This window comes from Cavia porcellus, unplaced genomic scaffold, assembly GCF_034190915.1.
Source record: "Cavia porcellus strain 051 isolate PalLab524CR breed Dunkin Hartley unplaced genomic scaffold, mCavPor4.1 scaffold_311, whole genome shotgun sequence".
In the NCBI taxonomy this organism is placed as follows: domain Eukaryota; kingdom Metazoa; phylum Chordata; class Mammalia; order Rodentia; family Caviidae; genus Cavia; species Cavia porcellus.
The window spans coordinates 12,694-156,568 of record NW_026947794.1 but is presented as its reverse complement, the minus strand read 5'-3'; the positions used below and the strand labels follow the sequence as shown (position 1 = coordinate 156,568).

The 143,875-nt window shown below is 47.0% G+C and overlaps 1 protein-coding gene across 1 annotated transcript; it reads left to right on the top strand.

Moving 5' to 3' along the window:
- The first annotated feature begins 43,978 nt into the window (after positions 1 to 43,978).
- LOC100725331 (rap guanine nucleotide exchange factor 2-like) lies at positions 43,979 to 107,317 on the top strand. The gene is given in 32 exon segments (XM_063244590.1): positions 43,979 to 44,013; positions 44,015 to 44,059; positions 50,561 to 50,717; positions 50,915 to 51,079; positions 51,965 to 52,072; positions 52,164 to 52,367; positions 52,464 to 52,572; positions 53,012 to 53,258; positions 58,726 to 58,883; positions 59,186 to 59,426; positions 61,296 to 61,679; positions 62,827 to 63,038; positions 63,129 to 63,252; positions 64,757 to 64,980; positions 66,302 to 66,505; positions 68,126 to 68,278; positions 69,770 to 69,995; positions 86,737 to 87,224; positions 88,747 to 88,899; positions 90,395 to 90,620; positions 90,864 to 91,351; positions 92,874 to 93,026; positions 94,522 to 94,747; positions 94,991 to 95,478; positions 97,001 to 97,153; positions 98,649 to 98,874; positions 99,118 to 99,605; positions 101,128 to 101,280; positions 102,776 to 103,001; positions 103,245 to 103,732; positions 104,834 to 105,295; positions 106,408 to 107,317. Coding segments are annotated over 32 exon segments (7,425 nt in total). The 5' UTR covers positions 43,979 to 43,993; the 3' UTR covers positions 106,434 to 107,317.
- Positions 107,318 to 143,875: the final 36,558 nt, after the last annotated feature.

Genomic DNA, 143,875 nt, shown 5'->3' with positions numbered 1-143,875 from the left:
AAAGAAGAGCAGACAGTTAATCGAGGCACCAGGGGTGTCATTTTCAGAGGTGCAGAGTGGTGCAGGCTGCCAAGGGTTCTGGGTGGTGGACTCTCCTGGAGCCCCTGTCTCGTGATGGAGCCATGGCCAGCTTCGCTTCGGCCAGCCCCTCCTTGACCAGGGGAAGCATGATGTGCAGAGTTTGGTACAAAATGAAGAAGTGATGCTTTTACTAAAAAACTTAAAGTGAGGACAGCAGAATGTAAACCATGGGTAGGCACTGGGCCTGGTGTGGTCACTGATGTACCTGGTCCTGGGTGGCATCCTACCCTGTCATCGTATGTCCTTTGCTCCTGGGACACAGACATAGGGTGTGACATCTAAACCTATGCTTCTGCTGCTCCTGCAGGCCTGCATTGACCTGGGGCCATGAGGAGAATGTTACTTTTTTTTTTTTTTTTTTTTTGAGACAAGGTCTCACTACATAGCTCTGTCCTTGAACTTGTGGTGATCCTCTTGCCTCAGCCTCCCAAGTGCTGGGATTACAGGCGTGTGCCACTGGCTGGGTCGTTTTAGTTTCTACAAATGCATGAGAACATGTGGTATTTGTCTTTCTGTGCCTGTTAGCTTTGTTAATGTTCCCTGGTTCTGTCCATGTTGCTGCAAACCATAGGGTTTCATTCTCTTTATGGCTAAATAATATCCCCTGATATGCACATACATATACACATGTATGTGTATAGATACATCACATTAACACATATGTCTGTGGTCTTTCTATATGTTAGTAATCAGTCAAAGTCCCACTTCAGTTCTTTGAGTGTCAAGGTCTCCAGTCTTCCCGACTCTGGCTTCTAACTGAGCTCGCCCACCCTTCGTCGGTCTCCGTACTGCTGCTCCTGTCCAGATTGGCCTCCTCTTCCGGGGGAGCTGCTGAGCCCCTGCCAGGCCTCGTGCTATGGTCTGAGTCATCTCCACACTCAGGCTGCAGTGCAGTTGCTGTCAGACAGGACTGGGCAGTGGGGCCTTGGCGAGGTGGCTTGGTTGTGGAGACTTAGTCCTCCTGGGAGTGGCTGTCCTGGGAAGGGGCTTCGCTGGATGCCAGTGCCTCCATGCTGGACTTCAAGCCTCCAGATTGGAGAGGAACACAGTTTTTTAAAATTAATTACCTAGTGTCTGGCACTCAGTGAGAGGTGCAGAAAGCATGTGGAGAGACCTGATGCAGCAGGACGTGTGTGACTGCACGTACCCACGGATTGTCACTGCTTCAGAGCTGCCACGAGAACACACTGTGTGATGCCTGATGTTGCTGTGTCATTTGTGGGCCACCTGGCAGGAGGTGCTAGTGGTGTTTTGGGAAGGACACCTGTAATCTGAATGTTAGATCTAGGTACCAGGGCCTCTAACAGTGGTCTCAGTGAGCACTGGAGATAGTTATGTTAGTGTGGAAAGTGCTGGTTTGGGCAGTACGACCTCTGGTTAAGCCCTATTGGTCTGTCCCAAGGCCTGGCAAAAGGCTGCTGGGGACAGAAGGCTGCTGACCACCCAGCGGGGTGCTTCCAGTGAAGAAGTGAGGCTACCACTGAGGCTGCCGCGTTCTGGTCGGCCTTGTTGATAGTGAGCCCACTCTGCTTACTAGAGAAAAGAGTGATCCGCTTGTGCTCAGTCTTCAGTCGCTGCAGTTCTCAAGCCGACTCTTTACATGAAGTAATTCATTAATTTCATTGTGCACCCACTGTCTCTGTTACTTTTCTCTCATTGCTGAGACAAAACACCCGACACCCCACATCACGGGAGAAAAGGTTTATTTAGCTCCCTGTTTTGGAGGTTTCAGTCCATAATCAGCTGGCTCCAAGGCAGGGTGGCATGGCACGGGGGTGACACTTCAAGGCAGCAACCAGAGCAAAAGGGGGAATAAGCCTCTTCTCTTGTCTGATATTGTATGCAGGCTACCCTCACACCCCATGGTGGGTGTAGCACTCACAAAATCTGTGCCTTCCTCTTGCACAGGATCAGGATATTTACAAAGTAAGAACTCGGACTCTTACAAAGTAAGAGTCTCTCAGTTAAACTTCTAAACTTTTCAAGTTGACATGATGTATGAGCTGTAACACCCACCAGTTACTTTCTGTGTGGCTAGTAAAGTAGGGCTTTCACCCCTGGAATCTAACTAAGGCGATTCTCTACTTCAGAAGTGCGGATATTTGATCTCAAAGCTCCAGCTCCTCAGCCACTTAGAGATGATGATTCTTTTCTACTTCCTTCCCTCATACTTTAAAATTCAGTTACACAAAATTGCTTTAATTCCTGGAATGACCCTCTATCTCCACAGCCTCTTCTGTCTTGCTCAGTTTACGTTTTCCTGGCTTGGAATATGCATTTCTAAACTGTGTCTGTCTGTCTGGTTTGTATCAGTCTTCATTGTTTTCTGGATATGTCTTGAGTGATTTCTCCAAGGATTGTGGGGGTGGCTATTTGTTCTAAGCATCCTTGTTAGACTCCTGATTCACTGTTTAGTGGCCAGCCGCCGTGATGCTGCACTGTACAATCTTTTTGCTTTTCTGTGTTTTCTTTATGAGGATTGTGATTAGTTTGCTCACACTTTTATCTTTAATCAGGGGGTAATAAATATTAAAAAGTACTGGCTGATGAGTGGATAATTTAGCCATAAAGGAGAGGCGGGAGTATTTCAGAGACAATGAGCTTTACTTACAATATCTTTCTAAAAGGTTTATGTTCATGAGTGCCTGCTTGCATCACACACATGGGGTGCAGCTAGTGCCTGCACAGAGCACACCTTCATTCTTTTCCACGGCTGTCTTCCCTCTCTCCACTCCTCCATCTCCTGGTCCCCTTCCCTTTTACGAAAGGACTAGCTCATTTGTTCCTATTGTCTGTCTTTTACTTTGCTTGTTATTTGTATTTTGGTCTCTCATGTGAGAAAAGTCACTGGATATTTAAGCTTGTGCGGCTTGTGACATCCTCTGTCCTAGGGCACCTGCATGCTTACAGTCTAAAAAGCGACTGCTTTATGATCATAAGGAGAGGAAGTAACTGGTTGGGAAATCTGTCGTGACTAGTCTAATTCATATGAATGTCCCCTATTTCCTACAACCTCTAAAATCCCACAGTTTAAAAAATTCATAATTCGAGGAATCTAATGGACAGCATCTATTAATAACTATTTCTATACAAATCAGCCACTTATGCTCTGTACATTTGGGGAATCCTTAAGGGCTACAAGTGATCATATTAACCCCAACCCTAACCACTTCCTTCGGCGTACCTAAGAACAAGCAGTGAGTGAGAGGCTGAGGGCTCCAGCACAGATGGCAGGGCCGTCTGGATGGACGCAGAGGAGACTGTCTGTTTGCTGGATGCCAGCGCCTTGTGAGCACTGTCACATGCAGCTCAGAGAGTCCAGAGGCAGCCCTGACCCACTTCCCGTCCTCATTGTCTTGTGTTCTGACCAGCGGAGTCCACCTCTGGACTCAGCAGATCCCACAGGGAGGAAAATACCCTATGTTCCCGAAACACAGGGTACTGCCTTTTACAGAGGGTCACAGCAGTGTGCGGGGAGAGAGAGCTGGGGATCTGCTGATTCGGATGTGCCAGTCATGGGGAGGCTGGGGACAGAGTCGCAGTGACCCCAGTGGTAGCCCCAGAGATAATCTGAAATTGATGCCAGGAGGAATCTGAACCACACGTCCATGTGTTTGTGCATGTATGTGTGTGTGTGTGGCATCTGCACGTGCTGGGCACACAGAGAGGGCTTGCAGTCACAGGAATGACAACCTAGCAGGCTGAGAGGGACGATCACAGGAAGGAAATCACCATGGGACTCAGCCTTCTCCTGGGAGGCCTGGCCTCAAGCAGAACGCTGCTCTCAGTCGGGCCAGCATTGAAAATCCTCTTTGCAAGAGAAGTGCATTTCTGGGAGTGGCCGGTGTGCAGTGCAGCGGAGCAGGGACATCCTGCTACTGTCTGTGTGCGAGCATCCACCTCCCTGAGTTGGGCTCCATGCCAAGGAGTGGACTGCTTCCAACTGGAGCCACCTACCTGCTGCCCTGCCGAACAGGGAAGAAAAGGACAGTGCTTGAACCAGGGCTGTGAGACCCGGGCTTCTTCACTATGATTAACCACCCTGGTGCAAACCCAAGCTGTGCCACGCAGCATGTGCGTGAGTCACATCAAGCTCACTCTGTTATTCATTCAGCATCCTAGCCGAGGGTCTCACAGCCTGGGAAACTGAGTTAGGAGCAGAACAGGTCAACTCTGCCACCTTTTCCACAGGTGGAGAAGAAAGCTGTATCCTCTGTGTCCCTGGAACCCTGCTGAACAGGAAAAGGTGACAGGTATTGCCTTTATATTATGTGAGGTATTTTTTATGTAATATCTCCTTTACACCTCACAATTCACATTCAAATTTGGCCTTTTCAAGGAGCTGAAACTCATAGTGTCTAAGGAATTTGTTAAAAACAGCAAATACCTGGCCCAGGTATGGTGACACAGACTGTAATACCAGCACTGGGAGGATGAGGCAGGAGAACCACTATGAGAATCACCTTTGCTGTGTAGTGAGTTCAAGGCTAGTCTGAACTACATGGTAAGACCCCGTCTCAAAAGCAGAAAATGAAAGAAAAGAAGCAAACAAAACCAGCAATTATTCAACTATTGGGTGGCTGGGATGTGCCAGGCTTACTGCACACCATCTGCTTTGTTTCCTGTGGCCACACTGTAAAGCACAGCATTATTATCCAGAGCTGCATGTGAGGCAGCCTCAGCTCAGAGGTGTTTGCTAATTCATCAAGATCACGCAGCCAGCAAGTGCTGAGCCAAGATTTGAACTCAGGTTTTGTCAATGCTGACAGCATATTTTGCTGTAAATGTAGTCGTCTGGTAGAGCAGCCTTCCTGTTAGGCCTTGGGTTCTGCTTCTACTTGCAGGAGGCCGAGGCACATGCTTGAGGCTGCCTTCTACTGATCCTGTTCCTGAACAAAGGGAATAAGAAGTACCCTAGAGGAAAGGGGCCCTCGGAATGCAGAGCTTGTGCTGAGCGTGAGAAATGACATGAGGAGAAACCAGACTGAGGGAGACCTCCAGAGACCTGCGGTAGGAACCGTGCCCCTGGGGAGCAGGAAGATGTGGGCAGTGCGAGCTGGGGTCTCACAGGAGAGGAAGGGGATCCTGCAGCTTCTGCGGCTCCATTTCCTGACTACAGGGCCTGGCGCTGCAGCTCGCACAGAGAGACCCTGACTGAGCCCTCTTGACCCCGCCTGTGTCCTTCAGATTCATGAATCCACTGTGTCCCTCATTCTCCCTGGGAAACTGACTCAGGACATCAGACCACTTGGTCTAAGCCATGCTGGCAAACTGCCCTTGCTCACACAGGCTTCTCACTCCAGGGTCAGTGTGTGGGCTGCATCTCAGCTATATGATCTCCGCGGCTTGAGCTTGGGACAGGCATGGGTGGGAGAGCTCCTGAGGTGACTCAGCACCCTGTCGGTCACTTTTGTCCACTGTATCCGGGGACCCTGTGAGAGTGCGCAGTGGAGTGTGCATCTCTTAGAGTTCAGAAGCCGATCTACCCGGGTGCTGTGTTGTTTACATGCCTGACATCCATGCCAACTCTCTGTTCCTGCTGGCACCGATTGCCCTGTGTGTGTCTCCTCCTCACCCTCAGGAGACGCAGTGGCTTCCTCCTCTACCTCTGGATGTGCACTTGTGGTTTTTGGCTCGTCCTATGAGGACCTGGGGTCTGTCAGTCAGATCCACCCTGTGGTCCTGACACCATGCATCGTCCAGTCCAGTCCAGTCAAGGCACAGGACCTCCAGAATCACTCCGACTCTCAGCGTCCACACCATGCAGCCATGCTGCGATCTCCTGGACACCGCTGCAGCCGCCTTCCGCGGGATGTTCCCGCACTGGCCCTGCCTCCTGTGGTCTCCACCGAGCAGAGGATGAGCATTTTCACTTCCACTCACTGCTTACTTATGCTTCAGGAAAAGATTCCCAGGAAGCAGTTGCTCATTCAGGTGTTGCATGTACCATGACAGCAAGGCTCCTTAGTCCTAAAAGCCATGAGCTCTTGGTTTGATCCCATCATCTAATTATTCAAATTAGACAGGGTTTACAATGCTACCAAAAGTGGCCAGGCCGGCACCGTCTTTTAACACAGGGGCGGTAAAAATCATAGGACTAACAATGAAAATAATTAATCACAATTAATAGTACAAACTTTAGATTCAAATGTTATAAATGGGTTGTATATACATTTATGCATCATATAGTGACGTTTTGAATTCTGACAATTGCATTGTTAGATGCCTTTTCCCTGTGTGACCGTCATTCGGTATATTTATATAAGACCAGATAATACAGCTCACTACAGACATAGGCTTTGTGATAGAATTTATAGCTCCCAGGGTATGAAAGCCTGCAGTATATTACTGGATTTGAACATTATAGCCAATTGTAAGCACAGTGGTAAGCATTTGTGTGTCTAAAAATACCTGAGCATAGAAAAGGTACTGTGGAAATATATATAAAATATAAAATGGTGCCCCTGCATGGGGCATTTGGAGTTAACTTGCAGGACTGAGATTTTCTGATGGTTAGTCCATGGGTGGCTGGTTAAGGAATGTGAAGGCAGGGGCATTCACACACACTGCACACTTTACAAATGCTTCACACTACACTAAATACATGTATTCTATTTAACTTTTTCTTGAATAGTAAGCAAAACTGAGCACAATACATTTTTATTTTGTTAATTTATTTACCTTTGTGTATCATTTCCCCATTTTAAAAAAATTATTTAAAGACAGACTAAACAAAACAGAAAATAGGTAGAAAGAATGTATATGTTTAGAGAAGAAAACAGTAAGAAATCACTAGTTGATATTTACATGTTGTCGTTTTACAAATAGTTGTTCAAGATACAAAAATGGAACATGTAAAGTGAGAATTCAAACAGTGAGACTGCAAACAGTTCTGTTCAACTGTCCAACAAAAACTTAGTAACATGGTTGTCAATCTTATACACTTAAACATACATGCAGTTATCCATAGCTTCATTTATGTTTAGATTAAACAAACTAAAGCAGGTTAAAATCATTCTGAACAAAGAATAATGGTATTGCTGGATTTCACATCACGACACTCCTTGATCAGCACTAGGTACTGTAGTGTCTTTTTAAAAAAAATTTAACTTAAAGAAACATTAAATAAAACAGAAAAAGGGTAGAAATAATGCATAATTTCAAAGAAGAAAATAAACAATAAGAAATCACTAGTTGATGATTACAGATTGTCTTCTTACAAATAGTTATTCAAGACACTAAAGTGGAGCTTATAAAGCAGGGATTCAAACAGTGAGATTGCAACCAGTTCTGTTCAACTATCCAACAAAAACTTAGAAATATGGTTATCAATGTGTACACTTAAACATACATGCAGTTATCCATCTCTTCAATTGTGTTGAGATTGAATAAACCCAAGCAGGCTAATATCACTCTGAATAAAGAATAATACTATTGCTGGGTTTCACATTATGACTCTCCAGTATCAGCACTGGGTATTTTAGTGTCTCTTCTTCTTCAAAGCATCTGTTTGTTTCATCATGTGTCATATGATCAGTTCTCATAAACTGTTTATAGATTCTACACATGTATGAGTCTTACCATGTATTTCTGTCCTTTCTATATTAGAGGGACAAACAAAACAAAGCAAGGCTTATATTCCTATAAGCACGTGAAACAAAATAAACATAGAAGACCATTGTACAGATCATTCTATCATAGTTTCTGTGTTGTCTCTTGTTATCGCCAATAGAATTGTCTATATCATCAGACATAGTATAATTGAATATGTCCGTACATAACAGTAATAATAAAACACAACTTTGTATACAGCATAGAACTTCAAAAACAGGCAGTTATCAAACCAGATGTGTATCATAGAATCTTGTCATCTTCAGTGTAGTAGCCTATACTCTCAGACTTGATACTATCAATATCACTTTTGAATACAATCTTCTCTGCCTCATTTCTGTTATGCTTTTTTTGCCATCAGTTGTCTGCTTATCTTCTTCATTCTGTTTTCTGCTCCATTCATTGAGGCCTCTCTGCCTTTGTGCCTGGAATCCTAGTACTTTTCTCTCTCTCTAGAATGCCCTTGAATTCTCTGTAGAGTTGGATTGGTGGTTTCAAATTTCTCAAGTTCCTCTTTGTCTTGGAAGCATCTTGTTTCTCCATTAATTTCTAGAGATGGTTTAGCAGGGTATATCAATCTGGGATGGAGGTTATTTTCTTTCAGGGCTTGGAATATTTCACTCCAGGCTCTTCTTGACTTGATGATTTGTGTCGAGAAGTCTGCTATTATTCTGATGTGTCTTCCTGTGTAGGTTATCTAGTTTTTGCCTCTAACAGCTTTTAATATTCTGTTCTTACATTGAATTTCTGGGATCTTGATTATTATATGCCTGGATGTAGCTCTGTTGTGGTTGTAGGTGGACGGAGTTCTGTATGCCTCATATATCAGAGTATCATTTCCTTTTACTATGTTTGGAAAGTTTTCCTTAATTATTTCTTTGAATAACCTTTGTAGTTCCTTTGTTTGTAACCCATCTTCTTCATTTAAATTCTTAATTCTCAAGTTATAGATACATTTGTCATCTTCTAGCCTTTGTATTGTTACTGCTTGTTTCCTTGTTATTTTAAAAAAGTTTTCCCTTTCATACTCTCACATTGCAAAATTGTTCTCCATTTTGGATAATCTATCATTAGTTTCTTTCAAGCTGATATGCCATTTTTCCATAGAGTTTTTAATTTCCTTGTTATCTCTTTGAATCTACTTCATGTATTCTATATATTTTTTTGTGTTCTTCACCAAATGGTTCTCTCTTGTGTTTGAGTTCCTCCCTTCTTCCATCTGTGTCTGCTTGAGGGGTGCTTGGTATCTCTTTTATTAATCTTCTTATATCTTGCTTTATTTGGCTAAATATCTCACTTTTGAACTCATCTGTGAGGTCCCGAATATATCTCTTTATGTCCACTGGGGCTGTGTCTGATATTGCATGTTTGCTGTTCTCATTCTCCTGTGTATTTACCTGTCCTGGGTCAATGTTCTCAAGGTTGGGGCCTGGGGACTTTTTGTTGTTGGTTCCTGTTCCCATCTGTTTTGCTTCTTCCAGGAGGCCCCAGTTTCTTTCTTTGTTGGTTACAATTCTTCTGAAGCATGCTAGCTAGAGGACCCTTCACACTGCAGTGTGTTAGTGAGTTGTAGACAGGCACAGCATATAAGGGCCCCTCCCCTCCAGATCAGTCAAGCTGCTGTGGCCTGCACTGCTGTATTACTTTGTGCCGCCTCCCTCCGGACCAGCCAAACCTCCAAGGCCCCACTGGGCCAGTGTGGTTAGTGTGTGCCACTGCTGCAGGGACTTGACCTCAGATAACCTATGGGGTCTCAGCCAGGTGACATGACCCAAGCCTAGCTCACTCCGCCAATCCTGCTTGAGAAAGGAACAATTGACTGCAGTCACTGCTGCCCCTTGTACTTGCCAGTTCTGCCAGATCCCAGAATGTCGTTCGCCAGGGCACCCCTATATATGGAATGGCTTCACTGCTGGCACTCACTACAGGTCAATGTAGGCCCTCCGCCAACTTAGCTCTCCATTCAGCTTGCCAACTCCCAAACTCAATGTAACTGCACCTCCAGTAAGTCAAAGCGGCAGGACCTCGGACGGCTCAGCAAGGCACAGCGGGATCTTGTACCGGTGGGACCCCAGCCAGTCATGGCAGGAACTGGGCCAGTCATGGTGGGACATTTCAGCAAATCATGGCTGTACCTCTCAGCAAGTTGTGGCGGGACCCAGTCACAGTATCAGCCAGTTGCAGCGGGACCTCGGATGGTCGGCAAGTTGCCTTAATTTCTTCTTGGGATGAGAGAATTCATCTCCCTCTGTTTGGGGCTCCCCACTCTCTATTATGTTGAATTCTAAGTTGACTATCTCCACTTTGTGTATCATTTTTACAATAACACTTTCCCAAAAACCCAAATTGGGCAGGTGTATAGATTTTTTTTCTTTAAATCAATGTAATCTTTTTCTATACTACATTTTTACTTCTATTTTTACTTGTGATACTTTTCTTTGTTGAGAACTCACAGAAGTACACATTCTAGCCTATGCCCATATAGGATCAGAATTATCACCATCACATCCACATGTTGTCCCACTGCAAGGCTATAAGGGGCCATGCCAACCCTGGAGCTATCACCTCCAACAGGCCTTCTTGTGGAATAGGAAAAAGGATCTTCCTGTGTTTATTTTATCATCAGCTCTTTTCTTTATAAGAGTATGAAGTGTAGCAAGTACATAAACCAGAACCCTGTTATGTGTCATTATCAAATATTATTTAGAGTACATACATATATGTGCTGTTCTTTGACATAATATAGCATAGTAGGCTTTTCCTTGAGGGATGGAACAAATACATGGGTCATGGGTTTTGCTGCCACAATAAGACTTCTGTGACATCATTAGGTAACAGAAATGCTTCATTTTCCTTATAATCTCATGAGGCCCGCATGGTAAAATATATTCAGGGAAACATCATTATACACATGGTGACAACTTCTTGTTGTTGTCAATTTGAAGTAAAATTTCAGGGAGGTATTTTTAGCTTACTGTCTTTCAACACAGCAAATATTACAGGAGAATGTTCTAATTATTAATGTGTGGAAATTTGCTCACCAAAGCTTACTGATATCTTTGGTACCTATTCAAATTCAACAGTTATTAATCAGCTTAATATTTTATGGCGGATGAAGTATTTGTAGCTATTTGAAATATATGCGTATATGTGTATACACCCACATAATGGAGAAAAGAAGCAGCAAAGGGTAGAAAGGAGATAGGACAGAGAAAAGAAACCTTAAGTGACTTGTATGACCTCACCTATGACCCAGTCAAGATGAGCTGCTTCAGTCCCTCCTCCCTTGGTTGAGGAGAGAAAAACTGTAAGCATTCAGAGCCCTATGAAGACCATCTCTTTACCTGAACTATTTCTGTCTGCTTTATTACTGTGTTCTATTTTGCATTAAAAAATTCCATTCAGGGCTGGGGATTTAGCTCAGTGTCATAAGCGCCTGCCTTGCAACCAGGCAGTCCTGAGTTCAATGCCTGGTACCCATAAAAAAAAAAGGATAAAAATATTCCATTCAGTTGTCTTATAAAAAATATTTACTTCTGAGTGAAAGATCTGATTACACATAAAAGAGAGAAGAGAGATGGGTTGCCCGTGAAAATGTTTAATTTTCTTGGTTTTTATGTGTTGTGTAGCAATAATACACATAAGAGATTGCATTGTACATGATTCAGCTGCAAGGATACGTTTCCATTGAAAGCAAGATGACATTTATTTATGCATTTGTTTGTTGAGTGTTTAATAGGTGCCAGACTCAAGAAATGCTGAAACAATGAAAAATAAACAAATAAATAAAAATGGCCAAATTCACGAAGCGTGATGAAGACAGGTACATAATCTGGTGCCAAGAAAAGCACGTAGATCCCAGATCCTCGGAACCTCCTAGATGGGGTCAGTTTATTTAACCTTAAGGATCTGTGAGAATATGTACATTGACATGCTCATCATTGAAGCTCTTGTGGGGAGAATGAATTTACGATGTTTGTACACACGCGTGAAGGACAGCACGCAGCAGCTGAGGTTGGATGTAGTATGCTAACTATCTGGGATAGAGCATAGTCAATTTGAGAGGAATGAATTTTGGGAAGAGAGGTTTTGAAGTTGCATCTAATAGAACTTAGTGGCTGGCTTAGCATGAAGGGTAAAGGAGAGGAAAACGACAGTGATGTCTCCTGTATCTCTGCCTTGAGTAAATAGATGAACAAAAATCTAGTATGTGTTCCTTCAAGGGTGTGCGTACTGTGAAGAGTTGCTTCTGAAATGTGAACATCAAGCTATTAAGTAAACTAAGAATAATGATCTAAAGACAGAACTCCAGTTGGTTTGAAAGCCTGCTCCCAGCCACTTTGTATTGGTCTCCATCATCTGTTCTTAAGTAAGATAGGAAATTCAGAAGAAATGGATAGATTTGTAGTTACATATAAATTACCAAAGCTAACTCAAGATGATATAAAATGTGAACAATCCAATATCAGTCGATGAAATTGAAGCAATTAAAAAAAATCTGTGAACAAAGAAAAATCCAGGTCTTCATGGATTCATGAGTGAATTCTACAAGAACTTTAGAAAGATCTAATGCCCCTATGTCTCCAACATTTTAAAGCAAATGAAAGTGAAGCAATACTCCCAAAGTCCTTACTAGAAGCAAGAATTTCCCTGATATCAAACCAGAGATGGACCCAACAAAAGATAGAAATAGAGGCCAATTAACTTTAATGAACATAGACGCAAAAATCTTCAATAAGATCCTGGGAAACAAAATGTAGCAAATCATGAAAAGTGTATACATCGTGATTCTGCCCCTGTTACACGGAATATTATAAAGAATCAACAACTATGGGCTGGGGATTTAGCTCAGTGGCATAAACGCCTGCCTTGCAAGCAGGCAGTCGTGAGTTCGATCCCTGGTACCGATGAAAAGGAAAAAGACACACACACACACACACACACACACAAAAAAAAAAAAAAAAACACCAACTATGGCCACATATTAGAAAACTATTGTATGGCAAAAGAAACCAACAGAGTAAAGAAAAAACCCACATAATGGGAACAGTTTTTTTTTTTAATTTTTATTTAAGGAGAAAAGAAAAGAAAGAAAAAAAAACAGTGAAGGGGTACAAGCTATACAGACCCACAGAATAAAAAAATGCGCAGTAGGAAATCACTAGTTAATGGACTACATATTGCCATCTTAGAAATAATTGTTCAAGTCACAAAATTAAAGCTTGTAGAGTGGACATTCCACCAATGATACTGCAAACAGTTCTGTTCAATGATCCAATAAAACTCTGTGATATCATTTTCTATCTTATACTTTTAAATATACATGCAGTTATATAGTTTAGAGCACTTTCTTTTCCTCTCTTTTGTACAGTGACTATTACACATTTTGGGTTTCATTGCTCCCACGGTTCTTGTTGCTTTTTTGGAAGAGAGTAAAACCAAATGTGACATAACAGAACAGAATCGGTCAAGTCAAAAGGGTGGACATAATAGATAATATAAAAACATAATACAAGGTGATCAACAATGGTTACCCTAATGCCTCCCGCTATTTCTAATAGAATTGCCTATATCATTAGTTGTAATACAATTGAACAAAACCGTAAAGAATAAAACCGACAAAACCAAAACATTGGAGACATTGTAGGTCTTCAAAAGTAGATAAAAGTCAACGAGAATGGGCGTTATAATGAATCTCATTATCTTCTCAGCTGATGCCTATACTTTCGAACCTGATACTATCCAGCAAAACAGAATATAGGAACCTCAGTCAAAAACAAGATGGTGAGAGTAATACAGGGCTTCAAATCGAGATAATAGAAAGTCAAAGTGGGTTACTATATTATATCCTGCTATATTTTCCCCTGTAATTAAATGGGTAAAAATAAAAAAGTAAATAATGGAGTGGAGATTGAGAAAAAAAGAGGGCATAACAGCGAAACAGGGCAGATCAAAACATAACCATTTAAGCAGAATAGTGTTTCACCACCAGCTAATCCTGACCCAAAAATAGTTACCATATTGACTCCCTCCCTGAAGTCCTTGAGTACAACTTCATATACAGTAGCATTAAGTATATCAAAACAATGTAAATCCATTTAAGAGAATAACAGCATTATAGAGTATTTAGAATCGACTAACAGAAAATGAACAATGGTCTCTGTATAATCTCCTTGTCTTTAAAAGGTTTTTTCTTATACTATCGTACATAGTAAAATCCAATAAGATACAACCTGTTTAGACCATTGGAGACAGAAGAACAAAAGCTAGATGAGACTTCAAAACAAGATGGTACTAAATCAGCATTACCTATTAAGATGTCATTTTCTCCAAAAAAAGCTGTTCCTATCATCCAATCTTCTCTGTCTCATTTCTGTTGAGCTCTTTTTCTGTCAGTAGCTGTCAGTTTGTCTTCTTCGTTTTGGTCTCTGCTCTATTCGTTGTGGCCTCCCCGCCCCTATTTCTGGGTTCTTTGTATTTTTCTTTTTTTAGAATATCCTGCAATACTTTCTGTAGGGTTGGATTGGTGGTTGCAAATTCCCCCAGTTCCTCTTTATCTTGGAAGCACCTCGTTTTTCCATCAATTTCCAGGGACAGTTGTGCAGGATATCTCAATCTTGGCTGTAGATTATTATCTTTCAAAGCTTGAATTATTTCTCCCCATGCTCTTCGTGATTTGATGGTTTGTGAAGAGAAATCTGCTGTAATTTTGATGGGTCTTCCCTTGTAAGTGATCTGTTTCTTGTCTCTTACAGCTTTTAATATTCTGTTCTTGTATTGAATTTCTGGAATTTTTATTATTATATGCCTGGGTGTTTCTCTGTTAGGGTTGTAGGTAGCTGGGGTCCTGTATGCCTCATACATTTGAGTATCTTTACCTTTTGCTAAATTAGGAAAATTCTCCTGGATTATTTCTGTAAGTAGCTTTTGTAGTTCACTTGTTTGTGTCCCTACTTCTTCTTTTATGTTCTTAATCCTTAAGTTATGGCTCCTCTTATCATCTTCTTGTCTTTGTATTATTGCTGTGTGTTTCTTTGTTATTTTTAAGAAGTTTTTCATTTCATTCTCCCATGTTTCAAGTCTGCCCTCCAATTCAGATAGTCTGTCCTTAGTTTCTTTCAAGCTGTTATGCCAGTCTTGGGTATACTTCTTGATTTCTTGATAGTCCCTTTGCACCTGCTTCACATACTCAATGCTTTCTCTGTTTTCTCCATCAAGCAATTCTCCCCTCTTTTTCTGTTCTTCCACTCCACCATCTGCTTTTTCCTGGGTGGTGCTTAGCATTTCTCTAACTATTCTGCATACTTCTAGCTTCAGGTCATTGATAACTTCATTCCTGAATTGGTCTATGAGGCTCTCTAAATGGCGCTTAATGTATATTGGTACAGTGTCCACTATTGCCTGATTCTCAGGATTGGGGGTCGAGGAGCCTTTTTTGTTGCTTCCCTTCCCCATATTTTCTGTTCCTTATGAAATGTAATCTTACACAGGAGGCCCGGCTTCCCTGCCTGTCAGCTACAGCTTGATCGAATTGCGCTGGCTAGTTGTTCCAGCTCACCGCTGCGCCCCAGGGAGTTGCGGAGGAGGCAGCCTACGCGGAAGTCGGTCGCTCCTCCGGGCCACCGTCAGGCTCTGGGATCTGGGCTAGGCCAGCCTAGGGAGTCCGCGAGCAGCGTCCCTCCGGCCAGGCACCTTTCACCAATCCCGTCCAAGAGGGAAATGCGCGGCTGCAGTTGCCACCGCGCCCTGCTCTTACAGGACTGCCCGCGCCCAGAAAATCCTCCGCTGGAGTCAGACTGCGGTAGGGAGTCAGTTCCTCGCTCACCTCGCCACCAGTCAGCCTTCCTTCCTGCCCGTCGCGTTTCCGAGACCGTTCCCAGACGCCCGTTCCCAGAGCTCGGGGGTCGCGTCTCTCCTTGCTGAGCCGCTGTGGAGGTAGCCGGCCGCCGCGCGGCGGGAAATCCAAGCCGCGGTTTCCAATGGCGCGGAGTCAAGCCTCCACACCGAGATTTTTCTGTTCCTATTTTAGCGCCAGGACTGTATTCCAAGTTGGATTCTCTCAGCCCAGTTCGTTCCTGAGTCAGCAGAGCATATCTCTACTGGTTCGTATCTCCTTAGTCCGCATCATTCCTGGCCTCTGAGCCGAGCCTTTAGAGAGCGTTCAGTAGTTGCTGTTGTCTGTCCGCCATGTTCTTATGCCTCATGGGAACAGTTTTTATCAGGCATTCCTCAAATAAAAGACCAGCACCTGGATAATATAAAGCACTTAAAAATCAGATCCCTCCAATAAGTCACCACATTTAAGATTCAATCCAAAAATGGGCATGTAAAATGAAGAGACACTTCTGAAGTAAAGAAGTAGAAACAGCAAATAAATATTTGAAAAAAAAAGTTCAGTATGGAGATTTCTCAAAGAACTAAAAGTAGAAATTGCACGTGACCCAACTGTTGGCTTTCTAGGTTGCTTTCAAAGAGCTAAAGATATCATATTACAATCATACATGCATACCAATACTTATAGCAGCAAAATTCGTAACTATAATCTGAATAAAATAAATAAATAGTGCTTGGTATAATCAAAGGGTTAATCTTTACTTGGAGGTGATTACTTATATACATTCAGCTGGCAAGTACTAGCAAAATTTCAATTAGATCTATACAGGTTTATATATGATTGGCTATTTTAATATTTTATTAATTTTGACAGGTGAAAGTCTATAAAGATGTTTCCGAGTTGGTCAGCCATTGTAGTTCTTGGATTCATTCTTCTGGATTCAGAAGGAAGACCAAAAGCAGCACATGGCCTTAAGTTCTATCAGCCTCTAACACGATTGTGACACAAGGTACAGTCCACATTCTGAATCTTCCTGTCATCTCTACCAATTAGGATTAAGTTATTAGCTGTCAGATTATTATTACTTAAGAGGATTTATTTTAGGAAGCTTGCAGGGATTTTCATTTTATTAAAAATCACATTTTAAAACAAGGAATATCAGAAAATTTATAAATTTACCATTTTGGAATTAAATGCATATTAAGGAAGAGTGAAAATGGGTCAATTAATATATATCTTCAAGGTTTGCATGAGCAATAGAAATAGACTTACAAAATAAAAAGGTTAAGACCTCACCCAACAGATAACTCATATTATTTACATATTAATTTTAGTATATTTCCATCTAGAAAGTATTATATTCTGGAATTTTCCATAAAAACAGAATATATATATATATATATATATATATATATATATATATATATCTCCTTATGTACTTTAGCCAAAAATTGGATTCATACAAATTATTAATTTTTTACTTCATCAAAAACATAATTTTAAGTAATCTAATTTGAAAATAAAATTGTAAGTTGGGCAAATGCTTCATGCTAAACAATTTCATGTATAAAGTACACATTTAGTCACATAAATAATGTAAGCACTTACAATAAATTGAACTAGTGCTTTTATTTTGACAATAGATCATAACCAAAATATATGAAAGAAACATTTTATTAGCTTAAATTAAAGTTAATAATACATTTTTATTTTTATAAACATTGCAGGAAATGACTTTCTGATTATAGAAGAAAACGTTATCAACTTGTAAAATTTCTTATGCTATTTGTATTCAAAGGAGATTGAAATAAATGAATACTAACTTTCTTCCTTATATTCAGTACATAATATTGACATTTACATCGCTTATATTTGTGTTCAAATTTTTTCATAACTGTAATTACAATACATAAACTTTATTGGGATTTTTATGTGACACTAGGACAAATTCTTAGACATCTGATTACATTTAACTTTCAAAATAATTTTATGAAGAAGATACTTATGTACATTCATTTCAGATATTAAAGTCTTAGATCATTAGTTTTTTGGATCTACACATTTATTGGATATATTAACTAGCTGGCCATAATATGAAGGAGAGGTCTGATAAGCAGAGAAAGAAAAAGTATGTAAAATGTAAATGTTTCCTTTAGGAGCATAAGTCTCTGTAAAAATGTAGTCAGGTGAAAGTGCAGTATAATCCCGCAAAGTCTTGGTTCAGACTTCATAGCTCAGTCTTTGCAGATTTTTCTTCACAGCCTAACTCGTAATTGTTCTTGGAAACCACTGCAGTTTTGTGGAATAACAAATATCCTTCGCAGTTATTTTTTTGGAGATAGATTTGCAGGTAGCCAACTCGAGAGCATCATTCAGTTCTCCTTACTGCTGGTGGCTGCTGCCCTTAGGGTTAGCCACTGTCACCCCCTGGCAGATGCACCAGCATTTCTGCATAAGAGGGCGCTGTGCCATGTTGCTACCCTGAGTGTTCTGTTTTGTTCCAGTTAAAGCGCTAAGATCCCTGAGATGCCATCAGAACATCCTGTACCTTCTAGGGTTTTATTAATATAGTATTTTATTAAATAAATAACAGCAGGAAACAGCATATTTAGGGCTTAAGTTATATAAAAAAAGCATTTTTCTAACCATATTTGAAATTTGTGAGTTTTCACAGTTTTCAGGTGCTCTAGGAAGGGGGTCCACTTTGTGGAAGATTTTTTTTGTTCCTAGTTTGGACATATGCAATTGAAAAATTGGCCCTATTTTACTGTCTCTCAGGTATGTATACTATCATCTACTTTATGAAATAATAATCAGTTTTATCCTGATCCAAAATTTAAAAAATTCCTCAGTTTTGGATGCTCCTATAATACATTGCTAATACATTAGTTCATAATGATGCATATGCAGTGAATATTTATTCTGTGCTGTTTGTCTGCCTTGAATGATATATTCTGAGGTCAGGTATGTATGAGAGAAAGAGTTAGCGAGCTAGCTAGATAGAGAAGATTAAACTAGAATGTAGAGGGATCATGCTTGTTTCAAGTTCAAGTACCTGCCCATCACCACCTCACAGGATAACCATCCACTCATCATCAGCTTCGCCTAGATCCTTCAGAACTAACTTTCCTTCTCTGAGACATTAGAGATTACATTATAGGCTTTATTTTTGTTTGTATCAGTTACTGTTACAAGAATTTAACCCTGAATTTCTGTTCATCATTTTGTCACCTTTTCCATCTTCATTGGTCTCTTGTGCTTTATTGGTGAGGGCTTCTCAAACTGTGACTGAAAATTGATCAGCCATGAAATTGACCTGTCTCTTCTTTTTGTATGATTTACCTTCATCAACCAAACTCATTACTGTTTGTGACCATGTATAACTCACATATTAGTTTATTGGATTTTTCTTCCTTTTGGATACAAGGTACTATTCATCTTGCACCCATACCTAAATCAGCATTTGGCAAGTGATAAATAATTGGTCAATATGTGGAGTGAATACTTTCACCTGATGACTATTTTAAGGCTGTAAATGAATGTGTATATCTCCAGTTATGTAGCAAGATGAAGAAAATTTTCTTTTCTATCATCAGGATAAAATTAATAGAACAACATCTCAAAACTTTTAATACTTTTTTGTTTTAAAACCATATTTTTATTGAAATTGTAAAAATTAGAAATATATACAGTTTCATAAGATTGAGAAAATGGATAAGGGTATTTTCCATTGATGTTAGGATTCAATAATATTTAGTTACTGACTAGAAAAGTATAAAATAAAATACTATGAACAACTATTTCTAAGAGGACAATATATAATTTATCAGGTAGTGATTTCTTGCTTTTTTGAAATTATGTATTATTTCTACCCTTTTTCTGTTTTGTTTTGTTTTTTCTCTTTAAATAAAATTTTAAAATAATACTATGCTCAATATATCGTCATTCCTAATTAGCCATATTTATATTTTCTCTAGAAAACTATTAGTACTTTGAGTCCAAACATATATATATATATATATATATATATTCATATATTCTCAGATACCCCATTTTTTCAAAAATTTATGCACCAAATGATAATGGATCACATTTTGAGAATTTAGACTATACTGATAAACATATGCATACATATTTCTATCCTTTGAAACTATATTTATATAAAAATGTTAAAATTTATCTAGTTTATCTTATAATAAAAGTGGATAATACTAAATTTTTCATGGTAATCATAGGAATCTAAATTATAGTATACAAATACATATCTGAGGGATCTGATCGTGCATTTTACCTAAGTGCATTTCTTCAACAGCACTTATGAAACACCATATGAAGCAATTCATTAGCAGTGAAGAATCAAACAGTCCAGTCAGTAAATCTAAATCCCCAGAGTGTGCTTTATTCATTGCTACTTTAGTTTAAAAACTGTAAACTTACATCATGCTCAATTCTTTGACATACATTGCTTGTCATGAATAGTTCTGGGAGGCAGGAAATATTCTTACTCATTCAAATGATATTTTTAAAACGTGGATATTTTTAAAACTTTATCAAGGTCAGGAGAGAGAAACTTCCAGAACTGATGAAGTCAGTAAGAGGCAGGGAAAAGCAGAGTTAGGCAAGAGATGGAGGGAAAGATAACATTGATGGCAAAGCGATAGACCATTGGCCTCGAGAATCATCTGATGTTATTTCAGGTTATTTCTCTTGCTCCTCTGTAAACAAATCCAAGAAGTCTTCAGATGTGTTTCTGAAATGAATGTCTTTTGATGGCTTTGGCCTACCTCCCAGGGAAGCTTCATCAGCAAACAATATCAATGGCTCTAGTAACAGGTTTGTAGAGAGAAATCTGGCTGTGGAACACAGCACAGCAACTATTGAATGCTTTGTGCATTTATGTGAAAGTTTCTTGAAGTCTCTCAAATTTTGAGCTATGTATGGAATTGACATGCTCAAAACAGGGTATCCCAAACTTAACAACGTCACCAGGCAATTATTACCGCAGAGCAGATACCCTGTTAGTTTTAATCTATACATTAAATTCTTTAGTTAAATAGTATCTTCATAGATGATATACTTTTATTATGATTTTATAATTTAAAAAATTATAGTTTAAGTAATTGTTTAACTGGAATTTAAAATTGTTAATTAATTGTTTAATATACAGAAGGTATGTTAAGCAGGACTTAGAAATATACAGTCTCTGAATAACGTGATGCAGATTTCAAACTTGGTACTGTCTGCAGGAATCTGGCCTGAGTGCCATGCATTTCTTGTTTCCCCACATGGCGATCATGTGACAGGTCGGTAAACTCACACGTCTCCGTCTCTTCATTGTTGGATAAGGTCGGGTATCTAGGTTTGACTGATGAGTTCAGAATAGAAATGGCAGAGAATTGTATTATGATAAAAATTTCTGAGCAACTATAAAATCTTTCAGAGCTCTTTTTTTCCTTCAGGTCAACAAGCAGTCTGTATCCCAGGAGGTGGCTGCCTAGTCATCCAAAGCATCTAAAAGCCCAGGGTGACTAGAACACCCTGGTGATTAGAGATGAAGGAAAGAGCTTTGTCACTTCAAATGACTGGAATTTGGGAGATGTAATCTCAGCCTAGCCCCACCTCATCCTCCCAGATATTGACAGACCAGGCACTTAACCCCACATCACATAACTTTAAGTCCTGTGCTTCATTACCTATATCTACGTGGCTCCCCGCTTTTTCCATTCTTGTCTTTTTCTTTGTTCTCATTTATCTCTTATTTCTCTCATCTCTATACTTTTTGCTGGCTTGTAATTATCCATCAAAATCTAACTCTTATTGCCTTTATAATTTTGTAATAAGCATATACTGATATTTCATTATAATAACATGGGCTTAACTGATTGTTGTAAATTCTTTTAGGGTTAGAACTTTAAGCTTATTACTGTTTCTTCCCTATACTGCTACACTGTTTACTAATGAAGGATAAAGTTAATGTTGAGGGAAGATCCGGCAAGGGCAAAAGAAGTGTTCTTAGAGTTCATCAGTAGGGCCACTCTTAAATTAACATGCTCGTATTTCCATATGTCCTATGTTCAGCTTTACAGTGAAAACCACTCCTGAAAACCTAAACTGAATTATGATTATTTTACATCTTGTGTGAAAATGTTTGTGAGTAGTCACCGTAAAAATGGGGCAAAGGATGAGCACAATCACTTTAGCAGAGGGTTCTGCTATTCACAGTGGCACCAAGAATTCATTTGTGAGATGACATTGTTGGCTTTAGTAGTCAAAGAGTTACAGTTGTGACTTGGTGAAGAGTAGTGTAAATAAACTCTAGAAAAGAGACAAACATTAAAAGAAACATCAAAACTCCTACTGCTCAGAGGCTATGCACATTCAAGCAAACCAAAGTGTAGTTGTTATTTCCTAAGAGAGGAAACAGTGCAGCACGACTCCAGAATGTGTATGACTGCTTAGGGGGTCTTAGAGGGAGGCCCTTTAAAACGTCCATGTACTTTTCAGAGGTCAGGAGATGAGCGGGTCAACAATCTGTGTCTCAGACTGGGGGAGGAGTGGGAGTTAGAAAAGTAACTCTACAGAACTAAGTAATCAAGTGTTCACAAATATACCAGTTTACATAGATTGAAAGCCATATTCCGTCTGTTTCATGAAGATTGATTACTAAATCTTAGAGTTTTTCTGATCAAATAATTAATGCTTGAAAACCAGTATGGGTTTAAGCTTTGAGGAACACATGAAAACCCAATATTATGTGAATCATCGTAGTCGCCTGTTCTGAACTACACAGGAACTAGTCAAGAATATTTACTGTACTTTTTTGTTTTTTTATAAACTTTTTATTTTTATTAGTACACATTTTGGGAATAAGGATTATATGTTTGTGAGGAATTAGTGTAAATACATATTTAATTTTTTATCCCTTTTCCTTCCCTCTCCTCCATCCATCTGTTCCCTTCACTTTTGCAAAGGCCTTTCTGTTTGCTATTTACAAATATCTTCAGATATCCTTCTTTATGGCAGAATCCAACTCCATTTTGTATAAATTCCACATTTTCTTTAGCCATTCTTCAAATATGAGTATATAGGCTTCCTCTAAGAGTCCGCTGTTATGAACTGTGAGGCTGTAGTTAACGGCTGTACATGTATCACTGTAATATGATGTGCTTAACTCTTTAGAGATGACATCTACTGGGTGAAATGGAACTTCTGGGTTTAGTTTTTTTCAGGAATTTCCATACTGATTTCCACAGTGGTTGCACCAGTTTACATTCCCACCAGCAATATAAAAGCATTCCTTTTTCCCTGAAGTCTCATCATTTTTGATTGTTTGATTTCTTGAAGATAGTCAAGAAATCTTTCTGGAATCAGAAGAAATCCCAGTATTTTAATTTGCATTTCTCTACAAGCCCAAAATTTCAAAATTGTTTTTCACCTATTTGCCTGCCATTTGTACTTCTGAGAAATGTCTATTTTTGGCTGATACCCATTTCTTACTAGGCCTTTCTTTCAAGGGGATCCTTATTTTTTTACAGGGGCATTCTTAGTATATTATTTCTCTGTCCAAAGACTGCCTGGCAACATCTTTACCATACTGTAAGCTGTTCTTCACTGTGTTGGTTGTTGTGAAGAAGGTTTTTAATTTGTTATGATCCAATTTGTAGAATTTTTTTGGTACCAGGGTTAAAACTCAAGACCTTCCCTTTGCCAGGCAGGCTCTTGGCCACTGGGCTCTGTCCCAGGCTCTGTAGATTTTTGATATCGTTTCTTATGTTATTGACATTCTGCCTATACCTATGTTTAGGAAAAGATTTATGTATTTTATCATCTAGCAGCTTGTGCTTCTGTTTTAACATTTAGATCTCTGATTCTTTTTTATTTTTCTTTATTACCTAGTCAGAGACATGGGCATAGATTGAATACTTTGTATGTAGATAACCATTTTCCCAACACCATTTACTAAAGAGGCAAGATCAGACGGCAGAATGGGCCTGAGGTTGGCTCTATATCCTTTATTCTGTTCCACTGAGGTACATGTGTGTTTTGTGTCAATACTGTTTTTTTACATAAAGGGGAAAAAACCCAAAACAGTATAAGTGTACAAGTAATACAGAATTCTGAAAAAAAAAACCAATAAGAAATCACTAGTTAATAGGTTACATATTGTCATCTTAGAAATAGTTGTTACAGTTATAGGATTAAAGCATACAAAGTGGACATTCAAATAGTGAGACTGCAAACAGTTGTGTTCAATGATCCAACAAAAACTCAGTAATATGGTCATCTATCTTAACACACTTAAACACACTTGAGTGTTTGTCAATTACAGCACATTTTTTCCCTCTCTTTTTGACAACACAATTTACACATTTTAGGTTTTATTACTCCCATAGTTCTTATTACTTTTTTTGGAAGAGAATAAAACCAAATATGACAAAACAAAGCAGTTTGTCAAAACAAAGGATAGACATAGCACATGATGTAAAAACATAGTACAAGGTTATCAGCAATGGTTACAATAGTGCCTCTTGCTTCCTTGAAAAGAATTGCCCATATCATTAGATATAATAAAATTGAACAAAACAGTACAGAACAAGACCAATAAAACCTAAACATTGGAAACATTACAGGACTTCAAAAGAAGATAATAGTCAAACCAGAATGGGCATCATAGTGAATTTTATTGTCTTCAAAATAGTTGCCTATACCTTCAAACGTGATACTATCAAACAGAACAGAACAGAGTCTAAGCAGTCAAAATAAGATAGTGGGAGTAATACAGGGTTTCAATTCAAGTTAATAGGAAGACAATAAGTTACTATAATATATCCTGCTAAATTTTTTTATTTTTCCCTTAACTAAAACATAATTAAAATAATAAAATTTTGTAGGGAGCGGCATATCTCATTGCTGCCACCTTATCTTGCCCTCCTGTGGGCCTCTGCCACGTCTGCCTATGTTTCCCATGATCCTCATGTCTGTCTAAATTACCCATAAACCTCTCCTGCTTACATCATATATCCGGATGTGATGATGACCTATCAGATAACACTCCGTGCCCTCTTCCTGCCCCATTGGCCCGCCTCCACCCTATATAAGTTGTAGCCATTTTAAGAATAAATGAGACTTGAATGGAATCCCGCCTCGTCTCCATCTCTCTTTTCTCTTGCCCAGCCTCCCATCCCTGTCCCCTCTCCAGGTGAGGACCACGGCCTTGATCCGTGGGCTGGATGAAGGTGCGCCCAACATGGGGCTCAACCTGGCATGAGGGATAATGATGCAGGACCATTCACAGGAGTAAAGTGCTGGCCAGCGTGACTGATTCAAGGTCTTCGTCCCTGTGATCCGTGTGGACGGCCACTTTACATCTAGCGTGAATCACGATAGGTGAATGGATCTTATCTCGCTAATGCCATGGGGCAAGCACTTAGTGAACATGAATTGTTTTTAAAAATTGTCATAGATCTTAAAGATTGCTTTTTTCTATTCCCTTATATCAAAGTGACCAAAAGCATTTTGCCTTCAGTCTCCCATCAATTAATTTTAGAGCCCCTATGCAGAGATTTCAATGGTGAGTCTTACCACAAGGGATGGCTAACTCCCCCACGCTATGCCAGTCTTTTATCGCTGCCGCAATACAGCCAGTTAGAGATCACTGGCCATATATATATATATCTCCCATTATATTGATGACATTCTCTTGGCAGGAGAGAGTGAGGACCAGACTTTACAGTGTTACCAGGCACTACAAGCTGCCTTACAAAAGGCTGGGCTTCAAATAGCCCCTGACAAGGTCCAGCTTACTGACCCATATACATATTTGGGTTTTCAGTTACAATGCACTCAGGTGTTTTCTCCAAACCCTCAACTAAGGCTTGATGGCCTTAAGACACTTAATGATTTTCAAAAGCTTCTAGGTTATATTAATTGGCTTTTACCCTATTTGAAATTGACCAAACATGATCTACAACCCCTTTATGAGGTCTTCCGAGGAGACCCTGACCCAACTTCCCCCCAAGAGCTCACACCCAATGCTAGAAAAAACACTCCATACAGTAGAAGAGGCTATCACTCAACAAACTGTCTCCTTCATAGATTATAATAGGCCACTACAATATCTCATTTTTAATACAAAACTCTCTCCCATGGCAGTATTTTGGCAACAAGATCCTCTTATGTGGCTTCATCTGCCAGTCTCCCCAAAGAGAGTATTATTGGCTTACTACCAAGCAGTCTCTGACCTGATAATTCAAGGCAGAAGGCTAGGAAAATGTTATTTTGGAAAGGAACCAGATGTCATCATTGAACCCTTCATCAAAGATCAAGTGGACTGGCTACTCCAGACCACTGACACATGGCCTATTGCTATAGCCTGCTTCTCAGGGACCATTGATAACCATTACCCTCCAAATAAGTTGATTGATTTTGCTAACCGTCACCCATTCATATTACCCAAGATTACAGCCTTACAACCTCTTCCCGATGCCCCAGTGTTATTCACTGATGGTTCCTCCTCTGGCAGGGCTGATTATGTAGCACAAAACAGACAGATACTCCAGACAGATACATCATCTACGCAGTTGGCAGAACTACAGGCTATTCTTGCAGATTTTACTGCTTACCTCGATCAACCCTTCAATTTGTTTACTGATAGTGCCTATCTCTCTCAGTCTGTTCCATTATTAGAAACTGTTGCAACCATAAGCCATGCCTCCTCAGCTGCAAACCTATTCAGGCAATTACAAGACATGATTCTGCCTCACAGTCATAAGTTTTTCATTGGCCACTTGTGAGCTCATTCTGGCCTCCTGGGTCCCCTTGCTCAGGGAAATCATTTGGCTGATATTGCCACACGCACACAGGTATTCATGAACCATTTTGAGCCCACAGAGGACTCTAAGGTGTCAAAGGCCCAACGGAGTCATCAGTTTCACCACCTCAATGGTCAAACCCTTTGCCTCCTCCACAGCATTACGCCGGAACAAGCCAGACAAACTGTAAAAAATTGCCCCTCTTGTACTGTTCATTTGCCTGTTCAACACCTGGGAGTCAACCCAAGAGGTTTAATGCCCAATGCCTTGTGGCAGATGGATGTCACTCATTTTAATGAATTTGGCAACTTAAAATATATACATGTAATTGTTGATACATACAGCAGTTTCATCTTTGCCACACTCCAGACTGGAGAGGCTACTAAGCATATTATAGCCCATATGCTATCAGCTCTCTCGGTTCTGGGATGTCCCCAACAGCTTAAGACTGACAACGGCCCAGGCTATACTAGTACCTCCTTCACCAAATTTTGTAAGTGCCTTAATATTCTCCACACCACGGGTATACCTTAAAATCCTCAAGGACAAGGTATTGTTGAACGTGAACATCGCTCCCTCAAATCCACTATAGATAAAATAAAAGGAGAAACCTGGTAACCAAGCCGAGGGTCTCCTAGAAATATTCTCTCACGTGCTGTTTTTATTTTGAATTTTTTTCCCCTGGATGCCTCAGCCAGCTCAGTGGCATCTTGTTACTGGCACACACAGACAGCAACACAATCTGCATCTGTGCTATGGAGAGATCCCCTAACCAACACACGGAATGGCCCTGACCCAGTCCTCATCTGGGGACGAGGCTCTGTGTGCATTTACTCCAAACAGGAAAAAGGAGCTAGATGGCTCCCTGAGTGACTTATAAAACAATTAGACAGCCCTTCATCGAGGACCCTATGTGATGCCCAGGAATAATATCCTTTCCTGAGGCACAATGCCCTGTGTTCTCTTACAGATGGTGCAACCTCTCAAAACCTTATGGACCATCGTTGGACTTTTGACACAACTACATCTAATGGATAGCAACCCCCATCAACCCTGGAAATGGGAGCTTAGCCGCTGGAATGACCAAGAGATGATTTGGACTTGGGTAGGATCAGGAAGTCCATGGTTTGTGCCCACACCCTGTTGGTTCTTTCCAGGGCCCCAATGTTCCAGACAAAGTCAATTCTACCTTTGTCCCGCAGCAACAGGGGACAGACCATATTGTAATTCCCCGGGAGAATATTTTTGTGCTCATTGGGGCTGCGAAACAGTTGCAACATGATGGCAACCCGCCTTCCCCAATAAACACCTTAAACTGACACGAGGGCCGCTGGGGTGCAGCCTAGATGACTACCCACTGGCCAATCAAAGACCCTGTCAGTTTCTAAATGTCACTGTCACCACTCCTGAGGACTCTGGCTGGCTGACAGGACGCACCTGGGGACTTCGAGTCTATGAGTCCAGCAAAGATAGGGGAAATCTTATTCTCATAAAAAGGTTCCCCTGTAGGTTTCATCCATGCCTATAGGCCCAAATGTTGCTCTAAATCTAAAATACAATCCAAATCCAAAATACAATCAGTCTAATACAGATCCTGTTACTGCTGTTCAAACAACCACAGTAAGTCACCCAATCATAAGCGTTTCTCAAGCCCCCCCCCCCAATCAGGTAGATCACATACCTCCTCCTCAATATTCACATTCTAGCCTATTCAGTTTGATTAAAGGGGCATACACGGCTTTAAATCATACTTAACCTGATCTCACCCAATCCTGTTGGTTATGCTTGGCTGCTCCTTCCCCATATTATGAAGGAAAGGCCCTCAATTTAACCTTTAACAGTTCTTCTAGCTCATCTGCCTGTGACTGGGGAAATCACCACAAGCTGACTCTCTCTGACATCTCAGGTAGCAGGACCTGTCTTGGGGACTCCAGCCGTCCATCAGCACTGGCAGCATGACTCTGTGCCAAGCTTCATTCAGAGTTCAAGCCAAATAATTACCTCATTCCACCCCCAGGAACGTCTTGGGCCTGCAATTTCAGCCTCTCACCCTGTATAGCAATCACTGTTTTTAACAAGTCTACATATTTTTGTGTTCCTGTACAGGTTCTTCCTCACATAACATTCCACCCAGCAGACTGCTATCTCTAGGCATCACAGACCGGCTATATATACAAGAGAAAACCTGCGACACTCACCTTAGCTGTATTACTAGGGTTAGGAGTCACAATGAAAATAGCAACAGAGCCTACAGCTCTAGTGTTAAAAAATCAGCATCTAGCTCAATTACAGGCAACAGTAGGTCAAGATTTAAAAAAAAATCTGTAGTGGCTTTACAAGCATCTCTGACGTCTTTATCTGAGGTAGTCCTGCAGAATAGAAGAGGACTAGACCTGCTATTTCTAAAGGAGGGTGGCTTATGTGCTGCTCTCAATGAAGAATGCTGTTTTTATGCCGACCACTCTGGAGTCATCAGAGAGTCCATGACTAAACTAAGAGAGTGCCTCAAAGAGAGAGAAAAGGAGCACCTCAGAGAGATGACCTTCTCTTCCATGTGGGGGCATCTCTTCCCTTACATTGCCCCCCTCTTGGGACCCCTGGCTGCTTTATTGCTACTCCTTACTGTAGGCCCTTGTATTTTCCAGAGGATCATGACACTCCTTAATAACAGGATTGCGCGTTTATGGCAAAGTCCATTCAGGTATATTACCATCAAGTGGAGATGGCAGGACAACAAACTTATCAGGAAAGAACATACACTGCTGGTCCACATAATGATGTGGCCCCAGTTCCCTGAGGCACTGGACAGGCAGCCAGAGACGGGTAGCTAGGACACATACGTTACACCATCGACCACCTAAGACAGGCATAGGACCAACTGCTGTCCTGTAGGCCCACGATGGATAAGGCTTGATTGGGTACATATGAACAGTCTTTGACCCAAGACAGGTGCTGTCCTCGCAGGGCCTTCCATACTCCTAAAAAATATAATAAAAATGGAGGAGATGTAGGGAGCGGCATATCTCATTGCTGCCACCTTATCTTACTCTCCTGTGGGCCTCTGCCACGTCTGCCTTGATCCTCATTTCCCATGATCCTCATATCTACCTACATTACCCATAATCCTCTCTTGTTTACATCATATATCTGGATGTGATGATGCCCTATCAGATAACACTCCATGCCCTCTTCCTGCCCCATTGGCCCGCCTCCACTCTATATAAGTTGTAGTAATTTTAAGGAATAAATGAGACTTGAATGGAATCCCGCCTTGTCTCCATCTCTCTTTTCTCTTGCCCAGCCCCCCATCCCCATCCCCTCTCCAGGCGAGGACCACGGCCTTGGTCCATGGGCCGGATCAAAATTTTTTATGAATAAGGGGGAGATTGAGATAAAAGAGGACATAACAACATAACAATACGGGTCAAAGCATGACAATTTCAGCAACCTAGTGCTTCACCACATGATAACCCGACTTAACAGTAGTTACCATAGTGTCTCTTTCCTTGAAATATTTGAATATAACTTTGTGTACTATAGTGTCAAACATATCAAGACTGTTAAACCGTTCAAGTGGATGAAAGTATTACAGGGTATTTAGAACCAGCTAATGGAAAAAGAACAATGGTTTTTTATATTACCTATTTGTCTATAAAAAATTTTGTTAATACTATCACATATAATAAAATCCAGAAAGATGCAACATGTTAAAACCAATGGAGACAGAAGAGCAACAGTTTGGTGGGACTTTAAAACATGATGATATTAAATCAGCACTAGCTATTATGATGTCTTGTTTTCTTCAAAATAGCTGTTCATTTCATCACAGGAAATAATATCAAACAGCCCAGAATAAAGCCATTCCAATTAATGAGTGAAAACTTTATAAGTCTTCAAAGCCACATAATGGGGATCAGGAATACCACATTTTTTTTATACTTGAATCATTACTTACTCTAGGGAAACTATTTGGTATTCATACATGTGAGTTTGATTTATTTCACTTATGAGTACGGTCTCAAGCTCCTCCCATTTATTTATAAATATCTCCATGTGATCCTTCTTTATAGCTGAGTAGTACTCCATTGTATAAAAATACCACAATTTTTTTTATGCATTCCTCACTGATGGACACTTGGGTTGTTTCCAAGATCTGGATATTACAAATTGTGCTGCTATAAACATAGGTGCACATATGTCACTGTTGTATGATGCTTTCAGTTCTGGGAATAGAAGTGGAATAGCTGGAACAAATGGCATTTCCAATCCCAGCTTTTTGAGAAATCTCCAGACTGACCTCCACAATGGTTGCACCAGTTTACACTCCTACCAACAGTGAAGGAGAGTTCCTATTTCCCCACAGCCTCTCTAGCATGTGTTGTTTGTGGTTTTTTTTTGATCCTGGCCATTCTCTAATGACTAATTATGATGAACATTTTTTCATGTATTTATTTGCCATTTGTATTTCTTCATCTGAGAAGTGTGTATTCATCTCAGATGTCCATTTTGGGATTGGATCTTTGAATTTTGGGGATCTGATTTTTTAAAATTCTTTATATGTTTTAGACAGAAGTCCTTTGTCTGCAGGAGAGTTCACTAAGATTTTTTCAGAGTTTGTGGGTTTTCTTTTCACTCTGCTAGATATTTCTTTTGACATGCAGAAACTTTTTAATAAGAGGTAGTCGCAGTTATTGATTCTGGGAAGTATTTTGCGTGCAGTTTGAGTCCTGTTCATGAATTTTCTACCTACCTCTATGTCTTCAAGGTTTCTATGCAATTTGTCCTCCAATATATTTAGAGTTTCTGTTTTAATATTCAGATCTTTGATCCATTTAGATTTTAATTTAGTACATGGTGATAAGCATGGGTCTAGTTTTAGTTTTTGGCAAATGGAGTGCCAATTTTTCCAACACCATTTATTAAAGAGACTGTCGCTTTTCTAGTGACCCTGTTTGGCTCCTTTATCAAAGATAAGGCGGTGAGTGTGTTTGTAGTTGTTGTTTTATCTTCTAATCTATTCCATTGATCTTCGGCTCTGTTTTGATTCCAGTGCCATGTTGACTTTACTACGGTTGCTTTGTAGTATAACTTCAAGTCAGGGATTGTGATGCCTCCTGCCTTGCCTTTGTTGCTTAGAACTGTCTTTGCTATTCTAGGTATCTTCTCACTCCAGATGAATTTTAGGAATTATTTCCCTAGATCTCTGAGGTATGTTGATGTTCTTTTCATTGGAATTGCATTGAATCTGTATAAGAGTTTTGAGCAAGGGATGTCTTTCCATTTTCTGAGATCATATTCAATTTCTTTTTTCTGTGTATTATAATTTTCCCTGTATAGGTCTTTCACTTCTTTCATAAGAGTAATTCCTAAATATTTCATGTTTTTGGTTGCTAGTGTGAAGGGTGTGGCTTCTCTTATTTCTATCTCTGTGATTTTGTTGTCAGTATATAGAAGTGCTATTGATTTTTGAGTATTGATTTAGTAGCCAACTACATTGCTGAATTTATTTATTATACCTAAGAGTCTTTTATTGTAGTTTAGGTGGTCTTGTATATAGAGTATCATGTCATTTGCAAACAATGATAATTTAACATCTTCTTTCCCTATCTTTACCCTTTTTTTTTCTCTTGTCTAATTGCTCTGGCTAGTATTTCCAGTACTATATTAAATAGGAGTGGTGATAAAGGACATCCTTGTCTTGTGTCTGATTTTAAAGTAAAGGCTTCAATTTTTGGCCATTTAGTATGATACTGGATGTTGGTTTGTCATAGATGGCCTTTATTATATTGAGGTAAAGACTATGTATTCCAACTTTCTGTAAAGTTCTTATCATAAATGAATGTTGGACCTTATCAAAGGCTTTTTCTGTATCTGTAGAAATGATCATATGATTCTTACTTTTGGCTTTATTGATATGGTGGATTACATTTATTGATTTCCATATATTAAACCATTCCTGCATGCATGGGATGAATCTCACTTGGTCATAGTGTATAATCTTCTTGATGATTTGCTGCATCCTATTTGCCAATATTTTATTGAGGATTTTTGCATCTGTGTTCATTAGGGAGATTGGTCTGTAATTCTCTTTTTTAGTTGGGTCTTTCTCAGGTTTTGGTACTAGAGTAATATTGCCTTCCAGGAATAACTTTGGAAGAATTGCTTCCCTTTCAATTTCATTGAAGAGTTTGAGGAGTGTTGGCATTAAGTCTTCTTTGTATTTCTTGTAGAATTCTGCAGTGAATCCATCTGGGCCTGGGCTCTTTTTTGTAGGTAAGTACTTAATTACATTTTCAATTTCATTGACAGAAATTGGGTTATTCAGCAGTTTTACATCCTCTTGACCTAGCTTTAGTAATTCATATGTTTCTAGGAATCTGTCTATTTCTTCTGTGTTATCAAACCTTTGAGAGTAGAAGTTTTCGAAATAGGTGTTGATGATCTTCTGTATTTCTATAGAGTCTGTAGTAATTTTACCTTTTTCATTTCTTATTGCATGAATTTGTGCTTTTTCCCCCCTTTTTAAATAAGGTTGGCTAGGGGCTTATCGATTTTATTTATCCTTTCAAAGAACCATCTCTTTCATTCATTGATTCTTTGGACTGTTTTCTTAGCCTCTATTGCATTGATTTCTGCTCTGATTTTTGTAATTTCCTCTCTTGTTTTGGCTTTGGGCTTGACTTGTTCTTCTTTTTCTAGCTGTTTGAGGTGTAGCATCATATTATTTATTTGTATTCATTCGTTTTCCTGATGTGGGAACTCAGTGCAATAAATTTTCCTCTGATGACAACTTTCATTGCATCCCACAGATTTGAGTAAGTTGTATCTGTATTTTCATTTTCTTGTAGGTATTGTTTAATATCTCCTTTAATTTCCCCTGTGACCCACTGATTACTCAAGAGTATGTTATTCAGTTTCCATGTGTTTGTGGTATTTTTGCAGTATATTTTATAATTAATTTCTAATAGAAATGTGCTATGATCTGATAACATGCAAGGGATAATTTCAACCCTTTTGCATTTATTTAAAAATGTCTGTGAGCTAATATATGGTCTTTATTAGAGAATGACCCATGTACTGCTGAGAAGAACATATATTCTGATGTTGATGGATGGAACACTCTGTATATGTCTATCAAGTCCATTTGTTCCCATGTGTGATTCAGTTCTGTTATTTCTTTGCTGATTTTCTGTCTGGTTAATCTGTCCCTTGGTATCAATGGTGTGTTAAGGTCTCCTGTTACAAATGTATTACTGATAATTTGATTTTTCATTTCTGTTAATACTTGTTTTATATAACAGGGTGCTCTGGAATTTGGTGCATATTTATTTTAGATAGTTATCTCTTCCTCATGAAGTATTCCCCTAACCAGTATGTAGTGACCTTCTTTGTCTCTTCTGATCATTGTTGGTTTATGGTTCACATTGTCTGCAAATGGAAGGCTACTCCTGCTTTTTTTTGGGTTCCTGTTGCATGAAGTATTGTTTTTCATCCTTTGACTTTCAGTCTTTGATTATCCTTCTGGGTTAGATGGGTTTCTTGTAGGTAGCATATGGTTGGATTTTGTTTCTTGATCCATTCTGCCAGTCTGTTTCTTTTCATTGGAGTACTGAGATCATTTACATTAATGGTTATAACTGTTATATGTTGGCTTAGTGTTATCTTTCTGCTGTTGCATCATTATCTTTCTGTTCTGTTCTATTATCTGCTTTGCTTAGTGGTTTTTTCCTAAGTGTATCTAAACTGTCTTTCAATATTTTTTTGCAGGGTTGTCTTGGTGATCATGAAGTTCTTCAGCTGTTCTTTTTCAAGGAAGTATCTTATTTCACCATCAATTTTGAAGGACAGTTTTTAAGGGTACATCAGTCTAGGTTGGAAATCATTTTCCTTTAGGATCTGGAATACTTCACTCCATCCTCTTCTTGATTTTATTTTTTGTGCTGAGAAGTCTGCTGTGATTTTAATAGGTTTTCCTTTATAAGTGATCTGTCTTTTCTCTCTGACAGCTTTTAATAATCTAATCTTGTTGGGTTTCTGGGATGGTGATTATTATATGTCTGGGTGTAGTTTTATTTTGTTTATGACTAGTTGGAGTTCCATATGCTTTAGTGAACCTGATGTTGGTTTCCAATCTCACACTTGGGAAATTTTCAGCTATTACTTCTCTAAATATTTTCTTGACGTCCTTTATGTCACCCCCTTCTTTTTCATTAATCCCTATCAAACTTACGTTGTTTTTGAGTCATCTTGCAGTGGTTGAATTGTTATTTCCTGATTCTTTGTTATTTTTAAAAGATCTTTCTTTTCCTGTTCACTAGCTGCAATCTTGTCTTCCAGGTCTGAGATTCTATCTTCACTTTCATTGAGGTGGTTTTTACAGCTTTCAGTGGAATTTTTGATTTCCTGTATATCTCTGTGCATCTGCTTTATGTATTCTCTTTGTTTCTTATATTGCTCATCTAGGGCTTCTGTCTTTTTGTTTAGTTCCTCCAAGTTTTTAACTGTGTTTTCTTTAGATATGTTCAGTATCTCTTTCATTTCTTTTATCACTTCTTCTTTTACCTGGGAAATTATTTCTAGTTTGAATACCTTTAAAGCTTCCTGGAGTTTCTTGTTTATTTCATTAACTATTATGTTTGATATTTGAGGTGTATTGTATATATTTTCTTCTTTATACATTGCTCCTAAGCTTCTTGGGATGGGATGGAGGTTTGAGATTGTAACTTGGTCTTTCGTTTTGTCATTTTCCTATATTTCTGAGTTTCAAGTGTTATTAGAAAGCTTCCTCAGGGTCTGTTGGAAATCCACATCTATGCCCTCAGCTCCTGGGACTCTGGCACCCAGTTCCCCCAAGCCGCCGGGCCTCTGGAACTGGTGGCCCTTGCCTGCTTGCTTAGAACTCCACAGTCCCAAACAAGCTGGGCTCTGGGGAAAGTGGGCACCAGCCTGGTTGCTTAGAACTCCACAGTTCCTCATGCACAGCCTGAATGGGGAAGCAGATGCAGGCACCCCAGACCCGCCTAGCTGTTCCACGGCACCCAAACGGTGCGAGGGTACCAAATAAGCTGGGCTCCATGGATAGACGGTGCCTGCCTGCTCGCTATATTTTATAAAGTTAATAAAACTTTGTAATACTCATTTTCTACAAAGTTAATGTTAAGTTTTCCAGACTTTAGTATTTCAGTTGGAAATGCCATTAGCTTTTAATTCAGTTCATTCTCACTCCCCGGAGTGAATCTGTCTTTATGTTAACTAAGATTTTAACTAAGTCCAATATGATGCAAGTTTACAGGTTGCTGATCTCATCCGGAAAGGCTGTGGGTTGACCTAAAATGACAGCAATCTGGTCTGCAGACAGCTGGGCAGGAGAGACTGCAATTGGCACCACGAGTGTGTCCACACGTTGGGGTCCTTTCCGCTCTGCCTTTGCCTGGGAAGCAGTTGATGGTGAGATGCGTTGCCTTCAGGTTTGACTTGGAATTCAAGAGTGCTTGTTAGAATAACCCAGGTCAGGCTGGAGGTTTTACTTCAGTCGTATAAGTGCCTCCTGCCTGGAAAATGCAAAGTTATGAGTTCAATCCTCAGCACCACCCCCCCCAAAAAATCTAGGTCTTGGTTTGAGCTTGTTTTGTGTATTATCAGGTTACCATTAGTTTACAGTTCATATTTTATGACTTTCTAATAGGGGGAAAGTGGTCCTGTCTTCTTGGCATTAGGAGACTCCTCTAATTTTTCTGGAGGAGGAATTGCTTAGAGTTAACAGTTCATCTCCCTGAGGCCCTTATCTTAACCATTTTCTTTGAAAAACTTAGTGAAAGCAAATACTATCCTTTTCTTCTTTGTTCTGTGTTTCAAATTCCACACAGGTAAGAAGTCAGAATTACTGAGATAAAAATTACTGATTTTGATTTAAATTTTAATAGATAAAATCACTCATGTAGATAAAATCACTCGTGTTTTGTTGAAGTAATTCTTTTTTATAACATTTGGTGAGTAGTTGCGAGGTGCTGGATCCATTTAACATAGTTACAGAAAAATCAAACTTTTGAACAATTGTTCTTTTCTCTTTGGAGCTGCAAAGATTGATCTGCTTAGATAGTTCTTTTAAAAATTGTTTTGCCTATCTTCAGGCCACAGAAAGTGAAGCTGGTGATATGGACTTGAGCGGGTTACCAGAAAAGGCAGTGGACTCCGAGGATGAGGATGACGAGGAGGACATCCAGAGGGCCTCGGACCTGCTGATGAGCAGGGACATCGTGTGGGACTGTCTGGAGAAGGACCTGATCCACAGGACCCAGGAAGACATTGGTGAGTATGGAAGCCGGCAGATGGCGACGCAGGCCCAAGAAGCTTCCAGGAAGTTTATTAATCTCCATTGTGTAAACATGAGTATTTACTGGAAAAGTGTTGGAAAAAGTCAGTTTTACTTCATGCCCTTATGAGTGTAACAGTAACTCTCTGAGGGAAATGCCCTAGGAAAATGCCTCCCCAGGTCACCTCATCCTCAGTTTATGACCACCAGGAAGTCAGGAGCAGCCATCCAGAGAAGCTGTCTTCCTGTAACTTTCCTGTGGGTCCTGGTCCCCTTAGCTCATAGCAGGCAGAGGTTGCTGCTTCTCCTTTGATGTGGGGACAGCAGGAGCCCAGGCAAGGCCGAGGGGCTGTGCACCAGAGTGGCTACACTCTGGCTGCTCCGTAGAGAGGCACAGTGCGGATGCTGCCTGTGGAGAGTCCTCTCCCTCCGGAGCTCTGGGCCCTTGTCCATGCCTGCCTGAGCCAGACCACCTGGTGGTCCTGCTGTGCTCCCAGCCCTCTTGAGCCCAGGTGTTCTTAAGAAAAACGAGGTGGCTGTGTTTGTGGGATTGTATGTGGGAGGGTGTGTGTGTGTGTGTGTGTGTAAGACAAGCATTTAAATTATGCACATGTACTAGCAATCGAGGATGGGAAATCAAAACCTGGGTGAGATGTGCAAAGTTCATTCAACATCCTTTGCTCTGTGGAAGTTTGTGACTGTCTGGGTGAGCACTGGGATGCATTAATGGTCCCTCAGCTCTTCTGTATCCAGCAGCGCCAAGTGCCTCTTCCACGGAGCGCTCGGCCAGCTCATGGCAGCTTCACTGAGCAGGGTGCCAGGGTCCTTGCTGGGTCGAGGTCTGTGAGGAGATCCTGAAGGAGCAAGTTACACAGGAGCCAGCGGCCGGTGTGGAGCAAGGGCTGCGACCAGGGGCAGGCGAGGCCAGATGAGTCTCAGTTTTACTTGCAAAGCCTTCAAATCTCACTTTCTCATGGGTGTGGTCCAAGTGTTCATTTGACTTTTAGGCTCCAAAATTGTGCTTTTACTCTCTTGTTATTTGATCATGGCCTACTGCTGTTTTTTAAAAAAAATCTCTCTGTTGTAAGGAAAGAGGGAAATTAAAAGGGTTTAATTTGCTTCTTAGTGGAGCAGCCTGGCTCACAGATGGACTCACTGGTAGGCTATTGCTTATGCGTGGACCCATTCAGAAGCGACCCTTTGCATGGACACACATATGCTCTGTAACCTGTTCATCTGGGGAGACTTGTGGGAGGAATGTGGGCCACTAGTGTGTATTCACATAGGTCATTCCTAGAAATCTGTGACTTTCACCTTACATCTGAGAAGCCTCTCCCCAGATTTCTGGAAAGCAGAATTTGTGCTTTGATTCTGATAAGTAAATCCAAAGCTGCTCATTTGTTCTTTCTCCCCTTTTCCTTTTTTTTGTCCTTCCTCTCCTGTTTACAAGGATCTCATGATGTTGCCTGGGCATGGTTTAAGCAATACTGTCCAGATCATGGCTCGGACTGTGGGCCACCAGGCCCAGCAACACTTTTTGTCTTGTCTTCCCTTTTTTCTTTGTAATGTGCTCATCAGTATAATTTCTATAGTGATTACCATTTATTTGAATATCAATTACCTTATAGGTGGTGATAATGCTGATACTTGCTGCTATCAAATGCACATTTATTTAAAGAAATAAATTGGCTAAACTCAAGTGAAGTATGTGTTTTTTTCCTAAGGAGAACTTCAAAGATCTCATAGTCTATATCCCTCAAAATAAAACTACAAAGGAAAGATAGTTTGAATCACGTGTAGCAAAATGGATGTACCTTGAAACAATGTTATGTGAAATGTCAGGCACACAAGCTTAAACATTGCATGGTCTCCCTTATATGAAAAATCCAAAGTACAAATGAAGGGCAAAGAAAAAGATAGCTGATAGAAAGTAGGGGGCTGGAGCTTTCCTAAAGGGAAAAGGGATCAAGAGGTGGATGGAGAGGACTTCTGGGAAGATGGCAAAGTGGTGAGCAAAAAAGAGCCTCTGAGATTTGGTGTCCAGACACTGGAATATAGCAACGTGGCAAAAAAGAAGTAGGGCAGTGAGTCTTGGGGACCAGGAAGGATCTGAAGTACGAGGATTGAAGCCCACCGGGACAGCAAAGGGAAACTTCAGCAGAGGAGGAGAAGGTGGCAGCTGGCACCTTCTCCTGGAGCCCAGACTCAGTGTGTGGGAGGGGCAACTCAAACCTGCAGTCCTGTGGTGAATGCTGGCTACTCAGTAGCCTCCACAGAGAGACGCAGCAATGGAAAAGAGCAGAGGGAATGGAGCACTGCAGTGGCTGGTGAGTGGTGCAGGTTCAGACATCACCCAGGAGAGGACGATTGGCCAGGAACCATGTTGGAGAGGGATTAACTGAGCTCAAAACTCATAACCACTGCTGACTCCACCTAGTGGACCCCAAAGCCCATAGACAGCACACTAACTGCTGTAGGCTGAATGGGTCTGGACACAAACCAACCTGAATTTTAGGGCAAATCACGATTAAGGATGCTGGGAGATTGCTGAATCAATCCACTGATTGGATTGGCACCACCCCTAATCCCAGCATTCTGAATAAAAGGGACAGAGAGAGACTTGTTTTGCCCTTTTTTGCTCTTGCTGCTTTTGCTGTCTTTTATTGCCATGAACTCTTGCCCCTCTTCCACACCACTCTACCTTGGAGCCAGCTGATTATGGACTGAAACCTCCACAAACCGTGAGCTAAATAAATCTTTCCTCAACTTGAAGTATCAGGTGTTTTGTCTCAGCAATGAGAGAAAAGTAACAAAGATACTCACTTCCAGAACTTGTATTTCAGTAAGATGGAGAATGCAGAAGAAATCGACAGATTCTTGGATACACAAGAATTACCAAAGCTGAATCAGAAAGATATAAAAAGTCTAACTGAACCAATAACAGTGATTGAAATCAAGGATATAATTAAAAACTTACAAATCTAAGTACAGGTCCTGATGGATCCATGGCTGAATTCTGCAAGATATTTGGACAAGACCTAATATCATTACCTCCCAAACTCTTAGTGAAACTGAAAGGGGAACGGTATTCCCAGATTTATTCCTAGAAGCAAGCATTACCTTGATACCAAAACTAGAGGGTCCAACCAAGAAAGAGAAATACAGACCATTTCCCCTAATGAAAAGGGGGGTGAAGGAAAAATGGAAACAAAGCTTTTGTCAACAAGAAGGAGAAGAAAGACTGAAGGGAGGGTAACAGAACAGGGGAAAAAGAGTGAAGTTATTTCAGATACGGGTACAAATTCCCTATTATGAATGCAGTCATTACGCATAGCTAAAATGCACCAATAAAGATCATCTTCTATGAAAAAAAAAAAACAAGGAAATGTGAACCAAAAGAAAAAAAAATAAGGAATGGAGAGCAATGAGAAAAAGGAACCAAGATGTATTACACACATATTCTAGTTCCCTGCAAGGAGTGTAAACAGCACTAAATGTGTTCTAGTACAGTTAAAAAGGGCCAGGCGAGAGCGCCTGTAGCTCTTGGTAGCCCCGAGGTACCTGCCAGTGTCGGTTATGGCAGACGCCCTTTAAAAGAACCCAGGGCCTGCTTGTGGATGCCTCCTCCCACCCACTCCCTTTACCCCCTAAGATGAGGAGGAGAGATTGTGTGTGTGTGTGCATGTGCACGCATCAGTGTTTAAGGTGAACACATGGAATTAGTAATATAATTGTATTTTTGGCCACTGCATGGGAAAAAATTCCTTTTAGGCTGTGGTGGATTCTTGTGCATCTATTTGTTTCCATCCATTCAAGAAGGGACTTCGTGGTCCTTGTGTAGACTCATTTACCAAGTGGCGGTAACATGTATTGTTTTGAAGGCTTGAAATATTAAGGTAGATGAGAACTTTGATCTCGCAGTTCCTTTTCTCCTGGCTTCATGTGCCACCAAAAACTAGAGTGTTTCTTTAGTAAAAATTTTTAATAGGAAACTGAATCACTCAAACCAACATAGGCCTCTGATGTCGTAAATCGGTTATTAAATAGAAAGGTAGTGCCGCTCACCTCTCCCTGTCTCGGCCTCTGTCTCCATCCTCATGATGGACCAAGTACCCTCCAGAGTTCTGTCCAAAGCCTTCTTGGTCCCTTTAGCTTTGTGACCCCTGTGGCACTGTCAGTGTAAGCCAAGTGCTTCTGGTTTACACTGACTGCGTTTTCAGAGATGGGCTGCAGGGAATCCTTCCATTGAGGTGCTCTCTCTCCCACCAGGAACAAAGTTGGGGAGAAATTACCATGAAGCAGTGGCTGGATGTTGCTGAAGGCTTGCGTCTCAGACCCTCTCAGCTGCTACCTGGTTAAATCTTTGTGCCCTCCTGGCCTTTCACTGGAGCCTGGAGCACTATGTGCATCTGCTGTTGCTGGACCTTTCCTGTCCCTCTTGTTACCTGTGCTGACTGCACATAGATCTTTCTGCCTGTTGGGCTTCTCCAGTGCCTGTCACTGCTCCTGTATCACAGACTGCTTTCACGACCCTGTCTTGCACACACTTGTCCTCTCTGGGACCAGGCACCCATACTACCACTTAAAGGGGTGCAGTATGTCTTGGCACCTCTGAGGCAGGACAGTGTGGCAGGGGGTGACCCGTGGAAAGGGTTACACTTTGGCAGCAATGGGCAGAGTGAGAGACTGTGCGAGGTAGAAGCGCTGCAGTGGGGAGCACAGCAATCACCGCCCTCCATGGGGCACTCCCCGAGCTCCACCCTGAGTGCAGGACAGTGGGGGACACTGGCATCAACACTGCCGGGGCCCCCAGCAGAGGCAGAGTCCATCAGAAAGCAAAGCCTATGTCTGCAGGAGGTGCTGGGACGTGGTGGTGGTATGTTGGTGGAGTCCCTTGTTTTCCGTGTACTTCATCTCCAGTCAGATGTGTGATAATGACTTCTGTTACTCCAACTTGTTAGAGTCAGAGGCTTCCTGGCAGATGATTAATTTCTACTCTTGAGTTTTCTTCAAAGCCAAGAATCTCGTTGCCCATGGAAATTCAGCAGCTCCTGGGGGAGGGAAGTGTTGTGTATGGGGTCTGCCTGGGAGGGCGGCCGGCATGTCTCACCTTTTATATGATAGGTGTGGGTCATTTCCTGCAGTGACTGTCCCCAAGACTAAATCTATGTTGAAGCAGAACACAGACACACCTACTTATTTCAGAAATAAATGTTGCACAGAGCAGAATTTGTTTTCTCAGAGTCATATGTTTTGAATTTTTTCTTCTTTTTTTTGAAAAAGTGCTGGTTGCAAAATAAACTGATTGCCTAACACATACATATATCTGGGTGAGGCTAAAGAACCGGACCTGTCGGACAGGCTTCCTGGGTTCTGCTCATGGAGTCGCACTTCCTATGGCCACAGCCTTGCTGGGGATGCGACATGGAGGCAGGAGGGGAGCAGTGAGGACTCGAGGATGCCCAGCTGGGCCAAGGCAATCACTCCGTCCTTCTGGAAGGGTAGCATCTTCGAGGAACATAGCTTCCTGTCTTTAGCAGTGTATCCTCAGTTTTCTCCAGAAGGAGGTGCATAGGGACAGTTCCATTATGTGGGTGACAAGGAAAGGGCACTGTGCCGCTTGCTGAAAGGTGGGTGCTTCAGCTGCCATGGTGACAGTTGCAGTTCTCATGCCTTGAGGATTCTTTTGTGACAGGGCTGTGTTTTGTATTAGATTCTTACTTCTATCCAGTGAAGCAGATGCTCTGTTACTTGCAAGTGAGGTAACTGCCTGGGGTTAATCCTGTGCCAGACATGGCACAGCCAGCAGGTCCTAGGTCTGCCCCGTGCCCTCACAACCTGCTGTAGAACTCATCGTGTGCCTCAGAGGCAGCAGCTCTGAGTCCTCTCCGGTGTGTTTCTGGCTCCAGTTTCCTCCCTAGGAAACAAGGAACACATATGCCATAGAGCCAGGGATGAGGGATTCGGAGAGCCAGTGGTTAGGGAGTAAGGAGTCTTGAGAGTGAGAGGCACGGAGCCCTCGAGTCAGCAGCCGGCTGTGTCCACAGCTGCGCTCCTGTGTGACGTCCCCCGTGGAAGAGGAACCAGCTCCTCTTCTTGCCTGTCTGCAGGACAAGGAATGCTGTATCCGTTCTCGTTTATATTTGTCATATTATATTGTAAATTTTTAAATGTCACATTTTTATAAATTTCCCTGACCCACAGAAAATCTCCCCTGGAATATTTTTGCATTAAAAGCAGCTGTTTTTACTAAATGATTTGGTTGTCTACCTACTTAGAAAGCTCCAGAATGGACCTGCTGAATGGACCTTCTGGAAAACTCTGAGTTTCATTTCATTTCAACCAGCTCTTAGTATGTGGTTAACAAGATCACAGCTCATGTGTAATTGGAAGTCCCCAGTTGAAGTTTAGTGATTTCTTCACAGCCTTTACAATTTGGGATGTCAACTGTTGCTACTGAATCAGCAAGGGGAGATCGCCGTGGCCTTGGCGACCAGCTGATATAAACGTGCTGGACGTTCAGCTTACACTGAATCAATAGATGGGTTGTAAAGCATTTGCAAAGATGGAACTTTAAAGCATTTAAAGTGTGTGTTGCTGCTGTTTTTTCCAATGCTGTGCCATAGCCTCAACCTCTTTTATTTTGAGCTATCAAGGTTTTGCTAAGTTGCCGAGGTTGGTCTCAAATTTGGAATCCCCTTGCCTCAGTCTTCTGGGAAGTTGGGGTTACAGGCACGCACCAGCGTAAAGCATTCTTTCTGAAGGCTTGTTTTTAATAAAAGCTGTCATTTTGACATGGAGTGTGTGTTGCTTTTCAGAACAACTCCTGGAATTCATGCACCAGCTGCCTGCCTTTGCGAACATGACGATGTCGGTGCGGAGAGAGCTCTGTGCTGTCATGGTTTTTGCTGTGGTGGAGAGAGCAAGGACCATCGTGCTAAATGATGGTGAAGAGGTTGGTAAACGTTTCTCTGCTCACAGGGCCTCTCGGTACAACACTCAGATGGAAATCCAAGTCTTACTTTTTCCTTGAAAAAACATTAATAATAAAATCAATAATAATAATCCATCAAGAATTGTGAGATACATTTTGTCACAATACTCCAGGTCCTATTGTTCTATTTTGTATTACGTATCGCATTCCATATGGTACACTGATAGTGCTTTCAGAAGGTTTTTGTTTTGCAGTGCTGGGGCTATAACTCAGGGCGTTCAGTGCTGTGTGACCACAGTGTTCTTTTCCTCTTTGTTTCCACTCCTTCTGACCAGCTGGACTCCTGGTCTGTGATTATCAGTGGTTCTGTGGAAGTGACTTAGCCAAATGGAAAAGCAGAAATACTGTGCATGGGAAATAGTTTTGGAGTACAAAGAGTACAAGAAATGAAGGATGAGAATGAAGGTGGATGACTGCCAGATATGACACATCATTAACGGTACACATGGGACAGATTGGCCAGCTGGTGGGGTGCTCGGGGTGGAGCCAGGGCCCTGCAGGTGCTGAGCAAGAGTTGTGCTGGATGCTGGGCTATGAGCCTAGGCCGATGTTTCTCTAAATAAAGGAAATGCGTGTGCAGTTGTGGACTGAGGTTTCTGTATGTGTTAATTCGTCATCTTTTAGATTTGCAAATAACGTCTGAACATAGAACAATTACTTTTCGTCTTATGATATGTGAGGATACTAAAACTAAATGTCCATCTGAGTTTGCTGAAGTCAACAGCACTATGTGTTCTGTTTTTAAAAAAGCATTCTGTTTTAGGGTATTTTAAAATCTCTATCAATGGTCTGTTCATCAAAAATACGGATGCCAGACACACATTCTAGAAAGAATTATAAATAAATTAGTAAAGATGATGTGCAACTCTGCAATGTTATTTAAATACATACAAAAATAAATGGATTTTTGAAGAGATGTGGGCTGAATCAGTAATAAATAATTGCTGATGAAAAATACTAGTAAAATAATTGCTGATAAGAATACAATAACCAAAGAGAAGTAGTATCAGTATTGATACTGTATCAGTACTCACTATTTAAAAACCTTTAGTAATAGAGTAAAGGAAAATGCATGGCCAAATAGGAAATTAATTAATTTTTAAAGTTTTATTTTAAAGAGGGAAAAACAAACAAATACAAGAAAAGCAAGAAACAGGAGAGACAAACTACAATAACAAAAAACCCAAAACAGTAACAATATAGGCTTTCAAAACAAGGTGGAAGGAACTTAACAAAGATGTTTATTTTGCATAGTTATTTTCAAAAGAGCTGCTCAGATTACTAGATATGGACATGTAAAATTGATCTAATCCTGTGAGTGTTAACTGTATTGCTCCAGGAACTAATAGAATTAGTAGTACCATCATCTTAACTATCTTAAGTGTATATTTACAATTTTACATCTATTTTCTTTTCCCTGAGTTATTTTTCCCTTTTGAGCTGTTTCTTACCCTTTCACAATACTTATTGAAGATTTTGGATCTTATTTGCTCTTTCAGTTTCTTACAGTAGGGTATTAACACATGTGAATTTGATTTATTTCACTTCTGAATACGGTCTCAACTTGCATTCACTTACCTATAAAAGCCTCAGTGTGATCCTTCTTTATAGCTCAGTACTCTTATTGTATAAAAATACGACATCTTTTTTATCCATTCCTCAGTTGATGGGCATTTGGGTTGTTTCCAAGGTTTGACTATGACAAATTGTTCTGCTATAAACATGGGTGCACATACATGACTGGGTGTGTTTTCACTTCTTCTGGAATATGCCCAGAAGTGGAATAGCTGGGTCAAACAGGACTTCCAATCCCAGCTTTTTGAGGAAACCTCCAAACTGATTTCCACAGTGGTTGCACCAGTCTACACTCCCACCAACAGTGTGGGAGAGTTCCTTTTTCCCCACAGCCTCTCCAGCATTTGTTGTTGGTGGTTTTCTTGATCCTGGACATTCTTTCTGGGGTGAGATGGAATCTCAGTGTGGTTTTAATTTACATTTCTCTAATGACCAATGATGTTGAACATTTTTTCATATATTTATTTGCCTTTTGTATTTCTTTACCTGAGAACTGTGTATTCATCTCAGATGCTCGTTTTTGGATTGGGTCTTTGAATTTTGGGTGGGCTGTTTTTTTTTTAAAAAGTTCTTTATATTTTCTAGATAAAAGTTTAATTAACTAATTTATATCAGTTCTGAAGATGGAACTCTGGGTCTTGTGCGAGCTAGGCAAGTGCTGCTTCACTGGGCCATACTCCTAGTCCCAACTATGAAATTTAGATTAATGTATATATTATGAATAAGTTCAAAATTTTTGCTATTTGTAATTTACGTACTACCCTCTAAAAACTTTTGTCTTTAAAAGATAAATTGTTTTAAAAATTTGACATACACTAATTAATATTGTACTCATTGTTTATTAATGTAGTCTGAACATGCTCTGAATATAATTTATTGTAAAAGAAAGAGCTGAAGTTTTGTAGTGTCTGAGCTATGTAAAATGGCATCACTTACTGAAATTCTTTATGTCATGCATGTAAAGTTAATAAAATGAATATAACTAAGGCTATAAGAAAATAGTACTGACCCAAAGTACTTTTAAATTCAATATTTTAAATATATAATGCCAGAAAATCATACTATGTTGTCACCACTCAATTATTTAGAGTAATGGGACAAAATAGAATAATCTCTAAATCCCCGAATCTTTGTGTGGCATTTGGCATCTTTGTGTGGCATCTGTGTGGTCCAGAAAAATCCTTGAAGCAAACAGGCTCAGAGCGAGCCAAGAGATGAAGCTCTCTTCTTCCTCCTGTGCTCTGTCCCCTTCCAACCTTCTTCTTCATGCTGCAGCTACAGTGACATTTGAGACAGAGTCTCCCTGTGGCCAGGAAAGGGCTGCTTCATGGTTGGGAGTTCAGCATGTGTATTAATGCTCCTCAACGGGCCAGACTGCCTTGTTGGAAATTTTGTGACCGTGGGGCTGAATTGGTAGGAGACGCACAAGTATTTCAGAATGAGTAATAGAAGTATTATGTGACAAGGGTCACAGTGCCCCAGGCATGTGTGCTGTACCAGGTAAGGGTGGCCGTTTCCCTAAAGGCTCCGGAAGCGAGGAGGAAGGACAGAGGCCAGGGGTTAGGGAGGGTATAGTCTGTTGGTGGTGGGAAGCCTTGCTGCGAGATGGTGGTAGCAAGGTACACACACGCACACACACACACACACACACACACACACACACACACACACACACGGCAGAGCAGGGCTCTCATGGAGGTTAGTGGGTGCTGTGGCTCCTCCTGTGAAGTGGAAAGGGACTGGGTGAGCTATCTGCTAGAGAAGCCAGCTCTGCCTTCTGCCCCATGCCATCATCAGAGCGTGCTAATGCAGGGGTTGCTGGCACACACCCCTTAAAACCACAGCAGTGATGGCCACCCCATAGCTACCATGTGTGTTCGGGATGGCATCTTAGCGTCCTTCCTTAAATTCTCCTTACTCTGCAGGGAACACATGTCAGCCCCGCCTCTTGGTAGCAGGTGGGGCCATCGTACAGTGGCCACTGGTGTCCTGTCATTCTGCGGAATGTTGCATGCTATCGGTGGTCACCAGTTGGAATGAACAAAAGCAGTGAGAGCTTTTGCAAGAAAAAGAACTTTGCTTAGGGTTCGTCCCTGTGTCCTAATGTTCCAGCGGGTCCAAGATAAGTGTTCGCTGGTGAGAGGAGTGGCGCCCAGCTCAGCACAGCAGAGAGTGAGGTGGTGAGTGGAGAGCCACAATGATCTTGGAAGCCCAAGACTGCCTGGTCCCTCCTCTGTTCTGTGGTCCCTTGTCTCCAGCTGCTTCTTACCGAGAGTCAGAGCCTGGTGCAGACCCCTGCAGTACCACCAGACAGGCACCTCTACTCTTCCCTTCTCCTGTGCCCCTGTCTCCCTTCGTCCTCGCCGTCTCCCCCCTCTGCCTCACTCCTGGCCTGTGTGTGGGACTTGCTCCCACCCTTCAGTGATGTGGGCACAGCTCCGGTTTAGACAGATCCACCTCCTGCAGTCAGCCTGCACGAGACTCGTGGCTGCGGAGCTGCGGGGCCATTGGAGAGCGTGACACTGAAGGTGAGGAGTCTGGGTGAGAAAGCAGCCTGGCCAAATAGGCCAGTTATCTGTGCAGCATGTTGATCGACGTTTAATTTTGCTTCATTCTTATATCACTTGCAATTTTAAACTTCAAGATAAATTATGATGTCATATGCTGGGGTTTTTTTGTTTTTTTTTGTTTGTTTGTTTGCCATGCTGGGGTGTGAACCCAGGGCCCCGGCATTCCAAGCAGTGGTCTGCCACTGAGATAGCTTTCCAGCCTGCCTGTTGATTTTTTGTAAGTAAATCTGAACTTTGATTTCCCGTGAGGATGCTAAGATGACATGTAATTCCCATTTGTTCACATCTGCCCAAAAGTTTAAAACCTCTAAAACAATTCATAAGTTTTCAACTTTTATCACACAAGGTAGGTTTTATTCATGAGTTTCATTTAAATAAAAATAAGTTCCTAATAAGAAGATAAACAATTCCAAGTAAAAACTTCTTTCTTTTTAAATACCTTGACTTTGAGGTCCTCCTGATTTCTCATAACATTTTAGTATGATCCTGAAAAAATGCCAAAATATGTAGACACTTAAGAATTTCAAATCAAATTTATCCTATCTCATGTCAGTCTTTTGTCAAGAAGAGTAATTCACTGGACACTCTGTTGGAAAAAGCATTTTCTTTCTCAAATTTATTTATTTAACACAGGACTGTATTTCTTTGTTAGACAATAAATGAGAAAATTTAAATTATGTTATCTAAAACTTGACTGTAAAAAAAAAAAACCTAAAATTACTTGGAAATAAAACTTTTCTAAATCTCATATTCAAATTTGGGGAACAATCTTGGATGGTCCGTGTTACAGAAACGGGATTTTAGAAATGTCTTTATCTTACTGGTGCACTTTAGATGCACATAATGGTAGCATTCACCAGGAAGGAGCGTGCCCTGTACCTGATGAGTCAGGCCGCTGCTTCTTCCCATTCCCCTTCCGCCCTCCAACCTCTCTTCCCTTCTTTATGTATAAAACCTTTCCATTTTTCCCTTCTATCCTTTTTCCCGTCCCTTCTTTGCTTTCTCCCTCCCCTCTCGGTTGTTCCCCTTCTCATCTGAGCATTTTCTCTGTTCCCCAATATTGAAGAAATTGATGTTTTTGGAAGTCGATGTAACTACTGCCATTTACTGCGCGCAGAAACGCTGTATCTGTGTGGCTTCCCCGTGCTGCAGGTGAGCGCGCGCAGTCGCGGAGGGGCCTTTTCCCCACGAAGCTGGCGCGGTGCGCGGTGTGAAAGTAGCCTGTGTGTGATTGCGAGGGCGGGGAGAGGGCAGTGTGGGCGGCGCTGGGTGGCTCAGGCCACCCGGGTGGTGATAGTGTGGGGCACCCCCGGCATTTATGGGATGTCTTGCTAGAGCAGCTTGAGGACACCAGAGCCTGGAAAGTGGAGCTCTGACCACCAGCTTAGTTTTCATTAGCGCAAAGTTACAAGCACTTGCCTGGTGAGCACCAGGTCAAGAGTTTGATTCCTGGTATCATTAAAAAAGAATAAAAAAAAAAAACCCAAAACAAAAAGAAACCCATCTACTGTTCATTCGCAGACCATTTCATAAATGGTCTGGTTTTTATTTGCTCAGGTGTCTGCTTTGACCACTTCACTGAACTCTAGTTGTGTTGTGTAGTGAGCGATGTTTGCATTTTCCCTGTGCGGCGCTGTTTTAAAGTGCACGCTGTGCTTTACCGGGTAGGGGTAGGGCCTATGCTGTGCAGCGGACTCCCTTGCAGCCAGGCCAGACAGCTCTTTGGGTTTAGGACGCTGAAACAATGGGGTACAGAGGGGACTGCTGCGGGCCCTCACATGACTGCAGGCCCAGCCCCTGCGCCAGGTTCTGGGTGCCATCCGATCCTGGACCCCGGCCTGCAGGGGCGCTTTTCCTAAGGCAGCAGCGGTAGTGGCCTGTTGGGCTCTGACAGACCAGACCAGTGCTGGTCAGTTCAGGCCCTTTCTGTGTGACCTCCCTGCCTTCGTATGGGGGTTGGTACCCAGGGCTTCTCACTGAGCTACATTCCCAGGCCCTTTTATTTTTTGAGACGGGTTGCAATCCTCCTGCCTCAGGCTCCTTCAGGGCCGAGATGAGTGGCGCATGCCTCACCGGTCCAGTGTCCGTTTTAGAATCCTAAAGCCGCGAGTCCCGACAGTTTATTAGCGCTCACAGAACCATGCGGAGAGGGCGACGATGTTCTGTCCAGGACGCCAGAGCGCCCACCACGCTGACTTTTAACTTGTTTAGAACCATTAGGAAAGGGACATCCCGGAGCCTGGAAGCGTTCTAGGTGTGGCACAGAGGTCCCCCCCACCCCCCTGCAGTGCTGGGTCACTGTTCTCAGTGGAAGGGACTGGCCATTCTGCGGCTGCCTGCGACTTCTCATCCCTATGACCAGCAGTGTATACAGTGTCTCTGAATTTGTGGCTTTCATGAAAACCATTATTTTTAAATGGTTACTTTTAGAAAATCTTCAGAAGAAATCCAAAAGATAATTCTTTTTGTCTGTTGGCCCAGAAAACCCCACTGGGAAAGAAGTTTGAGGAAAGACCTTGTACCTTGCCTTTTGGTTTTTTAGTTGGTGGCACTTTGAATGTAATATACATATTCTAAAAACTAAACTTTTCTTGAGTAATGAAGAAAATGTATGATGAGTAGGGAAGCCTGATTAAGGTTCATTACTGCATTAATTTAGAAACTATGGGACAGACAGGGGGAAATGCCAGTTTTAATCATTTAAACACTGAATTATTAGCATGACAGGTGTTTTGCAAGCACTTCATCTTCGCTTGTGCCTTTGGTTTTCTCCCAGTTTGTCTGCATCGTGCAGCAAGATTATTGCCGTATCCTCAACCAAGTGGAGAAGAACATGCAGAAAGTCGAAGAGGAGGGAGAGATCGTCATGGTAAAAGAGCACCGAGAGCTTGACCGGACCGGAACCAGGAAGGGCCACATTGTCATCAAGGTGAGGCGGGAGCACATCCTTGAGAGGTGATGCTTCTGGCAGGTGATGAGTAGTACTGAGAAGATCTCTGCCCTTCTGGATGAGTCCCAGCTTATGAATGGGTGCTGCTGCCCGGCTTGCACTACATTGAAGGCTTGACGTGCAGGACCATGTCAGTGTCCATTCCAGCTGGTGCCCAAGCCTCTTTCTTGTCTCAGGGCACCTCCGAGAGGCTGATGATGCATCTGGTGGAGGAGCACTCGGTGGTGGATCCAACCTTCATAGAGGACTTCCTGCTGACCTACCGGACATTCCTGTCTAGCCCAATGGAAGTGGGCAAGAAGTTGCTGGAGTGGTTTAACGACCCGACCCTCAGGGATAAGGTTGGAAATGCGTTCTTTCTGGCTCTTCCATGGGGAATACTGTAATGTGAGCTTGCAGATTTGGCAATTTAATAGAATATCAGAAAACTTCATCAAAACAATGGAGATTAACATTTCTTGTTATACATGTTTAGGTCCAAATTTGAAAATAGATTGTTTCTCTTTAAATGCGAACACGAATAAGTCGGTCACTAAACGTTTAAACTTACTCATACTGGAAATGTGTTAGACGGTAACCTAGCCTAACATCTCAACCCATGAACCCTGCTGTTCTGGGAGAGAGTTCACACAGTCACCTTGCTTCGGTGGACCTGGGAAGTGCTGTCCGTTACGGCCGTCCCTGTCCACGCAGGGACGTTCCACACAGATTCCCCATTGGCGTGGGGCTCGGCCGAGCTAGCCTCGGGGAGCCAGCCACACAGGGCTGTCTTAACGCCTTCCTTCCTCTCGGATCTTTCTAGGCTAACACTGCTCACCTCCTTACCTACTTTGTCCTCTCCCCTGAGCTTTTAGTTTCTCTCTTCTGTTGTTTTAAGCTAATTTGGTTTTGTTGTACTTTTGCTTTCATTCTGACTTCTTTTGAGCATGCTTTGAAAGTAAGGCAAGATGGCACTTGCCTGGCAAGTGCAAGTCATGAGTTCAATCCCTGGTACCAAAAAGCAAAAGCAAAGCAAGATGTTTAGTTAAATCCTCCACAGGCCTAGCCCAATGAAGCTGCATTTCTAGTACATGTATTTTCAGACAGTCATTTTTTATGAGTAGTATGTCTGTTGAAATTTGTAGTTTGTGCAGTATAAAGTAAATTGTTTGAAATTTAAGTACCTTTCGTGATGTGATTTCAGTCTTGGCACTAAAACAAGGTGACTTACCAGAACTGTCTTTCAGGTGACATGGGTAGTCCTGCTGTGGGTGAACAATCACTTCAGTGACTTTGAAGGAGACCCTGAAATGACTCGATTTCTAGAAGTGTTTGAAAATAACATGGAAAGAGAGGTAATACTGGATTTTTTTTTTAAAGTACCAGCTCTGGGTTTCTTTCAAGCTCCTGTCTCTGAATTGATAGCACCTTTCTGGGCTCTTGCAGAAAATGGGCGGCCACCTCAAGCTGTTGAACCTGGCCTGTGCTGCGAAAGCCAAAGGAAGGCTGATGACGCTGACCAAGCCGTGCCGAGAGGCCCCGCTGCCCTTCCTCTTGCTCGGTGGCTCTGAGAAGGGCTTTGGGATCTTCGTGGACAGCGTGGACCCCGGCAGCAAAGCAGCCGAGGCCGGCTTGAAGCGTGGCGATCAGGTGCGTGGCTCCTGACCCCGAGTGAGGGTGAATTTTAGTATCATTTTTTTCCTCCAGAGTAATGACACTGATGTTAATTTTAAATTTCACTTTTAGATATTAGAAGTAAATGGTCAAAACTTTGAAAATATCCAGCTGTCAAAAGCCATGGAAATTCTTAGAAATAATACACATCTGTCTATCACTGTGAAAACAAATTTATTTGGTAAGTATTTTTCGCATACTTTGAATTTTCTCTTTTTCTGAGGTGGAGGGTGTTTTTACATATAGATCTTAGTTGTGAAAGTAGTAATTTCTATAATTGAAAACATAATCAGGATAAAAATCTAATAAAATATAAATACAGGCTTTATTACATAATTAATTAGATCTAAATTGAAGTCCTTTTTGAAGACCATAAAGTTATTTTTATTTCTTTGTTTATTAATAAGTGAGATCTGTATTCTCTTGGGAAACACCGATACACCTGTAAGGAGTGCATCACTTTCTTAATCACTGCTAAAGCAGCAAACAAGGCAGGTCCTTGGCGTCAGTTTTGGGAACTGGAGTCCGAACTTCTCACGTATTCCCAGGTTCTGTGGTTGCCAAGGGGTGTTCAGGTTTCTTGCAAGTGGTGTTTTGTGATGCTTCTGTGTCTGTTTCAGTATTTAAAGAACTTCTACCAAGATTGTCAGAAGAGAAGAGAAATGGTGCCGCACACCTCACTAAAATCAGAGACATCAAGAAGGCCAGCTGCTGCTCCATCCTGGACCTGGCCGTGGACGTGGAGCAGGTGATCGGCCTGGAGAAGGTGAACAAGAAGAGCCAAGCCAACACGGTGGGAAGGAGGAGCAAGCTAAAGAAGATCCTCAACAAGACCCAGATCAGCGTCTTACCTCAGAGACCATACAAGTAAGTCTGCTGTGACTGGCTGCATGGGATGTGTACAGTGATGGGCAGAGGCAGTGGCATCATTGGTGTCTACTCTGTCCACGAGTGTCCCAGGCTTTCCTGGACAGACTCTTGTGGAGGCAGCCTTGTACAGCTGGCTTCATTTACTCACATTTGCCCTTCCCTGTCCAGTCCTCCTGGGTCCTCATCAGAGCTGCTCATCCTCCTTGGAGGTTGGGCCCCCTGTCCTCATTCCTGGGTCCTGGCCCGCCAAGGCATGAGGAGCTGAGCACAGGCTTCCTTGGGTCCCTGGACTGTTCTTTGGCCCACTGCATCCAAAGTTTTGTCTGGGAGCGGTGAGCAGCCCCAGAAGTGACAGGATGGACGAGCGGGGTCAGTAGAAGTGTGGGAGGAAAGGGACAGTGGGCACCACAGGCGTAGCTCCTGTGTCAAGGAGCGAGTCTGGGAAGGTTCAGAGACGGGACCGTGTTGGTGCCGGGAGCTCTGGCGGCCACACAGAGCCACACTGATGCGGTTTTTGTTTCATGTCAACTTTGTTCCTTTGCCTGTTTATTTCTTCATATCAGTTCTTGAGTCCAGGAATATTGTACAAAACTCAAGCACCATCAGTCTGAATGTGAATTAGATCTAAATTGAAGTCCTTTTTGAAGACCATAAAGTTATTTTCTGAATGTGAAGTAACTCAGAATGCCATGTTCAGTCGTAGTGTAGTTGTCACAGTACAGTGCTAGGGAGGGTAGCACATTGAAAAACATGGATTAATTTATTTCTTGGATAGTTTAATGTGTCTAACAAGGACCTATAACAAGGAACTATACAGACACTTAGGATTACGTTAAGCATCTTTCTTATTGCTTTGAAAATTTCATTTTAGATAAAATTTTCATCCACAGATTAGAGAGATTTGAAGCTTACTATCCATGAACTGAGTGTCAAACTCCTGTGGCAGCCATTGAACCGGTGGTTCAGTGAAAATGTCTGTTTTAGGATAAGCATGAAAGTGATGACTTTATTGACACTTGTGGAAATGCTCATAGTAAGTTGACAGGAGTCAGTGGATTGGAACAGCTGGCATTTATAGGAAACAGGAATCAATTTTTCACGTGACTCTGGATGAAAAACTTACATTTAAGTGAATGACAAAGTAAAGTGCATTAATGCAGAATTACTAGCAACATAACAACAGCAGCAAAAGATCTGAGAGCTGTGTTTGACCATGACTTAAATACGATCCTTGGAATAGATGAGGTAGACATCAGTGTGACCCTGGGAAGCCTCCGTGTGATGCCCAGGTTGGGGTGCTGATTCTCCAGGCGTGGTGTTGGCCCAACCGGGAGCTCTACATGGGGGTGCTGTGTCTAATTTTGTTCTGTCTTTTTGGAAAGATACTCAAAATCTTCACAAGAGAAAAAAGGGAATTAGCTTGATTTTAAAATACTGATATTTTCTTACAAAAATTATTTGAAAAAGTGTATGAAGTAATAGAAATGGAAAAAGTAATTCAAGGTATAGAGGACCTATTTGCATCTATTGTACCTATTCACCTAATAAACTGATTTAAAGCAAATCAGTGAACTTTTCTAGAAATTAGTATGTGTTCATGGAGGTCTTCTTGGCTGTTTTCTTTTTTACTGTGCTAGGGATGAAATCCTGGATCTGGTGCATTCTAAGCAAGTATCGTCCTTCTGAGCCACACCTCTAGCTTGCAAAGATTTTGTTTTTTTAACAAAGCTACTAAACTATACATTTCAGATACTTTCAAGTTTTGTTCTACTGTTAAGGTTTTTTCCCTTAAACTCTTAGAGACACTAAGATGCTGGATAGCTGTGGTAGAGTGATATGCACAGGGTGAAGGAAAGGGTAGGACAGAAGCCTTACGCAAGTTTGGTTGCTGGTAGGAGGAGAAAGCCTGGTGTGCCCAGGGGAAGGCAGAAGTCAGTCAGCAAAGGCGGAGCAGCATCGGGAGACTTGGCAAGGTCCAGCCGTGATTGGCTGTGCTCACTCAGGGTGGTTCTGATTTATGTCTTGGTGCAAGGTCATGTCAGTCCAGGAATCAGGACAGCGTGACAGAGTTCAGTCAGATCATCACCTGAGGAGCCTTGGAGTGTCGCCGAGCAACCCCTGGAATGCAGTGTGCTTGGCTTCTTGGCCATTGGGGCAGGAGTGGCCCAGCCCGTAGTGATCGCTTGCTGTGGATCACATGCCGTGGACTCTGTGTGGTATTGGCAGACACAGGATTGTAAAACATGATTATAAAACAAAATTCTGCTTGAAAATTCTACCTTTTTATCTTCAGCAAAATGATCATACTTTTCGTTTTTCAGTACTTACCTGTGTGAATTTTAATAGAAATGTAACATTTTTCTGAGCCCACCTTACTCTCACATGATCTTATTTTTTTTGTCTTTTTTTTTACATTTTATTTAAGGAGAAAAAACAAAACAAACAAAACAAAAGCAGAAAAAGGGTACAAGTTATACAGACTTTCAGAAAAAATAACAGTAGGAAATCAATAGTTACATATTGTCATCTTAGAAATAGTTGTTGAAGTTACAAAATTAAAGCATATAGAGGGGACTTTCAACAGTGAGACTGCAAACAGTTTTGTTCAATGATCCAACAAAACTCAGTAATATGGTTATCTATCTTATACACTTAAATATATATCTTTTAGAGCACTTTCTTTTCCTTTCTTTTGTACAATGACAATTAGGCATTTTGGGTTTTATTACTCCCACAGTTCTTATTACTTTTTTTTTTTTTTTGAAGAAAGTAAAACCAAATGTGACATACCAGGACAGAGTCAGTCAAATCAAAAGGATGGACATAATACATAATATAAAAACAAAATACAAGGTGATCAACAATGGTTACCATACTGCCTCTTGCTATCTTAAGAATAATTGCCTAAATCATCAGGTATAATAAAATTGAACAAAAGAGTAAAGAATAAGACAATAAAACCAAAACATTGGAGACATTAGAGGGCTTCAAAAGAAGATAATAGTCAACCAGAATGGGCATCACAATGAATCTTATTGTCTTCATAGTTGTTGCCTATACTTTCAAACTTTGTACTATCAAGCATAACAGAATAGAGGAAAATCAGTCAAAACAAGATGGTGAGAGCAATACAGAGTTTCAAATCAAGTTAATAGGAAATCAACGTGGGTTACTATAATATATCCTGCTATTTTTTATTTATTTTTCCCTTAATTAAAAGGATAAAAATGAAAAAGTAGATAATAAAAAGGAGATTGAGATAAAAAAGAGGGCATAACAACAAAACAGCGCAGGTCAAAACATAGCCATTTAAGCAAAGTAGTGTTTCACCATAAGATAATCTCCGCATAATAGTAGTTACCATAGTGTCTCTTCCCTTAAAATCTTTGGGTATAACTTCGTATAATGTAGCATCAAACGTATCAAGACAATGTAAAACTGTTCAAGAAGATGACAGTATTACAGGGTATTTAGAATCAACTAACCGAAAATGAACAACGATTTCTATATCATCTCCTTGTCTATAAAAGTTTTTGTTTATATTGTCACATAAAATAAAATCCAATAAGATACAACATGTTAAAATCGATGAAGACAGAAGAACAAAAGCTTGATGGGACTTCAAAACAAGAGGATATTAAATCAGCACTACCTATTATGATGTCTTGTTTTCTCCAAAATGGCTGTTCCTACCATCCAGTCTTCTCTGCCTCATTTCTGTTGAGCTCTTTTTCTGTCATTAGTTGTCAGTTTGTCCTCTTCATTTCGCTTTCTGTTCCATTCATTGTGGCCGCTCTGCCACTGTTTCTGGAATCTTGGTATTTTTCATTTTTAGAATATCCTGCAGTAATCTCTGTAGTGTTTAATTGATGATTGCAAATTCCCCTAGTTCCTCTTTATCCTGGAAGCACCTTGTTTTTCCATCAGCTTCTAGGGACAGTTGTGCAAGATATATCAGTCTTGGCTGGAGGTTATTATCTTTCAAAGCTTGAATTATTTCCCCCCACGCTCTTCATGATTTGATGGTTTGTGCAGAGAAGTCTGCTGTAATTCTGATGGGTGTTCCCTTGTAAGTGATCTGTTTCTTGCTTTTATGACTTTTAATATTCTGTTCTTATATTGGATTTCTGGAATTTTGATTATTATATGCCTGGGTGTAGCTCTGTTTGGGTTGTAGGTGGCTGGGGTCCTGTATGCCTCATACATCTGAGTATCTTTACCTTTTGCTAAATTAGGGGAATTCTCCTGGATTATTTCTGTGAATAGCTTTTGTAGTTCATTTGTTTGAGTCCCTACTTCTTCTTTTATGTTCTTAATTCTTAAGTTATATATCCTCTTATCATCTTCTAGTCTTTGTATTATTGCTGTTTATTTTCTTGTTATTTTTAAGAAGTTTTTTATTTCATGCTCCCACCTTACAAATCTGTCCGCCAGTTCTGATAATCTATCCTTAGTTTCTTTCAAACTGTTATGCCAGCTTTCAATAGAGTTTTTAGTTTCCTGGTAATCTCTTTGAACCTGCTTCACATATTCTATGTTTTCTCTATCAAACAATTCTCCCCTTTTTTTCTGTTCTTCACATGATCTTATTTACTGGCTTAGTTACGTAGTAGTCTTAGTGTGATGTTACCAATTTTATTTCTAAGAAGTTACAGAAACTAGTTAAAAGTACAACCATTTGTTATAACCTAGTTATTTTCAGGTACAGTATTTTACTTGATGTTTTGTTGTGGAAATACTTGACCCTTTAATTTAGAAATAATTTTATATATCATTAAATCATATTTCAAGCGTTACCTACAGCAGCACTTTTTATAAATGGAAATACATTTGTAGCCATTTAGTTCTCAATATTTTTCTGGGAACTAAAATGTATAACTAGAAATTTTGAACAGAGAATTAAAAATGAGTCACTGCATTTCCATTGGATTCCTTTCCTTTGGTACTAGGAAATGTCACCTTGTGTCTTGGGTCTTTTATGTCCTCTGATTAAGAAATAATGTCCATGTCAGGGCTTCTTTACATTTAACTCCATAGTGATCTCATTTCCCCCAAACTTTGGTAAGTGAAATTAAGCAGTTTGGATTTCCCCCCTTCTTCTTATTTTCCTCAACTTCAGTTTTTAAGGTTCAGCCTGTCAGCCAGTAAAAGCACTGGATAAGTGAGGCTGACTATATTCTTCATAATGTGTTTTTTCCCTTAAATCCATTGCCATCAGAAACTGAAGGTCATATTTCTTTGAAAGTATTTTTATACTGAGAAATTACTTAAAATGCTTGCAGCTTATCTAGTGAAAAAGACAGGCATTAGAGAAGCATAGGGTACACTCAGGAAACAGCAGAGCGAACTAGATACACTACGATAGTTATTACTGACATTTTTACATTCATCCAGAGCTTGATGAACCTGACTTGTAACACTGTAACGTGCCAACCATGCTGTCCTCTGCCTTTTCTCCCAGCAGGGATATTGGGATCTGTCAGCCCCAGGACCACAGCACTGTGGGGCTGCAGCAGACAAACCACATCCCAGCCTCTCTACCTGTCAGCGAGACCTTGTCCTCCAGCAAACCCGACCTGCTGCAGTCACATCATAGCATCCTGGACTTCTGTGCCACTCCTGGTGAGCGCACAGTGCTTCCTGCTGTCTGTAACATATCGGTGATGCCCCATGATTAGACAAGCGTGTGGTCATCCTGTGCTTGGGCCATTTATATCTGTCCGCAGGTTGTTATAGCATTCTGTGAGGCAGAGGGGTAGTCTGCAGTACAGTATGGGGTTGAATCTGCACAGATCTTGAGCATGGGGAAGGGGGGCAGCCACCCTCCCCTTCTTAGGGAGCATCTCCTCCTCAGATCACGTCACCTCATTGCAGTGTGTCTCCTGCTCTGCACACACTTCTGCACTGGTTTATCTTTCCTCCAGACTTTCCAGATCAAGTGCTGAGGGTTTTTAAGGCTGATCAGCAGAGCCGATATATCATGATCAGTAAGGACACCACGGCGAAGGAAGTGGTCATCCAGGCCATCAGGGAGTTTGCCATCACTGCCACCCCGGATCAGTACTCGCTGTGTGAGGTCTCCGTCACCCTGGAGGGTGTCATCAAACAAAGGTGCCTTCCAGACCAGCTCTGCAAACTTGCTGACAGAATACAGCTGAGTGGAAGGTACACACTGTCTACCTGCAGCACTTTGGAGGGGTTTAAATGACTGAGAGCCCCTGGAGATTATAATTTAGGACACACACACACGCACACGCACACACTGTGGTTCCCGGGTCAATGTGCACATAGACTGCCTACCTCTTACCAGTGTGACCTGAGGGCTGCTGTTGATGGCCAGCACACAGGCACTGGCTTCCTAGCTTTGCCCATCGAGTTCCTGGCTGACAGCATGTGAACTGAGCTGGTGTGGAGTGCCAAGGAAGCCTTGGGTGTGTGTGTGTGTGTGTGTGTGTGTGTGTGTGTGTGTGTGCACGCACATGCTTGCGCGCCCACGTGCTCACTTGTTCAGACCTCAGGAGCTGCACAAGGCCAGGGCAGGCAGAGATGTAGGGAGGACTGTGTGACTCGCAGGGTAGGGGGCGCTGTGGGATGGGCTGCCTGACCCAGGAACCCAGCTGGAGCAGCTGCCTAGCTGGCCCTGGGAGGCAGGCTCCTGAGCACTTTTGTGTCACTGTGCTGATCCTGTCATCACATAGTGACCTCCTATTGACAGGGATTTGCCAATAATCCACAAATAATTGCAAGATGAAAAAACTTTAAAGTGTTGGCTAACAGGTAATGACTAGATTTTGCGCTAAATGCAAATTAATTAGTTGTATAAATAACTTTCTAAGAATTGTCTCATTTTACAGAGTGGTCCACTGCACATGATTTTTCCATGAAATCGATCTAAATGGTGATTTAATTCATTCAGGCCGTGTTTGCTTGCTGTCAGCTGTAACTGTGGGGCTCACTCCTGTATTTGCAAGCCTAGCACTAGCAGGCAGTTACATTTTGAGAAGTTAGCTTCGCTTGGTTCTCATTTGAACTCCGTAATCGTGATGCTTTTCTGAGATTCGTGGTCACATTCACCATGCAGGAAAAGGATGGGTGAGCCCTTGTCCTGGACCCTGCGAGTGATCAGAGTGGGCAGTACGCTGGCCGGCAGTGCTGAGGGCAGAGCCATGCGGGTTGTGTCTTAGAAGTTTTGGAGCATGTGAAAAAGCACTGTGCAGTGGGGCCTCTGTGTGCACCTTCAGTCTTCTCACAAGGGCTGTTCACTCAGAGAGAAAGAGGCTGCTTTCTCTAAAGAGAGAAGGCAAGAAAATAAATCCAAGAGCAAACATTCGAGTATAGTTTTTAACAGGTTGCTTTAAAAAAAAAACAATAGATGGCCCAGCACTGAGCTCTGGGCTGCTCTAGGGTCCTGTTCTCTACCTGACACATAGGGGTTGTTCTTGCCCCACTGTCCTGGGCACGTCTTATGAAGTTCCATGTATTTAAGCATTAAAATGTTTCAGGAGCTAGGGATTTAGCTCAGCGGTGTAAGCACCTTCCTGGCAAGGGTGAGGTCATGAGTTTGATCTCTGGCACCAAATAGCTAAAATCTGTTTCAGGATTGTTTCATGTGCAGGACCCAACCGAAGGGAAACCGTTGTGGGTTACTGGCTGTTTGAGTCTGAAACATCCTGGTTTGGATGGAGCACTGTTCTTCCCCTCACTGATGGCTCTGTGTGGCCTTCTGCGTCCTTCCTTGAGGCTATGTGCTTCATTAAACTAGCTTTTGTCATCTTTAACAGACAGGGTAAAATAATTTGAAAAGGAGAATAGTTATAAATGGTACAAAAATCTATGAACTTTGCTCACCTCACCCCACCCCCAAATTCTCTGTGGGTTCCTTGGGATCTGGTCAGCAGGGTAGCACCCCCTGGCCTGGTGGAAAAGAATTGTGCTGCTATTCAATCTCAGCCTCTCTGAATCTTGCTTAAGGGTGGGGGTGTTGCGGTGCTGTGGCATGGGCTTTCTCCCAGACGCCTGTTTCTTCAAAAACAGGTACTACTTGAAAAACAACATGGAGACAAAGATGCTGTGCTCAGACAAGGACGCGCAGGAGCTGCTACGCAAGAGCCAGATTTCCCTGCTGCAGCTCAGCCCCACTGAAGTCTCCAAGCAGCTCTCCATGCGCAACTTCGAGCTCTTCCGGAACATCGAGCCCACCGAGTACATCGATGACCTGTTCAAGCTGAGGTCCAAAACCAGCTGTGCCAACCTAAAGATGTTCGAGGAGGTCATCAACCAGGAGACCTTCTGGGTGGCCTCAGAGATTCTCAGGGAGACAAACCAACTGAAGAGGATGAAGATCATTAAGCATTTCATCAAGATAGCGCTGCACTGCAGGGAGTGCAAGAACTTCAACTCCATGTTCACCATCATCAGGTGAGCACGGCGGTTGGTTACCAGCTCTCGCAGGTCCTGCTTCCGCTGGAAAGGTGTCCCCTCCATGGTCACTCCATCCCGGAAGGGCCCAGCAGCCTGCAGCTGCTAGCCGACCACCCTAGGCCCTCACACCTGCAGGGCTGTCACTGACTCAAAGCCAAAGTGCTTCTCTCCTGTGGCTAATGCTTAATTTACTGACTCCAGGAGCTGGTTGGGAGAGTGGTGAATCTGTATCCAGCACTTCTGCTTTTGTAAACTCTGGGAAAACCATTTGAACTCCTCTGGATAACAGTTTATTTCGTATAAAATAACAACACCGCAAAGAGTTATCAAGAATATTAAATGACATAATGCATGTGAATTTCCATCAGGCAGCACAAGGCAGATGCCCAGGGAATGTAAACTGTGCTCCCTGATCAGTGCTTGGACTGAGCCCGGGAGAAAGTGCACATGGGAGCCCTGAGTCAGGTTGATGTTGAGGAAATTATTAGTCCCTTTCTCTCCCCAGAGTTTGTGATACTCTAATGACTGCTGTGACTTCTGTTTAGTTTTAATGCTCTGGAATGTTTGCCCTGTCATTTTGTCAGTTGCCTGTATGGCTAAATACCACTCTGTCTGTGCAGAAAGAACAGTACTTACACAGTGTTCTTGCTGACTGTGTCATCTTTCTGCTGTGGTTGCAACACCTGTGCCCCTCAGCTTGGAGAGTGATTCTGCAGGTGTCCCTGTGTCCTCAGTTGGGCCATGGCAAGGCACTGTTGTGCAGTCCTGTGTGGAGCAGGGCTGTTCCCCTCAAGGCTGGGATGCAGACAGGGCGAGGCGGGTCCCACCCCCTACCTGGAACCCAACTCCTGCTCTCCAGGCCTTGCCTCTTGCAGGCTCCTTCCCAACCTCAGGTGGCTCTGCAGGCTGGGCCTTGAAGGAAATCTGAGCTCAAGGAAACAGAGAGACCAGTGGGCCACGACCACGCCTGAACCTGCTTCTGTCTGCCTTGGCCTCACTTGAGTCATCAGGACCTTCCTCCGGCACCCGCTGCAGATGGCTGTGTGTAGCCATGTTTGTGTGGTTCTGTTACCCATCGACGGACAGGACCATGCAGTTCCTCAGGAGGCCTCGTCTAACTGATCCACTTTCCTTTTCCCATCAGTGGCCTGAACCTGGCACCAGTGGCAAGACTTCGGACCACCTGGGAAAAACTTCCCAATAAATATGAAAAGCTGTTTCAGGATCTCCAAGACCTGTTTGATCCTTCCAGAAACATGGCCAAGTACCGCAATGTCCTCAACAGTCAGAACCTGCAGCCCCCCATCATCCCCCTGTTCCCAATCATCAAGAAGGATCTCACCTTCCTGCACGAAGGTAGATTGGCACTGGTTTCTACCTGCGTGTCCAGCAGAAGCAGACACCAGGTGCCATGTGATTTCCTTTTTCTCCTGTGCCAAATTGCAGGAAATGACTCAAAAGTAGATGGACTGGTCAACTTTGAGAAGCTCAGGATGATTGCCAAGGAAATTCGTCACGTGGGCCGCATGGCCTCAGTAAACATGGACCCGGCCCTCATGTTCAGGACTCGGTGAGTGGGTCAGCCGAGGCACGTGTGGGACTGGAGGGGTCACCTTGAAAGCTTCCCCCTCAGTGAGAAAGGTTTCCGTGTGTATACTCCTTGCTCAGGGGCAGAAATTACCTTGGGTCCAGTGTCGCCATTGAGCCTTCTATGGCATTAGGTGCACTGACTCCAGTGAGAGAAGCGTGGCCTCCGTGTCATGTCAGGCACAAGCATTTCTCGCTGTTCCTGAGGATACTGGCTTGTAGAGCCGTGACTCCTCAGGGGTGGTGTACACTCAGATTTGTAATGGCCCCAGGTGGCACTGCCTCAGTCTCTGCCCAATCCAGTCGGCGGAGAGACAGACCTCACATGTCTTTCTCTAGGACAAGAACTTGACACTTGTCTTTTGAGCCAGAACTAGTGCTTGTAGGAAGGCGGTGGTGGGTTGAAGGTTTGTGGGCTGCTGGGATGGCTTCCCCGAAGTGCAGGCCTCTCTCTCTGAGCTGTGATCTCTCTGTCTCTCTCTGCACTCACGCTTCCATCTCCTCGGCTCTCACTTGCAGGAAGAAGAAGTGGCGCAGTCTGGGGTAAGTGGTGGGGCGCGCAGCTGCCGCCTCCTTCCTCCCTGTGCCTCTCCTGCGTGCGCTCTGTACCTTGCCTCGATGCTCTGGCGGTTTCCAGCTCAGACTGACTGCAGCTGTCCTCTGTGCGCTCCTGAAGTCGCGCCCCCCAGAGCTGTGAAAATATTGAGGATTCTTCTGGGGAACTGTAGGCCAGGCACATTTCTGAGCTCCCAGGAAGATTCTATTTTTGAATAATTCATGTGTCTTGAAAATGAGAAAAGCCTAGGATGGGGATAGTGGAGGATGTTAGGAAAAACTTTGTGGTTAAATATTACTGTGCAGCTATTTACCAGTAAATATGCATAATTAAAAAAAGGTGTCTCCAGCGGTGAAAACCAATTTTTTTTTACAGCTCAACTAACTACTATTTTCATTCTATATAAACTAATCCTTATTCAAAATAATTCTTAATGATCCATGTGCTAAGTAGTTTCCATATACAGATGTTTATTTTGCATAACTATAGTATTAACAGATTGACAATTTTACTTAAAACCTTACCTCATTCTACTCAAGGAATAAGGAACTAATTGTGAACCTTGTAGCTAATTTACTTAAATCTATGCAAAGCATCTTCTCATAGAGAAGTAACTTTAACATGATAAATCAGAATGAGTGGAGCCGTGTCTTCCTGCATGAGCTTTTCTGGGATTGTCATTTGCTGCCTCTGTGAGAGGACCTGAATGCTATAGATGCACAGCCAGTTCCGGCTGGAGTAGACTGGGTGCCAGTGGTCTGTTTACTGTGTGTTACCTGTATCTCTCTTTACCCGCAATTCCCGGTGACAAGTGCTGTTGGAATGAAGCAGGTGACTCCCAGGGTAGACACTGTTGGTCTCAGCAGTGCCGCACAGGTGTCATAGCCCGTGCCGGAGTGAGTGGCCTCTCTTCTCCCTGTCCACCTCGAAGGTCCCTCAGCCAGGGCAGCACAAATGCAGTGGTGCTGGATGTTGCCCAGACAGGCGGGCACAAGAAGCGGGTGTGCCGCAGTTCCTTCCTCAATGCCAAGAAGCTCTACAAGGACACCCAGATGGCTCGCAAAGTGAAGCAGTACCTGTCCAACCTGGAGCTCGAGATGGACGAGAAGAGCCTGCAGATGCTGTCGCTGCAGTGTGAGCCAGCGACCAGCACTCGTGAGTCCCCACCCCTCCCCAGGTGGCTCTGGGCCTCCTGCAGGCAGCAGCTCAGGGGCAGAGGAGCAGAGCAGGAGCTGCTCCGGTTGAGCCTCTCCCAGGTGCGGGGCCCGTGCAGGAGGACACTGTGGGCTCCTCGGGCTGCCTTCAGTCTCACCACAGCCTACCCAGTGTCCAGTGCAATCTGGTCAGACTGTGTACCTCTGGGCAGGTGCCTGCCGTGGGGAGGCTGAGACAGGACTGCCTGAGTGCAGGTGTTCAGCGCACGTGTGCACAGTGAGCCCTGGTGTTAGCAGTGAGAATCGGGCTGGCCTGGAGAGGTGCAGTGTCTGCCTGCCTCTGTCCCCAGTGCTGCAAATGAAACCGAAAGTTAATAAAAACCCACCAGTTGCTGGTCTCCTGTGGGCTGCTTTGAAAGGTGATGGTTCTCAAGATTTGAGGTTTCTGAAGAGCCCATGAGGACAGCAGCCAGGACACTGCCAGTGGACACTGCGTGCTGCAGGGCAGCGCTCAGCTCCCACTGTCCGCGCAGTGACTGTGTGGCCTCAGGCGAGCTGCCTGGTGTCCAGATTCTCCGCCTTCCAGAGTGTAAGGTGGAGGACGCAGGCATCATGGGCCTGTGGGCTGTTAGGACTCCGTGCAGACAGCATCTAACTCTTCTGTTTCGTGGGCTTGCTGCCGTGCACTTGGAATTCCATGCCCGCCCTGCAGAATAGCAGCCTATGAACTGCCAGTGTCTGCCTCCCTGGAGAGTTCCCTTCACAGGAGACTGACGATTAATAGAATACAGTTAACACCATTTATTCAGTTAAAAATCAGCTTAGGTGTGTCAGAGTGATATGGGGACCAGTAAGAGAAGTAATTCCTCATGATTTTTCTTGCGTAGCTCTTACCAGGTTTGCTTTTTATCTATAGCCATATAATATTGCCCACGTTTTCTGTTCTTAGTTTTAATTTGATGTTTAATATCGTTATTGTTAGAGATCACTAATGTGGTAAATATCTTTATCTTGGCATACTTCTCATATTTTCTGTAAGGAGCGTTTTCCTCCCAGTTTTTGTCATTTATCTCCATTTGTCTCTGTTGTTGTTTCTTGAGACAATATTGCGCTCTGTAGTCCAGGCTGGCCTTGAACTCACTGTGTCATTCAGGCTGGCCTCAACCTCGATGTGATCCTCCTGCTTCAGCCTCCCCAGGGCTGTGATTACAGGCCGACAGCCCCACTCCTGGAAGTTTCTGTGTTTTATAAGGCAGCAGGAAAAAATGTGTGTTTTCCTATTCTGACTGTACACTTCTGATGTCTACATTTTCTGTTCTCAGTGCCTAAGCACCCTGGTGACAAAAGGCCCCTCAAGTCTGAGACCTCCCAGGTGGCGCCCAGGGCAGAGTGCCAGCAGAAGGCTCAGCCGCAGCCCCTGCCAAAGCCACAGCCAGTGCAGAAGCTTGGCCAGGGCCTGCAGGTGACCGCCATGTCCCTCTACCCGTCCCCAAGGAAGATGCCTGTCAAGGAACTCCCGCCCTTCGGTGAGTGCCTGCCCCTGGCTGTGTGGGGCCAGCGGTGTCCCAGGCACCTTGCCCAGCGTCCCAGAATCTCTCGGTTTTCTTTTCTGCGAATAAAAGGGAAGATTTCCACAGGGAGAGGGACTGTTTCTAGATAAACGGGGTCTGTGCCTCACAACGGGGAGGAAGAAGTGGAGCAGTGAAGCCCCCTCGGTGTGTGAGCACTCGGGGGTCCTCTCCTCACCCTCGCTGTTGACTGTGTGGTCGGTGAGCTGGGGAAACGTGGCCTGAGTGTTTCTCAGGTCAGTGCCTCGAACCGAGCTGGCTTCAGCCATGTCAGTAGCAGGCCTCGGAGCCTGCCTGCAGGCATGCCGGCCATGGGCACAGCTCTGCCTCACCGAGCTCCCACTTCTGCAAGTTTCAGGCACTGGAAATACGGACAGAGCTCGCAGGTTAATGAAATTATACCTCATCTTTTTCCTTAAAAACAGTGCATTCATTGGTTTACCCTTCTCAAATAGATGCACCACAGAACAAGCTTTCATAAAGTGTGCCCACTATTTCTTCTGCCTGTCTGTGGAAGGAAGTAACCTGAACAGAAATAAGGAATGTTTTTACCAGGGTACAGCAGGCTGGCTTAGACGCGCTGGGCCTTGGGTGAGGTCCCTCGGTCTCTGTGCTGGGCGCTGTTGGCTGACCTCCATCCTCCCTGAGGCGCCTCGGAGGAGTGTGGTCGAGGTACCCTGCCCCTCTGTGCGGAGGGCACCATGTGTGAAGTGCTGACACTCTGCTGAGGCCCTGCCAGCCTGAGGCTACTGCCTGCTGGCCTGTAGCTTTGGTGCACTTGGAGTTTTCACACCGCTGTGCCTGACAGTATCGCTTCTTCTCCAGAGACGCCGTGTAGAGTGCAGAAGGCTGCTTACATGAGATGGCATGCTGGCAGGAAGGGGACATGGTTTGGGGCTGTTCTTCCTTTCTGGAAATCTCTCTGCTTGTCAGCTCTGAGGGAGTTTGAGGATGCCCCATAGTACTATGAGAAGCTTTGTAAAGTGTCTCCCATACTCCTGGAGAATAATCAAGGGGTCACTTTGTGTCTACCCACGCACCCTTCCCGGCCAGGCCCATGCACCCTGGGAGCCGCCCTCCTGGCTTCTGTGGAAGAGGCAGCTAGTTTCCTCTTCCTCTGTGGACTGAGTACATTACTGATGAGGACCCTTGGTGCTGTATCCTGCCTCCCCCATCCGCTCCGTGTCTCTGGGCCCTCTGCTTTTCTCCTGGTGTTCCCCTTTCCCCAGAGCTGAACTGCCCCGTAGTAGCAAATACCTGCTTCCAACCCAAGCTGGAGTTGAAGTGACCCCACTGAGCCCCGAATTCAGATGTTCACATATTGTCCACTTAATCTTGGTTGTTGCCAAGCACATGGTTATGGTGTCAGAGGTTTGGAATTTAAAACATCCACAGCCACCTCTTGGCCCTGGGAATCGGAAGTCTGAGCACAGGCATCTCTGCCTCCTCCACCTGTTCTCATATCGTGACGGTACAAGGAATATCCAGTTGTAAATATGTGGAACCTTACAGTAGCACTGAGTTTCAATACAGCCCTTTAGTTGTTAGAAGTTTTTAGTTCTTTGCTTATTTTTGTAGGCATAAACTCTCCGCAAGCTTTAAAGAAGATCCTCTCGCTGTCTGAAGAAGGCAGTCTGGAGCGCCACCCAAAGCAGGCGGAGGACATGCTGTCCAGCGCGTCCTCCAAGCTCTTGTCTTCACCCACATCCCCGCAGAGCTCGCCCAGGAAAGGTAGGGCTGCAGTGGTGGGCTTAGGCGCTGCCCTCTGCAGTCATAGAATTTCTTGCTGATTTCACAGGTTTTAATCTGCTCAGGGTGCCTTCACAGTCAGGGGCCTTCCCTCATTTTAAGCATTGGGAAGAATTTTTGTATTTCTTTTTAATATTACAGTATGTCAGATTTATCAGTTACACAGTCCTTTTGAACATCCATTTGCCTTTTTATTAATCCTAAATGTGGGAAGAATTCTTTCTATGTAAACATTCGTTCTTGTGTGACTGACGTTAGTACAGGGAGGAAGACTGTAGGGCCGAGCACCTGGTGTGTGTCTGTCGGGGTGGCTGGGCCTTGGTCCCCTTCCCCTACCCATGGGCCTGGCCCTTGATCCTCCCCCTTGGGTGGTGGCAGCCAAGGCTGTGCCCCATTGTCACTTGTAGAGTCCCGGAGCTGCTAACGTATGGCCAGGCTTCACTGTGGCCTCTGAGTGCCAGATCTGGGTGGGGGCTACGACTGCGCTGTCCCTGTGTCCTGCGGTCAGTGGCAGTGGCGCTCAGCTGAGGCACTTTGACTCTGGGCAGCTGGACTTCGCTGGTTCCTCTTCTTTCCCGGGAAGTGAGCACCACCAGCTGTAGGATGGCATGGGACCAGGGCAGGTGGAGCTCTCAGAACTGGAGTCCCCGGGTCGTAATGCCTGAGGGGCAGGCGCTGTGCGCGACCCTCTTTCCCAGAGACAGATTGATTTTGGAATGGACTTCTGAGGGACAGATTTAAATTTCATCTGGCAAGACTTGCAGTGTGATTATAGACATTTCATAGGTAAACACATTAAATCTTAGCAAGACCCTATGTGACCTTGAACAAATAAATCAGGAATTACTAGTTTAGTGAAATGGGGGCCACTTAAATTGGCAAATTTAGGTCCTCCAGATTTATTTACATATTCTATATTATTTATTTTGTAGTAAGTGGCCTTTAAAAACTTACATGGTCTGTGATTGTATCAAATGATTTTGAACTAAGATGATTACATGCTTAGTAATGCAGAAAAGAAAAAAATGAGTGCGGAAAAGGAATATTCAGATTTTAATGGCGTGGTGGTGCACCCCTACACTCTGTGCCAGCTATCAAAAGGCTGGGGCAGGAGGGTCGCTGCAACTTTGAGGCCAGCCTGGAATGCTAAGACCCTGTCTCAAAAAAAACAAAACAAATGAGATTTCTACTTTTTAACGCTGATTGGTGCATAAGCAGACGCCCTGTGCCCAGCCTCCATGTGCTGTGACCTTGGGCCACAGGGTGTGGGGGACAGCGGGCGCTGAGCTCGCTTGGCACAGCCCTGACTTCTGTATCTCCACTAAGCAGTCCGGTGCTCCTCCTTAGGTAAGGGGCTCCTTTGTTAGGACAGGAGTGCGAACTCTGAGGCATGAGGGGTCCCCTTCCCAGTGAGCGTCCTGCATTTCTGCTTGGCTTTTCTTCCATCATGTGAGGTCTCCCATGTGTTTGCAGGTTACACCCTGGCCCCCAGCTGGAGCGTGGACAACTTCTCCGACTCTGGCCCCAGCGAGATCTCCTCTAGGTCCGGTATGGTCAGAAACTCCTCCTTGGACTCGGTGCCCATGGCCCTGCAGGAGGAGCGGAGGCAGCAGCACTCCGTGAGCCTGGTGGAGATCGGCCTGGGCGTTGTCAGGGCAGAGCAGCAGACAGTGCTAGAGCCAGACCAGTACAGCCTGGGGTGGGTGCCCTTCCTGCACCCGCCTCCTCGCCCTGCTGCCCCTCACCACCTGGCCCTCTGGGTGCCCGTGCCAAGGGCCCCATGGGACAACCCCATCCTGGACCCTCCTTGAGTACTCGTGGCTCCTTCTCCACAAACCATGCCGACCTCCTGGCCCTCGTGGACCTGCGGACTGCCCTGTCCCCTACCACAGAGTGAGGCAGAGGCTCACAGTCAGCTCCTCCTGTCCCGCCCTCCCCACAGGTCCTATGCAGCCATGGCCCTGGCCCAGGACGTGTTTGCCACAGCCATGGTGCTCTCGCAGGACCAGGGCTATTGCACGTCCCTGGATGCCGCCAACAGTGGCCATGGGAGCTGGACCTCATGCTCCAGTGACTCGCACAACAACATCCAGACCATCCAGCACCTGAGGAGCTGGGAGACGCCACTGTTCGGGCCTGTGCTCTGCGATTACCCCGTGGACCCCATGGGGCTCTGGGCCAACAGGGGCCACCTGGACCACGTGATTTTTGCCGAGGATGGCCAGAAGGGCAACAGACAGAACCCAATCGAAGAAAGCCTGGAGCAGGCGCAGTCCAGGGCCCGCTGGGCCTCTCCCACTGGCTGCAAGGACATGTCCCTTGAGGCCGAGAATGGCAGCAGCCTGGCGCCCGCGCCCACGGAGGAGCCCAAGGCTGGCCCTGTGCCAGCCACATCGAGCGCTACCAAGGGGCTGGTCGGTAAGTCTGGGGGGACTCCTCAGACCTCATCCTCCCAAGCCCAGGTTGTGTGCATGCGCATGTGCCCTCGAGATGCTGCTCTGCTGTCCTAGGCTGCCCAGGGCACCCAGCGTGGAAGTGGCTGGGGGACACGGCTGTGGTAGCAGTGGTGAGCCGGCTCTGTGCCTGAGTGTTTCTCAGGTCAGTGCCTCGAACCGAGCTGGCTTCAGCCATGTCAGTAGCAGGCCTCGGAGCCTGCCCGCAGGCATGCCGGCCATGGGCACAGCTCTGCCTCACCGAGCTCCCACTTCTGCAAGTTTCAGGCACTGGAAATACGGACAGAGCTCGCAGGTTAATGAAATTATACCTCATCTTTTTCCTTAAAAACAGCGCATTCATTGGTTTACCCTTCTCAAATAGATGCACTACAGAACAAGCTTTCATAAAGTGTGCCCACTATTTCTTCTGCCTGTCTGTGGAAGGAAGTAACCTGAACAGAAATAAGGAATGTTTTTACCAGGGTACAGCAGGCTGGCTTAGACGCGCTGGGCCTTGGGTGAGGTCCCTCGGTCTCTGTGCTGGGCGCTGTTGGCTGACCTCCATCCTCCCTGAGGCGGCTCGGAGGAGTGTGGTCGAGGTACCCTGCCCCTCTGTGCGGAGGGCGCCATGTGTGAAGTGCTGACACTCTGCTGAGGCCCTGCCAGCCTGAGGCGACTGCCTGCTGGCCTGTAGCTTTGGTGCACTTGGAGTTTTCACACCGCTGTGCCTGATAGTATCGCTTCTTCCCCAGAGACGCCATTTAGAGTGCAGAAGGCTGCTTACATGAGATGGCATGCTGGCAGGAAGGGGGGACATGGTTTGGGGCTGTTCTTCCTTTCTGGAAATCTCTCTGCTTGTCAGCTCTGAGGGAGTTTGAGGACGCCCCATAGTACTATGAGAAGCTTTGTAAAGTGTCTCCCATACTCCTGGAGAATAGTCAAGGGGTCACTTTGTGTCTACCCACGCACCCTTCCCAGCCAGGCCCATGCACCCTGGGAGCCGCCCTCCTGGCTTCTGTGGAAGAGGCAGCTAGTTTCCTCTTCCTCTGTGGACTGAGTACATTACTGATGAGGACCCTTGGTGCTGTATCCTGCCTCCCCCATCCGCTCCGTGTCTCTGGGCCCTCTGCTTTTCTCCTGGTGTTCCCCTTTCCCCAGAGCTGAACTGCCCCGTAGTAGCAAATACCTGCTTCCAACCCAAGCTGGAGTTGAAGTGACCCCACTGAGCCCCGAATTCAGATGTTCACATATTGTCCACTTAATCTTGGTTGTTGCCAAGCACATGGTTATGGTGTCAGAGGTTTGGAATTTAAAACATCCACAGCCACCTCTTGGCCCTGGGAATCGGAAGTCTGAGCACAGGCATCTCTGCCTCCTCCACCTGTTCTCATATCGTGACGGTACAAGGAATATCCAGTTGTAAATATGTGGAACCTTACAGTAGCACTGAGTTTCAATACAGCCCTTTAGTTGTTAGAAGTTTTTAGTTCTTTGCTTATTTTTGTAGGCATAAACTCTCCGCAAGCTTTAAAGAAGATCCTCTCGCTGTCTGAAGAAGGCAGTCTGGAGCGCCACCCAAAGCAGGCGGAGGACATGCTGTCCAGCGCGTCCTCCAAGCTCTTGTCTTCACCCACATCCCCGCAGAGCTCGCCCAGGAAAGGTAGGGCTGCAGTGGTGGGCTTAGGCGCTGCCCTCTGCAGTCATAGAATTTCTTGCTGATTTCACAGGTTTTAATCTGCTCAGGGTGCCTTCACAGTCAGGGGCCTTCCCTCATTTTAAGCATTGGGAAGAATTTTTGTATTTCTTTTTAATATTACAGTATGTCAGATTTATCAGTTACACAGTCCTTTTGAACATCCATTTGCCTTTTTATTAATACTAAATGTGGGAAGAATTCTTTCTATGTAAACATTCGTTCTTGTGTGACTGACGTTAGTACAGGGAGGAAGACTGTAGGGCCGAGCACCTGGTGTGTGTCTGTCGGGGTGGCTGGGCCTTGGTCCCCTTCCCCTACCCATGGGCCTGGCCCTTGATCCTCCCCCTTGGGTGGTGGCAGCCAAGGCTGTGCCCCACTGTCACTTGTAGAGTCCCGGAGCGGCTCACGTATGGCCAGGCTTCACTGTGGCCTCTGAGTGCCAGATCTGGGTGGGGGCTACGTCTGCGCTGTCCCTGTGTCCTGCGGTCAGTGGCAGTGGCGCTCAGCTGAGGCACTTTGACTCTGGGCAGCTGGACTTCGCTGGTTCCTCTTCTTTCCCGGGAAGTGAGCACCACCAGCTGTAGGATGGCATGGGACCAGGGCAGGTGGAGCTCTCAGAACTGGAGTCCCCGGGTCGTAATGCCTGAGGGGCAGGCGCTGTGCGCGACCCTCTTTCCCAGAGACAGATTGATTTTGGAATGGACTTCTGAGGAACAGATTTAAATTTCATCTGGCAAGACTTGCAGTGTGATTATAGACATTTCATAGGGAAACACATTAAATCTTAGCAAGACCCTATGTGACCTTGAACAAATAAATCAGGAATTACTAGTTTAGTGAAATGGGGGCCACTTAAATTGGCAAATTTAGGTCCTCCAGATTTATTTACATATTCTATATTATTTATTTTGTAGTAAGTGGCATTTAAAAACTTACATGGTCTGTGATTGTATCAAATGATTTTGAACTAAGATGATTACATGCTTAGTAATGCAGAAAAGAAAAAAATGAGTGCGGAAAGGGAATATTCAGATTTTAATGGCGTGGTGGTGCACCCCTACACTCTGTGCCAGCTATCAAAAGGCTGGGGCAGGAGGGTCGCTGCAACTTTGAGGCCAGCCTGGAATGCTCAGACCCTGTCTCAAAAAAAAAAAACAAAACAAATGAGATTTCTACTTTTTAACGCTGATTGGTGCATAAGCAGACGCCCTGTGCCCAGCCTCCATGTGCTGTGACCTTGGGCCACAGGGTGTGGGGGACAGCGGGCGCTGAGCTCGCTTGGCACAGCCCTGACTTCTGTATCTCCACTAAGCAGTCCGGTGCTCCTCCTTAGGTAAGGGGCTCCTTTGTGAGGACAGGAGTGCGAACTCTGAGGCATGAGGGGTCCCCTTCCCAGTGAGCGTCCTGCATTTCTGCTTGGCTTTTCTTCCATCATGTGAGGTCTCCCATGTGTTTGCAGGTTACACCCTGGCCCCCAGCTGGAGCGTGGACAACTTCTCCGACTCTGGCCCCAGCGAGATCTCCTCTAGGTCCGGTATGGTCAGAAACTCCTCCTTGGACTCGGTGCCCATGGCCCTGCAGGAGGAGCGGAGGCAGCAGCACTCCGTGAGCCTGGTGGAGATCGGCCTGGGCGTTGTCAGGGCAGAGCAGCAGACAGTGCTAGAGCCAGACCAGTACAGCCTGGGGTGGGTGCCCTTCCTGCACCCGCCTCCTCGCCCTGCTGCCCCTCACCACCTGGCCCTCTGGGTGCCCGCGCCAAGGGCCCCATGGGACAACCCCATCCTGGACCCTCCTTGAGTACTCGTGGCTCCTTCTCCACAAACCATGCCGACCTCCTGGCCCTCGTGGACCTGCGGACTGCCCTGTCCCCTACCACAGAGTGAGGCAGAGGCTCACAGTCAGCTCCTCCTGTCCCTCCCTCCCCACAGGTCCTATGCAGCCATGGCCCTGGCCCAGGACGTGTTTGCCACAGCCATGGTGCTCTCGCAGGACCAGGGCTATTGCACGTCCCTGGATGCCGCCAACAGTGGCCATGGGAGCTGGACCTCATGCTCCAGTGACTCGCACAACAACATCCAGACCATCCAGCACCTGAGGAGCTGGGAGACCCCACTGTTCGGGCCTGTGCTCTGCGATTACCCCGGGGACCCCATGGGGCCCTGGGCCAACAGGGGCCACCTGGACCACTTGATTTTTGCCGAGGATGGCCAGAAGGGCGACAGACAGAACCCAATCGAAGAAAGCCTGGAGCAGGCGCAGTCCAGGGCCCGCTGGGCCTCTCCCACTGGCTCCAAGGACATGTCCCTTGAGGCCGAGAATGGCAGCAGCCTGGCGCCCGCGCCCACAGAGGAGCCCAAGGCTGGCCCTGTGCCAGCCCTCAGGGTGGCCACCTCGAGCGCTACCAAGGGGCTGGTCGGTAAGTCTGGGGGGACTCCTCAGACCTCATCCTCCCAAGCCCAGGTTGTGTGCATGTGCATGTGGCCTCGAGATGCTGCTCTGCTGTCCTAGGCTGCCCAGGGCACCCAGCGTGGAAGTGGGTGGGGGACACGGCTGTGCTAGCAGTGGTGAGCCGGCTCTGTGCCTGAGTGTTTCTCAGGTCAGTGCCTCGAACCGAGCTGGCTTCAGCCATGTCAGTAGCAGGCCTCGGAGCCTGCCTGCAGGCATGCCGGCCGTGGGCACAGCTCTGCCTCACCGAGCTCCCACTTCTGCAAGTTTCAGGCACTGGAAATACGGACAGAGCTCGCAGGTTAATGAAATTACACCTCATCTTTTTCCTTAAAAACAGCGCATTCATTGGTTTACCCTTCTCAAATAGATGCACCACAGAACAAGCTTTCCTAAAGTGTGCCCACTATTTCTTCTGCCTGTCTGTGGAAGGAAGTAACCTGAACAGAAATAAGGAATGTTTTTACCAGGGTACAGCAGGCTGGCTTAGAGGCGCTGGGCCTTGGGTGAGGTCCCTCGGTCTCTGTGCTGGGCGCTGTTGGCTGACCTCCATCCTCCCTGAGGCGGCTCGGAGGAGTGTGGTCGAGGTACCCTGCCCCTCTGTGCGGAGGGCGCCATGTGTGAAGTGCTGACACTCTGCTGAGGCCCTGCCAGCCTGAGGCGACTGCCTGCTGGCCTGTAGCTTTGGTGCACTTGGAGTTTTCACACCGCTGTGCCTGATAGTATCGCTTCTTCCCCAGAGACGCCATTTAGAGTGCAGAAGGCTGCTTACATGAGATGGCATGCTGGCAGGAAGGGGACATGGTTTGGGGCTGTTCTTCCTTTCTGGAAATCTCTCTGCTTGTCAGCTCTGAGGGAGTTTGAGGACGCCCCATAGTACTATGAGAAGCTTTGTAAAGTGTCTCCCATACTCCTGGAGAATAATCAAGGGGTCACTTTGTGTCTACCCACGCACCCTTCCCGGCCAGGCCCATGCACCCTGGGAGCCGCCATCCTGGCTTCTGTGGAAGAGGCAGCTAGTTTCCTCTTCCTCTGTGGACTGAGTACATTACTGATGAGGACCCTTGGTGCTGTATCCTGCCTCCCCCATCCGCTCCGTGTCTCTGGGCCCTCTGCTTTTCTCCTGGTGTTCCCCTTTCCCCAGAGCTGAACTGCCCCGTAGTAGCAAATACCTGCTTCCAACCCAAGCTGGAGTTGAAGTGACCCCACTGAGCCCCGAATTCAGATGTTCACATATTGTCCACTTAATCTTGGTTGTTGCCAAGCACATGGTTATGGTGTCAGAGGTTTGGAATTTAAAACATCCACAGCCACCTCTTGGCCCTGGGAATCGGAAGTCTGAGCACAGGCATCTCTGCCTCCTCCACCTGTTCTCATATCGTGACGGTACAAGGAATATCCAGTTGTAAATATGTGGAACCTTACAGTAGCACTGAGTTTCAATACAGCCCTTTAGTTGTTAGAAGTTTTTAGTTCTTTGCTTATTTTTGTAGGCATAAACTCTCCGCAAGCTTTAAAGAAGATCCTCTCGCTGTCTGAAGAAGGCAGTCTGGAGCGCCACCCAAAGCAGGCGGAGGACATGCTGTCCAGCGCGTCCTCCAAGCTCTTGTCTTCACCCACATCCCCGCAGAGCTCGCCCAGGAAAGGTAGGGCTGCAGTGGTGGGCTTAGGCGCTGCCCTCTGCAGTCATAGAATTTCTTGCTGATTTCACAGGTTTTAATCTGCTCAGGGTGCCTTCACAGTCAGGGGCCTTCCCTCATTTTAAGCATTGGGAAGAATTTTTGTATTTCTTTTTAATATTACAGTATGTCAGATTTATCAGTTACACAGTCCTTTTGAACATCCATTTGCCTTTTTATTAATCCTAAATGTGGGAAGAATTCTTTCTATGTAAACATTCGTTCTTGTGTGACTGACGTTAGTACAGGGAGGAAGACTGTAGGGCCGAGCACCTGGTGTGTGTCTGTCGGGGTGGCTGGGCCTTGGTCCCCTTCCCCTACCCATGGGCCTGGCCCTTGATCCTCCCCCTTGGGTGGTGGCAGCCAAGGCTGTGCCCCACTGTCACTTGTAGAGTCCCGGAGCGGCTCACGTATGGCCAGGCTTCACTGTGGCCTCTGAGTGCCAGATCTGGGTGGGGGCTACGTCTGCGCTGTCCCTGTGTCCTGCGGTCAGTGGCAGTGGCGCTCAGCTGAGGCACTTTGACTCTGGGCAGCTGGACTTCGCTGGTTCCTCTTCTTTCCCGGGAAGTGAGCACCACCAGCTGTAGGATGGCATGGGACCAGGGCAGGTGGAGCTCTCAGAACTGGAGTCCCCGGGTCGTAATGCCTGAGGGGCAGGCGCTGTGCGCGACCCTCTTTCCCAGAGACAGATTGATTTTGGAATGGACTTCTGAGGAACAGATTTAAATTTCATCTGGCAAGACTTGCAGTGTGATTATAGACATTTCATAGGGAAACACATTAAATCTTAGCAAGACCCTATGTGACCTTGAACAAATAAATCAGGAATTACTAGTTTAGTGAAATGGGGGCCACTTAAATTGGCAAATTTAGGTCCTCCAGATTTATTTACATATTCTATATTATTTATTTTGTAGTAAGTGGCATTTAAAAACTTACATGGTCTGTGATTGTATCAAATGATTTTGAACTAAGATGATTACATGCTTAGTAATGCAGAAAAGAAAAAAATGAGTGCGGAAAGGGAATATTCAGATTTTAATGGCGTGGTGGTGCACCCCTACACTCTGTGCCAGCTATCAAAAGGCTGGGGCAGGAGGGTCGCTGCAACTTTGAGGCCAGCCTGGAATGCTCAGACCCTGTCTCAAAAAAAAAAAACAAAACAAATGAGATTTCTACTTTTTAACGCTGATTGGTGCATAAGCAGACGCCCTGTGCCCAGCCTCCATGTGCTGTGACCTTGGGCCACAGGGTGTGGGGGACAGCGGGCGCTGAGCTCGCTTGGCACAGCCCTGACTTCTGTATCTCCACTAAGCAGTCCGGTGCTCCTCCTTAGGTAAGGGGCTCCTTTGTGAGGACAGGAGTGCGAACTCTGAGGCATGAGGGGTCCCCTTCCCAGTGAGCGTCCTGCATTTCTGCTTGGCTTTTCTTCCATCATGTGAGGTCTCCCATGTGTTTGCAGGTTACACCCTGGCCCCCAGCTGGAGCGTGGACAACTTCTCCGACTCTGGCCCCAGCGAGATCTCCTCTAGGTCCGGTATGGTCAGAAACTCCTCCTTGGACTCGGTGCCCATGGCCCTGCAGGAGGAGCGGAGGCAGCAGCACTCCGTGAGCCTGGTGGAGATCGGCCTGGGCGTTGTCAGGGCAGAGCAGCAGACAGTGCTAGAGCCAGACCAGTACAGCCTGGGGTGGGTGCCCTTCCTGCACCCGCCTCCTCGCCCTGCTGCCCCTCACCACCTGGCCCTCTGGGTGCCCGCGCCAAGGGCCCCATGGGACAACCCCATCCTGGACCCTCCTTGAGTACTCGTGGCTCCTTCTCCACAAACCATGCCGACCTCCTGGCCCTCGTGGACCTGCGGACTGCCCTGTCCCCTACCACAGAGTGAGGCAGAGGCTCACAGTCAGCTCCTCCTGTCCCTCCCTCCCCACAGGTCCTATGCAGCCATGGCCCTGGCCCAGGACGTGTTTGCCACAGCCATGGTGCTCTCGCAGGACCAGGGCTATTGCACGTCCCTGGATGCCGCCAACAGTGGCCATGGGAGCTGGACCTCATGCTCCAGTGACTCGCACAACAACATCCAGACCATCCAGCACCTGAGGAGCTGGGAGACGCCACTGTTCGGGCCTGTGCTCTGCGATTACCCCGTGGACCCCATGGGGCCCTGGGCCAACAGGGGCCACCTGGACCACTTGATTTTTGCCGAGGATGGCCAGAAGGGCGACAGACAGAACCCAATCGAAGAAAGCCTGGAGCAGGCGCAGTCCAGGGCCCGCTGGGCCTCTCCCACTGGCTCCAAGGACATGTCCCTTGAGGCCGAGAATGGCAGCAGCCTGGCGCCCGCGCCCACAGAGGAGCCCAAGGCTGGCCCTGTGCCAGCCCTCAGGGTGGCCACCTCGAGCGCTACCAAGGGGCTGGTCGGTAAGTCTGGGGGGACTCCTCAGACCTCATCCTCCCAAGCCCAGGTTGTGTGCATGTGCATGTGGCCTCGAGATGCTGCTCTGCTGTCCTAGGCTGCCCAGGGCACCCAGCGTGGAAGTGGGTGGGGGACACGGCTGTGCTAGCAGTGGTGAGCCGGCTCTGTGCCTGAGTGTTTCTCAGGTCAGTGCCTCGAACCGAGCTGGCTTCAGCCATGTCAGTAGCAGGCCTCGGAGCCTGCCTGCAGGCATGCCGGCCGTGGGCACAGCTCTGCCTCACCGAGCTCCCACTTCTGCAAGTTTCAGGCACTGGAAATACGGACAGAGCTCGCAGGTTAATGAAATTACACCTCATCTTTTTCCTTAAAAACAGCGCATTCATTGGTTTACCCTTCTCAAATAGATGCACCACAGAACAAGCTTTCCTAAAGTGTGCCCACTATTTCTTCTGCCTGTCTGTGGAAGGAAGTAACCTGAACAGAAATAAGGAATGTTTTTACCAGGGTACAGCAGGCTGGCTTAGAGGCGCTGGGCCTTGGGTGAGGTCCCTCGGTCTCTGTGCTGGGCGCTGTTGGCTGACCTCCATCCTCCCTGAGGCGGCTCGGAGGAGTGTGGTCGAGGTACCCTGCCCCTCTGTGCGGAGGGCGCCATGTGTGAAGTGCTGACACTCTGCTGAGGCCCTGCCAGCCTGAGGCGACTGCCTGCTGGCCTGTAGCTTTGGTGCACTTGGAGTTTTCACACCGCTGTGCCTGATAGTATCGCTTCTTCCCCAGAGACGCCATTTAGAGTGCAGAAGGCTGCTTACATGAGATGGCATGCTGGCAGGAAGGGGACATGGTTTGGGGCTGTTCTTCCTTTCTGGAAATCTCTCTGCTTGTCAGCTCTGAGGGAGTTTGAGGACGCCCCATAGTACTATGAGAAGCTTTGTAAAGTGTCTCCCATACTCCTGGAGAATAATCAAGGGGTCACTTTGTGTCTACCCACGCACCCTTCCCGGCCAGGCCCATGCACCCTGGGAGCCGCCATCCTGGCTTCTGTGGAAGAGGCAGCTAGTTTCCTCTTCCTCTGTGGACTGAGTACATTACTGATGAGGACCCTTGGTGCTGTATCCTGCCTCCCCCATCCGCTCCGTGTCTCTGGGCCCTCTGCTTTTCTCCTGGTGTTCCCCTTTCCCCAGAGCTGAACTGCCCCGTAGTAGCAAATACCTGCTTCCAACCCAAGCTGGAGTTGAAGTGACCCCACTGAGCCCCGAATTCAGATGTTCACATATTGTCCACTTAATCTTGGTTGTTGCCAAGCACATGGTTATGGTGTCAGAGGTTTGGAATTTAAAACATCCACAGCCACCTCTTGGCCCTGGGAATCGGAAGTCTGAGCACAGGCATCTCTGCCTCCTCCACCTGTTCTCATATCGTGACGGTACAAGGAATATCCAGTTGTAAATATGTGGAACCTTACAGTAGCACTGAGTTTCAATACAGCCCTTTAGTTGTTAGAAGTTTTTAGTTCTTTGCTTATTTTTGTAGGCATAAACTCTCCGCAAGCTTTAAAGAAGATCCTCTCGCTGTCTGAAGAAGGCAGTCTGGAGCGCCACCCAAAGCAGGCGGAGGACATGCTGTCCAGCGCGTCCTCCAAGCTCTTGTCTTCACCCACATCCCCGCAGAGCTCGCCCAGGAAAGGTAGGGCTGCAGTGGTGGGCTTAGGCGCTGCCCTCTGCAGTCATAGAATTTCTTGCTGATTTCACAGGTTTTAATCTGCTCAGGGTGCCTTCACAGTCAGGGGCCTTCCCTCATTTTAAGCATTGGGAAGAATTTTTGTATTTCTTTTTAATATTACAGTATGTCAGATTTATCAGTTACACAGTCCTTTTGAACATCCATTTGCCTTTTTATTAATCCTAAATGTGGGAAGAATTCTTTCTATGTAAACATTCGTTCTTGTGTGACTGACGTTAGTACAGGGAGGAAGACTGTAGGGCCGAGCACCTGGTGTGTGTCTGTCGGGGTGGCTGGGCCTTGGTCCCCTTCCCCTACCCATGGGCCTGGCCCTTGATCCTCCCCCTTGGGTGGTGGCAGCCAAGGCTGTGCCCCACTGTCACTTGTAGAGTCCCGGAGCGGCTCACGTATGGCCAGGCTTCACTGTGGCCTCTGAGTGCCAGATCTGGGTGGGGGCTACGTCTGCGCTGTCCCTGTGTCCTGCGGTCAGTGGCAGTGGCGCTCAGCTGAGGCACTTTGACTCTGGGCAGCTGGACTTCGCTGGTTCCTCTTCTTTCCCGGGAAGTGAGCACCACCAGCTGTAGGATGGCATGGGACCAGGGCAGGTGGAGCTCTCAGAACTGGAGTCCCCGGGTCGTAATGCCTGAGGGGCAGGCGCTGTGCGCGACCCTCTTTCCCAGAGACAGATTGATTTTGGAATGGACTTCTGAGGAACAGATTTAAATTTCATCTGGCAAGACTTGCAGTGTGATTATAGACATTTCATAGGGAAACACATTAAATCTTAGCAAGACCCTATGTGACCTTGAACAAATAAATCAGGAATTACTAGTTTAGTGAAATGGGGGCCACTTAAATTGGCAAATTTAGGTCCTCCAGATTTATTTACATATTCTATATTATTTATTTTGTAGTAAGTGGCATTTAAAAACTTACATGGTCTGTGATTGTATCAAATGATTTTGAACTAAGATGATTACATGCTTAGTAATGCAGAAAAGAAAAAAATGAGTGCGGAAAGGGAATATTCAGATTTTAATGGCGTGGTGGTGCACCCCTACACTCTGTGCCAGCTATCAAAAGGCTGGGGCAGGAGGGTCGCTGCAACTTTGAGGCCAGCCTGGAATGCTCAGACCCTGTCTCAAAAAAAAAAAACAAAACAAATGAGATTTCTACTTTTTAACGCTGATTGGTGCATAAGCAGACGCCCTGTGCCCAGCCTCCATGTGCTGTGACCTTGGGCCACAGGGTGTGGGGGACAGCGGGCGCTGAGCTCGCTTGGCACAGCCCTGACTTCTGTATCTCCACTAAGCAGTCCGGTGCTCCTCCTTAGGTAAGGGGCTCCTTTGTGAGGACAGGAGTGCGAACTCTGAGGCATGAGGGGTCCCCTTCCCAGTGAGCGTCCTGCATTTCTGCTTGGCTTTTCTTCCATCATGTGAGGTCTCCCATGTGTTTGCAGGTTACACCCTGGCCCCCAGCTGGAGCGTGGACAACTTCTCCGACTCTGGCCCCAGCGAGATCTCCTCTAGGTCCGGTATGGTCAGAAACTCCTCCTTGGACTCGGTGCCCATGGCCCTGCAGGAGGAGCGGAGGCAGCAGCACTCCGTGAGCCTGGTGGAGATCGGCCTGGGCGTTGTCAGGGCAGAGCAGCAGACAGTGCTAGAGCCAGACCAGTACAGCCTGGGGTGGGTGCCCTTCCTGCACCCGCCTCCTCGCCCTGCTGCCCCTCACCACCTGGCCCTCTGGGTGCCCGCGCCAAGGGCCCCATGGGACAACCCCATCCTGGACCCTCCTTGAGTACTCGTGGCTCCTTCTCCACAAACCATGCCGACCTCCTGGCCCTCGTGGACCTGCGGACTGCCCTGTCCCCTACCACAGAGTGAGGCAGAGGCTCACAGTCAGCTCCTCCTGTCCCTCCCTCCCCACAGGTCCTATGCAGCCATGGCCCTGGCCCAGGACGTGTTTGCCACAGCCATGGTGCTCTCGCAGGACCAGGGCTATTGCACGTCCCTGGATGCCGCCAACAGTGGCCATGGGAGCTGGACCTCATGCTCCAGTGACTCGCACAACAACATCCAGACCATCCAGCACCTGAGGAGCTGGGAGACGCCACTGTTCGGGCCTGTGCTCTGCGATTACCCCGTGGACCCCATGGGGCCCTGGGCCAACAGGGGCCACCTGGACCACTTGATTTTTGCCGAGGATGGCCAGAAGGGCGACAGACAGAACCCAATCGAAGAAAGCCTGGAGCAGGCGCAGTCCAGGGCCCGCTGGGCCTCTCCCACTGGCTCCAAGGACATGTCCCTTGAGGCCGAGAATGGCAGCAGCCTGGCGCCCGCGCCCACAGAGGAGCCCAAGGCTGGCCCTGTGCCAGCCCTCAGGGTGGCCACCTCGAGCGCTACCAAGGGGCTGGTCGGTAAGTCTGGGGGGACTCCTCAGACCTCATCCTCCCAAGCCCAGGTTGTGTGCATGTGCATGTGGCCTCGAGATGCTGCTCTGCTGTCCTAGGCTGCCCAGGGCACCCAGCGTGGAAGTGGGTGGGGGACACGGCTGTGCTAGCAGTGGTGAGCCGGCTCTGTGCCTGAGTGTTTCTCAGGTCAGTGCCTCGAACCGAGCTGGCTTCAGCCATGTCAGTAGCAGGCCTCGGAGCCTGCCTGCAGGCATGCCGGCCGTGGGCACAGCTCTGCCTCACCGAGCTCCCACTTCTGCAAGTTTCAGGCACTGGAAATACGGACAGAGCTCGCAGGTTAATGAAATTACACCTCATCTTTTTCCTTAAAAACAGCGCATTCATTGGTTTACCCTTCTCAAATAGATGCACCACAGAACAAGCTTTCCTAAAGTGTGCCCACTATTTCTTCTGCCTGTCTGTGGAAGGAAGTAACCTGAACAGAAATAAGGAATGTTTTTACCAGGGTACAGCAGGCTGGCTTAGAGGCGCTGGGCCTTGGGTGAGGTCCCTCGGTCTCTGTGCTGGGCGCTGTTGGCTGACCTCCATCCTCCCTGAGGCGGCTCGGAGGAGTGTGGTCGAGGTACCCTGCCCCTCTGTGCGGAGGGCGCCATGTGTGAAGTGCTGACACTCTGCTGAGGCCCTGCCAGCCTGAGGCGACTGCCTGCTGGCCTGTAGCTTTGGTGCACTTGGAGTTTTCACACCGCTGTGCCTGATAGTATCGCTTCTTCCCCAGAGACGCCATTTAGAGTGCAGAAGGCTGCTTACATGAGATGGCATGCTGGCAGGAAGGGGACATGGTTTGGGGCTGTTCTTCCTTTCTGGAAATCTCTCTGCTTGTCAGCTCTGAGGGAGTTTGAGGACGCCCCATAGTACTATGAGAAGCTTTGTAAAGTGTCTCCCATACTCCTGGAGAATAATCAAGGGGTCACTTTGTGTCTACCCACGCACCCTTCCCGGCCAGGCCCATGCACCCTGGGAGCCGCCATCCTGGCTTCTGTGGAAGAGGCAGCTAGTTTCCTCTTCCTCTGTGGACTGAGTACATTACTGATGAGGACCCTTGGTGCTGTATCCTGCCTCCCCCATCCGCTCCGTGTCTCTGGGCCCTCTGCTTTTCTCCTGGTGTTCCCCTTTCCCCAGAGCTGAACTGCCCCGTAGTAGCAAATACCTGCTTCCAACCCAAGCTGGAGTTGAAGTGACCCCACTGAGCCCCGAATTCAGATGTTCACATATTGTCCACTTAATCTTGGTTGTTGCCAAGCACATGGTTATGGTGTCAGAGGTTTGGAATTTAAAACATCCACAGCCACCTCTTGGCCCTGGGAATCGGAAGTCTGAGCACAGGCATCTCTGCCTCCTCCACCTGTTCTCATATCGTGACGGTACAAGGAATATCCAGTTGTAAATATGTGGAACCTTACAGTAGCACTGAGTTTCAATACAGCCCTTTAGTTGTTAGAAGTTTTTAGTTATTTGCTTATTTTTGTAGGCATAAACTCTCCGCAAGCTTTAAAGAAGATCCTCTCGCTGTCTGAAGAAGGCAGTCTGGAGCGCCACCCAAAGCAGGCGGAGGACATGCTGTCCAGCGCGTCCTCCAAGCTCTTGTCTTCACCCACATCCCCGCAGAGCTCGCCCAGGAAAGGTAGGGCTGCAGTGGTGGGCTTAGGCGCTGCCCTCTGCAGTCATAGAATTTCTTGCTGATTTCACAGGTTTTAATCTGCTCAGGGTGCCTTCACAGTCAGGGGCCTTCCCTCATTTTAAGCATTGGGAAGAATTTTTGTATTTCTTTTTAATATTACAGTATGTCAGATTTATCAGTTACACAGTCCTTTTGAACATCCATTTGCCTTTTTATTAATCCTAAATGTGGGAAGAATTCTTTCTATGTAAACATTCGTTCTTGTGTGACTGACGTTAGTACAGGGAGGAAGACTGTAGGGCCGAGCACCTGGTGTGTGTCTGTCGGGGTGGCTGGGCCTTGGTCCCCTTCCCCTACCCATGGGCCTGGCCCTTGATCCTCCCCCTTGGGTGGTGGCAGCCAAGGCTGTGCCCCACTGTCACTTGTAGAGTCCCGGAGCGGCTCACGTATGGCCAGGCTTCACTGTGGCCTCTGAGTGCCAGATCTGGGTGGGGGCTACGTCTGCGCTGTCCCTGTGTCCTGCGGTCAGTGGCAGTGGCGCTCAGCTGAGGCACTTTGACTCTGGGCAGCTGGACTTCGCTGGTTCCTCTTCTTTCCCGGGAAGTGAGCACCACCAGCTGTAGGATGGCATGGGACCAGGGCAGGTGGAGCTCTCAGAACTGGAGTCCCCGGGTCGTAATGCCTGAGGGGCAGGCGCTGTGCGCGACCCTCTTTCCCAGAGACAGATTGATTTTGGAATGGACTTCTGAGGAACAGATTTAAATTTCATCTGGCAAGACTTGCAGTGTGATTATAGACATTTCATAGGGAAACACATTAAATCTTAGCAAGACCCTATGTGACCTTGAACAAATAAATCAGGAATTACTAGTTTAGTGAAATGGGGGCCACTTAAATTGGCAAATTTAGGTCCTCCAGATTTATTTACATATTCTATATTATTTATTTTGTAGTAAGTGGCATTTAAAAACTTACATGGTCTGTGATTGTATCAAATGATTTTGAACTAAGATGATTACATGCTTAGTAATGCAGAAAAGAAAAAAATGAGTGCGGAAAGGGAATATTCAGATTTTAATGGCGTGGTGGTGCACCCCTACACTCTGTGCCAGCTATCAAAAGGCTGGGGCAGGAGGGTCGCTGCAACTTTGAGGCCAGCCTGGAATGCTCAGACCCTGTCTCAAAAAAAAAAAACAAAACAAATGAGATTTCTACTTTTTAACGCTGATTGGTGCATAAGCAGACGCCCTGTGCCCAGCCTCCATGTGCTGTGACCTTGGGCCACAGGGTGTGGGGGACAGCGGGCGCTGAGCTCGCTTGGCACAGCCCTGACTTCTGTATCTCCACTAAGCAGTCCGGTGCTCCTCCTTAGGTAAGGGGCTCCTTTGTGAGGACAGGAGTGCGAACTCTGAGGCATGAGGGGTCCCCTTCCCAGTGAGCGTCCTGCATTTCTGCTTGGCTTTTCTTCCATCATGTGAGGTCTCCCATGTGTTTGCAGGTTACACCCTGGCCCCCAGCTGGAGCGTGGACAACTTCTCCGACTCTGGCCCCAGCGAGATCTCCTCTAGGTCCGGTATGGTCAGAAACTCCTCCTTGGACTCGGTGCCCATGGCCCTGCAGGAGGAGCGGAGGCAGCAGCACTCCGTGAGCCTGGTGGAGATCGGCCTGGGCGTTGTCAGGGCAGAGCAGCAGACAGTGCTAGAGCCAGACCAGTACAGCCTGGGGTGGGTGCCCTTCCTGCACCCGCCTCCTCGCCCTGCTGCCCCTCACCACCTGGCCCTCTGGGTGCCCGCGCCAAGGGCCCCATGGGACAACCCCATCCTGGACCCTCCTTGAGTACTCGTGGCTCCTTCTCCACAAACCATGCCGACCTCCTGGCCCTCGTGGACCTGCGGACTGCCCTGTCCCCTACCACAGAGTGAGGCAGAGGCTCACAGTCAGCTCCTCCTGTCCCTCCCTCCCCACAGGTCCTATGCAGCCATGGCCCTGGCCCAGGACGTGTTTGCCACAGCCATGGTGCTCTCGCAGGACCAGGGCTATTGCACGTCCCTGGATGCCGCCAACAGTGGCCATGGGAGCTGGACCTCATGCTCCAGTGACTCGCACAACAACATCCAGACCATCCAGCACCTGAGGAGCTGGGAGACCCCACTGTTCGGGCCTGTGCTCTGCGATTACCCCGGGGACCCCATGGGGCTCTGGGCCAACAGGGGCCACCTGGACCACTTGATTTTTGCCGAGGATGGCCAGAAGGGCGACAGACAGAACCCAATCGAAGAAAGCCTGGAGCAGGCGCAGTCCAGGGCCCGCTGGGCCTCTCCCACTGGCTCCAAGGACATGTCCCTTGAGGCCGAGAATGGCAGCAGCCTGGCGCCCGCGCCCACAGAGGAGCCCAAGGCTGGCCCTGTGCCAGCCCTCAGGGTGGCCACCTCGAGCGCTACCAAGGGGCTGGTCGGTAAGTCTGGGGGGACTCCTCAGACCTCATCCTCCCAAGCCCAGGTTGTGTGCATGTGCATGTGGCCTCGAGATGCTGCTCTGCTGTCCTAGGCTGCCCAGGGCACCCAGCGTGGAAGTGGGTGGGGGACACGGCTGTGCTAGCAGTGGTGAGCCGGCTCTGTGCCTGAGTGTTTCTCAGGTCAGTGCCTCGAACCGAGCTGGCTTCAGCCATGTCAGTAGCAGGCCTCGGAGCCTGCCTGCAGGCATGCCGGCCATGGGCACAGCTCTGCCTCACCGAGCTCCCACTTCTGCAAGTTTCAGGCACTGGAAATACGGACAGAGCTCGCAGGTTAATGAAATTATACCTCATCTTTTTCCTTAAAAACAGCGCATTCATTGGTTTACCCTTCTCAAATAGATGCACTACAGAACAAGCTTTCATAAAGTGTGCCCACTATTTCTTCTGCCTGTCTGTGGAAGGAAGTAACCTGAACAGAAATAAGGAATGTTTTTACCAGGGTACAGCAGGCTGGCTTAGAGGCGCTGGGCCTTGGGTGAGGTCCCTCGGTCTCTGTGCTGGGCGCTGTTGGCTGACCTCCATCCTCCCTGAGGCGGCTCGGAGGAGTGTGGTCGAGGTACCCTGCCCCTCTGTGCGGAGGGCGCCATGTGTGAAGTGCTGACACTCTGCTGAGGCCCTGCCAGCCTGAGGCGACTGCCTGCTGGCCTGTAGCTTTGGTGCACTTGGAGTTTTCACACCGCTGTGCCTGATAGTATCGCTTCTTCCCCAGAGACGCCATTTAGAGTGCAGAGGGCTGCTTACATGAGATGGCATGCTGGCAGGAAGGGGACATGGTTTGGGGCTGTTCTTCCTTTCTGGAAATCTCTCTGCTTGTCAGCTCTGAGGGAGTTTGAGGACGCCCCATAGTACTATGAGAAGCTTTGTAAAGTGTCTCCCATACTCCTGGAGAATAATCAAGGGGTCACTTTGTGTCTACCCACGCACCCTTCCCGGCCAGGCCCATGCACCCTGGGAGCCGCCATCCTGGCTTCTGTGGAAGAGGCAGCTAGTTTCCTCTTCCTCTGTGGACTGAGTACATTACTGATGAGGACCCTTGGTGCTGTATCCTGCCTCCCCCATCCGCTCCGTGTCTCTGGGCCCTCTGCTTTTCTCCTGGTGTTCCCCTTTCCCCAGAGCTGAACTGCCCCGTAGTAGCAAATACCTGCTTCCAACCCAAGCTGGAGTTGAAGTGACCCCACTGAGCCCCGAATTCAGATGTTCACATATTGTCCACTTAATCTTGGTTGTTGCCAAGCACATGGTTATGGTGTCAGAGGTTTGGAATTTAAAACATCCACAGCCACCTCTTGGCCCTGGGAATCGGAAGTCTGAGCACAGGCATCTCTGCCTCCTCCACCTGTTCTCATATCGTGACGGTACAAGGAATATCCAGTTGTAAATATGTGGAACCTTACAGTAGCACTGAGTTTCAATACAGCCCTTTAGTTGTTAGAAGTTTTTAGTTATTTGCTTATTTTTGTAGGCATAAACTCTCCGCAAGCTTTAAAGAAGATCCTCTCGCTGTCTGAAGAAGGCAGTCTGGAGCGCCACCCAAAGCAGGCGGAGGACATGCTGTCCAGCGCATCCTCCAAGCTCTTGTCTTCACCCACATCCCCGCAGAGCTCGCCCAGGAAAGGTAGGGCTGCAGTGGTGGGCTTAGGCGCTGCCCTCTGCAGTCATAGAATTTCTTGCTGATTTCACAGGTTTTAATCTGCTCAGGGTGCCTTCACAGTCAGGGGCCTTCCCTCATTTTAAGCATTGGGAAGAATTTTTGTATTTCTTTTTAATATTACAGTATGTCAGATTTATCAGTTACACAGTCCTTTTAAACATCCATTTGCCTTTTTATTAATCCTAAATGTGGGAAGAATTCTTTCTATGTAAACATTCGTTCTTGTGTGACTGACGTTAGTACAGGGAGGAAGACTGTAGGGCCGAGCACCTGGTGTGTGTCTGTCGGGGTGGCTGGGCCTTGGTCCCCTTCCCCTACCCATGGGCCTGGCCCTTGATCCTCCCCCTTGGGTGGTGGCAGCCAAGGCTGTGCCCCACTGTCACTTGTAGAGTCCCGGAGCGGCTCACGTATGGCCAGGCTTCACTGTGGCCTCTGAGTGCCAGATCTGGGTGGGGGCTACGTCTGCGCTGTCCCTGTGTCCTGCGGTCAGTGGCAGTGGCGCTCAGCTGAGGCACTTTGACTCTGGGCAGCTGGACTTCGCTGGTTCCTCTTCTTTCCCGGGAAGTGAGCACCACCAGCTGTAGGATGGCATGGGACCAGGGCAGGTGGAGCTCTCAGAACTGGAGTCCCCGGGTCGTAATGCCTGAGGGGCAGGCGCTGTGCGCGACCCTCTTTCCCAGAGACAGATTGATTTTGGAATGGACTTCTGAGGAACAGATTTAAATTTCATCTGGCAAGACTTGCAGTGTGATTATAGACATTTCATAGGGAAACACATTAAATCTTAGCAAGACCCTATGTGACCTTGAACAAATAAATCAGGAATTACTAGTTTAGTGAAATGGGGGCCACTTAAATTGGCAAATTTAGGTCCTCCAGATTTATTTACATATTCTATATTATTTATTTTGTAGTAAGTGGCATTTAAAAACTTACATGGTCTGTGATTGTATCAAATGATTTTGAACTAAGATGATTACATGCTTAGTAATGCAGAAAAGAAAAAAATGAGTGCGGAAAGGGAATATTCAGATTTTAATGGCGTGGTGGTGCACCCCTACACTCTGTGCCAGCTATCAAAAGGCTGGGGCAGGAGGGTCGCTGCAACTTTGAGGCCAGCCTGGAATGCTCAGACCCTGTCTCAAAAAAAAAAAACAAAACAAATGAGATTTCTACTTTTTAACGCTGATTGGTGCATAAGCAGACGCCCTGTGCCCAGCCTCCATGTGCTGTGACCTTGGGCCACAGGGTGTGGGGGACAGCGGGCGCTGAGCTCGCTTGGCACAGCCCTGACTTCTGTATCTCCACTAAGCAGTCCGGTGCTCCTCCTTAGGTAAGGGGCTCCTTTGTGAGGACAGGAGTGCGAACTCTGAGGCATGAGGGGTCCCCTTCCCAGTGAGCGTCCTGCATTTCTGCTTGGCTTTTCTTCCATCATGTGAGGTCTCCCATGTGTTTGCAGGTTACACCCTGGCCCCCAGCTGGAGCGTGGACAACTTCTCCGACTCTGGCCCCAGCGAGATCTCCTCTAGGTCCGGTATGGTCAGAAACTCCTCCTTGGACTCGGTGCCCATGGCCCTGCAGGAGGAGCGGAGGCAGCAGCACTCCGTGAGCCTGGTGGAGATCGGCCTGGGCGTTGTCAGGGCAGAGCAGCAGACAGTGCTAGAGCCAGACCAGTACAGCCTGGGGTGGGTGCCCTTCCTGCACCCGCCTCCTCGCCCTGCTGCCCCTCACCACCTGGCCCTCTGGGTGCCCGCGCCAAGGGCCCCATGGGACAACCCCATCCTGGACCCTCCTTGAGTACTCGTGGCTCCTTCTCCACAAACCATGCCGACCTCCTGGCCCTCGTGGACCTGCGGACTGCCCTGTCCCCTACCACAGAGTGAGGCAGAGGCTCACAGTCAGCTCCTCCTGTCCCTCCCTCCCCACAGGTCCTATGCAGCCATGGCCCTGGCCCAGGACGTGTTTGCCACAGCCATGGTGCTCTCGCAGGACCAGGGCTATTGCACGTCCCTGGATGCCGCCAACAGTGGCCATGGGAGCTGGACCTCATGCTCCAGTGACTCGCACAACAACATCCAGACCATCCAGCACCTGAGGAGCTGGGAGACCCCACTGTTCGGGCCTGTGCTCTGCGATTACCCCGGGGACCCCATGGGGCTCTGGGCCAACAGGGGCCACCTGGACCACTTGATTTTTGCCGAGGATGGCCAGAAGGGCGACAGACAGAACCCAATCGAAGAAAGCCTGGAGCAGGCGCAGTCCAGGGCCCGCTGGGCCTCTCCCACTGGCTCCAAGGACATGTCCCTTGAGGCCGAGAATGGCAGCAGCCTGGCGCCCGCGCCCACAGAGGAGCCCAAGGCTGGCCCTGTGCCAGCCCTCAGGGTGGCCACCTCGAGCGCTACCAAGGGGCTGGTCGGTAAGTCTGGGGGGACTCCTCAGACCTCATCCTCCCAAGCCCAGGTTGTGTGCATGTGCATGTGGCCTCGAGATGCTGCTCTGCTGTCCTAGGCTGCCCAGGGCACCCAGCGTGGAAGTGGGTGGGGGACACGGCTGTGCTAGCAGTGGTGAGCCGGCTCTGTGCCTGAGTGTTTCTCAGGTCAGTGCCTCGAACCGAGCTGGCTTCAGCCATGTCAGTAGCAGGCCTCGGAGCCTGCCTGCAGGCATGCCGGCCATGGGCACAGCTCTGCCTCACCGAGCTCCCACTTCTGCAAGTTTCAGGCACTGGAAATACGGACAGAGCTCGCAGGTTAATGAAATTATACCTCATCTTTTTCCTTAAAAACAGCGCATTCATTGGTTTACCCTTCTCAAATAGATGCACTACAGAACAAGCTTTCATAAAGTGTGCCCACTATTTCTTCTGCCTGTCTGTGGAAGGAAGTAACCTGAACAGAAATAAGGAATGTTTTTACCAGGGTACAGCAGGCTGGCTTAGAGGCGCTGGGCCTTGGGTGAGGTCCCTCGGTCTCTGTGCTGGGCGCTGTTGGCTGACCTCCATCCTCCCTGAGGCGGCTCGGAGGAGTGTGGTCGAGGTACCCTGCCCCTCTGTGCGGAGGGCGCCATGTGTGAAGTGCTGACACTCTGCTGAGGCCCTGCCAGCCTGAGGCGACTGCCTGCTGGCCTGTAGCTTTGGTGCACTTGGAGTTTTCACACCGCTGTGCCTGATAGTATCGCTTCTTCCCCAGAGACGCCATTTAGAGTGCAGAAGGCTGCTTACATGAGATGGCATGCTGGCAGGAAGGGGACATGGTTTGGGGCTGTTCTTCCTTTCTGGAAATCTCTCTGCTTGTCAGCTCTGAGGGAGTTTGAGGACGCCCCATAGTACTATGAGAAGCTTTGTAAAGTGTCTCCCATACTCCTGGAGAATAATCAAGGGGTCACTTTGTGTCTACCCACGCACCCTTCCCGGCCAGGCCCATGCACCCTGGGAGCCGCCATCCTGGCTTCTGTGGAAGAGGCAGCTAGTTTCCTCTTCCTCTGTGGACTGAGTACATTACTGATGAGGACCCTTGGTGCTGTATCCTGCCTCCCCCATCCGCTCCGTGTCTCTGGGCCCTCTGCTTTTCTCCTGGTGTTCCCCTTTCCCCAGAGCTGAACTGCCCCGTAGTAGCAAATACCTGCTTCCAACCCAAGCTGGAGTTGAAGTGACCCCACTGAGCCCCGAATTCAGATGTTCACATATTGTCCACTTAATCTTGGTTGTTGCCAAGCACATGGTTATGGTGTCAGAGGTTTGGAATTTAAAACATCCACAGCCACCTCTTGGCCCTGGGAATCGGAAGTCTGAGCACAGGCATCTCTGCCTCCTCCACCTGTTCTCATATCGTGACGGTACAAGGAATATCCAGTTGTAAATATGTGGAACCTTACAGTAGCACTGAGTTTCAATACAGCCCTTTAGTTGTTAGAAGTTTTTAGTTATTTGCTTATTTTTGTAGGCATAAACTCTCCGCAAGCTTTAAAGAAGATCCTCTCGCTGTCTGAAGAAGGCAGTCTGGAGCGCCACCCAAAGCAGGCGGAGGACATGCTGTCCAGCGCGTCCTCCAAGCTCTTGTCTTCACCCACATCCCCGCAGAGCTCGCCCAGGAAAGGTAGGGCTGCAGTGGTGGGCTTAGGCGCTGCCCTCTGCAGTCATAGAATTTCTTGCTGATTTCACAGGTTTTAATCTGCTCAGGGTGCCTTCACAGTCAGGGGCCTTCCCTCATTTTAAGCATTGGGAAGAATTTTTGTATTTCTTTTTAATATTACAGTATGTCAGATTTATCAGTTACACAGTCCTTTTAAACATCCATTTGCCTTTTTATTAATCCTAAATGTGGGAAGAATTCTTTCTATGTAAACATTCGTTCTTGTGTGACTGACGTTAGTACAGGGAGGAAGACTGTAGGGCCGAGCACCTGGTGTGTGTCTGTCGGGGTGGCTGGGCCTTGGTCCCCTTCCCCTACCCATGGGCCTGGCCCTTGATCCTCCCCCTTGGGTGGTGGCAGCCAAGGCTGTGCCCCACTGTCACTTGTAGAGTCCCGGAGCGGCTCACGTATGGCCAGGCTTCACTGTGGCCTCTGAGTGCCAGATCTGGGTGGGGGCTACGTCTGCGCTGTCCCTGTGTCCTGCGGTCAGTGGCAGTGGCGCTCAGCTGAGGCACTTTGACTCTGGGCAGCTGGACTTCGCTGGTTCCTCTTCTTTCCCGGGAAGTGAGCACCACCAGCTGTAGGATGGCATGGGACCAGGGCAGGTGGAGCTCTCAGAACTGGAGTCCCCGGGTCGTAATGCCTGAGGGGCAGGCGCTGTGCGCGACCCTCTTTCCCAGAGACAGATTGATTTTGGAATGGACTTCTGAGGAACAGATTTAAATTTCATCTGGCAAGACTTGCAGTGTGATTATAGACATTTCATAGGGAAACACATTAAATCTTAGCAAGACCCTATGTGACCTTGAACAAATAAATCAGGAATTACTAGTTTAGTGAAATGGGGGCCACTTAAATTGGCAAATTTAGGTCCTCCAGATTTATTTACATATTCTATATTATTTATTTTGTAGTAAGTGGCATTTAAAAACTTACATGGTCTGTGATTGTATCAAATGATTTTGAACTAAGATGATTACATGCTTAGTAATGCAGAAAAGAAAAAAATGAGTGCGGAAAGGGAATATTCAGATTTTAATGGCGTGGTGGTGCACCCCTACACTCTGTGCCAGCTATCAAAAGGCTGGGGCAGGAGGGTCGCTGCAACTTTGAGGCCAGCCTGGAATGCTCAGACCCTGTCTCAAAAAAAAAAAACAAAACAAATGAGATTTCTACTTTTTAACGCTGATTGGTGCATAAGCAGACGCCCTGTGCCCAGCCTCCATGTGCTGTGACCTTGGGCCACAGGGTGTGGGGGACAGCGGGCGCTGAGCTCGCTTGGCACAGCCCTGACTTCTGTATCTCCACTAAGCAGTCCGGTGCTCCTCCTTAGGTAAGGGGCTCCTTTGTGAGGACAGGAGTGCGAACTCTGAGGCATGAGGGGTCCCCTTCCCAGTGAGCGTCCTGCATTTCTGCTTGGCTTTTCTTCCATCATGTGAGGTCTCCCATGTGTTTGCAGGTTACACCCTGGCCCCCAGCTGGAGCGTGGACAACTTCTCCGACTCTGGCCCCAGCGAGATCTCCTCTAGGTCCGGTATGGTCAGAAACTCCTCCTTGGACTCGGTGCCCATGGCCCTGCAGGAGGAGCGGAGGCAGCAGCACTCCGTGAGCCTGGTGGAGATCGGCCTGGGCGTTGTCAGGGCAGAGCAGCAGACAGTGCTAGAGCCAGACCAGTACAGCCTGGGGTGGGTGCCCTTCCTGCACCCGCCTCCTCGCCCTGCTGCCCCTCACCACCTGGCCCTCTGGGTGCCCTCGCCAAGGGCCCCATGGGACAACCCCATCCTGGACCCTCCTTGAGTACTCGTGGCTCCTTCTCCACAAACCATGCCGACCTCCTGGCCCTCGTGGACCTGCGGACTGCCCTGTCCCCTACCACAGAGTGAGGCAGAGGCTCACAGTCAGCTCCTCCTGTCCCTCCCTCCCCACAGGTCCTATGCAGCCATGGCCCTGGCCCAGGACGTGTTTGCCACAGCCATGGTGCTCTCGCAGGACCAGGGCTATTGCACGTCCCTGGATGCCGCCAACAGTGGCCATGGGAGCTGGACCTCATGCTCCAGTGACTCGCACAACAACATCCAGACCATCCAGCACCTGAGGAGCTGGGAGACCCCACTGTTCGGGCCTGTGCTCTGCGATTACCCCGGGGACCCCATGGGGCTCTGGGCCAACAGGGGCCACCTGGACCACTTGATTTTTGCCGAGGATGGCCAGAAGGGCGACAGACAGAACCCAATCGAAGAAAGCCTGGAGCAGGCGCAGTCCAGGGCCCGCTGGGCCTCTCCCACTGGCTCCAAGGACATGTCCCTTGAGGCCGAGAATGGCAGCAGCCTGGCGCCCGCGCCCACAGAGGAGCCCAAGGCTGGCCCTGTGCCAGCCCTCAGGGTGGCCACCTCGAGCGCTACCAAGGGGCTGGTCGGTAAGTCTGGGGGGACTCCTCAGACCTCATCCTCCCAAGCCCAGGTTGTGTGCATGTGCATGTGGCCTCGAGATGCTGCTCTGCTGTCCTAGGCTGCCCAGGGCACCCAGCGTGGAAGTGGGTGGGGGACACGGCTGTGCTAGCAGTGGTGAGCCGGCTCTGTGCCTGAGTGTTTCTCAGGTCAGTGCCTCGAACCGAGCTGGCTTCAGCCATGTCAGTAGCAGGCCTCGGAGCCTGCCTGCAGGCATGCCGGCCATGGGCACAGCTCTGCCTCACCGAGCTCCCACTTCTGCAAGTTTCAGGCACTGGAAATACGGACAGAGCTCGCAGGTTAATGAAATTATACCTCATCTTTTTCCTTAAAAACAGCGCATTCATTGGTTTACCCTTCTCAAATAGATGCACTACAGAACAAGCTTTCATAAAGTGTGCCCACTATTTCTTCTGCCTGTCTGTGGAAGGAAGTAACCTGAACAGAAATAAGGAATGTTTTTACCAGGGTACAGCAGGCTGGCTTAGAGGCGCTGGGCCTTGGGTGAGGTCCCTCGGTCTCTGTGCTGGGCGCTGTTGGCTGACCTCCATCCTCCCTGAGGCGGCTCGGAGGAGTGTGGTCGAGGTACCCTGCCCCTCTGTGCGGAGGGCGCCATGTGTGAAGTGCTGACACTCTGCTGAGGCCCTGCCAGCCTGAGGCGACTGCCTGCTGGCCTGTAGCTTTGGTGCACTTGGAGTTTTCACACCGCTGTGCCTGATAGTATCGCTTCTTCCCCAGAGACGCCATTTAGAGTGCAGAAGGCTGCTTACATGAGATGGCATGCTGGCAGGAAGGGGACATGGTTTGGGGCTGTTCTTCCTTTCTGGAAATCTCTCTGCTTGTCAGCTCTGAGGGAGTTTGAGGACGCCCCATAGTACTATGAGAAGCTTTGTAAAGTGTCTCCCATACTCCTGGAGAATAATCAAGGGGTCACTTTGTGTCTACCCACGCACCCTTCCCGGCCAGGCCCATGCACCCTGGGAGCCGCCATCCTGGCTTCTGTGGAAGAGGCAGCTAGTTTCCTCTTCCTCTGTGGACTGAGTACATTACTGATGAGGACCCTTGGTGCTGTATCCTGCCTCCCCCATCCGCTCCGTGTCTCTGGGCCCTCTGCTTTTCTCCTGGTGTTCCCCTTTCCCCAGAGCTGAACTGCCCCGTAGTAGCAAATACCTGCTTCCAACCCAAGCTGGAGTTGAAGTGACCCCACTGAGCCCCGAATTCAGATGTTCACATATTGTCCACTTAATCTTGGTTGTTGCCAAGCACATGGTTATGGTGTCAGAGGTTTGGAATTTAAAACATCCACAGCCACCTCTTGGCCCTGGGAATCGGAAGTCTGAGCACAGGCATCTCTGCCTCCTCCACCTGTTCTCATATCGTGACGGTACAAGGAATATCCAGTTGTAAATATGTGGAACCTTACAGTAGCACTGAGTTTCAATACAGCCCTTTAGTTGTTAGAAGTTTTTAGTTATTTGCTTATTTTTGTAGGCATAAACTCTCCGCAAGCTTTAAAGAAGATCCTCTCGCTGTCTGAAGAAGGCAGTCTGGAGCGCCACCCAAAGCAGGCGGAGGACATGCTGTCCAGCGCGTCCTCCAAGCTCTTGTCTTCACCCACATCCCCGCAGAGCTCGCCCAGGAAAGGTAGGGCTGCAGTGGTGGGCTTAGGCGCTGCCCTCTGCAGTCATAGAATTTCTTGCTGATTTCACAGGTTTTAATCTGCTCAGGGTGCCTTCACAGTCAGGGGCCTTCCCTCATTTTAAGCATTGGGAAGAATTTTTGTATTTCTTTTTAATATTACAGTATGTCAGATTTATCAGTTACACAGTCCTTTTAAACATCCATTTGCCTTTTTATTAATCCTAAATGTGGGAAGAATTCTTTCTATGTAAACATTCGTTCTTGTGTGACTGACGTTAGTACAGGGAGGAAGACTGTAGGGCCGAGCACCTGGTGTGTGTCTGTCGGGGTGGCTGGGCCTTGGTCCCCTTCCCCTACCCATGGGCCTGGCCCTTGATCCTCCCCCTTGGGTGGTGGCAGCCAAGGCTGTGCCCCACTGTCACTTGTAGAGTCCCGGAGCGGCTCACGTATGGCCAGGCTTCACTGTGGCCTCTGAGTGCCAGATCTGGGTGGGGGCTACGTCTGCGCTGTCCCTGTGTCCTGCGGTCAGTGGCAGTGGCGCTCAGCTGAGGCACTTTGACTCTGGGCAGCTGGACTTCGCTGGTTCCTCTTCTTTCCCGGGAAGTGAGCACCACCAGCTGTAGGATGGCATGGGACCAGGGCAGGTGGAGCTCTCAGAACTGGAGTCCCCGGGTCGTAATGCCTGAGGGGCAGGCGCTGTGCGCGACCCTCTTTCCCAGAGACAGATTGATTTTGGAATGGACTTCTGAGGAACAGATTTAAATTTCATCTGGCAAGACTTGCAGTGTGATTATAGACATTTCATAGGGAAACACATTAAATCTTAGCAAGACCCTATGTGACCTTGAACAAATAAATCAGGAATTACTAGTTTAGTGAAATGGGGGCCACTTAAATTGGCAAATTTAGGTCCTCCAGATTTATTTACATATTCTATATTATTTATTTTGTAGTAAGTGGCATTTAAAAACTTACATGGTCTGTGATTGTATCAAATGATTTTGAACTAAGATGATTACATGCTTAGTAATGCAGAAAAGAAAAAAATGAGTGCGGAAAGGGAATATTCAGATTTTAATGGCGTGGTGGTGCACCCCTACACTCTGTGCCAGCTATCAAAAGGCTGGGGCAGGAGGGTCGCTGCAACTTTGAGGCCAGCCTGGAATGCTCAGACCCTGTCTCAAAAAAAAAAAACAAAACAAATGAGATTTCTACTTTTTAACGCTGATTGGTGCATAAGCAGACGCCCTGTGCCCAGCCTCCATGTGCTGTGACCTTGGGCCACAGGGTGTGGGGGACAGCGGGCGCTGAGCTCGCTTGGCACAGCCCTGACTTCTGTATCTCCACTAAGCAGTCCGGTGCTCCTCCTTAGGTAAGGGGCTCCTTTGTGAGGACAGGAGTGCGAACTCTGAGGCATGAGGGGTCCCCTTCCCAGTGAGCGTCCTGCATTTCTGCTTGGCTTTTCTTCCATCATGTGAGGTCTCCCATGTGTTTGCAGGTTACACCCTGGCCCCCAGCTGGAGCGTGGACAACTTCTCCGACTCTGGCCCCAGCGAGATCTCCTCTAGGTCCGGTATGGTCAGAAACTCCTCCTTGGACTCGGTGCCCATGGCCCTGCAGGAGGAGCGGAGGCAGCAGCACTCCGTGAGCCTGGTGGAGATCGGCCTGGGCGTTGTCAGGGCAGAGCAGCAGACAGTGCTAGAGCCAGACCAGTACAGCCTGGGGTGGGTGCCCTTCCTGCACCCGCCTCCTCGCCCTGCTGCCCCTCACCACCTGGCCCTCTGGGTGCCCGCGCCAAGGGCCCCATGGGACAACCCCATCCTGGACCCTCCTTGAGTACTCGTGGCTCCTTCTCCACAAACCATGCCGACCTCCTGGCCCTCGTGGACCTGCGGACTGCCCTGTCCCCTACCACAGAGTGAGGCAGAGGCTCACAGTCAGCTCCTCCTGTCCCTCCCTCCCCACAGGTCCTATGCAGCCATGGCCCTGGCCCAGGACGTGTTTGCCACAGCCATGGTGCTCTCGCAGGACCAGGGCTATTGCACGTCCCTGGATGCCGCCAACAGTGGCCATGGGAGCTGGACCTCATGCTCCAGTGACTCGCACAACAACATCCAGACCATCCAGCACCTGAGGAGCTGGGAGACCCCACTGTTCGGGCCTGTGCTCTGCGATTACCCCGGGGACCCCATGGGGCCCTGGGCCAACAGGGGCCACCTGGACCACTTGATTTTTGCCGAGGATGGCCAGAAGGGCGACAGACAGAACCCAATCGAAGAAAGCCTGGAGCAGGCGCAGTCCAGGGCCCGCTGGGCCTCTCCCACTGGCTCCAAGGACATGTCCCTTGAGGCCGAGAATGGCAGCAGCCTGGCGCCCGCGCCCACAGAGGAGCCCAAGGCTGGCCCTGTGCCAGCCCTCAGGGTGGCCACCTCGAGCGCTACCAAGGGGCTGGTCGGTAAGTCTGGGGGGACTCCTCAGACCTCATCCTCCCAAGCCCAGGTTGTGTGCATGTGCATGTGGCCTCGAGATGCTGCTCTGCTGTCCTAGGCTGCCCAGGGCACCCAGCGTGGAAGTGGGTGGGGGACACGGCTGTGCTAGCAGTGGTGAGCCGGCTCTGTGCCTGAGTGTTTCTCAGGTCAGTGCCTCGAACCGAGCTGGCTTCAGCCATGTCAGTAGCAGGCCTCGGAGCCTGCCTGCAGGCATGCCGGCCATGGGCACAGCTCTGCCTCACCGAGCTCCCACTTCTGCAAGTTTCAGGCACTGGAAATACGGACAGAGCTCGCAGGTTAATGAAATTATACCTCATCTTTTTCCTTAAAAACAGCGCATTCATTGGTTTACCCTTCTCAAATAGATGCACTACAGAACAAGCTTTCATAAAGTGTGCCCACTATTTCTTCTGCCTGTCTGTGGAAGGAAGTAACCTGAACAGAAATAAGGAATGTTTTTACCAGGGTACAGCAGGCTGGCTTAGAGGCGCTGGGCCTTGGGTGAGGTCCCTCGGTCTCTGTGCTGGGCGCTGTTGGCTGACCTCCATCCTCCCTGAGGCGGCTCGGAGGAGTGTGGTCGAGGTACCCTGCCCCTCTGTGCGGAGGGCGCCATGTGTGAAGTGCTGACACTCTGCTGAGGCCCTGCCAGCCTGAGGCGACTGCCTGCTGGCCTGTAGCTTTGGTGCACTTGGAGTTTTCACACCGCTGTGCCTGATAGTATCGCTTCTTCCCCAGAGACGCCATTTAGAGTGCAGAAGGCTGCTTACATGAGATGGCATGCTGGCAGGAAGGGGACATGGTTTGGGGCTGTTCTTCCTTTCTGGAAATCTCTCTGCTTGTCAGCTCTGAGGGAGTTTGAGGACGCCCCATAGTACTATGAGAAGCTTTGTAAAGTGTCTCCCATACTCCTGGAGAATAATCAAGGGGTCACTTTGTGTCTACCCACGCACCCTTCCCGGCCAGGCCCATGCACCCTGGGAGCCGCCATCCTGGCTTCTGTGGAAGAGGCAGCTAGTTTCCTCTTCCTCTGTGGACTGAGTACATTACTGATGAGGACCCTTGGTGCTGTATCCTGCCTCCCCCATCCGCTCCGTGTCTCTGGGCCCTCTGCTTTTCTCCTGGTGTTCCCCTTTCCCCAGAGCTGAACTGCCCCGTAGTAGCAAATACCTGCTTCCAACCCAAGCTGGAGTTGAAGTGACCCCACTGAGCCCCGAATTCAGATGTTCACATATTGTCCACTTAATCTTGGTTGTTGCCAAGCACATGGTTATGGTGTCAGAGGTTTGGAATTTAAAACATCCACAGCCACCTCTTGGCCCTGGGAATCGGAAGTCTGAGCACAGGCATCTCTGCCTCCTCCACCTGTTCTCATATCGTGACGGTACAAGGAATATCCAGTTGTAAATATGTGGAACCTTACAGTAGCACTGAGTTTCAATACAGCCCTTTAGTTGTTAGAAGTTTTTAGTTATTTGCTTATTTTTGTAGGCATAAACTCTCCGCAAGCTTTAAAGAAGATCCTCTCGCTGTCTGAAGAAGGCAGTCTGGAGCGCCACCCAAAGCAGGCGGAGGACATGCTGTCCAGCGCGTCCTCCAAGCTCTTGTCTTCACCCACATCCCCGCAGAGCTCGCCCAGGAAAGGTAGGGCTGCAGTGGTGGGCTTAGGCGCTGCCCTCTGCAGTCATAGAATTTCTTGCTGATTTCACAGGTTTTAATCTGCTCAGGGTGCCTTCACAGTCAGGGGCCTTCCCTCATTTTAAGCATTGGGAAGAATTTTTGTATTTCTTTTTAATATTACAGTATGTCAGATTTATCAGTTACACAGTCCTTTTAAACATCCATTTGCCTTTTTATTAATCCTAAATGTGGGAAGAATTCTTTCTATGTAAACATTCGTTCTTGTGTGACTGACGTTAGTACAGGGAGGAAGACTGTAGGGCCGAGCACCTGGTGTGTGTCTGTCGGGGTGGCTGGGCCTTGGTCCCCTTCCCCTACCCATGGGCCTGGCCCTTGATCCTCCCCCTTGGGTGGTGGCAGCCAAGGCTGTGCCCCACTGTCACTTGTAGAGTCCCGGAGCGGCTCACGTATGGCCAGGCTTCACTGTGGCCTCTGAGTGCCAGATCTGGGTGGGGGCTACGTCTGCGCTGTCCCTGTGTCCTGCGGTCAGTGGCAGTGGCGCTCAGCTGAGGCACTTTGACTCTGGGCAGCTGGACTTCGCTGGTTCCTCTTCTTTCCCGGGAAGTGAGCACCACCAGCTGTAGGATGGCATGGGACCAGGGCAGGTGGAGCTTTCAGAACTGGAGTCCCCGGGTCGTAATGCCTGAGGGGCAGGCGCTGTGCGCGACCCTCTTTCCCAGAGACAGATTGATTTTGGAATGGACTTCTGAGGAACAGATTTAAATTTCATCTGGCAAGACTTGCAGTGTGATTATAGACATTTCATAGGGAAACACATTAAATCTTAGCAAGACCCTATGTGACCTTGAACAAATAAATCAGGAATTACTAGGTTAGTGAAATGGGGGCCACTTAAATTGGCAAATTTAGGTCCTCCAGATTTATTTACATATTCTATATTATTTATTTTGTAGTAAGTGGCATTTAAAAACTTACATGGTCTGTGATTGTATCAAATGATTTTGAACTAAGATGATTACATGCTTAGTAATGCAGAAAAGAAAAAAATGAGTGCGGAAAGGGAATATTCAGATTTTAATGGCGTGGTGGTGCACCCCTACACTCTGTGCCAGCTATCAAAAGGCTGGGGCAGGAGGGTCGCTGCAACTTTGAGGCCAGCCTGGAATGCTCAGACCCTGTCTCAAAAAAAAAAAACAAAACAAATGAGATTTCTACTTTTTAACGCTGATTGGTGCATAAGCAGACGCCCTGTGCCCAGCCTCCATGTGCTGTGACCTTGGGCCACAGGGTGTGGGGGACAGCGGGCGCTGAGCTCGCTTGGCACAGCCCTGACTTCTGTATCTCCACTAAGCAGTCCGGTGCTCCTCCTTAGGTAAGGGGCTCCTTTGTGAGGACAGGAGTGCGAACTCTGAGGCATGAGGGGTCCCCTTCCCAGTGAGCGTCCTGCATTTCTGCTTGGCTTTTCTTCCATCATGTGAGGTCTCCCATGTGTTTGCAGGTTACACCCTGGCCCCCAGCTGGAGCGTGGACAACTTCTCCGACTCTGGCCCCAGCGAGATCTCCTCTAGGTCCGGTATGGTCAGAAACTCCTCCTTGGACTCGGTGCCCATGGCCCTGCAGGAGGAGCGGAGGCAGCAGCACTCCGTGAGCCTGGTGGAGATCGGCCTGGGCGTTGTCAGGGCAGAGCAGCAGACAGTGCTAGAGCCAGACCAGTACAGCCTGGGGTGGGTGCCCTTCCTGCACCCGCCTCCTCGCCCTGCTGCCCCTCACCACCTGGCCCTGTGGGTGCCCGCGCCAAGGGCCCCATGGGACAACCCCATCCTGGACCCTCCTTGAGTACTCGTGACTCCTTCTCCACAAACCATGCCGACCTCCTGGCCCTCGTGGACCTGCGGACTGCCCTGTCCCCTACCACAGAGTGAGGCAGAGGCTCACAGTCAGCTCCTCCTGTCCCTCCCTCCCCACAGGTCCTATGCAGCCATGGCCCTGGCCCAGGACGTGTTTGCCACAGCCATGGTGCTCTCGCAGGACCAGGGCTATTGCACGTCCCTGGATGCCGCCAACAGTGGCCATGGGAGCTGGACCTCATGCTCCAGTGACTCGCACAACAACATCCAGACCATCCAGCACCTGAGGAGCTGGGAGACGCCACTGTTCGGGCCTGTGCTCTGCGATTACCCCGGGGACCCCATGGGGCTCTGGACCAACAGGGGCCACCTGGACCACTTGATTTTTGCCGAGGATGGCCAGAAGGGCAACAGACAGAACCCAATCGAAGAAAGCCTGGAGCAGGCGCAGTCCAGGGCCCGCTGGGCCTCTCCCACTGGCTGCAAGGACATGTCCCTTGAGGCCGAGAATGGCAGCAGCCTGGCGCCCGCGCCCACAGAGGAGCCCAAGGCTGGCCCTGTGCCAGCCCTCAGGGTGGCCACCTCGAGCGCTACCAAGGGGCTGGTCGGTAAGTCTGGGGGGACTCCTCAGACCTCATCCTCCCAAGCCCAGGTTGTGTGCATGTGCATGTGCCCTCGAGATGCTGCTCTGCTGTCCTAGGCTGCCCAGGGCACCCAGCGTGGCAGTGGGTGGGGGACATGGCTGTGGTAGCAGTGCTGAGTCGGCTGTGTGCCTGTGCTCACTGCGTATTTCCCAGTCCTGGTGTTTTGGGTCGTGTCTCGTAGTCCGAAAATAACCAAGCTATACAGCGGCTCTCCAGGGAAGTGCTTGATTTTCACTGAAACTTCGAACTACTCTTTTACCACTCTCTTGAGCTCTGCTTGGAGCAGGGCCTTCGCCTGCTCAGGTTGGCTTTGTGGCCCTTCCTGGGCACCCCGGTGTGCAACAGGGAGGCCCCATTGTGTCTCGAGTTTCTGCCCTTGGCATGCTGGACCCACCTGCTCCCATGGGCCACCTCCCCGCTGGTGTTAGTGTGAAAGGGAGGATGGGAAGGACAGAGAAAGAATGCCTGCTTCCTTCTGGGGAGAAGGTGACCTGAGCTCTTTGGAGGGGAACGGTGAGGAGTGTGTAGGGCCACGAGGAGCAAGAATTGAAGAATCCTCATTACAGGACGCAGCCCCTCTGTTAGTGGAGAAACTGCTTGGTCTGGCTTGGGCTTCAGGTCTCAGACTCTGTGTGACCCAGGCCGGCCTCGAACTCGCTGCGCTGCCTTGTCCGGAGCCTTCGGTAGGCGTCCCTTTCATGCCCTTCCCGGGTGACAGAGGAGGTGATGGCTGAACAGTCTTAGGTTCATCCTTTTCAAGCACTTGCTGTTAAAACTGAGTAGCACAATTTTTATTGTGAAGAAAGGATTTAGTTCCTAACGTTTGAGTTAGCTCAACACAAAACTTTAATCAACGTTAATTAAAAGGATTTTCAGAAACATAAACACCTTACAGTGTTAGTTGTTCAGGTGACATTTAGGGATGGAGATACTGCTTTCCCTAATTTGTTTTCATGTCCTGTTTCCGGAGAGAGCCATCGGGCCTGGGAGTACTGAGCCTTTTTGACCTGCATGGTGGAGGTGGAGGCCGGCCAGGCCGCCAGTGCCTTTCCCGCAGGAGCTGAGCCACACCGGGCAGGCATGAGCCTGGGTGCACTAGGGTTTGTGTCCACTCCGGTCTCGAGGGGTCCCCTTCTGCAAGGCAGCCATGCTCAGAGGCCCAAAGCTGGCTGTGCATGAGCAGCCCAACAGTGTCAGGGGTTGGACTGCTGCAGCCTGGTGCGGAACCCCTGCTTCACCTAACCGGGTTCTGCTTCCTTGCAGTGTGGAAGGAGGGCCTGTACCCAGAGCCACCTCCAACCCCGCCTGGCTACTTGGGCATCCTGATCACAGACTTCGAGGTGCCTCCGAATCCAGCACTCCGGCCCCCAGAGTATACTGTGGCGCTGCAGAGCTCATGCATGGTGGTGCGGCCCGCGGAGGTCTCATCCTTGGCACCGGGCGGCAGACCACAGTGGCACAAGCCCAGTGAGGCTGATCCCCATCTGGCCCCCTGCCAGGATCAGGGCTTCTGCAAGGAGGAAGATGGTAGGTGTGGGAGGTGGCAGTGGGGCAGCGCTGGGCCAGGCTGGGCTCTGCTGCGCAGGTTCTGCCTGGTGGGCAAGCTTCCGGAGCAGGGGAGACCCTGAGCTCCCTCCCCCACCTGCACCTCTTCTCTGATTCTTTTTTGACTTTTTCCTTTTTATCGGTACCAGGGATCGAACTCACGACTGCCTGCTTACAAGGCAGTTGCTTATGCCGCTGAGCTAAATCCCCAGCCCCTCTTCTCTGATTCTTAATAAATCAAGGCATTCCACAGCCCTATGTTAAGGATAAGGATAAACATCTATACTGTGTTGAAGAATGTAAAGAAGGACTTTGACCTGTAAAATAGATGGCTGAAACATTATATTGGACTTAGAGGCACTGGGACCTTTGGCAGTGAAAGAGAATACAGCTGCATACATTTCCTGGCACTGTTTTAAAGGTGCCGTGGATGGGACACTGACCCTGTTTCCTGAGCACTTCCCACACTGTCTGCCTTCATTTATGCATGTCTAAGAGGGGCTCCAAGTTGTCTGTGCTGAGCTGGAGCTTGGGATCCTCCTTCTCCAGCCTGCTGATCCAGGGATCACAGGCCGCTGGCCCAGCACACCCAGCCTCTCTGTAACTCTTTCACCGCCTTTGTGTAAATCTACCTGCGGAGTTTGGATTGAGGTTGAAGAACAAGAGCCTTCTTTTTTTTAAGTTTTCAGTTTAACATTCTTCTTTACATGGTCACTATGTGAAAAAGCCAAATATAACAAGTGAGAGTGAATTCATGATTGGCGCGCAGCGATAACCTTTTTCTAACATCTCTGTGTGTGGTTTTTAATGTGTATGGCTGCGTCATTAAAAATCGGCACAGCCATTTTATAACTTTCTTCCGTGAATTTAAACAGGAATCACTTTCCATGTAAACAGAAATATTTTTTATCAGATGTAGCTCTTGGAAGATGCACGCGTGCATACGTGCCTGTGTGCGTGCGTGCGTATGTGTGTGATCTTGCGCCATTTTCATTGCTAAAGGCTGCCTGGAAGAGCCCCCAGGGATGTGGGGAGCCAGCTTTGCCTGTGGGTCACTCACTGGCCTCTCTGTTTCCTCCCCTGCCGCCCTACAGAGGATGAGCAGGTGTCTGCCCTGTGAGGCCCAGGCCCGGGCATCGAGCCACGCAGAGGAGCGCACAGAGGACAGCATCCTACTTGGGCCTCAGAGCAGAGCTTGCCCTGCTACTGAGGACCTTCACTGCTTGCAGTGGGCTGCTCCTCCTACCCCTTTGCATGTGAATACTGTGAAGACCACCTCACCAGCACTTTCCAGACTTTGTTGCTTGAAATGCACAGAGCAGCTATCTCCCAGTGTAGTGGGCCTTGCCCACATAGCATCATTCCAGATCCCGCATGCTGGGGCCCACCGGAGCCGCTCCCTGGGCGCGCTCTCTGTGCCTGGAAGGAAGGCTTTGAAAGGCCTCCCTGTTGGATCCTAGCTCAGCCCCAGAGCTCGGTGTCATCAGGATGATAAGCAGAGCCTGCCACGGAGACTTGGGACCTCCAGCCCACAGGTGAGGGACTGGAGACCCTTAGAGCGCAGTGCTTGTCCTCTTGTTTACAGTGCTCCTTTTGAAAATGAGTTCCAAGAGTCAAGGTTATAGCCCTTTGATGATTGCAGTATTATTTCTGAACCTCATGTAGGTTGCCACCTGAGCTTCTAAAAACCCAAATGTTCTGTCGGGGCGCAGCCAGGTGAGGATGGAAGGCCTGGCCCTTCCAGTCCAGCCTCTGCCCCCTGCCTCCTCCACGGCGGCAGGCCATCCTCTGGCCAGGCCTTGGACCTGGAGTGTGTCCTGCTTCCACTGAGACAAGGTGGCAGCCCCTTAAGTTATATTTCTTTGATTTTAGTTACTTTAGAGCTTCCGAATTTTTTGTTTTGTTGTCTTTTTGAAGAATAGCTTGTAACTGGATAGCATTCGCAGTGAGTGCAGCACTGGCCCTGGGACTGATGCCAGCTGAGCTTCCTGTCCCCAGGGGCCGCTCCCCCCCCCCCCCCCCCCCCCCCCCGGCCCCAGTGTCTGGGCCTCAGAGATGCTGCCTTGGCCAGGAGGGTGAGCGCCTGGCGGGGGCGCCTCCTGGAGGCAACTGCCTGCTCACAGTTGCTGCAGGACCAAGGACTCCAGAGGACTCCCCTCTCCATTTGGGGTCGTTTTTGCAGAGATTCCGGAAAGTGAAGGCTGCCAGTCTGAGGAGTACTCAGATGTTTGGAGCTGCTGGTCTTGGGTTTCCATTGAATTCAGCTGATCATGCTGATCAGTAGATAAACGTAAATAGCATCAAATTTTAAAAGTCCAATTGCAGTGTTTTTTCACTGTATCAGACAATGTCAGTGCTTTATTTAATAATTCTCTGTCTCATGGCATTTGTCTACTTCCTTATATATTACATTGTCAATTATACATTTCTAACTTTACATGGAATATGCATTATTTGCCAGTTTTATTATATAGGCTATGGACCTCATGTGCATATTAGAAAGGAATCTAGCTCTACCGCAAGTTGCACAAATGTTCCCTAAACATTAAGTAATTGTAGAACATAGGACTGCTAATCTCAGTTCACTCAGTGATGTCAAGTGCAGAATGTACAATTAATTGGTGATTTCCTCATACTTTTGATACTACCTGTACCTGTATGTCTTTTAGAAAGACATTGGTGGAGTCTGTATTCCGTTTGTATTTTTAATACAATAATTGTACATATTGGTTATATTTTTGTTCAAGATGGTAGAAATGTACTATGTTTATGCTTCTACATCCAGTTTGTACAAGCTGGAAAATAAATAAATATAACATGAAGCCTTGCCGATACTCTTAATGAGCCGTGCGTGCTTTTTATTCCTGCAGTGAGGCAGAGGCCTCTGGTCACACAGGTGCGGAGTGCCCGACCGCAAAGTGGTGTCACTGGGCCCAGAACATGCAGGGCCTGGGTCCCGGGGGTGCATGCTGGGACCCAGGCCCTCAGAGGAGCTGGGTGGCGCTCAGGCTCCGAGAGGGCGGCTCCACTGTTGCTGTGGACCCAGGGTTGGGGAGGGTGCCCTGTCTGTTCTCTCCCTGGTGCAGGCTCCAGGCCCCAGGTTTTCAGGGTGCCAGTTGGCGGGCCGCTGGGGTGCCGAGCCCCGCTCTTCCATGCATCCCTGAGACCTCTGCCCAGCTGGGCCCCAGCGTTGGGCCTGCGCTCCTTCTAGTTCCCTGGGGTCTGAGATGTGACCCGTGGAGAGCTGGGTACCGCGCACCCCTTGCTTAATCCTGAGCACCTCGCTCCTTCTCAGACTTCAGTCAAACACAGTAAACCTGGCCTTTGGGGGAACAGAGCCTCGTTTCTTCTCCTACTGAGATGGGCCGTGACCTGCAAACTGCCACTCTCTGCGCCCCTCCGGCGTCTGCCTTGTGCCCTGTGAGTGACGGGCCATCAGCCTCATGTCCTCTCCTGCCTCAAGGTGCTGAGGGCCAGGAGCCTTGAAGCCACCGAACTGTAGGAAGCAACATTCTAGAAAATTCTGGCCAGTGTCTGTGTTCTCCCTGACGAGACCAGCACAAGCTTGGAGCCCCCTGGGGAGGAGCCCCCTGGGGAACAGCCTGGCTGGGCTCTGTCTGTGTCTGTGCCCTCTGCAGTGAGGATGTTTTGGTGCCATCCCCGATTGAGTGCATGTGATTCTTGCATAATGCTCGGAGCCCGCATTGTGCAGGGCTCCTTTACTGTAGATACTGTGTGCGTTGAGTGTTGAGGCCCTCACTGAGGACTGGGCACTGGGGCACTGGCATACAGGGCCTGGCTGGGAGAGGGTCCGGAGACTGCAGCGGACCTGAGTGCATGGGGTGGGGGTGAACCTGCCGGGAGTTGCCACAGATGGAGACCACAAAGCTGAGAGTCATTTGTGGGTCGCACTTTCCCAGCACACAGTTTGTGACCTTATTGAGACAGAGTCTCACTGTGTAGCCCAGGCTGGTCTTGAACTCACAGTGATCCTCCTGCCTCAGCCTCCAGAGGGCTGGGATGACAGGCGTGGACCACCGTGCCTGCCCTCTGTACCCATTTAACCAAATGCAAAGGAGGTGCTATGGGTCTCCTGCCTGATTTGAAGCTGTACCTCCTGCCCAACGGGTCTACAGTGCCTTTGATGTGTGGGCCAGCAGAGGTCACAGGTGGTCAATAACTGCATATTTAGATTTGAGTAAAATTTGGCAACCATTGTTTCCAACCTAAAACACTGACACAGGCAGTTAAAGCAGGCCACATGCCAAGCAGGAGAACTCCCATGTTTCGAAAGAGCAGTGATTTCTCCTCACTGAGTGTCAGTAGCACAGTGACACTGGGGGAGGATGGGGAAGGAGGATCGCAAATTTGAGCCCAGCCTGAGATACTTAGCGAGACTCTGTCTCAAAATTTTAAAAATACACAAAAGCGGGTGCGGCCGTGGTTCAGGTGCAGCCCCACACCTTGGTGGGCTGGGTGTGTGGGCAGTGTGGGCTCGGATACTGGACAGCAGCAAAGAATGTGCCCTCTCACCCTCAGAAGGGGCCTTCCCAGGTAAGCTTGGGTAGCTACCCACAGTTTTCAGTCTGTGCTTCCGCCCTGACCACTAAGCCACGAGCTGACTCACCCTGAACTCAGCGTGGGTTTCACTGGGTCGCAAGTGTCCTGTGCAGTTAGTTTTCATGGCTCCCCAGTGTTTAGCAGTTTCTCTTCTCGGCGAAATGTGAGACCTCAGCATCCCCGAGTCGGTGTCCTTGGATGAGGGGTGCAGTAGTTGAGTACAGCTTCATGCTAAGTTTCATTTTGTGTGGTCAGCTCAGCAGGACGTGCTGTGCCTTGGATTCATGGAAACAGTGACTAGAGCCTTTTTTTCTTTGTGGTGCTGGGGCTGAAACCTGGGGTGCAGCAGGCCTGAGAGCTGCCTGGCCCTGGGCATCATTCTGTACTCATAAGCACTAAGGACCTCAGAAGTCCTTACCCAGAACCCTAAGGACTCCAAGTTCTTGGCTTCTGACACAGCAGTCTTCATACAGAATTTTAAAACAAAGTAATAGGAGACTAACAATGATTAATATATTGCATATTGTTATCGGCAAAGTAGTTGCTCAGGTTACAAGATATAGGCTCTCAAAGTTGATCAAACAAAGCACAAACCATTCTTTTGGCAGAACTAACAGAGATCAGCAGTATAATTATCTATATCTCTTTCTTTTTTTTTCTCCTTTCCCTCATGTCAGTTGTTCTTTCCTTTTGAGTAGTTTCTTTCCCTTCCCCTTCCACAATATCTATTGCACATTTTGGATCTTTTTTACTCATTCCGCTTCTCACACTACATAGACATGATGTTTACACATGCGAGTCTGATTTATTTCATTATGAGTATGGTCTCAGTTTGCATCCATTTACCTATAAAAGCCTCAATGTGATCCTTCTTTGTGAATGAGTAATACTCCATTGTATAAAAATACCACACCTTTTTAATCTATTCCTCAGTTGATAGGCATTTTTGGATTGTTTTCACGATTTAGCTGTTACAAATTTTTTTGCTATAAACATGGGTGTACATATATCAATGTGGCATGATGTTTTCAGATCTTCTGGGAAGATATCCAGAAGGGGAATAGCTGGGTTGAGGAATCTCCATACTGGTTTCCACAGTGGTTGCCCCAGTCTACAGTCCCACCAGCAGTGGGGAAGGGTTCCTTTTCCCCTTCAGCTCCACCAGCATTTGTTATTGGTTGGTTTCTTGATGATAGCCATTCTTTCTAGGGTGAGATGGAATCTCAGTGTTGTTTTAATTTGCATCTCTTGAATAACCAGTGATGTTGAAGATTTTTCTCATATATTTATTTTCCACTTGTATTTCTTCATCTGAGAAGTGTGTATTTATCTCAGATGCCCATTTTTGGATTGGGTCTTTGTGAGATCTGACATTTTTAATTCTTTATATGTTCTAGGTAGAAGTCCTTTGTCTGACGGACAGTTGGCTAAATTTTTTTCCCATTCTGTGGGTTTTTACTCTGTTGGTGATTTCTTTTGATCTGAAAAAACTTTTTAAGAAGGTATGATCCCAGCTGATTCTGTAAAGTACTTCCTAAAGTTTGTCTTATTCATGAACTCTCTGCCTACTCCTGTCTTCAAGATTTTTACCTACTTTCTTTTTCAGTAGATTTAGTGTTTCTGTTTTAGTATTTAGATCTTTGACCATTTTGATTTTGGTTTAGTGCATTGTGGTGATAGGCATGGGTGTGGGTCTAGTTTTAGTCTTTGGAGAGACAGTTTTTCCAGAACCATGTATTAAAGAGGCTACCTTTCTTCCGGTAAACATGTGTGGCCCCTTTGTCAAGCCTAAGGTGGCTGAGTGTGTTTGGAGTTGTGTCTGCATCTTCTAATCTGTTCCACTGATCCTCAGGACTGTTTTTGTTTTGTTTTTTGCCCTTACCATTCTGATTCTATCATAGTAGCTTTTCAATCTCCTTTTTCAGAGTGCGTACTTTTCAATGTAGAGGTCTTTCACATCCTTTGTTAGGTTGATTCCTAGGTGTTTCATTTTTTGGATGCTGTCGTGGAGGTGTTGTTTCCCTGATTTCTCACTCGGCCTCACTTTGTTAGTCACCATTATCTTACCAGATCCATTTCTGGTCCCTTTTCCTTCCTTCTTTCAAGAGTGAGCCCAGCCTCAGTATGCAAAGCCTGCCAGGGTCTCCAGCTGTGCTGACTGTGGCCTGAGAGTCGGGATCTCAGCCCTGCTGGCCTGGTCATGTGCCCCGGCGTGCACTGTCTTTCAGCAGCATCTTTGTGCTGCTCTAACTCACTGTCCAGTATTCTCTGGGAAACGTTTGGTGTCGTGTGCCTCCAGGATTGCAGTGACAACGTAAATGTTGTAGCTAAGCCTGGTGACCCTTGCTTAGGGTGAACTGCGTCAGACTTTGTGCATCCATGTTTTCTGTCACTACTGAAGGTTTTCAGGTCTGCAGGATGGGAACCAGATCCAAGTTCTGATCACCACAATAAAGAGCTGTAATGACTCGCTGGTCTCAAAAACAGATATCTTAATCCATGTACTGTTGGGCTACTGTTATAGTTAAAATAGGACAATGGGTTTCTTATCGAAAAAGCAGGGAGAATCTGTATTTTCTGAAACTTTGCCTATTGTACTTGGGTTAATGTTTAGGTCTGTGCCTCTGCTTCCAACACCCAAACAGACACACAGTGAAGGCCCAAAGGAATGAGACCAGCAGGATGATCTTTAGGGCTCCAGGAGGGCTAAAATCCTCAGCAGAGCTGGTAACTCTGCTAGCTGGCTGACCAACTGCAACCCATATTTAATCAGAACAAGCAATGAGTTGAGTGGACAGCAGAGGAAACCTGAGCAGGATCTTGGGAGGGCTTCAAGGAGCCCTCAGAGCAACAGATGATTCTAATTAAAGAAAACTGTCCAGAAAGTCTCCAGGTTCCCCAAGCTGTGGCCTATCACGGCCGGGCCATGCCACAGCCCATCATGTATGTTCGGCTCCAATAGCTCCAACAGCTTGTTATAGTGAAAGATGTATATGTAACAAAGTAATTTCAAAGTTTTTAAATATTTTATATTTATGGGGTGCACTATGATGTTTTGATACATGTATGCATAGCAGGATTAAGTCAGGATAGTTACCACATCTCCCACCTTATGTTCTTAGTCATGTATGGCGGGAAACTCAGTGATTTTGACACACACAACACACTGATCATGCTAAGCTGGGATTGGAGCAGACCGCACCTGTCAGGCCAGCAGTGCTCCTCTTGGAAACTGAACTCAGCATCATTTCTGAATTCTGAAACCTCACTTAGAATTGTGCTTCACACTTTCAGATCCTCCTCTTCTGAGGGTGGTGATGCATTTCCTTTATACATGTTACTGAACACAACGTGCTGGAAATGAACAGCTTCATCTAGATGAGTCATAATCAAGCCAGTCTGAAGGTCTCTCCTGTTGGATAATGTATCCAGGAGAGAGTAATTAAAGCTGATTTTATTCAGAATGAAGTGGAAGATAACTTGGATGTTTAGGGTAACCAACACCTCAAAATCATGAGAATGCTTGAAAATCAGCCTTCGTGGGAAAATAAGAACAGTGTTGGAATCGCCCCCGGCGTGTGTGATCCCTCACTGCAGTTTCCTTGGAGAGTCACATCTCTACGGAGCGGGGTGGGGCGTGCTCTTCCCCTCACCTCCGGAGACAGCTGGCCTCGAACCCGCTCAGGAGAGGATGGTTCACGGAGGCTCCTGCCTTTCACCTCCAACTGATGCCAGACTGAGTGCAAGAGAAGCTGACGACCCAGACTGCAGCCCAAACCAACTGGAACCAGCGGACCAAACCCCAAGCCCCAGCCCAGCTCAGCCCAGTGAGAAGAAGGAGCCCAAGAGGCCGTGGCCCAGAGGAAGCACAGGAGATGCCCACGAGGAAGTTGTAGGGGAGCGAAAGATCACCACTGCGACCCCGTGGGGACCTGTGACAGCACGCCCGGGGGAGCGGGTCTGGGCCTTGCACCGCCCCTGGCCAGTTCCAGGAGGCTGCAGCAGTCTGCTTCCCTTTGGGAGGAGAGGAGGAAGAGCCCCACCAGATGGAGTAGGGGCGGCACAGGGGTGCAAAGCCACCATAGCCCTGGCCTGGCACAGAGAGGCACCTGCCCCTGCTTCCCCAGTTCTCTGCAAGAAACTGATTTGGGATTCGAACTCCGTGCAAACTGCAGATGTCAAGTTGATAGTCACACACACAACCAGGAAGGTCTCAGTGAAAGAAGACAATGCCCAAGTGCAGCCCCAGGTGACAGAAACAGCAGAACCACCTGGTAAAGGCCCTCAGGAAACCGGAGCTGCATACTGCAGCCAGCAGCACAGACGTGCAGGCAGGAACAGAAAGAGATGATGCTATAAAGACACAAATGGAAAATGTAGACTGAAAAATACAACCAAAACCCTCGTGGATGGACTCAATGTGGAGAAGACAGAAAACGGCAAACCTGAAGGTAACATGAGGGAAAGGCCAGGTGTGGGGGTGCACACCTGCAGTGCCAGCACAGGAAGGCTGAGGCAGGAGCACTGCTGTAAGTTCAAAGCCAGCCTGAACTACACAGCAAGATGCTGTCTCACTCCCCTGTCCCCCCAAAAAAGAAAAAGAAAGAATAAGAAGACAAGAGAAATGATCTGGTCTGAACAACAAAGAAACATAGATTGAAAGAAAAGCCATCAAGGACCCATGGGCCATGACAGATTTAACATTCTTCTCATCAGAGCTCTGGAAGAGGAGAAAGAGGAGGAGGCTGAAGGTGCTGGGAGAAATCACGGCCAAACCCTACCGGAGCCCAGATTCTAGGCAAGGAGACCCATGCAGGGAACCGCGCGCTTCTGAAACCCGGATGCAGGAAGGGGTGAGGTTTCCAGGTCACAGCACGGCTTGCTGGTCACCTTGCTTCAGGGCCTGTGATGAGGTCTGGCGTGAGCAGGAGGCAGAGATACAAAAGGACTGGGGTCCCAGAGCCCCTTGAAGGTCACACCCAAGGGCAGGCCTCCTGCCTGGCTGCACACAGTCTGAGAAGAGACCACAGAAACCAGCGCACTGGGCGGAGCTTTGATGGGAGGCAGGAGAAACACAGGCTTAACTGAAAGCAGCGATTTGAAACCAAGTTGCTCTTCTGGACTAACAGCAAGAGAGAGGGCATCCTATGAGAGCCTCACAGTAACTGTCTCCCTTGGTTTTACACTGAAGTTAGATGCCAAAGCTGGGCTGCTTGTTACCTGGGCTGGAGATGACATGCCTGGGCCGCAGTCTGGGACACAAACCTGAGAGCAGAGCAGAAAACTGAGTCCAAATGCGAAGCAGGAAGGGAAGCAAGAAACTGGAGCCCATCCAAGAGCAGTGCGGACATCAAAGTCAGGACCGCAGCTGCAGAACCCCGGACTGGTCAGCGGCCTACCCCGCGGCTGCAGAAGCCGTGCTGAGATCGCATCGTGTCCTCTGGGAGAGGCCCTGGGCAGCGATGACCGGGATCTCGGTGCCAGTAAGCACTGCCCTCCTTCACCGAAGCCCACAGGCTTCAGGTCTGGGAACAGTGGTGCTGGAGATGCATCCTGCGAGCCCTGTGCTCAGTGCCTCCCCTGCCACCCTTTCTCTGCAGAGCTGCGCTTTCCTTGCAGGCCACTCTGAGGTACTGGGATTACAAACTTTTAATTAAATAAGCTTTCACAAACCCAGCACTGTGCATTGCAGCCTCTGGAATCTTTCCATGCCCTGAATATGCTGAAAACACCCAGCAGAGGATTCGCTGGTATTTCAAATCCAGGCCTAAGGTCAGACGTGAAATGCTGAATCCAGAGAGATGGAGCAGTTGGTTTTCCGTGAAATTACTCCAACACTCTTAATTTCCAGGTGATAAAGAAGTCTGTCACTTATTTTTATTTATTTTGCAGTGCTGGGGTCGAACTCAGAGCTCCCACATGCAAGGCTCTACCACGGACCACATCCCCACCCCAACATCAAGTTTAATGATGATAACCACTAACTTCTGTGTCAGCCAGGAATAATTTAAAGATGCTTTTAGAATTTTTTTTTAGTTCAGAATTTTTTGGAAGGTTTTTGTCTCCCTATTATAAAAACTCTTCAAACCCAGAAGCAACAGCTTGACAGTGTAGAAACTTAGTCCTGAGAGTTACAGAAACACAAGGGACAATATTCCTATCCCTGCCTCCTTTTATCTCTTTCCAACTTTGGAAAATGTTGTTCCCTCTGTGCAGAATCTATTCTTTTAGGTTGATTTAACCTGGCTGTTGAGTTTCCCAGTCTTCAGAGTTGGAGGCTGTAGAACCAGGCAGCTGAGTTTAGAGGAAAAGAAAAGTTAATGATTCAGAAAGGCCAAGTCCTTACACCTGACAGCCTGCGGGGAGGACACAGCTGCGGAGGAAGACAGGGGTGTCACAGACTGCAGTGAGGACCTGGGTTTGGTTACGAGATGTGGAACAGCCCCAGGGAGGGAGGGAAAGGAGAGGATGGTGACACTTATGGAGAATTCCTGTGAATTAAGCCTGGGCCTGTGGCTGGCAGCTGGGTGGTAGATCCTGTGCCTAGCGGCTGTGGGGCCAGTTCCATCCCCAGAAGGAGCCTCCCTCAGTGTCGCTGGTCACCCTGGAGGGGAGGTTGGGACCCCTCAGAAACTCCTGTGCCTCTGGCTGGTGCCCTGAGTGGGACAGCGAGCAGAAACGTGGTTCCCCCGCCAACACTGCCTCCCTGCTTGGGGAAGAGTCCCTGGCAGATGGGCGCTGCAGAAGTTTTGCAGAATGTTTAAAGCATGAAACCTTCTAAAACAATTTAGGATAAAAGACTCTGTGTTTAAAATTCCAGTTTGATTCAACCGCAGGCTAACACATTTAAAATTCCAACTTGATTCAACTACAGACTCAGGAATGAAGACTTCTAAAATTAGACAGAGCAGAAGAATTTAAAAATAAAATGAACCCCTAATCACTGAAGCGTAAGGTACTTTCGATGTGTCCTGGACGTGTAGAAGGAGCTAGAACATTAAATCTCAGGGTCAGTCGCCTGAGCAACATAATGAGACCCTGTCTCTTAAAAACTCAAACTGAAATTCTGCCACCCAAAGTAGGAAAATCAGCACTTTTGCAATTGGATCCCTTAATTTAATATTACAACCATTTAGCAGAGAAACACAGCTTATTCTTTTATAATACAAAGGATAAATATCTACATGAGGAAATACGTAAACTGCGACAGTTCAGATTTCTTTGTCCATACAATCTTTTCCCTCGTAATTCTCTAAGTCATCTTTTCCAAAAAAGAGAAGAACTAAAATCAGACTAAGACTGCAGCCTCTGTTAGATGAACACATCACTTAGAGACAGACTCCACTCCCCCTTGCCAAGGGTCTTGTTAATGAAGAGAAGTGTTACTGGCTGGGAAACTGAAGGCTCTTTTCACTTGGTTTAGTTAGGGATCTGTGGGGCCCGGAGGGGAGAGCCAGTGTTTAACTTCCGTGCTCTGGTGGTGTAACCTTTGGGACAATTCGATTGTTCATTTTCTCTCGGATTCCCCAGAGTTAGCACTCTGACCCTGAGGTGAGATTTTGGATCGTGGTTTACCTGCCTATGAGGTTATTTCAGTAAGGAAATGGTCCTTGCTTGGCTCAGCCCAGGCAGGAGGAAAGATCATCTACCTGACTCTGTTACCTGAGAATCCACACAGGGATGAGAACTGTGCCACCCAGGACGAAGGGAAGGGCGCAGCCCCTGGGAGCAAAGGCTGTCCTGCCCTTCTGTGTTAGGCCAGCTTCGCAGAGGCTCTGCTGGGTCCGATCCAATGCCACAGCCGCGCTGATTTGCTGCTTGCCTGCTGCTCCTGCCCGCTGTAGCTTTGTCTGGGGCCACCGCTCCTCTCTGTGAGGCCTGGGACAGGAGCTCTTCCAGGCTGTGCCCAGCAGAGCCTCCCTGAGCCACAGCCACTGGGTTTGGCTGTGCTCAGGACTCCACCTGGGTGGGGACAGTCCTCCTTGGGGTCTCACCAGAGCCTCCCTCCTGGGTGCCAAGTGGGCAGGCTAAGATGGCACTTCGGTGGTGGTCTTTTTTGTTGCTGTTTGTTTTGCAAGTACTTAAGAGCGTTAACCTTTGCCTGAGCAAAAACCAAGCCAAAGGACACAGGGCAAAGGGATGGGGAGGGAGAAATTCCTGAGGATGTGGGCTGGAGCCAAGCACTTAGAAGCTGTCCCTGGCATGCCTGAGGCCCCGGGTTCCATCTCAGAATAAATATTAATGTTAAAAACTCCTGAACATGGGGCTGAGGATTTAGCTCAGAGGTAGAACACTTGCCTAGCAAGCTGGAAGCCCTGGGTTTGGTTCTTAGCACCATAAAATAAAAAACTAAAAAAAAAATCTAAAAAAAAGATTCCCAAAGATATAATTGAGTATTCACTTCCATTTGTGCCTATGGCCATCCATAGCACTGCGATTTTCAGTTTTGTGAGCCAAGGCTTAAAAAAAAAATGTAAACCAGTTCAAGCTAGGCAACTAAGGATCCTGACTGGTGAATTCCTTTTCTGGGAATTGAGACAATTTGTAGGACAAAGAATGAAACAGGATAGGCGGTCTGGTGGCCCTGGGTGATGGGAGAGGCTCAGATCAGAGACCAATTTTAAACTAACAGTTAAAATAGTGCAGCCCATCAGACAAAAACCGCTGTGTTGTCAGTGGGCCCTCACTGTCATGTGTAAAACAGGAAACTGTTTTTAAGAAGTGTAGGTGGGCTATGTCTATCCTTGGTTTGGACTTACAGCTTTGTTTTGCCATATTTGACTTTATTATCTCCCCCCCAAGAGAGTAATGAGAACTGAGGAGTAATAAAATCCAAAATGTGTAAATTTTGTTATAAAAAAGAGAGGGAGGGAAAAAAAAAAAAAGAGCTCTAACGGATATAACAACAAGTGTGTTTAGGGATGTTAAATAGCTGACTATATTAATGTTTTTGGATCATTGAACACAGCTGTTTGCAGTCTCTCCGTTTGAATGTCTACTTTGTATTCTTTGATACTGTGATTTGAGCAACTATTTCCAAGATGATATTATGTAATCTATTAACAGGTGATTTCTTACTGTTATGTTTATTTTTTTTTTTGTAGTTCTGTATTATGTGTAACCTTACACTGCTTTGTCTTGTTTTGTGTTTTTCTCTTTTTCCTCTTAAATAAAAAAAAAAAAAAAAAAAAAAAAAAAAAAAAAGAAGTGTAGGTGGGGCCACACTGTGTAAAATGAACTGAAGCCCTTGTGTGTGCCCGTGTGTGTGTGTGTGTGTGTGTGTGTGTGTGTGTGTGTGTGGGTGTGTGTGGGTGTGTGTGGGTGTGTTAGACTGAGTCACAGCACCTCTCTCCTACCTTGGGGCCAACAAGGAAGGGGCTTCAAAAGTGTGACCAAGGCTGGCGGCAGAGGTGGTGCTGCATGATCCATGCAGCCCTCATGTGATCATGAGGGACTTAGACCAGGCCAGTCTGGCAGCCAGAGCAGAAGGGGTGGGAGGATGGTTTGGGGCACGTAGCTCAGCCAAGCTGAGGTCAGGCCAAGGCCAGCTTTTAGACCATTACCAACCTGCAGTGGAACCCGACTGTGCTAATTCATTAAATTTGTGGTTATTGGTTACAGCAGCAATAGAAAGTGATCAGACTTCACTAGGGAAAATGAATAATTTGGGAAGGGTCATCCCATGGTGAAAAATGTTTTGCCTCTTGAACTTCTAGAAGCTGGAAGGGAGAAAGTAACTCCAGATGCACCCGGGCCTTATTCCCTGAGAGGGGATTATGTCGTGGTGCTCTCCACCCAGCAGCCCATGGCCTGAGACACCTCAGGCTGCTGTCTGTCACCGTGTGGTACTAATGGAAGAGCAGCCCAGTCCCCTCCCGAGTGTCAGTCAGGGAACTACTGCCTGTCAGGTGAAACGTCTTTGTATAGCTGGGGAAGACGGGGAAAACCAACTGGTGTGCTACGGGAACAGCCCTGTTTACTTTGCCTGCTAGAGAGGTCCTTGGACTTAGGCAGGTGATGGACCCTGTAGCAGCATGCGGACCCCCAGGGACCAGGGTGCAGTGCTGGGTGAGAGAGGTTCAGGGGGCCTGGTGGCACCCTGGCTGGCCAAGGCCCTAGCGCCACACCTCATGTGGCCTGTGAGTTCTCTGGACTCTTCCCAAAGCGGGCGGGAAGTGCTTTCAGCTCCACTTTTTCTGAGAGGTACCAGGAATCCAGCTCATGGCCTTGCACTCACCAGGCTGGTGCTCATGCCCCAGCTACATCCCCAGCCCCTGTCAGCGCCACTGGAGCGGGAGGCATCTCCTGCCTGGCCTTCATGCCATCTCTGCACCCTGAGCCCTTGTAGTCCAAGCTTGGAGTGTCATTCACAGGCGTCCCTTCTGGAAAGTGAGGACTGGCTGGGGTAACCCCAAATGCTGCTGTAGCCTCTTGACCAGCTTGAGGACAGAATTCTCTCCTGAAGCTCCTAAGCTCAACCAAGCGCTTCGGGGAATGGCAATGCGGAGCCAGTGACTGGGGCCACGGTCTCCCACACATGCACTAAAGGAGGAGGGTTGATTAGGTCCACAGATTCCACACAGTTCTATCCACAGTCAGCCGCTCCAGGTCACAGACACTTTGTAGGAGGACCTGGCTTGGGCTGCTCCCCAAGGGTTGCAGCCAGGTTGTGGGGTGGGGAGGAATAGGGTGGGGGCCAGAGTGCACCTTCCCAGGCCTTAGGTCATTTCCCAGGCCTGACCCCTGTGAGGACCCCAACCCATCAGCAAGAGGACCATTGCAGAGCTCAGCATCAGGCCCTACACCCCTGGACTGGAGACATTTAAAAGGAAGCCAGACAGTGATGAAAGCCTACAACAACCAGATTAAACCAGGATAAGGGGAGGCTTGTGGCCTCAGAACCCAACTTGTGTGGGCCTGTACCACAGGAGGTCGCCAGAGAGCTGTTCACCTGGAGGTCAGGAAGTGACCCCAAGGGGCCATGCCCCGGTGCTCCCGCCAAGCTCACCCCAAGCTCACTGACATGTACCAGGCGCACACCTGGAAGGAGACACAGTCTTTTTAGGCTTTTCATATTTTACCTATGGTGACAGTGCTGTCAACACCGCAGAGACGGAGGAGCAAGAGGGTTATAGTCCAGATGTGCCCAGCGGCAGGCAAATGGAGAAACAAGGTAGGGTGGGCAGCCTAGGCCTGGAGCTGCCCAGCAGAATTGCTCAGGCAGAGAGGTGCCTCCAAATAGCTGGAGGTGGAGAATGGTGCCTGAGAGCAGAGGGACTCCTGTTGAGCTCCTCCTGGTGCCCAGAGTCCCCCTGGTGTTGGGCAGGAGATGAGGTCAGAGCCACCCTCCTGGGCCCAGGCTCAGGGCTTCCAATTGGTGCAGACTCAAGTGAGATTTCTGCAGGGAGGGGCTGCCTGTCTGCGGGAGGCCGATCATGTCTGCAGCTGAACCAATCTGAGGGCACCATGGGGTGTCAGCACTCCCTTGCACCCTGACCGTGCTGGTCTAAAATTGGCCCAACCAGTGAACCTGGCTCTCTTTGAATTTAGATTAAGTTTCACAGGAGACACTGCTACTTGCCTGAGAGTGCCCCCTCCCCCTGGACCCCTGCTGGCCCTGGACATGGCCACGTTTTGTTCTCATGACAGCTGCTGGAGATGGTCACACTTCCAGTCTCTGGAGACCAACCAGGGCAGAATGAAGGGAGGCTCTCCATGTGGCCTGGCTGTGCACCCATAGGCAATATGGGGAACACTCAGGCTGGGGCTGGGCCACCCCTGTAGCAGCAGATGCTATGGAAGGCTTGGCGCAAGGACATAGGAGACAGCGCTGTTCGCACATGACAGTGGGCTGTGCTGAGGACACCCGAGTGCAGACAGCTGGTCACTCTGTGGGGCCAGGGCTGGGGCAGAGCCAGGCCCTGACAGCACTGTCAGTGGGGCACGGCTGCAGGGCAAGGATCAGCACTGGCTACGGCCAGCCAGTCTCCTCAGTGTCCTTGCCAAGGGCCTCACTGACCCTCTGGATGGTGCCCCCGCCTTGTCCCACCCTGCCCTCTTCCTGTCTGGCCCTCTCTCTTTTCTCGCCTTCCCGCCAGCCCCCTCTTGTCTGCTGGGTAATTTCCTTTCCTCTGTTGTCCTGACGACCCTTTGGTGCATCACTATTCAAGTAAAACGCTGCTTTGTTCAAGCAGCAGCCCGGCCCAGCCCCTGCCACCGCTCCTTTGCCCTTAACCACTGGCAGCAAGCCCAGGGCTGGGTGTGGCATGGCTCTGACCCCTCCTAGCTGGGGTCTGGCTGTCAGACAGAAGCCAGCGCCACCCTGTGCCTGGAGCCCTGATAATCCACCTCCGGTCACCAGGGTCAGTGCTAAGGAGATCAGCACCCAGGGGCTGCAGTTAGAAATGCTCAGGTCCCCATCTGATCGGCCCAGTGCCCCTGCTGCCTGGGCAGGTCACCAGTTTGCCCTGCGTCTTCCCCATCATCCTCGTTACTCAGACTCCTGTTCCTGCCAGGTCCAGAGCTTTCTCTCCTCTGACTCAGGTCCCCTTCCTCTCTGACACCCAGCCATTCCTTGGGCCCTCGGTGGCTGCGAGTAGGTCATTACCACAGTTCCCTGGCTCCCACCTTGTGAGGGAGTACATGACTTCACCAGGGTGCAAGCGCTGGGCTCTCCCGAGCTGCAGCACAAAGCGGCCATTCCCACAGGATGGGCTGATGGTGACCTGCAGGCCAGGTTCCAGACACCTCAAGATTAGAGTGAGCCTTGTGTCCTTCAGGGAGCCGCTGGAGGAGGTCCTTCATCACAATGGGCATTTTAAAAGCTCGCATGGAGCTTGTGACACAGTGCTGAAGGACTGTGCTGCTGGGGCCAGGAAGGGCCCCCTGAGCCCTTGCTGTGCTGGTGGTCTGCAGCCCACCTCGGGGTGCAGCCAGCTGACTTGCCCCTGCTCCGCCTATAGTTTCCCAGCACATGCCGGGTGTCGGAGCTCCTGCAGCCCAGCAGTGCGGCCATTCCTGCACGTGGTGCAGATCCACGGCTCTGCTAGACACCTTCCCCACTCAGGGGTTGTCTCCACAGTGCTGGCTGTCACCCCTCCCTTCCCTGTGACTCTAGGTGACCTGAGTCACCCCGAGCTCTGTGTTCACTGCCTGGTAACTTCAGGCGGTGACTTCTCCCTCTCACCTCAGCTGATTTTATGCTTCAGAAATCAAATCCTTATTGTTGCCCAGTTTCATAAGCTCTAAAATTGCAAATTCCGGCATCCAATTCTTTGAATATTATGTCATATTTATAGCTTTGTCCTTTGAGGCTCCCAGTTCAATAATTCTTTGACTTCACCAGCACTCATGTTTTTGTTACTGGAAGAGTGTGAAATTATACAATAGATGAACTCCATGTGAGGTTTGCACGCAAGCAGGTATCGTGCGTTGACCAGAGTCACTGTCCCTCTGTCCTCTGTCGCCCCTGCCCTGCTTCTCTCTTTGTTCCTGTCCCAGCCTGAATCATCTTTCTTCACTTCTCAGGGTTTTGTTTTTTTTTTAATTTCCACACCTAGTAGAAAACACGTGACACCTTTTTCTGTGGCACACTTTGCTCAGAATGAATTCTTTCAGTCCCATCTATTTTCCTGCAAAGGACAAGAATTCATTCATCCTTATGGCTAATAGCACATTCTCATCCATTCATCTGATAATAGGCGTCTCAACTGGCTCAGCATCTGGGCCCCTGTAAACACGGTGCATTCCGTGTGGGTACGTGCTTATCTCTTTTGGATGGCAACTTGGTTTCCAGCTGGATGCATGCCATGGAGTTTCATGTTTGATACTTTGGGGACCCACCACACTGATATTTAGAATGGCTGTACTTATCAAAATGTGTAAGTTAACTTAATCATTTCAATTTTTTAAATTTATCCAACTTAGCGTCTGTGATTTTTCATTGTAATTATAATTGTTTTTTGAGACAGGGTCTTGCTACGTCGTGCAGGCTGGCCTCAAACTCACTGTGTAGCCCAGGCAGGCCTAGAACTCATGATGACCCTCCTGATTCTGCCTCCTGCATGCTGGGGTTCTGGGTGGCACCATCATGCTGTTTGTCATTGCAGTTACTATCTTGTCTATTCCTTAGTGTCCTTGGTATCTCTTCATCTTTCCTAGACTTTGTGGCAAACTTCTGAACAGGTTGTGTTGGCCAGCTTTCCATTACTGTTAAAAATACCTGAAATAAATCAATGTACAGAGAGGAAAAAATTTAGTTCCGCTCACAGTTTCAGAGGGTCCAGTCAGTGGCTGCCCTGTTGCTTTGGCTGGCGGGGCTGGTGTCATGGTGGACACTGAGGAAGCAGATGGGGCAGGAAGCTGCTCCCCTCATGGCAGCTAGAAAGTCAGGGAAGAACAGGAGCAGCCACCAGGCCAGAATTCCCCTGGAATATTGTTACTCACCAACCTGGCCTCCTTCCACTGAGGCCCCGCCCTCGACATTTCTGTCAACTGGAGACCAGGCCTCCAGTGTCTGGGTCAGGCTCTGAGCTGCAGCACGTGGTCGGACAAAGCCTCACAGTAAACTGGTGATGCCAAACCTCAAGTGGTCCCCGGCACAGCCTGTGGGTCTTGCAAAGTATCTCCTGATCTTTCCTCTCCTGCAGACTCCTTTGCTGCCTCAAAGTGACCATCGGCCGAGACCTGCTTTCTGTCACACCAGGAGCAGTGAAGCAATCAGAAGGGCACCTCTGCCCCTCTCCAGTGCGTCCCCTGGGCCTGGAGCTGGATATGCCCCCTGCTGCCCCTCACAAGCGGTGAAGAGCTGACCTCATTCCTGCCTAAGGCCGGTTTCTTCCCTGTGCCCTGCATCCCACCCTCTCTTTCTTAGTCAAGGACTAAAGTCTTCGAATTCTCCTTTTGTGTTTAATTGTTTCCTCCCGACCCCACTGGATCACTCTGTCAGCGTAGATATGATACACTGGCCCCATCTGTGAATAAACAGCTCCTTCGGCCGGCCATTTCTTGACTTTGTTGCCGCCTTCCTAGCGCTCTTGCACTGGCTGCTCCTTGCCCTTTGCTCGGCACTTGGAACCTGGCCCAAGCTGCTCGCTGCAGACCTGGAAGGAGGTGTCCGACTCGGCACAGTCACCTCACACCTCCTGCCAGACTCTGGGTCTGCAGGTTGGCAGCTGCTGCCTGTGTCCGCAGTGACAGGCACAGAGCCCTGTCCCGTCCACCTTGGTCACCTCGCAGGCACTGCAGTCGCACCAGACCCGGCCGGATCACAGCCCTATTTCGGTGTCAGGGCGGCTTTCCTGGGTCCCTCTGCCCTCCCCGGCTGCGCCTCCTCAGCCTCTTCCTGCAGATGGTACTGCTCTGCATCTGTGACTGCTGCAGGGGCCACAGCCACAGGCACAGACGTACTTCCTGCTCTATGCGGCTTCTCCCTTAGAAAAGTGAGCTTGTGTAGTCCCATAGCTTAGAGTATCTATCTATCATTTATCTATTGTCAATTTAACTTTCATCTATCTATTATCTATCTATCATCTATCTAACTTTCTATCACCTGTTATCTGTCATCCATCATCTATTTATCATCTGTCTGTCATCTGTTATCTGTCTTCTGTCTGTTTATCTCAAATTTACTAAACAATTTGGAGACGGTTAGGAACCCTAAGCTCACACATCTAGCCAACACACACACAGACACACACACACACACACACACACACGTATATCATAATCTATGCTAGCAATATAAGGGGCTTCCCTGTGTTTTCCTTGGACCTGATTCATTTATTTTTGCTTTGAATTTGGCTCAGCTGCACTGCACTGTGAGAAGTCCATGGCTTCTGCCATCAGTTCTGCCATTCAGAGGCCTCCATCTCAGTTGGCCAAGTGTCCTTGGCCCTCAGCCCCTCACTTCTAACAGGGGAATGAGAGTAGCAGTGCCGTCTCCTTCACCAGGACGTGGGGACAACCAGCTGGCCTTGGGGAGAAAGCCATTTGAGGAGGTTTCAGATGTTTGCTGTCAGTGCCATTTTAAATGATCCAGAGCCAAACCTGAGTGGAGGAAGAGTCCCTTCTGCAGAAGGCTCAAGAATTCTCCAAGTCACAAGGACAGGACGAAGTGAGATATCACACACGCACATGCATGCGCGCACGCATGCGCGCACACACACACACACACACACACACACACACACACCCACACCGGCTCATGGATTACTCATCTTTAATCCCATTTTTATTGATTAAAACATGTACTGTATCAGTCATCTATGTACCTGTCACCTATCTGTCACCTGTCTGTCTGTCTGTCATCTGTCTGATTGTCAGCCTGTCTCTATGATCTGTCAGTCCATCTATCAGCCTGTGTCTGTTACCTGTCTTAAACTCAGGAGCAGTTTACCTCGCAGTTCCCTCTTGTGGGCAGTGGGAGCTGCTTCTCCCAGAATGGCCCTGCCACTTTGCTGGGTGAGGTGCCTGTGCCAGTGAGCCCAGCGGGCAGCAGGTGCGCCCTGCAGCACAGGCTCTGTCCTCCTGCACACACCAGGCGGACTCACGTTGGCCAGCGAGTGGGGAAGCAGCCACCTGCGCTGTCCCAGCCTCCAGGGCCAGGGCCGGAAGCTCCTTTCTCGGGGTTCCAGAGGTGCCCTGAATGCCTTGTGTCCGGGAGTATCTCCATTGCTTCCCTAATTATAACCCCAAAATAGAAACTGCATGGAGGGCTCCACGGCAGCGTTCTGGAGGACCCACCAGGGCTGCCCGAGCCGGGTCACCCTCTGGTCCCTGCAAGTGGACAGAGGGGCGCCGAGACTGGGCAGGATCCCTGAGCCCAAAGCGGAGGGCTCGCTCTTCTTGGCTGTCTGGGCTGTGAATTAGGAGCTGGGCTTAGATGCTCTGCTCTCCCTGCAGGTCCTGTAAGGGCTGGGCTTAGACAGACATGAAGGCAAAGCTCAGCACACATGAGGGCTGAGCCCCTCACTGCCGGACCTGTTGGTGAAGCCACCAGTGTGCTCTGGAATCCCTGGTTAGGGCACAGGCTCAGGGGACAAATAGCCAGTTCACTCACAAAACATTGTTTCAGATCAGAGACCTGGGGGAGATTGCTGCTCCTCACTACACAGTCCTTACTGCATGAACAGCTCTGAGGGTCCTGACGGTGGCCTGGCTTTCAGTTTTATGTTTAAATGGTAGCAGCTCCTGGCTGATTGTTGGAACTTGGGTATAGAATGCTCATCAGAAAGCAATTGCTAGCCAGCTCACTAATTTCCTAGAATTTTTGTTGGGGGTAGAAATCTACAGCAGCTGATCAAAAGAAAACACAATTTAGTGAGCCACTGGTGTGGAGTACAGAGCCATTAATATAATGGATTAATTACCCTTAAGCTGATTAAAATGACTGATTTCTTTTTAGAAAATTCATTTTGGTTTCTTCTTCCTCTCTCTCTCTCTCTCTCTGTATCCCTTCCTTCCTCCCTTTTGCAGTGCTGGGAATCAAGCCCGTGGCCTTGCATAGATTGAGCAGGATCTCTGCTACTGAGCCACACCCAGCCCCTGGGTTCAAATTTATAAAAGCAAACATGGGCACAAGTGGATGTGGCAGAACCACATGACGGAGTCACCCCTCCTCCTGCACTCCGCCTCCTCTCTGATCTGCTGATTTCTGATGAGTCCTGTCTCACTCCTCCTTCACAGCCAAGTCTTATAGCTGCCATTCCAATGGCACAGTCACCTCTGCCTTGAGGCTGACATCCGTCCACTGTGCTCTGCTGTCTCCAGAGCTGCATCTGTGTGGACAGCAAGGAGTAAACAGCTCCGGTGGCTCAGAGATTCCCACACCAAGGGATTACTGGTGTCTGATGTGCACATGGGCCAGAAAGATATGCAGAATGACCTAACTAGTCATCACCAGTTGACACAAAGAAAGAAAACAGATTCAGAATTTAAAATGAGACTTGGTGATTTACTAAGAACCCCCTCTCCTGGGGAGGAGAATCAAGAGCACCCACGGCCGGGAAGCGGGCGGGCACGGCACATGGGACCCTTCCCACCCACAGCAGTGGCTCGTTAGGCACTGGCCCAGCCTGGGGTGCAGTCTGAGGACCCCTTGCCACCAAAAGGGGAAGGAGCCTCGACATGCACAGGTAGAGAAGAAGAGAACTGGTGATGCTCAGGGGAAGGTGGACTCGAAAACCTAAGCCCAGCACCTTCAGAAAAGCCTCCTATGATGCTTATTTGGAAAAGTTGCCTGACTTTTTTAAATAGCAAAACTGTAGTCACATACTGCTGGGGTTCTTTTTGTGTGTGTGTGTGTTTTGTCTTAGGAATCAAACCCAGGACCTCACGTTTGCCAGGCAGGTGCTGTGCCACTGAGCCACATCCCTGGCCCATGCTGCTATTTTGTGATTTCAACTTGATCTCTGATAGGTGGTCCCATGGTCTACAGGGGTGCTGCAGCTGGATGTGGAGTGCACCAAGGCCTGGTCCCTGGCCTGGGGCGCTCCTGGTGGTGGCGGCTGATGGCGGAGGTTAGATTGTGAGGCTGTGCCCCTGGCAGGCATTTCGGGACCCTGGTCCTTCTCCACTCTCTGTCTCTTGGTTGCCGTGAGGTCAGGAGCTCCTTCCTCTGCCACCTTCCTCTGCCACGCACTCCCGCCCTGTGTCCTGGGCCAAGTGACCATGAGTGGAGACATTCAAAGCTGTATCCGAAGAAGACTTTGACTTAATTATCTCACAGACATTTCTGTTACAGTAACTGAAACCCGACCAACACAAAGGGTCGCATCTCTTCACCAGTAGGCTCTCCAGGGGATGTAGCCAAGCTGTGCCTGACTTGGGTGTGATCCAGGTGTCTCACGGCTTCCAAGATTCTGTGCAGACCTCTTCCTTGTAGTAAATAAGCCGGTCTTAGGGGCTGGGGATTTAGCTTAGCAGCATAAGCCCCTGCCTTGCAAGCAGGCAGTCATGAGTTTGATCCCTGATATGGATAAAAAAAACCAAACCAAAACAAAACAAAAAACAGGTCTTGAGCTTCTGTCAGAGACAAAGTTCCCAGCTGTGCTGGGGACAGACAGCCAAGGAACAGCAGCCAGTTGCCAGTGTGTGTTCTGAGGCTCCAGCAGGCAGGGCAGCTGGTCCTTCACACAGAGCCGCACTCTGCAACTCTGGGGGGAAATCCAGCAGGGCAAAGAGGAGGGAAGCCTTGGTCCCTGGTCACGCTTGCTCCTTAGACCATGGGACCAAGGAGGCTCAGTCGTTCCTGGGGTCTGACAGGGCTGTTGTGCAGTAGCAATGTGATGAGGCAAAGTGGTGCATCCAGCTTGTTTTGGGGTTCAGGTGGGGAGCCATCAGCTTTCCTTTGTAGAAAGCCACCTCCCTCTCTGGGAAGGCAGCTAGAGTATCTGTTAACACCTACCTTACAAAAGAAAAGCTTTCATCTATAGTGGAGGGAAAATCAGTTTGCACCCAGGGAGAAGTTTCTACTTGTTTTGTGCATCTTGCTCCATTCTCCTGTGACAGAAAACCCTGTTGTACTCTAAGAAAATAGCTTCGTTATATGTGCATTATAGCAAACCTGCAAATGTGGCTTACTACATGTGTTTTTTTATCCTTTTTCCCTAACTGATATGTTAAGTGACCTAATTGTTATGTTGAGCAATACTCTCCTCTGTAAAGAATTGCAAGAATCTCACCTAATTGATATGTTAACCATTGTTGCCCTCTACAAACTACAGAAGTTGTGCTAAAATAAGCTAACAAGGGTTGTTAATCTCTGTTAGGCGCCTCTATTGTCCGCTAAAGAGCTAAAGAAAACTAGGATGGCCCACTAATTTACACTTGTTTAAAGTAACCTGCTTGTGTGCCGAGAGATTTGCGTATGAATTTAACCCTTTACTGACCTTGACACATAACCGCCCTTTTCTGTTCTGTATGGCACCTTATTGCCTCCCTCTCCCTTCACCTACCTATCTAGGCCATAAAGAATTTGGGTTTCTGGTGACCTCTTCCCGACCCGATGATGATCTGTCATAAAATGAGCCTGCCCCAAATTTTAAGAACTGTTTAGCTTCAAAGAAATTACCGGAAAATACTATGGCCCAAACCCCAATCGGTGCTTTCCTTTTGTTCTGTATGCATCAAGTGAGTTAGATATCAGATCTTTGTAAAACTTAAGTTTCAGGCCTGGAAATAAAGCCTGGGTGGGACAACAGGGAAAGGAAGCTTGTGTTGCTGCCTGCTGCCTCCTGTCCATCCTGCCAGGCCACCCTGCCTTGGAGCCAGCCACTGCTGGACTGAAACTTTTACAAACTGTGAGCTGAGATAAGCCTTCCCTCCTTTAGCTGTGGGTGTCAGGTGTCCTGCCTGAGCAGTAAGGAAAACAACTAAGACACGGCATTTGAGGCATTTGACGTTTGCTGGTGCAGATGTCAGGACACACTTGTATCAGATTTTGGAAGCAGCTTCTGGGTGTGATTCAGCTTTGATGACAACAAAGTTCTGGCCTGAAGGAGATTAAGGCTGTGGGACCTGAGAGTAGCCAGGGGGTTGGTGCTCTGCTCTGCTGGGGCTGCTCCCTACAGGGAATTAACCTTCGTTATTCTCTGGCCCACTATGTTTCTCAGTCTCTGTTGATCAACTTAGCCTTCATGGAGCTAATTATGAACTATTTGAAGTAGGAAAGGGGAAAATTCCCTCTACCCTCCTTGGTTATAGTGCTTAAAGCGCTATAAAGTAGATTGATAAAACATATTAATTAGAGAAAAAGAGGGGTGAGGTATAGCTCAGTGGTAGCATTTTGTCCAGTGTACACAAGGCCCTGGATTCGATCCCCAGCACCAGGAGGTGAAGGGGGGAACACTCAGAAGCCTGTTAACAGCTGCTGCAGGCTTTGTGTGGGACCAGGCAGTGGGGACCACTCAGCGAGGTGTGGAAAGCTGGGCTTGTACAGCACCTTTTATTCAGGCAAAATTTTGTAATTGACATACAATAAGTGTACATATTTAAAGGTTGTTCTTAGATAGTATCTGAACAAAAGTAAGGGATCTCCAGAGCAGGGACAAGATAGAGGAAAAGGGCTGAGTTTTCAGGAGGCCAAGCCTGGAAGGGAGCTCACGGGAATTAATGGACTACGAGGTTCATCTGCAAGAGCCCTTGCGGGCGTCCACTGGTGCCCTTTCCGAGATGATGAGGGGCACAGTTATCTCTGGCGACTGTCGTCGGCCCTCCTGGTAGACAGGGCAGCAGGACACTTTCACAAATTACCTACTGCTTTTAAGCAAGTAGGAGGAGGGCCAGGGATTTCCTTGAACTGTTTCTTTTCAAGTTTGAGTTTTCAGCTCAAAGTGATCCTTGTGCCAAAGTGGCATATTTTGGGGTGGCCTGTTCTGTTCCCCTTCCTTGGCACAGTGAAACGGGTGAGGATCCAGACAGTGTGAGCTGGAAACTGGAGGTGTGTGTATATGTCACGGAGAAATATTTGCTGAAACTTTCAGACACACTGCTATAAGGGACGGGGTTCTTGGAAAGAACAGAACGTGAGGATATTTTTGGTTGCTTTTACAATTTGGCAAGAAATTCATAGAGTTAAACTCAGCAAGACATTAGGCACTTTGTGATCAGAGATGTAAGGAGCTGTCATGAGCCCGGAGGTTTGGAGCCCCATAGAGATAAGAAGGGCAACTGGTTGTGAAATCTTCAGAGCTTTCCCCAAAGGTCCACTGAAAATCTCTCTGCAAAGCTAAGGGATTGAGGCCCGTGGCAAAGACTGGAGTGAGGCTGTGGCTTTCGTGCCCACGCCTATCTTTTTAAATGACATGAGACACTGAAGTCACCTTCATTAAAATGAAGAAGATGGACCAGGTTCCAGCTCGGAGGCTGGTGATGCAGGTGAAATGTGGCTGGAGAAGCACACCGAGTGTGGAACCAGCACACTCAACAGACTAGAAAAATATACCAGCAGCCGCAAAAGCTTTAAGGGTACCACACTGCCCAAAAAGTGCCAAACTTAGGGAAGAGGAGAAATATATTTTTCCTCAACTCTCCTAAGCTGTAGCGGAGACAGATTGTGCTAGGTAGTGTCCTGTTCCCATAACACATGTCTGAGATAAATCAGAGAGAAAAACTTCATCTGGCCACAGTTTTGGAGATTTTGGTTCATGGCGGGTTGCTCAGGGCCTGCAGCAAGGCAGCGCATCAGGGCACAGCCCAGGTGTGACAGAGAAGGCTGCTCACCTCCCGGCTGGGAAGTGAAGAAGAGAAGCAGGAAGGGACCAGGGTCTCATGGGCCCCTCCTGGGGCACCCCCCAGTGGCCCCACTTCCTCTGCTTGCACCCCGCCACTGGAGCCTGACCCCTCCCAGAAGAGCCACACCAGAGCCCAAGCCTTCAAGGACACACGGGCTCCAGGGGATACTTGGGATCCAAACTATGGCACGGATCCCTGCAGCACAGGCAGACTGACAGGTGAGCCCCGACACGGTAATCAGTGCTCGCTGGGAACGTCATGCAGGAGAGAAGTCCCTCCAAGGGCTGCTTAGGAGTCTGCCATGAATAATTTCACAATAAAGTACATTTTAGACAGTGACAAGAGGACAGGGAGTGGTCCTGCATTTCAGAGGTGACAAAACCATGGGGAGGTGAATTTAGGGAAAACATTCTGCTTGCAGGTCTTCCGAAGGTCCTGTCTCTGAGCGAAGAGGCAGGCACTGCAGAGTTTATTTCTATTCGTTAGGTGGAAAAGGGATGCAGGCAGGAGGGAGGAAGATCTTTTTGTCTTTCTGAATCTGTGTCCTACTTTTAGGCAAGCGAAGTGAGAGAGTCTCCTTGGATGTTGGTTGTTATCAGCTCATTAATCTCATATTTTGGTACTAAGGGAGCTTAGCTTCACTCACTAGCTTATAAATGTCTTTTTCTTTGAAATAGTTGAGCATACCTTCGCATACAATAGTATCAAACATAACGAGATAGTATAAAACCATTCAAGAGAATGAAAGTATTACAGGACATTCAGAACCAAATAACAGAAAAGGAACAATGGCTACTATATTATCTCATTTTCATAGAAATTTGTTTATAACACAATACAATCAAATAAGATACAACATGATAGAAACAAAGGAAACAGAAGAGAAACAAAGGAAACAGAAGCATGGCAGGACTTCAGAGTAAGATGATATTAAATCAGCACTGGCTATTATAATGGCTTGTTTTCTTCAAAATAGCTATTATCTGTGATTATATGATCACAGATAATAAAATAAAAAAACAGATTAAAACCATTCCAACTAATGAATGGAAACATTATAAGGCTTCAAGGCAATGTAATGGCGGACCATGACTACCATAAACTTTTATGTACTCTTACCATTTCTTACACTAGGGAGACTATACAGTATTTATACATTGAGTTTGATATAATTTGCTTATGAGTATGGTCTCAAGTTGTGCCCATTTATTTATAAATATTTCAATTTGATCATTCTTTATAGTTGAGTAGTACTCCACTGTATAAAAATACCACAAATTTTATCCATTCCTCAGTTGATGGACACTTAGGTTGTTTCCAAGAGCTGGCTATTACTAATTATGCTGCTATAATCATGGGTGCACATATATCACTGTGGTATGATATTTTCAGTTCTTCTGGGAATATGCCTAGAAGTGGAATAGCTGGGTCAAATGAGACTTCCAATCTCAGATTTTTCAGGGATCTATAGACTGACCTCCACAGTGGTTGCACCAGTCTGCACTCACACCAACAGTGCAGGAGAATCCTTTTTTCCCCACAGCCTCTCCAGCATTTGTTGTTGGTAGTTTTCTTGATCCTGGCTATTGTTTCAGGAGTGAGATGGAATCTCAGTGTGGTTTTAATTTGCATTTCTCTAATGACCAATGATAGTGAACATATTTTCATGTATTTATTTGCCCTTTGTATTTCTTCATCTGAGAACAGTGTATTCATCTCAGATGCCCATTTTTGAACTGGGTCCTTGCATTTTGGGGGTCTGATTTTTAAAAATTCTTTTATGTTTTAGACAGAAGTCCTTTGAGGGACAATTCACTAAGTTTTTTTTTCCAGTTTTTGGGTTTTCTTTTCAGTATCCTGGAGATTTCTTTTGACATGCAGAAACTTTTTAATAAGACGTGATCCCAGCTATTAATTCTGGGTAATATTTCCCACTCAGTTTGATTTCTGTTCATGAATTCTCTACCTAGCCCTATGTCTTCAAGATTTTTACCTAATTTGTCTTCCAACAGATTTAGTGTTTCTGTTTTAATAGTAAGATCTTTGGTCCATTTAGATTTTAGTTTAGTATATGGTGATAGGCATGAGTCTAGTTTTAGTTTTCAGCATATGGAGAGACAGTTTTTCCAGCACCATTTATTAAAGAGACTGTCATTCTTCCAGTGAACATGTTTGGCCCCTTTATCAAAAATAAGGTGGTTGAGTGTGTTTGTAGTTGTGGTTGTATATTCTAATCTATTCCATTGATCTTCAGATCTGTTTTTATTCCAGTACCATGCTGATTTTATTACAGTTGCTTTGTAGTATAACTTCAAGTCAGGGATTGTGATGCCTCCTGCCTTTCATTTGTTGCTTAGAATTGCCTTTGTTATTCTAAGTCTCTTCTGGTCCAGATGAATTTTAGAAGTGATTTCTCTAGATCTATGAGGTATGTTGATTGTATTTTCATTGGGATTGCATTGAATCTTCAGTTTTGGAAGAATGGCCATTTTCACAATATTTATTCCTCCTATCCATGAGCAAGGGATGTCTTTCCATTTTCTGAGATCTTCTTCAGTTTCTTTTTCAGGGTATTATAATTTTCCCTGCATGGATCTTTTACTTCTTTCATAAGATTAATTCCTCGGTTTTTCATATTTTTGATTGCTAGTGTGAAGGGTGTGACTCCTCTTATTTCTGTCTCAGTGATTCTGTTGTTAGTGTATAGAAATGCATTGATTTTTGAGTCTTGATTTTGTATCCAGCTACATTGCTGAATTTATTTATTGTATCCAGGAGAATTTCAATGGAGTTTTGAAGGTCTTCTATGTAGAGTATCATGCCATTGGCAAATAATTATAATTTAACTTCCTCTTTTCCTATCTTTACCCTTTTTATTTCTCTCTCTTGTCTAATTGCTCTGGCTAGTATTTCCAGTACTATAGTGAATCGGAGTGGTGATAAGGCACATCCTTGTCTTGTGCCTGATTTTAAGGTAAAGGCCTTCAGTTTTTGGTCATTTAATATGATGCTGGCCGTTGATTTGTCATAGATGGCCTTTATCATATTGAGGTAAAGACCATCTATTCCAATATTCTGTAAGGTTCTTATAACAAATGAATGTTGGACCTTATCAAAAACTTTTTCTGCATCTGTATAAATGATCATTGATTCTTACTTTTGGCTTTATTGATATGATAGATTACATTTATTGATTTACATATGTTGAACTATCCCTACATGCCTGTGATGAATCCCAGTTGGTTGTAGTATATAATCTTCTTGATGATTTGCTGCATCCTGTTTGCCAATATTTTATTGAGGATTTTTGCATCTGTGTTCATTAGGGAGATTGGCCTGTAGTTCTCTTTTTTAGTTGGGTCTTTCTCAGGTTTTGGTACTAGAGTAACATTTGCTTCCAGAAATGACTTAGGAAGAATTGCTTCCCTTTTGATTTCATTGAAGAGTTTGGGGAGTGTCGGCATTGAGTCTTCTTTGTATTTCTTGTAGAATTCCGCAGTGAATCTGTCTGGGTCTGGGCTCTTCTTTGTAGTAAGGACTTAATTACATTTTCAATTTCATTGATAGAAATTGGGTTATTCAGCAGTTTTACTCTTCTTGACCCAGCTTTGGTACTTCATATGTCTCTAGGAATCTGTCCATTGTTCTGTGTTATCGAACCTATGAGAGTAGAAGTTTTTGAAATAGATGTTGATGAGTCATTGTATTTCCAGAGTCTGTAGTGATTTCACCTTTTTCACTCCTTATTACATGAATTTGCACATTTTCTTTCCTTTTTTAATTAGGTTGGATAGAGCCTTGTCAATTTTATTTATTATTTCAAAGAACCAGCTGTTTGATTCATTGATTTTTTGGATTTTTTTCTTAGTTTCTATTGCATTAATTTCTGCTCTGATTTTTATAATTTCCTCCCTTCTTTTGGCTTGTGGCTTGACTTCCTCTTCTTTATCTAGATGTTTGAGCGGTAGCATCAGATTGCTTATTTGCATTTGTTCTGGTTTCTGGATGTGGGAACTCAGTGCAATAAATTTTCCTCTGAGGACGGCTTTCATTGCATCCCCCAGATTGCTATATGTTGTATTTGTATTTTTGTTCACTTGTAGGTATTGTTTAATTTCTTTTTAAATTTCTCCTGTGGCTCATTGATTACTCAAGAGTGTATTATTTAATTTCCATGTGTTTGTTGGGGTTTTGCAGTTTCTTTTATCATTAATTTCTTGTTTTATGGTGCTATGATCTGATAACATGCATGAGATTATTTCCACTCTTTTACATTTATTTAAATATGTTCTGTGGGCTAATATGTGGTATATTTTAGAGAATGTCCCATGTGCTGCTGAGAAGAACGTACATTCTGATGTTGTTGGATGGAGCATTCTGTATATGTCTATCAAGTGTATGTGTTCACAGATGTGATTCAGTTCTGTTATTTCTTTGCCAATTTTCTGTCTGGTTGATCTGTCCCTTGGTGTCAATGGTGTGTTAAAGTCTTCTGTTATAATTGTATTATTGTTAACTTGATTTTTCATTTATATTAATATTTGCTTTGTATTGCTGGGTGCTCTGGAATTTGGTGCATATATATTTAAGATTGTTATCTCTTCCTCTTGAAGTTTTCCCCTAACCAGTATGTAGTGTCCTTCTTTAATCTCTTAGGATCATTCTTGGTTTGAAGTTCACATTGTCTGCCAACACAATAGCTACCCCTGCTTTTTGGGGGGTTCCTATTGCATGTAGTATTGTTTTCCATCCTTTGACTTTCAGTCTGTGAGTTTCCTTTGGGCCAGGTGGGTTTCTTGTAGACAGCACCTGGGTGGATGTTGTTTCTTGATCCATTCTGCCAGTCTTTTTCTTTTAATTGGTGAATTGAGACCACTTGCATTAATGGTTATAACATATATTGGCTTATTGTTAACATGTTATCTTTCTGCTGTTGAATCTTTTATCTTTCTGTTCTGTTTGTTTGCCTTGCTTCGTGGATTTTTCCTATATGCATTTAAACTGTCTTTCAGTATTCTTTGCTGGTTTGGCTTGGTGATCATGAAGTTCATCAGCTGTTCTTTGTCATGGAAGTATCTTATTTCTCCATCTATTCTGAAGGACAGTTTTTCAGGGTACATCAGTCTAGGTTGGAAATCATTTTCCTTTAGGATCTGAAATACTTTACTTCATGCTCTTCTTGACTGCATTCTTTGTGTTGAGAAGTCTGCTGTGATTCTGACAGGCTTTCCTTTATAGCTCATCTGTCTCTTCTCTCTAACAGCCTTTAATATTCTATTTTTATGTTGGATTTCTGGGATGGTGATTATCATATGTCTGGGTGTAGTTTTATTTTGGTTATGGCTATTTGGAATTTTATATGCTTCACTAACTCTAATGCCAGTTTTCATTCTCAAGTTTGGAAAATTCTCAGCTATTACTTCTGCAAGTAGCCTCTTGATATCATTTGTGTTGTCCCCTTCTTTTTCACTTATCCTTATCAATCTTAGATTGTTTTTCTTTGAATCATCTTGCAGCTGTTGATTTGTTATTTCCTGATTCCTTTTTATTTTTAAGAGATCTTTCCTTTCCTGTTCACTAGCTGCAATCTTGCCTTCAAGATCTGAAATTCTATCTTTACTTTTGCTGAGGCGGTTTTGACAACTCTCAATGGAATTTTTGATTTCCTCTACATCTCTTTGAATCTGCTTTATGTATTCTATTTGTTTCTTATATTGTTTGTCCAGGGATTCTATCTTTTTGTTTTATTCCTCTAATTTTTTAACTGTCTTCTTTAGATATGTTAAGCATTTCATTCATTATTTTTATCATTTCTTCTTTTACCTGGGAGATTATTTCTAGTTTGAATTCCTTTAAAGCTTCCCAGAGTTGCTTCTTTATTCCAGTTACTATTATTTCACTTATTTCAGGTGTATGGTATATATTTTCTTCTGTTGTACATGGCTCCTAAGGTTTCTAGTGTTGGGCTGGAAGTTTGAGATTTTGGTCTTCCATTTTGTCATTTTCCTATATTTCCGTGTTTCAAGTGTTGTTCCAAAGCTTTCCCAGGGTATGTTGGAAATCATTTCCTATGTCCTGGGACTCCTCTGGTAGCACAGCTCCCTCATTAGGCAGTGAAGCCCCCGGATTGAAAGAAGGATACCAGTTGTGGCCCAGAGAGGCCAAAAACCTCCTCTAGCAGTGCAGCTCCCCCTCCAGCCCTGAAGCTCCCCAGACTGAAAGAAGACCACCAGGCATGGTCCAGGCAGGCCTGAAACCTGCTGAGCCCAGTCCAATGTGGCTACAAGCCAAGCGTATCCCAAACCACCCAGGGCAAGGATCTCAAACTCTCCTGGGGCTTGGATAGTGTGCAGGAACCCACCTCCTCGGGTAGCGAAGGTCCCCCAGGACTGAAAGAAGGTCATTAGGCACAGCCCAGGCAGGGCCCAAACCTTCTCCACAGTGCAGTTTCTTCCTCCGGTGGTGGCGATGAATTTCCCTGGACTGAGAGAAGGTCACTGGTGGGGTGCTGGTAGGCCTACAGCCCCAGTTTGGATAGTCAGCATATGTTACAATTTTGTTTGGAATAGTGGAGAAAATGGTGTAATTACTTAGAGGAGCAAGGTCCTTGCATACTAGAAACAGACAGGACCTGAGAATGAATTTCATTTCTGTCTTTTGAGCAAGAGAGAAATGAGAGACATTCGCTATTTTTGCCATCTGAACCCAAATATTGTATTCCAATCTTTCCTGGATGGTATGGGACTCTAAGGTCCCCATGGTGGGTTGCAAAACACATACCAATAGAATACAAATGACCATTAAACAGCTCATTGTTAATTTGGTAAATACTGCTAGAAGCAACTTTTCAGCAGTGAGTTCCTCTTCAGATGCTCGGAGCAACTATTATGTAGACTGGATCAGCGCCTTTATATTACCCCAGGTCAATGAGCAGTAGTCATCCTGTGGCCGGGCTTTATTCAGGGAGAGGCAAAACTGCGGAATTGGGTTGTGCAGCCTGTGGTGCCAACTCATTCATGCAGGGCAAATGCAACAAGCAGGAATCCACACAGGGCTTGTTGGGAATAACCTAGAGCTATACTCTCTTCTCCAGGTCAGCAGGGATGCTGGGTCCTGGCAGCCTGGGTTTGGGGCACCCTGTACAGTACAAAAGGCTTTGGTAGAGGCTTGTCCCAGCAAAAATATATTTGAATCAGGGAAGAAAAAAGTCTTGTTGAGAAAGACAAGTGATTTAAAGTGAAAAGCATCATGGGCAGAATAGAAGAAACCTGTGCAGGGTTGCATTTTTCCCCTTTAATTGCTTAAAGAGAAGAGTTTTGAGTGTATGATGAACTTGTTTAATGATAGCCTGACTATTAGTATTGTAGGAAATGCTGGTAACATGATGAATTTACCGTGTGGAACAAAAGGAAGCAAAAGCCTGTGGGTATAGGCTGGACCATAGTCAGTTTTAAGAGAGGAAGGCACACCTAGAACTGCAAATGTGGCCAGGAGATGTCAAGTTCTGTGTTGGGCAGACTCTCCATGTGGTGGTGAATGTGATAGCTCAGACCCCGGAATAAAATCCAAGGAAGCAAGAGATTGAAATTTGGGGATCAAAGGCTTTATTTCCAGGCCTGACGGCACTGTCTCTCCAGGATTGACCCAAAGACTGCGTGCCCCAGAGACTGAAGAAAGGGATTTTAAAAGCAGGAGAGGGAGAAAAACAAAACAAAACAAAACAAAACCCCCACAGAGCTGTTAAGCTGTTGACTCAAGTCTGGAAACTGTAAAGCTGTCCACTTAGTTCTGATAACATCGGGAGCCTTTGGTGCCTTTCAAGTTAGTCCCATTATGCAGATAAGCATTATCTTGGAATTGCACATCTGCAATAACATTCGGAAAAGAAAGTAGAAAGTTAATTATTTTGGGACAGCTTGTTAGCAATAACATGTGGAAGGGGGGAGGCAGTTAATTATCTCGGGACAGCTCCTTAGCACTAACATGTGAGAAGGGGTGGAAAGTTACAAGAAGCTGAAACTTAAGTTTTTACAAGGATTTGAAACTTAACCCTTTCGGTGTTTACAGAACAAGAGGAGGCGCATTGTTTAGGGGTAAGCCATAACATTCTTCCTGTAATTTCTTTGAGGTTAAGCATTTCTTAAGAACAGCACAATTAGCACATTTTATAACAGGCACATTTTATGACAGACCACCACCGGGTAGGGAAGGGGGTTACCAGAAACTGAAACCTAAGGCTTTTATGGCCTTTCAGGAAACTGAAACTTAACCTAGATAGATAGGAAGGGGGACAGGAGAAGGGGAGGCAGTACGGCGCATTACAGAACAGAAATACGGCCAGATTACTTTTTTTTGGGGTGGGGGAGAACAAGATCAAGTAAGGGTTGTGCTAACAAGCACGTCTTCCTGCATACAAGCAAGTTACCCTTCAAACAAGTTTAAATTAGGAAAACATCCTGGTTTCCTCAGGAGAAAATAGAGAAGTCTAAGAGTAATTAACAACCCCTGTTTGCTTATTTTAGCACCACATCTGTTATTTGTAGAGGGCAACAATGGTTAACATATCAATTAGGTAAGATTGCAATTCTTTACAGAGAAGAGCATTGATTAACATATCAATTAGGTCACTCAGAGGGAGAAGGAAAACATATATACGTATGGCCATGTTATAGGTAATTTGCTATAATACAAACATAACGAAGCTATTTTTCTTAGAGTACAACAGTGAAGCCCAAACGAAACCAGAAAATGTGTCAACAGAAATGTGAAGGGATGAAAAAGGTTTAAGGAGCAACAGTGTGTGACATCTGTTTGCCAAAGGTCATCAGGAGGGAAGGCCACAAGGGTTGACAGCATCAAAGGGAAAGGAGTGAGGTGTGGCAGCACCAGGGGAACAGGCAGAAACAAGGGCTTTAGCTTCGGAGAGTGGAATATGAATCAATTTATGTAAGGAAGGAGCAGACTGATGAAAAAAGGCACAGCTTTCCTTGGCATTTTAAAGAGGGGGCAGAGAATGTGTAGTGCTTGATCAGCAGTAGCACTATGTTGTAAAAAACCAGGCAGGAGCCGGGTGTGGTGGCTCATGCCTATAATCCCAGCACTACGGAGGCTGAGACAGGAGGATCCTTGCAAGTTCAAGAGCAGCCTGGGCTACAAATTGAGCTCAAGACCAGCCTGAGCTGCAGAGTGAGACCTTGTCTCAAAAAGACAAAAAACAAAACAAAACACCAGGCAGGGGTTGATAGCTGTGAACATGTAAAAGAAAGAGTGGGGCAGGACAAGAACAATGTAAAAAAAGAGACATTAAGTGCGCATCTATTGTGGTGGGGAAGAGAACAGCCGATGATAGGTGTAGGGCAACGTTATGTACATATAGAGTCAGTAACTAGGTTAAGGGCTTGGGATGAAAAACTTGCAAAGCAAGGACAACAGCGGACAGCTCACTACGTTGAGCAGAGGTTTGTGGCAGAGAATAAAAGTGCTTCCAAGCATTATCAACTAAGTATGTTACAACTCCAGGAATTCGTTCATTCATTCACAAGTCTGAAATGGGAAGTGGGGTAAACATGTACACACGAGGGTCATGGGGCAGATGGAGAGAAAGGGTACCACGCAGTCAGCCAGAGCGACTTGAAGAGAAGCAGTAGAGGACAGCAGAAAGGAGAAGCCAGCCGTGGTGAGTGGTCAAACAATGTCAGTGAGATCACTTCCAACAAGTGCAAGTGCAAGAGTACGTCCTTGAGAGAAAGATAAGAGGAAATAGCATTGATAACGGGAAATAAAGTGCTACCAGGCAAGTGGGGTAAATGTAACCATTCAGCAATAAATACCTTGTTGTCCTGGATGGCAACAAGAGCCCCTGTGGGCAAAGGAGCTGAATGAAAACTGAGTAAGGAGAGAGGGCAGTCCTTCGGGACTCGACCCTCCATAACCGAGGTGAGTGTGTGAGCAATGCTCTGAAGGCCTGCCGTACAGAAGGAGAGTCAGAGATCACATCAGTAGGATCTCTGTGACCCTGTAAAGCATCAAACAGAGCACCTAACTGTTGAGTGGTCAAAGGGAAATAGGACCTTGCCCAGTTAAGGTAGACAGCAGAAGCGTCACAGCGGGGAGGACCTGGAAGTCAGCCATGCGGTGTTCCGTCTGTTTGCTGGCCTAAGGTTGCAGCCGCATCCGGGAAGAGCTGCCAGGTGTACAGGACAGAGACAAGCTCGAGGCTCCACACGTAGCAGTTTGCCTCTCTTTCCCCAATCCTCCATGATGAGCGCTCCTCCCTCAGGATATCACGAACAATAAGTGAATTTTTCACAAGGCCCATGGCCCACCTTCTTAAGGAGCAAAAGCAGTTCTGCCTTATGTTTCTACTGTACTTCAGGCAGGGAATTCCCTGTGACTCGCTCAGGGGTTTTCTGAAGAAAATGAAGTTCATGCTTCGGGGGCCATGTCCCACCCCAGGAACACAGCGAAAGCAAATCACCCTCCACAGTGGACATCTCTGCTGTTGTGTCCCTGTTTGGGTGCCAGATGTAGGGGCTTTGTAAGCAAAGGGAAAATAAAGGGTCACACACACCAAGGGTCAGCAACATGGCTGCTGCCCGGCCAGCCTAAACAAGTAGCTCTCACTGAGATAAAGAACAAAGAAACTCAAATTGCACATGCTCAGATTGTATAACTTGTTTGCTTCTTGTCCTTGCAGGCCTTCATGTTTTTACTTTGGGGTGGGGGCAGAGCTTCAAGGCCTGAGCTTTTCCCATAACATTGTCGACCAGATGTGTCCGGGACAAAATGGAGTCAGTGTGGCCTCTCTACAGTGTACCATGAAAAATAGTGCAGCCACAAGAGGAATTCCCACAATGGAAGGTGGAGTACTATAGAAAACAGCCAGCCAGAAAATACAACTGAAGAGGAATAGACAGCTCCCAGTCCCAGGAAGAAACACAATAACAATAACAGGTAATTAGCATCATTGTTATGGTTGATACACTGTGTCAGCTTGAGAAGTCTAGAAGCTTAACTAAGTGACTCAGCAGCTCTCCATCCTGGGGTGTAAAGGGCCAGCCATTTCTGCTCTAGGATGCTGATCATTGGGCCAATCTGAGAAGGTCAGAAGTTTAACCAAGTGACTCAGCCGGGGGCCAGGGTCCCTGGTCTGTGACATCCTCATCTGTGCAAGAAGAGGGCAGGCAGATGGTGTGGTGCTGCACCCACCCCAGGGGAGCGGCCTGCATACAGTAAGAGGCCCATGAGGAGGGACTGGTTGCTGGATCTTCAGAGGAGCTCCAGTCTTAATCCTCAGCTTGGTGTAATCTCCTGGCTTAGGGTTCAGCTTCCACCTTGGACTCTTCAGTCTCAGGGGCAGCCCCTTCAGCTTTCTGTTGTAGGTTCTTTAGCGTATTGCCACACACCATCGGCCTCCTATAGCAGACTCACAGGGACACTGTAGTGAGCTCCAGCCCCCGGGCTGGTCCCTTTGGCCTCTAGTGTGCAGAGCTCTGCATGCTCCCTCATCAGACTGTGGTGACTTTCGCAAGCCCGTCTTGTGATTTCTTATACATTTGTATGTCTTGTGTTATATGTTTCTTCCGTAAACCTTGACTGACACAATCCTTATGTGCAACTGAAGCGATTAAGGAAAAGGTCCAAGACATTCAGAAGATGTGGTGATGCAGAGCCTTATGTGACACTAGGAAGGACCATTTAGATGGAATGAGAGGAAGCTGCATAAGACACAACAGAGAAGTGGATGGGAGAGAACCAGAGCGAGATGGT